The sequence below is a fragment of the Triplophysa dalaica genome, chromosome 6 (genome assembly GCF_015846415.1).
Source record: "Triplophysa dalaica isolate WHDGS20190420 chromosome 6, ASM1584641v1, whole genome shotgun sequence".
NCBI lineage: Eukaryota > Metazoa > Chordata > Actinopteri > Cypriniformes > Nemacheilidae > Triplophysa > Triplophysa dalaica.
In genome coordinates, this window is record NC_079547.1 from 17,785,486 (window position 1) to 17,929,664 (window position 144,179).

At 37.3% G+C, this 144,179-nt stretch overlaps 2 protein-coding genes across 2 annotated transcripts in view; both read left to right on the forward strand.

Annotated features, from left to right (window-relative positions):
* The first annotated feature begins 5,075 nt into the window (after nucleotides 1–5,075).
* LOC130424227 (inactive tyrosine-protein kinase transmembrane receptor ROR1-like) lies at nucleotides 5,076–112,829 on the forward strand. The gene is made up of 9 exons (XM_056749703.1): nucleotides 5,076–5,353; nucleotides 82,609–82,680; nucleotides 86,687–86,974; nucleotides 88,234–88,270; nucleotides 105,356–105,483; nucleotides 106,080–106,397; nucleotides 106,800–107,045; nucleotides 107,309–107,520; nucleotides 110,611–112,829. Exons 1-9 carry the CDS (start codon nucleotides 5,272–5,274, stop codon nucleotides 112,042–112,044), a joined length of 2,817 nt encoding a protein of 938 aa, XP_056605681.1. The 5' UTR covers nucleotides 5,076–5,271; the 3' UTR covers nucleotides 112,045–112,829.
* A 17,092-nt stretch (nucleotides 112,830–129,921) lies between these two features.
* The window catches only part of LOC130424655 (VWFA and cache domain-containing protein 1-like), a 66,039-nt gene continuing 51,781 nt past the window's right edge, over nucleotides 129,922–144,179 (forward strand). Inside the window, exon 1 of the mRNA XM_056750489.1 lies at nucleotides 129,922–130,377. Within this exon, the coding sequence (XP_056606467.1) occupies nucleotides 130,129–130,377 (249 nt within the window). The 5' untranslated portion in view covers nucleotides 129,922–130,128. The remainder of the gene's footprint in view (nucleotides 130,378–144,179) is intronic.

A 144,179-nucleotide genomic window follows, 5' to 3' on the forward strand; every position in this document is an offset into this window, starting at 1 on the left:
TTTACCTCAACTTTCTGTTTCAGTAAGCAAAAATCTTTACATTTGTTATTTTTGCATCAACGCTGCACTCATTGGCAGTGTTGTCATCACAAACTTCCAGCCACAGTTTATTTGCTCTGAAGTTGCCCTCAATTGCGCGACACAGAAAATCAGGTGCACGTACCTATGAACAGAAATGTCTTTATTTTGCAAAACACATATTTTAAAACTGTAGCACTTTTTTAAACCTGCATAGACACACGTCCCTGTGATCAAAACATATCCTTGGGCTGTGTCAGTAATGACCTCAACTTTAATACGACTCATTTATTAGTACCTGTCAGGACACCCATCACACACCCTCTTTTGAATAGTTTCCTGCATGTGTTCTGGATGAATAAATGGGTGGGATAATTTCTTTAAAACAGGTTTCAACATTGTAAAAGCCCCCTATGTTGACATAGCAAGAGACATAAAAAATGCCCTGCTTGGAAAGTAATGGTTTGCAGGTTGTATTTTCATTAGATGTCATTACATGAGGTAATAGCAGTACAGTGTGTATTTAGCTGTCAGGTTATTATACGCTGAAGCTTTCTTTTAATCTCGTTTTTTTACCAGAAGATCATTATTTAATACAGAGATTTAAAAAGCCTGAGAAAGCTCACCAACAGATGTGATCTTTTAACCACACACCTTTCAATAGATTTAAAGAAAATGGAACTTGTCTAAGTAAATTGCAACCAGCATCTACAAGTCTTCCACTGCATATATGTTCATCTATGTAATAAGAAAGCCTTTCTTATTATCTGTTGGTTTTACTTTTATCTTTAAAATATTAATTGCTATGACTTTTTAACTATAAGGTATTTACTTAAGAGTCAGGTTTAACTGTAACCTTTAAAGGGATAGTTCACCCAAAAATGTAAATTCTGTCATCATTTATTCACCCTCATGTCGTTCCAACCCTGCATATAACTCTTTCCTCTTTGGAACGCAAAAGAAGCTACTTTGAGAAATGTCTGCAGGTTTGTATCCATCGAAGTTTATAAGGATAATTTACATTTATGCATTTAGCAGACGCTTTTATCTGAAGTGATTTACATTGCATTATCCTATACATTTATACAAAGGTATTTGCAATCCCCTGGGATCGAACCCACAGGCTTGCATTGTTGACACAATGCTCTTGCCGCTGAGCTACATGAAAGCTTGATCAATGTCATACAGGTTTGGAATGACGTAAGGTTAAGTACATGGTAAACAAATTTTCATTTTATGGTGGACTGTCCCTTTAAAATTAACTATATTTAGCTGGGTTTAATGTGCTTTTGCTTCTTGCAACAATCCTGCATCGGTTAAATCTGGAGGTTGCGTTCCATCACAGGGTCAGTGAAAGCCTAAATAAACAGCCGCTTACATGCACTGGGAAATCTTCAGAGACAGAACCTGTTTGTTTAGCAAACACCACCCAGTTCCCATTGCAAAGTATGAAAATAAACCTAAAGCAGGTTTACAGTTTATTTACTGCATGATGCGTGACCTTTCTTTACTATTTTACACTTTGTTATCCGCAGGGGGCCTTGCTTTACTATCAGCTGCAAAAAGCATGTTGCTTATTTGACTGAACCCAAAATACAGCTCTGTGGAATGCACTGAGATGCTACCACTACCATTCGATCACAAGGGTGAAAATCGCTAGGATTAAACCGCAATTGTTAACAAAGCCAAGTAAAATAAATATAATCACGCCGGTCCTGTCTTTACTTCGTTCTTTTTCCTTCTCAAACCCCCATGCCATCTTTTCCAGGAACATACGGTACATGTTTAAATAACATCTGTGACACCTGATGTCTGATTCTGAGTGACCCTACCACACTTCCATATGACCAAACATGACCTGTGTATATTTGAAAAATACATCTGTTATCAGACCCTGCATAAATGAGAGACCACCCAATAACTTGGTTTAAATGGATAGCCGGGGTTTATTTTGATATAATGACGTATAAGATGTCAATTCACTGAGCTTCATAGGAATGAGGTCATGGCAACAGCGCATCTTGAATTTCATTGAAAAATGCCATACCAGACAAACATCATCTGTTACTAGACATGAAATCACCAGCGATGCCCTTATTTGGGTGGTACAAATGCATCATCTCTTGGAAATTTAGAAACCTTTTTTTTCTTTCATAAACAAGCTCAGATCCTTATTTAAACCTTTTTAAAGCCAAATATCTTAAAGGGACAGTTCACCCAAAAATGAAAATTGTCATCATTTACTCTTGTCATTTTAAACCTACGACTTTTTTGCAGATATTGTAACGGAGGTTCATAACCGAACAATGGTGGTACCCATTGACTCGAATTGGTTTTGTGAATTAAATGGGTACTACAACATTCGGCTACCAACATTCTTCAAAATATCTACTTTTGTGTTCTGCAGAAGAAAGTAAGTAATACAGATTTGAAATGACAAAATGGTGAGTAAATAATGACAAATATTTTATTTTAAGGTGAACTATCACTTTAAGAAAACAGAACAGGTTAAAAGGTAAGAATACTTCTTTGGAGTTTTTATGTAGTAGCTTTTACTTGTAATTCAAATTGATTTTATTTAAGATTTATTCCCATTAGCTACAAACCATAGCAACTTCAGCAATTACTTCATTTAAGGATCAAAACAGAAGGTCTATTCTGCAGAGATTCACTTTGAACGGCCCTTCAAAGAGGCCTGCATAACCCCCGATCCCTCTGCTCATTACAATAGATGAGTTTCGCTGTGCATGGTTGCAATTTTAATAATCTTATTTTACTTTGGGAAAATAAAACAGATAGACATCGGAAAGAAAAATAGCCCCACGTCACAAATATTTCAACCGCTTTGCTGCTCAGGAGATAATGGGTTCCAAATGTTTGATATTAGATGCAATCACACTGAAGAGATTTTCTTTTCTTTGAAAACCGAGCTCCGAACTAAGACGCTCGAAAGTAGAGAAAATACTATAAATCTCAGATAAAACAAAACACTAATGTTGTTTTATGAACCTTGACAACTTCTCCACGCAATCAGATGGTCATAATAATGTTTTTGATATTCTTCCATTAGTTTGCATTGCATTCCATCACGATTCATTCAGCAACCAGAAGAAAGCGGCAAGGAAACCCCTTTCTTACCCCTCACCATCTTCTCCCAGCAGGTGAGCTCATATTAGAATCTGCAGGAGAGCGTCTTTAAACTTGGGCTTTGATCGCAGTCTTCAGTATGTGTGTGTGTGTCAGAGAGTTCACATCACCAGAGGAAATGAGAGATGAACTTAGGTCTGGGGAGTCAACCCAGCCTGTCACTTCAAAAGGGGAACGTTTTGCCCCTTTCGTTGGCCATCAGTATAACATAAATGAACTGAAAAAACAGGTCGGGATGAGAGACCCCCGCCTTGTAAATTGCTACCATTCTTTGTCCAGTCTTTGCAGACCTGAGCTGTTTCAGTGGAAACATCTGACTCTGGATTTAATAGACAAGAAGATAGTTAGTCATCAGCAGTCGACTGACAGATGTACCCTATATACATAATTAATATATCATGAGGAAATTATATAATAAAAAGTGCTACTTTAAATTGCTATCCCTATCCCAACACAGTTGTTTATGTTATACATGGAACCCATTGTTGCCTAACGTATGCAATAAATCTTAAACAGCAATAATAAATATTAATATAAATATATATATATATGTATATATATCCGTGACCCGAGGTAGTTCGGATAAGCGGTAGAAAATGGATGGATGGATGTATATATATCTACATATCTTATATATTAATGTAAGATTTCAACATACATTTTTGTTGCTCTGTTGCATGTTCACTCAGAATTGCCAACACAAATTTTAACACAGAATTGGGTTACATTTTACTAAAATGAAGAAGGGTTCATAAGTGGTCATTCTCAAGGTAAAATCTAGCTTTTATGAAAACAGACCTTTGATAGGTATAGGAGTTGTATATTGTTATTTTTGATATTTGGACCGGAGATGGTTTTATCACGCAGATCTGGCAAGCCTGGAAACACATGTTTAATTTAAGTTTAGGGTAGACCCTTATTTACTTCTATTGTGTGGACCTAAAATATCCCAAAAGATTTCTCCAAATATCCTCTTTTATGTTCTGCAGATGAACGAGTCAGATAGTGAATGACATAATAGTCCTCCGGAGGTGGCATATGCCATTTTGTCTCATTTGAAAAACAGTATACAAATAACATTTATTTTTTTAAAGATGTAATCATTGTAGTTTCATTCTTTCCTTGAAATGTATTGGTTGTAACGCAGCTGATGTCAGAATGTGAATATATGGGTGAACTCTCCCTTTTATAATTACGACAACAACAACAAAAACGTAACTAAACGGAAAAAATATACTTAAAAAAATATAAATGTTGTTTTATACTATATTTATTGAAACTCCCTATTTATTAGCAGTGTTGGGTAAGTTACTCTGAAAAAGTAATTAATTACTAGTTACTCATTACATATTCAATAGTGTAATTAGATTACTGTCCAAATTACTCTGTCCAAAAAGTATTTAGTTACTCATTACTAATTACTTTCTCTATTCCACATCGACCTTGATTAAGTGATTCAAGGATAGACGTGAAACGGCTTATTTAATTCATTCAAATAAATAATATTATTAACTGACCAAAGTATTACAAATGTGAGAATTATACATTAAAGCACAGATTTTAAAGTAAGACTTTGAATTTTGATGTCAATTACACTAATGCACACGCATATATTTCACAAAGTATTTAGTTTAAGTACATCAAAAGTAACTGTAATTAAATTACAGAAAACATATGAGTAATCTCTTACTTTACTTTTTCAAGGGAAAAGTAATTAAAATACAGTAACTAATTACCTAGTAACTAGTTACACCCAACACTGTTTATTAGTAATTACCATTTACTTGACAAAGTTTATTTCAATTTAATTCTAATTCGCCGGCAGGTGGCGACACATACACTTCTCGGCAGCACATGTCCGCACATTTAGGAACTGTCTGAACACTCTTGCAGAGTTTAGAGAGGGGCAGAGAGTACCGAAGAAAGTCAAACTCCCAAATACGAGCGCGAGAAGGAAAGAGAAAAGCAAAGCAGAGGACCATCCACCCTACAGCACTACACCTCTGCGGACATCGGTGGTTCAGCAAAGAAGCTCTGCAACCCTGTGTATTCTCCAGCTGAAACCCGTACCTGTGAGAAGAGCTTGCGGTGGATGTAACAGTAGCAATGTGTAGAGGAACCGTGAAAGAGTCGCACGGATGTCAGCTCAACTTTATTCTGCTCATCGGGCTGCTCATAGCCAACAGCGGTAAGCCATTCAACTTGTGCATTTGCGTTCTGTTTATAGTCTACTAACAACATCGGCTTCAAACACTTTATTGCGTCACGTCTTTGATTTACTGACTCAATTTACGTAGTACGTTACGCATAATACGCATGGAACTATACAAGAATTGTGGTCATTCCAAGTTGCTCTGTAGTTGAGTGTTGTTTGGGCTCTTAGTAGTAGCCGTGTTTGTTGTTTACCTATTGGCTCAGCATCTTGCCAGAGGGCTATCTAAACACAAGAGGTTTTGTGCAATTGGAATGACAATAGAGATGTTTAAGTGGACTGATCGAGCGAGTGACGATCTCTGAGCTCTCAGCTGGAGTTTCTTTGTATGGGCCGAAGTGCTTCATTTGCCTTCGAATAGCACTTTGACATAAGATAGCATGCAATTATTCAGAGCCAAGGGCTTAGTTGAAAGGCTACATTAACTTCCATGAAGTTTTTATTATTTCCCTTAACTCAACAAGAACGGGGATGAGACATTTGAGAAGAAATAGCATCTAGACGAAAGAACGCAGGCATGTAGGTTTGGATAACGCATCATTTTATTGTGGCCATGTTGACATATTGTATGGGAAGGTTATTCATTTTGTATTAATGACAATTGTCATGAGCTCCAAAAATAACTAGGTAAACAGTACACTTAGGCTAAAGTATTTTTTCCGAAATTAGTCATGGACAGTGACTTGAAGATAAAAATAAAATAACCTAATTCTGTTAGATTTAAAGGTTATTATGATGGAGGAGATTTTTTATTAATTAGATGTGTGTATATATACATGTTATTCAATGTATTGTTTATTAAATGTACTATTTTAGATAGGTCAATTATTTCAGATAGCTGCAGGTGTGTATTGTGAATATAGTGTTTCATAAATTAATTTAGTAAATAAGATCATAAGAATAAGTTTTTTTCATTTATTACTTAAACTGAGAAACAGAGATCTAGGCATGCGACGATTGAAGTTTCAATGCTTTGAGGTGTCGAGGTTTAAAAATATATATTTTTTGGACTAAAATTCTAAAAAGAATATATAGATAAGTGGCTTCGATTTGAAATCGCACACCTTCAAACGGCAATATACCAGGGTATACCTTCAAACGGTCCCATCCCTACAGAGATCACAATTGGACCGCTGGTCCTGTAATCTAGATTTATTTTTAGCCTCCTTAAAAGAAGACTCCATTTAAGTGTTTCCTTAAATAAAGTTTGTCACCTTGACCGATTGATGTTTTTGGTCAATATGTGGTTTGCTGCACCTTGTCTGTATAAATGCAACAGTATTTTTCCATCTGTTGAAGAAAGTATCCTTAGAGATTTTGTCACAAAAAATAAACATTTTCAGATGTCGTTTTATGGAGTCTTTGCAACATGTATATCTATTTATGTCATAGTTTCGAGAGCAGTGCGGCCAAAATGGAAACAGACGACTTCTGTGATCCAGCCTTTGGTTAATAGTCAGTAAATTATAAATCACTGGGGTGGAACTCTATCAGTGCACTATTCTGCCAAGCAGAATGTTGACACAAAAGGCATTATACCCCTAAAACAGGAGGATTTGTCCCAGAGTCCTCAAACTTCTTATAGGTTTAAACTGGTTTTTAAGTGCAGTACAGTAACTCAAGCATCAAGGTTCCCATCTTTAAAAAACCTTCAGAGATGTTGAAGGAATGCCTGTTCAACCACATGCTCTAACTTTGTGAAAACGACGTAATGCATGTGAGCCAGACTTTTTCCTTGTACGACTTTATACAACTTCTGTGTTTAATGTAGCATGCTTTTATATATTATATTATGAGTTGCACATTTCTCTTCGCTATATTTCGCTATATTTCTATATGACTGAGGTGTCAAAACTTTTATTACTAAATGCTGAATGTTGTCTGGATGGAAAATCCTGGCTTGTCTTGTTTAATAAACATAACGTGGGGCGACTCTATAGCCTGTTAGGAGTTTTTAACACTTTGATGAATCGCTGTCTCTATTAGTTCTCTTTGTAGGTTTTCTGTTAGAGCTGGATGTTTAGGTCTCGGACGTAAGATCGGTCAGTGATCTGTGTATTTTCACTTGTCTTTAGTGATGGTGTGCTATAAACTCTTCTCGTGCCTGAGTTTGTGTTGAAGAAAGTGGCGAGAGAGTTATTGCCATTCAGTTTCATTATCAAGGTTAAGAAAAATTATTGTGATGTTCAGTTCAATTCAGTTTTCAAACTCCAAAAAGGAAACATATTTCAAAAATTATATTTTTTTCAGATTCTTTGCATGTTATGCCTTTTGGCAAAATCCGCTATTTATTTTGTCTCTATTTTGCATCTTAATTCTAATGATTGGTGACAGCACATTGCCTATGGAATAGATTTAGATAAGTCCTACCCACCTTTCCGCCTCCAGTCTAAAAAACGCTGATGGTAATATATATCACAGGCCAAAAGGTCTGCAATGAATATAATAGGAAATGAGCTGCCAAGATTATCAGACACATCTGACGTCTGCCAGCTCTTATCAAATAATATCTTTCCCCTTGCCCGCCCGACATTATGTGCCAGGATATGCTACGCACATTTTAGAAAGCATGATGAAACATGGCTTTTTAATTTTTGCTGTAAGTGTGTCGTAAAGTGAAGCTCTAAATCCTGTTTAGGTTGTATTAAAAGTCGAGTAACCCTCAATGCATAAACACTGCAAAATTTCTCGCCGCCCACAGTCGGGCCTTTGTACCTGCCACGCTCCCTGTGAGCTCATAAATACCTCGACTTTACAACCTTTTTCACTCCGAGATTGATATTTGCTTTAAAAATGAAAATATATGTGCAAAGTATCCGTCATCTGGGATGTTTCTCCCTTTTCATTCGCACAGCGCCGGTCTTGACAGCTTCAGGTTTCTATCTCTGAGGAGAGCTTTGTACATTCATAATTCGGTCTCGCTGTCAGTCTTGGAACATTTCTTATGCCAAAATAATGTGCCCCAGTCGTCCATATCTGGCTCTGAAATTGCAGTCACACATTGAGTGATAGAAGTGGGTGTTACTAGGCTTGTCGTGTTTTGAAAAACATCTATCAAGGCGGCGTTTATGATACTGCGTTAAAAACGCATAGCTCTTACCGAAGCAAGAGTTTCTGACAAAATCTGAGACGTTTTCGCTAGTGTAGTGTAAAAGCAGATTTTTTTCTAAAACGCATGTGAAATGGCCGTATAAACAAGGAACTTTTTTTGTACGACAACGGACTAATTTAAACCCACCTAAGTGTTGAAAATGCTGTCAGATCAGACACCCATGTGCGAATAGCGGATTAAGCCCTTTGAACAGAATTCAATTTTTTACAGTAACAAGTTTTGGATCAATTCGTTTGTGTTTTTCAGGTTGCCAGTCTTGAGCTCCTTGGCACCTAACTGGTCTTTACCTGCAATCCTGTCAGGTTTTTTTTGACATATTGTCATAGACGGCTAAGCCCTGGCAGCATTTTTGATGTTTACTCAAGCTGTTCTAATAAAAAGAGAAAAGCGTGAAGGAATTACATTTTGACACTTACGTCCTTCCAAGATTTTCACTCTTACCTCACCTTGACATCAGGATATTAAATATTTCTCAGAATTGCAGTCAAGTTGATGTTTTGAGACACAACTGCAGGCAAAACTGTTCTTATTCTTTAGCAAATGAATGTTGACATTGCAGCTTTGTGGAAGTTCCTTGTCAAGGTGGGTCTTTATATACCCCAGTGATGAGTCAAATATTTGTCTAAATATTTCGAATTAAGTGACGAGACACTTCGCACGAGACAAGACACCAGACTGGGTTCACGAGAGGAGATTTTTTGACTTTTTTAAAGAAATCCTCATTAATGATATATAGGGGAAAATGTATTTTGTTCATCTTAACACAAAATGCAAAAAATGTATGCATTATAAAATCAAGTTGTACTTTATGAAACACATTTAACTTCTATTTGAATGAATTATGTAATGCAGTGATAAACAATATGTAAACACTGCAAAATGTTTTGTCACAAACTTAAATGACAGGCAGTTATTGCAAAAAACGTATCCTTTGTTTTTTTAACAAGCAAAGCTTTTAGTATAGAGCTGGTGTTAGCAGAGGTTGTGATCATCATATCACATTGTCAATCCTCCTTCCTCCACAGACTGAACCCTCACAGTCTTCAGAGAAATGGGATGGAAAATCATGTTGTCTGTGGTCGGGCCGGTCACTGTTGCTCACAGCCATACCTTGTGCACTTATTCGCGTGTTCTGTACAGTTATGAAAACAGGTTGCACCAAAACAAAATGTGCACTCCCACAAATGCTCCCAAATATATTTTGAGGTGGCAGGGGTTAAATTTAGGGAGCATATGTGATTAAATGGTCACTAGCAAATCTGACACAACGGACCTTGCGAGATCACGTGCCACCCCTGGCCATTACAATGAATGGGGAGGAATGCAATGCTCAATATGGCCACTCGAAAAAAGTGATTTTTGCGCAATTTAGCACACCAAAGTTATGGTATGTTTTATGTCAGGTTTTATTATTGATCTGAAATATATTATTTTCTTTTCTTGCTACGATGTAAATATCATGGTACGATTATAGACGGTATGCACATGACGTCACTTTCCCACATGAACGCGCCAAAACACCTTCCTTTGAGTGGCAAAACACTCAGCAAAATGGCTGCTTACAATATCAGGAAACGCAATTACGCGCAACATATCACTGTCCAAAGTCATAAGGATCACCGTAGAGTCCAACTGCTTTTAATTTCCGCAAATAATTGCATGTTTTTAGTCCGCGTTTCTCCTATTGAAAGCAGCTTTTTTGCTGCGTGTTTTACCACTCAAGGGAACTTGTCCTGGCAGTCAACAGGGCTTGTCCCACGGTGTTCACACATGGGAAAGTAATGTCAATGGATACCCTATATATATGTAAATTTGTAAAATATTACATGCATATGATATAGTCTAGAAGATAAATAATAAGAGTTTTAGATTCTCTGTCAGAAAAGAATCTGTCGATGTATTTTTATTCTCTAAGTTTAATAATTCAAAAATGCTTTGATGAGCATATAGATTGGCTGATATGAAAAATAAAGCCGATCCTTGACTCAAAATCCTTAAATGATTTGAACCGTGAGTTTAGTGACCCATTGAACTTCAACTGCTTGGTTTGAGACTTAATGTAATAATTCCTCCAAATACGTTTTGTCTTTGTTGTTTGTTAATTATTTTAAGTAGCTTTAGAAGCCTAAATCCGGTTGTGTTCTGTGGGGAACAAGTACTCAAGACTTTAGTCCTTAGCTTTGTTGAAGTGATTTGGTTTAACAAGCTGATTTCAGCCAGAATAAAGCTCAATGTTTCATTGCTTCTGGAATTAGAAAGCAATGTCAAGAAATAGCATGCATGTTGAATTGTAAGTTAAAAGTTAAGTGAAGTAGTTTGTGATGTTGTTGGTTTTTTGAGAGAGAGTTAAACACATCGCTTTAGTGGTTCAGAAAGTAAAGTGTGTTCGAAACTGCTAGAAGATTAGAATACCTGCAGTGAGGCATCTTGCATTTAACAGACCATTACCCACGAGCCCTAGGTGAGCAAAGAACTTTTAATCTGTTTGTTTAGGTTGACCCTTCTGAACAGAAAGTAGCTCAAAATTTAACAAAAGCCAGTGTTTGCTTTGATACTTAACAACTACGTAGAAACTGGGCCGACATTGGCTTAAAAACAACAAGAAACAGTGCACTATTTACTAGTGTGCTTATTTACTTTGTCATTTCCTGTTCTAAAGCATTGGTTGTTTTCTCAGTTCTGTCTTTTTTCTATATCTGGTTTGTTATCCTCCCATTCCGTCTTCCTCATTTATGCAGACAAGCTCCGTTACTCTGGAGGTGGCACAATCAAAATGACTTCCCTCGACCACACCGACCGTGGAATCCTGAAATGAAAAGCTTCATTTCACTAATGCTTTGTGATTGGTGGCCAAACAGGTCACAGATGCTTTTGAGACCGCTGCCCAGCTACAGTATGTGCAAACAGAGCAAGTCTTAAACTTCAACTGATCTCATAGACGGGCCAAGCAGCGCTGATATGAACCCGTCTACCAAAATCATCTACAAACATGATGACTCCGCAGAAAAAATGACCTATTGTGTTGTTGTTTCTTTAACAATAAGAAGCACTGACCATAGTTCCTCAAAAACTGCAGTACAGTGTAGCTCACATACCTTCATGTCCATGAAAAACAGCACGGCTCATCTGGTTATGTTGTGTGTTTGCCTGTGGCGGAGAGGAATCTCATCAAGGTTGGAAATGTTATTCAGCAGGAATGCCTTCTACAGTCCCTGTGGAATCTTTCCTGGGTAAATCGAAATCTGAAGTAAGTAGTGTTGAGGGGAAAATTAAGTTTACCTGTTTGAACTGGTTCTTTCAGTTTCCAGGTTAACAGTTATTTCATTTCCCCTCAGGTATTTTAAGGCCCCATTGTTCTGTGAAATGGGACTCTGCAGGGTAGACGGATTTAATTTTAAGCAAATGAAAACAAGCCTGCGAGGGATGGATGGATTTTAGAAAGGCATATTTTCAGTTTTTTGCCGTGAACCCTTAGCCATGTATCCCTTACATTCCCATTCATGTTCAATTAAACATGGGATCTATTTTAGCTCGAGTAAACTCTGTTGCATTGACTTCAATGGGCTGCAGATGCACAGATTTTTTTACTGTATGGTAATAGAGGTGTGCAATCATTCATAATTCATCTTAACTGTCCATGAAAATCGTGAAACTATTATGGTGCGGCATTCTATTTTGCCAAAATAATTTGCCCTACTATAAACAAATAATATGATGCCCTAGTATAAAGGAATAATAAGACCTCATAGCAAAATGAAACGTAAACAGGAGCATGTGTTAATTGTGTAAATGTAACTAGAAAATGAGCATTATGCTTTGGAGATTCTTGAATTGATGCAAGAAGAACTAACAATTTTTTTAAGTGTGCATGGATATTTGCTATAATCTCAATGTGGCTAAAACTGTCTAACTAATTCGTGTGGATATATAGATGTCACAACTAAAACTTTTGAACGAAAGAATGCAAAGTGAGAGAGAGCCGGCAGGAGTTTGAGTTGAGCTTTAGATATACAGCCACACTTGGTGATTTACTTGAATGAAAGGTAGGTTTGGGTATCGTTCACTTTTTAGCCAGTACTGGGATAAATATGGTACCTGGAATTCGGAGCCCGTACCAAAAGTTACCTTTTTTTGGTACTATACTCTCTGTGTAATAAAAAAATTTGAACATTCTCAATTCAAAAAAATTTGTTGAAATTTTACACAAAAGAAATAGACTATAGAAATAACTACAGCATTATTATTACTAGCAGCTTATTCTATTTCCTCATCACACACATAATCATTTATTTATGCAGTGTGATCATTTACCTAAACCATAAGGCATCCACCATTAACAGACCATTAGATTATATAGAAAAAAAACCTAGAAAAGTCTACAAAAATATTTTTAACAGCATCATTACTGAAAATAACAGATTGATTTGTAAAATACATTTTTAACAGAGATACTGAAAGAATTACATATATATATATATATATATATATATATATATATATATATATATATATATATAATGCTGATCATATAATAATACGTAATGTATATGTGCATCAGTCTTCTGCTGCGCTGTTCACAGCTTCAAACTGCACCGTGATGGCCCCACTCACCTCTTTCTTTATCAACTGCTCTAATCTGTCAGTAATAAATTTGTTTCAGGACTTCATGAGATGATTTTATTCATTGGTGGACAGAAAACACCTTAAAAAAACTTTAATGTTCAGCGCAGTGTTATGTGTAAGCATGGCGGCTGTGTCTGAGCGGTTTCCTTAATGCAATTGTATGCTTAATTTTCTAAACAAGAACAAGTGAAAAATTATATAAATATGATAAACATATGTAGAGTTGAGTGTTTATTTTCATTTTTTACGTTGATAAGGACAGCCTTCTTCATTAGCGGTTTTATTTTCGCTTTGCGTGAAGTAAAATTCTCTCACTCTCTCTCTTTCTCTTTTGTACCTGCTCTCGAGCAGCACCCGATGTGTTCTCAGATACCGAAATTTGGCACAGATTGATTTAATGTGAATAGATAATCGGTAGAACCAACGTAATTCGGTAAGTTCCCTTTAAAAGTACCGAGTCCGTTACCCAACCCTAATGAAAAGGCAGATGAGTCAACAAAACAGCGGAAAGGTCAGTGAAGAGGTCTCAAAACTGAAAAGGCCTGCAATGGTAGTGCAAATAAAACTGATGCCCAGAAATGTGAACGTTGCTGATATTTGTGCTGTTATTGTGAATTACATTTAGGGTTTGCGTTAAACATTATAAGCTTCACATTAGTATCTGAAATTCTTTCTAAAGATTCTTTTCTTTCTTTTGAAGTTAGATTAATAATTTCCACCAAACCCAACGATTTCACAAACGGGCATGCCAACTTGGGTTACTTTGCACAATCATTTCACGTTCTATAGTGCTGAAGGCATTTATTGAAATTGGGCAGAGAAACAAAGGTTTGTTTGTGCGTGCTGCTGTGTTGTGTATAATTGTGTAAAACTTCAGTAAAACCAGTGGCCTGGCATCGGCTTCACTGTACAGGGTGAACGGGCCTATTACCGACATTATGAGTTATTATTTCTGACATGCACTGCTGGACTGCTGATTTCAAATGGGATGAACGTTTAGTTTGATTCATTACTGCTGTGAACCTCTAAACGCTGAGCCTGGTAAGTCCATTGTTATTGCTTGACTTCAACTAGCCAGTGGGAAAAAACTGGGTGACGTTTTTATAATTTAATTTCAGGTTTGCATTTTCTTTGTTAACAGATTGTTTTTGACATGAATTTATTTAGCTATAAAAGTTTTTATATTAATACTATATTTTGAGTATGCATTACGTAACATAAAACGATTAGTTTGAATATTAATTCTCTTCCTCTTATTGACCGAAAATAGTTGTCGGCAGACACCGCACCTCTCAGGTTCGTAGAGGAAGGAAAATATTTTGCTGTGTTTTGATCCAGTAGTGTATATTACACTTGAGGCAGGTCACTGAATCTTTCACCAGGATTATAACATTAATCCATTCTCAAAAGGCAATAAAGTACCCTATCAATTTTTAGTGCTGTCAACACTCTGCGTCTGACTCTATTATTGTATTCCTCTTAAAAACGCATGAACCAAGAATAGGCTTGTAGTTTCTCTTTCTTTTTGCTTTCTCTTTTTAAGGTGGAAGTCGCACAGCTCACACTGTTGTACGGCTTAAGGGTGGTCTTGGACAGACCCCAAGATTGGCTGCGTGCTTGGTAATATGAAAGCAATTAGCAGCGGTTTCATGGAGTGCTGAGATATGTCCAATAACAAAATGACTGAGTCAATAGTGCTCAGCTTGAAGATGAGTTTTACGGTCATAGGTGTTTAAGTAAACACCCTATTTGTACCCCACATGACAGATTACTCTTTTTTTTTTTTTCATTCTTTAAGTGTATTTGCCAGGTGATCTCGGTTTATTTAGGAAAATTTACAGAATGGCCTAAATAAAATATTAGCAAATATTGTTACAAAAAACAATTCTGAAAAACTTTGTATCGTTGAACAAAAATGGCCGGAAACACGCCTACAAACATCACTCGCTTCTGCCGGCTCTTTGGGAATTACCCATTTAAATTGGGTATCTATGTGAAGCTTACTCTCCACAACATCATTACAGTGGTAAGCCAATAGAGAGCGTTAAAATAATCTGCCACAGCACCCCTGATAGAAAAGTTTAAAGAAATATTTCTCAATATTTATATTTTTGCACCCTCAGATTACAAATGTTTAAATAGTTCACATATTTTCCTATCCTAACAAACCATACCACGATAGAAAGCTTATTTATTCATCTTTTAAATCTAAATAAAAAGAAAGACCATTGTGACTGGTCCAGGGTCACAAATATTTGCACATTTTCTTGCATATGTATGCACTCACTCAGTTTTGCAGTCATTTTTCACCACAAAAGCTGAAAAACATTCCATAAAAATGCATCCCTCATTTTTTACTCAAAGAGAGGCAACACACTTTTTGGTCTACCAGCACCTCATCCGGCCTGAACAAAACTCCTGTGGAAAATATTCCCAGTTGTGATGTCACAAGGGCTTTAGACGGGCCACTGCTGCCCCACAATTACCCCTTCCAATTGATAGTCCATTTTCCATAGACGTGGCCAAGGAGGTTCTGTAAGCTGTAAGAGTGTGTGGCCCTCAGCCAGAGGTTGTCAGCTCAACTCTAACATCTGTATTTGGAGGTGTGTCGCTCATTTTTAAATACAGGCCTAAAATACTGTATCATCAGTGATACATTATGATGCCGGCATCGCGCTGCATTTCTCAGTGTTGTTTCTCAGTTTAGATTTACACCTATTTTGAAGTCTTTCCCAAAACTAACAGGAGGTAGGAACACAGAAAGAGAGACTAAGATAACAAGACTGAAATGTGGCGAGCCAAACTTGAGAAGAGATATTTCTCGGAAGGTAAAGCCATTTTCACCTCTTCTTGAAGAAGCCGGGCCAAAAATAATGTATATGAAGCATTTTTCACAGCTCTTTCCAGACTTGATTATTCACCTTGGAGAAAGCGAAGAAAAACTTTGAACCGTCCGCTATCAGTTGCGAATGTTTAAAAAAACATTTTTTTTTTAATAACCAAACTATTTGTTTAGCTTAAAGCTTTGAAGTTATAAGCAAAGCACAAGCACAACTAGAACATGACAAATGTGCAGTTTTATCAGCATTCGGATAAATTGTTTCTACCTTTAATCTCCAAAAGAGCAATATATGATGAACTACAGATGTAGACATGAATAACAAACTTTCAGCGAAACCAAAGAAACTGTTGTTTGTTCTGCGATAGCAATAATCTTGATGGATCTCTACATGTTGCAAGAGTGGCCGGAAACGAGTGGCTATTGTACAGAATGACACTTAAAAAGATGCTCTGTTCTTATTGGCTGGTTAGAGTGCATCTGTGAATCGCTTGCTTATTATTTTTTGTTTTTGTCTGGGTCAAAAAGCTTTTAAACTTCTGCGTCGTAGTTTCTGAACAGGAAATGAGCCACTTTAGTTTGTGTTTAAAGGCTTTTCTTCTATCAAAGTGGAGATTACTGAAATGTTTTAAAATGTTTTCCTGCAGTCAACGGTTGGCAGGATTTTCGTATTTCACACCAGCGTTCCCCTTTTCTCAAAATAATGTCATAGCCAGATGTCACTACCAGTCACTTCAACTCCTGGTGCATAGTACTGTTTCTGTCTAAAGTAATACTACTGAAGTATCTGACATTTTTATTATTCAAACATTGTGAAGTAAAAGCAAAAAAGTGACATGAAGTCAAAGCTTTCCAAAGTAAAAACACATAAGTATTAAAATCGTTAAAATTATAGTTCACCCCAATTTTAATTCGTCATCATTTACTCACCCTCATATTCTTCGAAACCTGCAAATGTCTTTGTTCTGCTAAACACAAAGATATTTGGAAGAATGTCAGTAGCCAAACAGATCTCGTCCCTCGCTGACTCCCATAGTATTTATTCTCCACACTATGGCAGTAAATGGGGGATTTGATTTGTTTGGCTACTGATATTCTACCAGATATCTTTCCTTGTGTTTAGCAAACAAAAATGTATATACAAGTTTGGAACAACCTGTGGGTGAGTAAATGATGACAGAAGTTTAATTTTGGGTGAACCATCCCTACTTCCCACCTCTGGTCCAGTTGAAACGATACGCTGCTTTAAAGGGACAGTATGTAAGACTCATTTTGAATATGTAGTAAATAAATAATTAGGGAATCACATTAATAAATGACAACATCTATTATCAATAAATCTTAACTAATTTCATAGAGAGACAATGGAGCTTTAAGGATTTATTTGATATAATTCTGCCACATTCTATATAATCTCTTAATGAAGTTAACATAAAAAGAAGTTGCAATTGCCTTTTCGTAAACGCTGTAACATAAACACGTATACACATCGCTGATTAGTTGATGATGTAAACTATCTGCATTAAACAAGCGCTTCACAGATGTGTAAGCCATTGCGCTACACTTCTTCCTATTTTTAGAGCCGCCGGAGTCCAGAAAAAGCAGCAGTGAGGCCACGCTTCATTAGAGAAGGTTCAACTGCATGTTTCCGCTCACTTCGAATTTTGCTCCACACCTCACAGTACAAGTATTTGAAATGAAGCCACATGCTCCTGGTACCAGATTGACATATTAAAACGAATGCTACGCTTAAAGCACCTCTTCGAAGCTCTAACCGTGGGATTCAGTTTTTCCACTACAGCAGTGTTTTAACTTTTAAGAAAAGCAACAGGGAAATTCGCAGAACATTGAAGGCAGCTGCGTTTTTAGGCAAACTTTGCGGAAGGGGTAAAAAAGGGCACAAAGGACTGGAGGGGGTGTTTCTGAGGAAACTAGAGGAAAAGAATGAGGTGACCAGGAACAACCAGAGGAGAGAGAGAGGAGGGGGTGAAGGTATTTGTAAATGGCCTGGCATTAGAATGGAAATAGAAAGTATAAATTGCAATAAGGGTTTCTGAACAGACAGGAAGTTATGAAAGTAGCAAGATATAAAGGGGTTGCACGGGGAATGAAATGTTTGATTTATAAAAGCAAACGAGAAAGCAAAGAACGATGTGGCTGCACTGCCCACTCTCAACCAGTGGCAGTCCTTCAAAAGGGACACCCTCATTTTTTTGCTGCCATGTGAATATGGATGGCCCAGCCTTTGCTTAGTTGGCATCACAACAGGTTGGGCTAAAGGGGAGACACAAAGCGTTGGGAAGTCTGTAGACAGATGAGAGGAGGTTTTATGGCTATGCATCAAAGGGCTCGGTCCCCCTGCATTCACTGTGTTGGTGGGACATGGGGCCAAAGACCCCCAGAGACAGTGGGGTGTCTGAGACCTCAAAGGAAAAACTGTTGCTCTTACTGACACCTGTCTGTTTTTTGACATAGCCTAACCATCATAAATGGTTGATTTACATGTCTTTTTCAAGCTTGTAAGTTCTCTGCGGGATGGATTCTTGCTTTCTACATTGTGGAAGCGCCATCTGTGTTTCTGCTTTGGACTCCTAAGTGTTGTTTTTAGCAGATGGTGAGATTCTTTCCCTCCTTTGGTTTCTCTTTTTGCCAGCCGGTAAATTAAGAGAAATCACTCATTAGATTCTTAGTCCATAGATCATGCAGAAACGGATTAGATTTTTTTGTCTGAATTCTGGTCAAACTTAAACATCAACTGAAACGTTATTGGGTGAACTTGCTCTTTAACATTAACATTTGAAAATCTTTCTGTTGGAATATCACAAGAGATGTCATAGAGGAATGGACACATAATACACTGGGAAATTGGAACTGTGATAGGACCACTTGTCAGCCTTCGTCTGTTGACTAGTGGTAAGACCCCGTCCCTGCAGAAGTGAAACAGATAGGGAGCTCTGCACTCATGCTTGTCCACTTGACACACACACAGTCCCCATCAGGCCATACACATGCCCACGTAATCTCAAATTCATCTGTAGAAGATAGAAACAGCCGTTCCAAAATAGATATTGAGTTCTGTTAGCTATTTGCAAAGGCACAAGGATAGATTTGATGAATTATACTGTACATATATGTACATGTACATGTATATACTAGTTATATACAAAATGTACATTATTTAGTAGTAGCAGTGAGTTTGCTTTCAGTTTCATTGTAGTTCTTATTAGATCTTATTTTTATATTTTCAGTTTTCATGATGCATAGTTTTTGTCATTTTGTTTTTATTATTTCTAAATATTGTTAAACATTTATTCATTTAAATATTCATTAACTTTGTTTTAGATGTATTTAGAGGCTTAGCAATATATCGAAGGATCATGCGTCGTAATACAAAAAGATTAAGATATGTATCGTTGAGCTATTGCACTATATTTCTAAATGAAATATATTGCTTATATTAAAATTCTGCTTTATTTTTCAATGAGAGTTATTTTCAGTTTATATAAAAATGGTTGAATTACACCTTAAATGTTTTGAAAATTCTTTAACAAAATAACAAATGTTGCTAAAAATGGTTCATGTTTTGGGAGAAATTCTGTCAATTTTATAGATTTTTACAAATATCGTAATGCAGTCGCAAATCTAAATGCAGTATTGTGTATCGTTTTGAATAGTGAGCAGAGCAGACCGTTACATCCCAATTTGTTGTTATTATTATTATTATATTAATAATTTTTTACATATAATTTTTTTGTTGCTATATCAATTGAAAAAAAAATTCAGTTCTAGTTTCAGTTTAGTTTATGATTTTTAAAACTAATATAGCTTGGGTAGAAATAACACAGTAAGTGAATATGAGAGAAAGAGATAGAGAGAGAGAGAGAGAGAGAGAGAGAGTGAAAGAGAGAGAGTGAAAGTGTGTAAGACACATCATCATTAATCACAGTCCTGACATGTTGACTATGTCATCAGAACGCAGGTAACACTCGACTAAGAAAACAGAATAGGGGAAGACTAACCAGATCCCAGCAAACACAACCCAGACACAGACGTCTGCAATGCAGTCTGTGTGTGTGTGTGTGTGTGTGTTTGTGTATGTCTGTATGTGTGGACCCACTTATGTACCTGTGTGTGTGGCCACGTGCACGTGTCTTTGTGTGTGCTTCAATGATAGACAACAGGGTCTTCTTGTCATGTATCTGTCATCACCACTCTAACACAACATGTTTTATTTGGAAAAACAGAAGCCACAAAATTACTACTTATTTTTTTCCCTTCCTTCGTTTTAACTGCGTGTGTGTGTACAACTGCATCTGTACACTGGTCATCATTGCTAGCCTTTTTCCATTATTGAGTAATTATACAGGAAATCTAAATAATTCTGTATGTTCTTACTCTACGACCAATAACATAAGGATGTACTGAAAAGAAATTTCTTGGCCAAAACAAAATCGAATATAACAAAACCCTTGGCCAAAGTCTGAATACAGAATAGATTTTCTTCTATTCATTCTGACAATTGTTTTACTATTGCATAGATTGAAGTGTCAAAATGTGCTTTTCAATATTTTAAAATGCTTCCATGTCGACATGTTTGCTGCTTTTATAAAGTGTGCTTGCATTCATGCTGGTCGATACTTGATTGCATCATCAAAAACATTATTGCTCGTAAAATTTATTCAGTCATTTCTCTTAGTCGGCCGAACATCAAAATTGTATATGCTGAACATTTGGTGCATCCCTAACATGTAATAAAATGCATTTTCTAGACACTCACAATTTTCCACATTGATATAGAACGTGTGGTGACCGTTTTTTTATTTAAAAGCTTTAATTTTAAACGTATAATTTAGAGCATTGTTTTATTTTGCTTTCTTTAAATTACACTTTTCCGCATTGTAACCAACACTGGCCACTAAATATCCACAGTCTTTGAAAAACTCATATTGGTTCACCAGTCTTTTACATAATCGTACTACTTATTCATTAAATGATATTGCTAAACTTTATTAATATGTTGATCACATTCATTGTACATCTACATCATACTTTTTTCTTTAGTTTAATGGTGTGACTACAGTGCTACTTAAAAGTGCATTTATATCTCGAGCAGACATCAGCCCTGTCGTCGAGTGCTGAATCCTGGTAATGTGCCACACGGAGTCACGTGCACGATTTATAATGATATTATGCGTGAACCTGGATTAGGAGGATTAGAAAGAGCCCAACTCATTGTTGGTTTGAGGCTTGTTCTGTTTAAATGACTTTTCCATTGCCACAGGTACCTAAGCCAAGAATATCCTTTGTTTATGCTTCTTGGGAGGCTGAGTTGTAGGATTAAGGTGGCTGGCATTTGCCTGATGAAAACGAATTTCTTATGTAAACCATGAACCCAGAAGACCGAACAATCTTTTGCTTAAATCACATATACACGCCAAGCTGCGTATGTGGTAAAACACTACAGACTATGCACTGCTATCCAAACCCTTCGTTATCAGGTTGGGTTTTTTGAGATTTTATGGTTGAAAAGCCAAGATTTTCTTCACCGTGCGCAGTAATATTGATATATTGTTGCTCCACCTGCATTAAATCTGAGTTAAATGTATCTTGTGTCTGTGTAATATGGTCTTTTCATTCAGCCCCAGTCCACAGTAAATCACACCTGACGTGTGTCGTTCGGGTTCACCCGGTCGAAGCCCGTGCCCACGCGTTCCACGGGTCGACCTTTAGCTTGCGTTGTAAATTCAGCTCGCCCCTTCAGGAACAAAGCTCTGTGAGGCCTGGAGACATTTAGCTTGGCCGGGAAAACCGGCGTGCTGAGCATTTCAGAAGAGAGCCTGTGTTGAAACAGAGAGGCTAAACGCAACTGTAGACAAGGCCAAGGTGCTTGAGACAGAGGTGAGAAAAAGTGCATGATGCATGACTGGGAAACATAAATATATGTTTGACACTAATATCTTCGTTTCTTTTGTGTGTTGTATTCAGTTTTTATTTATTGGCCATAACAGAAAAAAGACACTGCTAATGGTTTATGATTGTATAGGCTTGGCTGGTCAAATGTTTTAAAATGTCTAATGGATCTAAATATATCACAGCTCTTCAATTGGCCAATCTATGTATGGTTCAGATCTAATAATGTCAACCTATTTGTGTGGAGTAAACTGGGGGTAGCCGTTTATAGCTTGCTGTTCAGGAAAATATTGTATTTATAATATATATATAATATAAGTTTAAATGGAAAGAAAGTGAACATGTGTTGTGCTTGTGTTGACAAATTTACCTTTAATCTGTGCTATGGTGACAAAAATTCAGAAAAAATCGATCTTATGCTATTTTATAGTATAAATATTAATACAAATATGAATAATATGAAATCATAAATTATTAACAGCAGCTTTTGCTATGTCACACCATAGGACTAATGTATGGTATACAGTATTTGTCAACTAAACATATATGCAATGAAACTCAAAATATAATGAGGGTCTGAATATATTGATATTAATAAAATTTTAATATATGGGTTAGAATTCAAAATATATATAAAAAAATACCCCTATATCGAAAAATATTTAGAAAAGTCTGAATACACCGTAAGTCTTAATACACCATAAAAAACTGCAATATTCTGGTGGCTGGAGCGCCAGAAAAAACATAAAAGATCATTGATTGTAAAGTAAATTACATGTTTTCATGTTATTTTACACACATTTTGCCGTTTATTTCTGTAATTTAATATTTTTACAAGCTTTAAAAAAATATGTTAAATAAAACTATATTGAATGAAACGTAATGAGTCATGTAATGTATAGAATGAAATTCACAATAGGATCAGAGTCTGAATATATAGGGAGGAAATCCGAATATATGGAAGGAAATCTAAAACAATATTCAAAAGAAAAGTTTCAGAAGATTGAATGAAATCTGTCATCAGCCTTGGCCGTGTTTTTTATGTGTATATAAATATATATTATACAGATGTAAAGATTAAAGATGGTGGGTTGGGTTGGATATATATCCATATCAGCCCTTATTTTTCATGTCCCAGCTAAAGTCTTGGGCCTCCTTGAAAAATATTTTGCTTTCCTGAAAATAATCGGCTTCGGGTAGTCAGATGAAAAGGTTACAGTCAGTAAGTATTGTCTGGAGTATAACAAATTCAGGGAGCATTTCTTTTTGTGCTGCATTGGTTTTCTGCATAGCACTTACCCAAACCCCTCAAGGGACAGACCAAACCGACTATTGTCTCCCGGTGCCTTCGGGATCCACTGATTTGAAACAAATGGACCACATGAATGAACCTTCTTGTTAAGTGTATGGGTGTGAAATGAGAAAAAACAACATGGGAGTTGGTGGAGAATGTTTAGAGGGTGTCAGAATGTTATTTATATACTATATGGACGTGTGAACCCACAGTTCTTTTACATTGTGATACAGCTTGTGAGAGTTAATCATCTGTAAATGCTCTCACTCCTCCTCCTGGGCTGCATTGTTTTCGAACTGCCCGGCTGTGTGGCACCCTCCCTGGGCCTGCCTTGTTCCTTGCCCCCCTTCCTGTGGATGTCAGCCTTGAAGCTCAAAGCAAGACAAAAAACCTTCGGTTAGCTGCCTAGTAGGCAGGATGGAGGAGGTTCCAGCTGTCTGTCAAAAGCGAGTATGATGAATGCAGGTGGTGGTGATTCATAGATCTCTGAAGTTTGAATAGAGATTCTTATCACTGGCGCTTATGTGTGATCTTCTCATGGCTAGTTATTTAAAGGATTTAGCAGAGGGTTTGCTCTTTCTTTCTCCTATATGTGCTTAAAGGGACAGTTTACCCAAAAATGAAAATGTGTTTATCATTTACTCACCCTTATGTCATTCCAAACCTGTATAACTTTCTTATGTCTGTAGAACACAAAGCATATTTTGAAGAACATTGGTAAGCAAACAACACCGGCCCCCATTGACTTCCATTGGATACTATGGAAACGACTTTTTTTTGTAGAACCCTTAAACTCTTCAAAACATTTCAAGGCTTGTCAACACCAGGACGATAATCGCGACTAACAAAGGGAGCCAATGTGAGTGTGCACACCGACGTGCAAAATGGCAGGTGTAAAAGCGTATATATTTTTTTTTAAAGGCTAAGGCTTGTTTTTTTGTTTGATGTGCCGTGTTTAAAACTGACCTACCAATGAGATTGGCGCTTTTGTTCTCGTTCCTGGAGCTGCTGAAGTAACAGTAAAACACAACTTAGTGGCGCTCAAGCCCAAAACGTTCTCGCCGAGCTCAGATTGACGAAGAGGAAGCGAGATGAGATCTTCTGTGTGACAAGCGAGTGTCAGAAGTATAAACTAGCGCAGCGCCACCTTGTGTACCGAGGTATTTCTGTTTCTCATTGAGCGTCATCTATGTCAGTGAGTGAATTTGCACGCTCACTCGGCTCATTGCCAGTAAAAACCATTTGGGTATGAATGTCAAAAAACGTCTAGGAAAACGCTGGCGATAAGCGCGTACGATTATCGTCCCGGTATGTACCAATTAAAAGCTCAGTCCAGTCGTGGCAAGGATGAACAGAACCACAAACTCACTCCTCAGGGGGCCAACTCTACAGATTTGCATTGTTAATACCGGCTCAAATTTGCTATAGACCATCAGACCCAAGCACATTTCCATTGCTCAGATGTACAGATGAAAAGAAGCGATATGGTCAATGGTGTTTTCTCAGAATCTCATACGTTACAAAAAGAGGGTTGCAAGGAAACAGCAGTTGAATAAAATTTCTTGCGTCGGGTTCAATACTTCAACCAGTATTATTCATCACATACCTCAAATCATGCACAAAAGCATGAGGCTGGTGGCAGCTGTTGAGAGCAGATAGATGGGGTATGATATTGAGAGTGAAGTTTAAGTTTTACTCGTAGAGGGGACCCCCTGCTCGTGTCCATGCGTCTGCCCACTTCAGAGACACACCTTTGGGACCCATACATGCGCCTGGATCTTTTAGGGTAACAGCCGGTGCTTAGCTTTTACTACACAAGCCATTGTGGGCCATGCTGCATTTCACCATTGAGAATAAGTGTCTTGAGATTTTTGATGCAGACACAGAAGTAAAAATCAAAGAAGTTTATATTAGGTTCATGGGGAACTAAATAAAGCTTCACAATCTAGAATTGAATATGAAGCTGGAAAGCAGAATGATGTCATAGAAATTATTGATCCGTATTGGTGTAATTGGGAGTGTAAGTTTTGAATGATTATATCTTCTATGCCTGTGTTCATACTTAACTGTTTACAAACATCAGCTGAACACCATGACTTCTTCGTCGGTGTCTGTGCACAAAGGCTGCCCAGAGAAACAGATAGGCAGCGTAACGGAAGTCTATTTGAATTACAAACAGAGAGAGTCTTAGAAATGACTAATCAGATATTTAAAAAATACACTACTAATTTCTTGCTAGAAATGAAATCAGAAGTTGTTGAAAGGGAACATTTAATTTACTTTTATATAAAACTATGCCCCAACGGACATTGCGGAAGGCTTTTTATATTTTCGAGCTGGAGCCTTCTCGGCCAATTACGTTCCTCGCATGTGGTTATGGAAACGATTGGTCTCTGTCATTGGTTAGCTGGGAAAAGGAGCTCGACGTAGGGCGTTTTTTTTTCAGAAAAGTTGAACTTTTACAACCTCGGAAGATGCTCTGAGGTAAGAAAAAGACGCCGGAGCTGGCGTTTAAAAAGCACTTGGGACATTTTTGAAAAAAAAAACGGTTTACTCCATAGGATTATAATGTAAAAAAGACGCTAGCAGCTTCGAAGAAGAAGTCAAGTGTGAACACGGGCTAAGTGTGAATGTTTTGGAGCACACAGTTTACAGATGTCCTTAAAAGGGAAGGTTCACCTTAAAATGAAAATTCTGTCATCATTTACTCTTCTTTTGTCATTTGAACCCTGTACGGCTTTCTTTCTTCTGCAGAACACAATAGAAGATATTTTGAAGTATGTTGGTAACCAAACAACAGCAGTACCTATTGATTTGCTATGTTTTTTATCTGTACAATAGAAGTCAATGGGTACCGCTGCTGTTTAGTTACCAACAGTAAGTCATACAGGTTTGAAATGACAGGTGAGCGACTAAATGATCACAGAATTTTCTTTTTTGGGTGAACTATCCCTTTAAGGCTAACATATTTATACTAAAAGCCAAAAAACTTCAATTCTGATTTCATGGGAACTTAAATAGTTGCTTTCAAATGGTGAAACGTTGCCAAGGTGCTAAATAATATGGAAAGCCGTAGATAACGTTTTACAAAGTTCAGTAATATCTCATCTTGATTAGGCAGAGAACTTAAGTCCGTGGTTAATGTACAGTAACATCCGGCCAAAAAAACATCACAACGTATCATGCATCCTTCATAAAATGACCTCAGTTTGATGTAGTTTTGTATTCCAAATCCCCCAGCTGAAACCTTAAGAATGCTATTTTGATTTTTGACTGAGTATGTAACAACAGGATTATGAATATTGGAATAAATATGGAGACAAGATAGCATAGCTGTGTTTTAACTCCGTCACAGAAACAAACAAACAAACAAACAAACAAAAAGCAGTGAAGAAATTGTGTGCCATATGATAGACATTTTAAATGTTTATGTAAGCGCTGAACAGGCCCAGCTGCACACATCTGGATCTGCGGTGATGCTCGGTTAGGAGGAGAGAAGAAACATTCCTGTTCCTCAGGAGATCTTTTAACAGTACACTGACAATAAGCAGAGCAGTTGAAGAGAATGACTCTGACACCTACAGAGAATTCACCCATGTCAACAGTGCTTCTTCAAGGACTAGAGTTTTCTAATGTTTGTACTTCAGCAAAGTCTGTTTCTGTTGGGCAGACGTTTTAGCCACCGGAGCGGAAAACCGCATGTGTGCCAGACCTGTTCAGACTTGACTCGATGACAGAGAAATTAAAATACTTTTAATGTGTTTGAGTTTAATCCATTTAAAACAGTTCATTTCCAAATAAGGTTTTTAATTACATTTTGGTTGAAAGTTACATGTTTTATTCTACACATTAGACATTTGGGCTGTGCAATTAATAGATTTTTAGTTTCAATTTTGGCTCTGCGTTGCATTCAGTGTCGCAAGAATTGTAATTTCTGCTTTTGTTAAAACAGTCCATCTCTTTCCTTCACAACTTTGCGCTTTCGCCCATCTCCAAAAGCGGAAGTCTATTTGAATTATAAACAGAGAGCGTTCTTGCATTGACCATCACATATTTTAATACGACAATACTAATTTCAGAAGATATTGAAAGTGAAAATGTAACTTAAGTTTATACAAAACTATGCTCCAACAGGCGTTTCGGCCGCCTATTTATTTTTCGAGCTTGAGCCTTCTCGACCTATCACGTTCCTCGCATGTTGTTATGGAAACGACAGGTCTCTGTCATCGGTTAGCCGTGAAAAAGGTGCTTGATGTAGTAAAGCACGGTTTACTCCATAGGATTGTAATGTATTACCGACGCTAGCAGGTTCGAAAAAGAAGTCAAGTGGGAACATGGCCTTACTTTCTTCTTCAGAACACAAAAGAAGATATTTTGAAGAAAGTTGGTAACCCAACAGCACTGTTACCAGTTCCCTACTATGGCCACAAAACCAATGCAATTTACATTTATGCATTTGGCAGACATTTTTTCTAGCCTTTGTTTCCCAGGGCATTGAACCTTACACCTTATCTTTAAGGACATTAACATGTTTTATACTATCATATATACGAAATTATCACTAGTCGTGTCATATTTCTTTATACGTATGTATGTAATGTATATAAATGTGTGAGAGTCAGTGTCTGTGGGAATGGCTTGCACATATCCGCTCGCAAATTTCATTTGACCTCCACACCACACAACCCAAATGTACATATCCATCACAATTCACAAAGTTGTTATAAATCCAACCTCAGCTTTTCCCTCAAAAGAATCAAGTTTCCCTCTATTCTCCCGCCCATGTTGCCACAGATTTTCCAGCTAGCTACATGCTGCCAAGGCAACCGCAGAAGATCCTGCAAACCCTAATGTCTTTCAGACATAGTAATGTGATGCAACAACAACAACAAAGCAAAACAGGCCTTTAGAAACAGAGGGGGGCATCTCCTGCTTTCTCTCTGTTGTTTTGGATGGCTAAGAAGAGTAGTGCCAAAGGCAAACATTGATTCTCAAACATCCTTCTCACCATCCTCCTGAGATCCTTCGTTTCCTCGGAGCGGCATGATGCCTTTGCTTTAGGTTTAAACTGCGCGTTGTCTTAAACTTCCAGATTATTTATGCTTTTTGTGACTTTGCGTGCATGAGCAATCCTCACGGACCTATATTTATTTCAGCTCTTGACATATTGCGCAATATACAAGCGAGGGGATGACAGCGTTTGGGATTTGATGATTGTGTTTTGTATATACTTCAACAATAAAGTATTTTCCAACATTGTCTTTCAAGTAAAAACACAGTTTGGATCGCTCGAAGCTTTTGTATGCTATTTGAAAGAGTACTGTATGCTTTTGATTATTGAAGACAGTGCGTAATGTAAGCTCTGATTTTCATTCACATGCCTTCAAGTTATCTCCAGCTCTCCCTTTGTTCTTTCAAAATATTATGGCATGGTTTCAAAAGACGGTTTTAAAAATTGCTCACGGCTTGATTGCCGGGACATGCGAAGAGCCACAGGATACATGTGGGCAACACATGAGGATATGATGCGGCGGCTCTGTAAAATCAGGTCGTATTAAATGACCAGGCGGCTTCGATCTTCTGTGAAACTTTAACGGCACTATATTAACCGTTCAGGCTGCTTGAGATTGTTTTTCAAAACAAGAATAATTGCCATCGCAGCGTAATCGAATGCAGGCCTGATCGGATACTGTAGTTGTGGGAGTGCACCTACTTAATGTGTGTGTATATGTTGTGTGTATCTGCAGCAGTAAAAGTAGAGCACCGACTGTATAATATATGATCGTCAAATGCCAACATTTGGTTTTGGAGAATAAATAAAACAGAATTACTAGTCTGTTGGCCAGAAACTTTATTGAGAGCTGCAACATAATACATGATTTTAATTGAATTGATTGAATAAAAGTTTGACCTTCAACTATGTAAGGGATGTGCATGCTTCAAGTAAAAGTCAGTTTAAGCTGTCTGCTAAAGAAAACATCTTTTCTTTTGAAAACATTGTCAGAAAATGTCAAGTCTTTCGTCCCCGAATTTTCATACCTTATTCGTACATATTCGCCACTTCTATAAATAGTAAAAAATTTCAATGAGGTATGTTGTTATCTAGAACGTGTTACTACTCCTCTCACATGCTGTACAAATAAGCATATCATTGAAATAGAAATGAATGAAAATGTACTGTTCCAAAAAGCAATAATTTAACGCATATTAAAAAATATACACAGCATGTACACTTGTCCATCGGCAGGTGTGCTGAAAAGTCCTATCAACAAGCAGAAAACGCTGAAGCACCAGAAATAGTTTCCCACCACAATTTAAACCAGAGCTCATCAATGCAAACTCGATTAGCAAACAAATGTGTTCCTTATCTGGTTTGGCTGTCGGGGCACAATGTTGTGCCATGTTTAACAGGTGTTTAACTCAAAAGTGTGTTTGTGACTTAAATGCAACTGATCATTGAGGGCAGATTAATGGTATTCTAGTCAACATTATGGACTTCACTCTGATTTAGCCAAATTGAGAGGATACAACTAACTATGTTACTTTGCATTTTAGGTGACATTACAGTGGACCCAGCTCTGATTTATCCATCCTCATATCTGAGGTCCATTATCCTCTATATAAAAATAGTAACTTCAGATCACATGGAAATGTCAGTGTATCCTGCTTCTAATAAGGAATAGCAATTATCTGACAGTTTGAAGTATTTTTCATGCATTATTTAATTTTTTTAAGATATTCCTTTCGTCTGCTCCAAATTCAGAGCAGGCTAAACTGTGTTAAACAGCTTGACTCAGTAGTGTTGAGAGAAAACAGATGCCTGACTTTAACGTAAGCAGAAACAGAAAAGGCGTATTATTGTCAGTGAATAGAGACCTTTGCTCATTTGTGACTGAAAAGGTGTGTATATAGTTGTGTGGTTGATTATATGGACTATATGGTCCCCTTCCTCAGACTAAAATTCTCCAGAGCCATGGTTCATAAAACAGGGTCTAGCCATGCAGGGGTCTGCCCAACACCTCACTGTAACAAGCACACGCACTTCAACTTTGGCTTTATGGGATAGTACATCTTAAAATGAAAATTATTTTTGTCATTTACTCACTTTAAAGGGTCTTATGACACGGCTAAAATGAATATTATCGTTTGTTTTAAATGTAATGCAATTTGTATACACGATTAAAGATTAAAAAACGCTGTATTTTCCACATATCATGCATGTTTGTATCTCCTCTTTGCCCCGCCTCTCTGAAACGTGCAGAATATTTACAAAGCTCATCGCTCTGAAAAGTGAGGTGTGCTATGATTGGCCAGTGGACCAGTGCGTAGTTATTGGTTGAATGCTGCAAGCGTGTGACGGAAATGTAAAGCCTCTTACCATATTTGGAACAGCAGGTTCCAACGCAATTGTACTGACAGATACGCCCACCTTACTTGCATATACTTTTGGGGGGTCTTAGTCAATTCATACCACAAACTGAGGTTGATTTGTGGGGGTGCGACTACACGAGACGTTTCCTTACAGGTCTGGGTGAGCATTCGCTTTTAGATTGAATGCATCTTTTGTTCCGAGTCTTCCAACACATACATTTTTGCATTTGTAAGTGTCTAATACATGCATGGGGAACTTATAACGCACCAAAGACACATAAAAACACGTATTCGTGCTATATGACCCCTTCAATGTCATTTCAAACCTGTATGAGTTTCTTATCTCAGAAGATATTTTTGCAAAACGTTGGTAACCGAATAGTCTCAGCCTCAACCCACAGACCGTTGTCTAAACGTCTGATGCATAAGGCACACTTTTCTGGAAACACTTCATGACGTTCAAAGTCGTCATCTGATTGGTTGAAATTCACAGGATTTCCTGGAGTCGTGCGTGTCGCGTTCTTTAACGGTCCGCCTGGAAACAACACAAAGCCGTCTGATTTAAGAAGTAAGCTGTCGTGTTTACAACGGTTGCAATAAAATTTATCAGGAGCGACTTAACGCTTTATTCTTAGAAGTTTACAATGTTCACAGCAAAAACTTATAATCATCGTTGTTGCTGTTAACTTTTGACACGTCCCTGAATGTACAGCGTTCTGTTAATGCAGGGACATGATGCGCCACAAAACGAAACGTGATTGGTTGCTTAACTTGTCAATCATATGGCCTCTTGGGCAGGTCTTGGCCAAAAATTGCCGCGAAAGTTCCCAGACCATCAGTTTGACTTCATTGTATACACACAAAACCAGACATTTCTCAAAATATCTTCTTTTGTGTTTCACAGAGGACAGTCATATACAGCTTTTGAATTCAATGATGACAAAAGTTTTTATTTATGGGTGAAGTATTCCTTGAATCTGCACCATTCAAGTTTAACCATTCAGGGTCAACTGGTCTTCCAGGATCACCCAAAGTCTACTTAAGTCTACCACAATTGTTTAAAAGTTTATTTAGTTTTTATTTAACATGTCACATGACATGACAAGTAATTGCTCATTTTCAATTCTGCACGTCAATTCTTCTCAGACTTTACAAATGCTGCCCAGTAGCAATTTCTTACGCAACCTGTCCTTGGTTTGAAAAAATAACATTAAGTAACAAGAAAGCCATTCTGTCTGGAGTCTCTGAACCCCCAATTCTCAACAGACCTTCGTAAGAGGGGGCGGAGCCTCACTCTCTTGACTGACAGCCTGAGCAAACAAATGAGAAACCAGAATGTTTGTGTGGTCATTTGTGGGTTCAGACCTCTATTTGCATGTCATTACCAGCTTCTGTCATGCCACAAAGTGTTCATTCATACTTTAGTCCTCACTTGTTTTGACGCTACGGAGGTGAACAGGGGTGAAGAACACACGCATGCGAGCTTAGCGTGTATCCAAACACACATTGAAAAGCATAAATAATCACAATGATCTGTCCGTACATAAATAGCAGGACAGCTGTCAGGGCTGGTTAGAGTTTCCTCTGGAAATGACAGCTGTCAGCCGCAAGATGGGACTCTTGTTAGCAAGTGTCATGGCTCGCTGAAAGGAAGTTTCACTCGATGAGTTACTCCACAAGGCAGAGGTTTGTGAGTCAAGTGACCAAGCTTAGGAGGAAAGGATATTTAAAGAAATAGTTTACCTGAAGCTGGGAATGTTGTCTTGTAGACATCGTGAAGACAAAAGTTTTGGAGTATTCAAATAGATCTATTTTGTATTGTCAAGCTTCAATAAAATAAATTGTAAAAGCACTATAAATGTAGGGAAATTCTGTGCAAATGTCAACCTTACAATCAAAAATCTAGTTTTTCAGGAACGGCTTTATCCATACTGGTCAGATGTTAATATTTGGTGGTTTAAATGCCCTTGTGAAGTTTTTGTTTTGTTTTTTAAATGTTGCTGTCAATCCATTTAAAAAAATCTGATTACTCACAACGATTAATCGAAAATAGCATTAATGTTTTTTTATATCTTTTTCATTCTAATAATTTCCCATTTATATCTCCGAATATATGTAGAACCAACAGATTTCATTAAAAGCATCATTTTATGAATGAAAGCCAACATTCTGTTTAAGGTTCACTGTATTTTCCACATATTGTGCATGTTTATATCTCCTCTTTGCCCTGTCTTTCTGAAAGGCGCAGATTTTTCACAAAGCTCATCGCTCTGAAATGCTAGGTGTGCTATGATTGGCCAGTTAACCAGTGCGTAGTGATTGGTGGAATACTTAAAGCGTGTAGGAAATGTAACACATCTTACCATATTTGGAACATCAAGTTCCAACGCAATTGTACTGGCAATTACGCCCACCTTACTTGCGTATACATTTGGGCGGTCTTAGTCAAATCATACTGAAGTAGATTTGTAGGGATGTGTTTACACAAGGCGTTTCAGGCAGGTCTGGATCAGCATTCGCTTTTAGATAGAATAAATATTTTGTTCCGACACTTAAATTTTTGTAATTGTACGTGTCTAATACATGCATGGGTAACTTATAACACACCATAGACACAGAAAAACACGTATTCGCGCCATATGACCCCTTTTATTCCCTGAAATCCTGCAAAGCATGTTGTCTCTCGTCCTTTTGTCACATCCAAAACACATTATTTTTTTCTCTGTTTTAAAGTAGAAAACGCATGCATAGACTGATCTTTTTCTGATGTCTGAACTGTGTCATAAGGGTAGTTAGTTAAATATAAACAGATGGTTTAAAAATTTATATAAAATTACTGTACATACTCTGAGAATTTATATTTCAAGTTTTGACTGAAAATGTCACATCCATAGGTCTAAAATTGCCCAGTAGTCATACATTTATTTTTACATCTATGCATTTGTCAGACACTTTCATCCAAAGCAACTTTTATCCGGTGTATTCAAAAAAAATGTTTTGGGTTTGATTTGCAGAGATTTCACATGCTGATATATTTTAGAATCTTTATGGAAAAATTGCACCGTAGAGATTGAACAACACTAGGCTGAGTTAATGAAGACGCATATTAATTTTTGGATGAACTATGTGTCTTCAATGCACAGCAATGCTGTATATATGTTTTGTAAACCGCACGTCTCTACTGAATTACGATACGAGCGTGTGAGCCAAGTATTGACAGTTCCATTGCAACTGGCTCAAGCAGCCTCAGTGCGTTACATGACCACTAAAGAGGCATTCATCAAACACAGTGTGCACTTTTTCCAACAAGTTGATTTCTTGTGGAAAAAATCCCTCTCCCGCACACTGTGTCATCGGTCCATCCATCATGCAGACAGTGTTGAAAAGCGCTGAAATGGTATTTTGTTTTGCAGCAGTTAAGCAAGACTGGGCAGAGGGAAGGAACAGAATAATGTAGCATTGTGCCTGTGTGTTGAGTGAGGTGAGGAAGTGTCGTATATGATGAAAGAACGAGGGAGGAAAAGAGAATCTGTCAAAAACAGAGCAAGAGTTAAACAACTGGAGGAATCGCACATGCTGTCCGAGTTGTGTTTGGCGGCTGAAATGTAAAAAGATTTATGCAATGCAGGTGATTCCATTTTGCAGTGAGTTATAGCAAAATATTTATGAAGATAAATTGTTTTGTGTGTACGGTGCAACGTACAGTATAATGAAAAATATGTACGGGATTAGGGGTGTTCGTGCTTAAAGGGATAGTTCACCTAAAAATAAATGTTGCCGGACAACGGAGGTACCCACTGACTTGCATTGGTTTTGTCCATACAAAAAAAGTGAACTGGTACCGACCAACATTCGTCAAAATGTCTTTTGTGTTCTGTGGAAGAAAGAAAGTAATGCAAAACTGAAATGACAAGAAGTTGAGTAAATGTTGACAGAATTGTAATTTTTGGGTGAACTATCACTTTAATGGCAAAGAAATACGACACAGGCATCATTTTAGGACGTTTTGCTCTTGCTTAGACTAAACCACGGGTGGTTTCTGCACAAAAATATGAACTGTTTAAGTCAACTGCAGAGAGTTTTTCTATATTCTTGCTTATATAATACAGATCTATATAAGATTTGGGTTAATGGCAGACAGGTAGTGTGGATGAGCAATAGATTCCTTGTGGTATTTGTTCATCCATGCGTAACTGGAGGAGAATCTTAGAGTCGAATACTAATTGCGTAAAAAAATATGACGCTAAAGTAATTCAGGGCGTTGACTTGTAAAAATATATTTCTGTGCTGCATTTGAAGTAAGATGGAGACAGAGATTAAAGTGAACTTTCTTAAAATCATTAAGGGTGGTTTCACATTTAGATTGCTACCCCCTCCCCTGCCGGATTGCGTTCATATTATTTTATTTGGGACCGAACTGTGGTTTGTTTGCATCATCAAGCCAGCGGCCGGCTTAAGAGTGCAACAAAACTGGAGATGTTTGTGATTGACATTGTCTGCGATGTTGTACAGTGGCCTTTTGTGATCAATCTTACGTTATCTGTGACCTCATGGTGACCCCTCCTCCCCCATGGACACTTAAAATGGGGGTTAATGAACCTTTTCACAGTTGCTATACTTCAACATTGACATGCTTTAATCTGCACCACTATGAGGAGCTCGTAACTGATCTCTGATATGGCACACATGTTAATTTGGACCCCATTTGCACCTGGTATGTGAGCGCTATCATGTGGGGTGCTACGATTCAGATGAAGTGCTATTTCCTCCTTGTGTTAACATGCAGCTTGTATGTGATGTCATGTGATCAGATTTTTTGTGGAGCATGAGTCTCCCTTATAAGGTGACTGAGTGCATCATGTTCTTGATCAGTATATTGAGAAAGCATTAAAAGCAGTGTTAAAGGAACAGTTCACTCAAAAATGAAATTCTGTCATGAATTACTCATCCTCAAGTGGTTACAAATCTGTATAAATGTATTTGTTCTGATGAACACAGAGAAAGAACAGTTCTTGTCCACCATTGACTACCATAGTAAAATAAAATGCTTTATACATTTCTTTGTACTGTTGAACACAAAAGGAATATATTGTAGGAAAGCACACAGTTCTGGGGCACTACCATTTTATTTTTTCCTACTATGGTAGTCAATGGTGGACAAGAACTGTTTGGTTACAATTATATCTTTCTCTGTTACCAGAACAAAGAAATTTATACAGATTTGGAACAACTCGAGGTTGAGTAAACTATAACAGAATTTAAGGTTTTGGGTGAACTGTCCATCTAAGGTCAGACACTTCACGTTTTAACTTTAAATGTGTTAGTAAATTTTGTGTGTAACAGTGTGAGTAAACTGAACCCGTCAATTAGAAACAAACGTGAATTATTTATTGTTGTGCACTTGAGATTCTCTAAAACCTGGTGTACATGGGACCCTGGAGAGCAGGTGTCTGTTGACCTCAGTCGCTTGATCGATTGATATTGTTAACTGGAAGGGTCTTCACTGTCAGTCACTCATACCGCTCCTAAATTGTACACATGCCAACACGCCTAGTCGTGTTTGATGAGCAGAGAAATGCATTTACACTGCAGATCTATTTAAGACCTGCAAATGGGCTGGTAAGTTAATACTCTGAGCTCTGCTTGTTTTGCTGTGGTCACACTGGCTTCAGTGACATGAGCTATAATTGACCTTCTTGAGTCTCATTTACTTCATTGTCATCGGTCATTGGCTGTTCACCAAACATTTTACTGTTCACATTAACTCCCAGGACATTTACTAAATGAACAGTTCTCCTGCAAACTGCAATCTTGAGTAATTTTCTGCCTTCTTGGATGTTTGCCATACAACAGCAAAGCATCAACTACAGGCCAGAGATGAGTGTTAATTTTAGCCATATAGTATTTGATGTATTTCTGTGCGGATACTCTCACAAACCCCTGCTTTACACCAGCCAAGACAGAGTCGAGATACAAGATGAAGAGCAAATAAAAATGTCTTTTGTGAATTAAGTGAAGACAAATCTCACTTGTCTTGATCAAACAACTCGTATCGTCTCTTTTGCTTATGGTATGCGGAGGAGCAATGTCTCTTGCTTTCTGATAAGCTTAGAGAAATGTTTCAAAAATATTTTTTTAATTTATTTAGTTTTGAATAATACATTCTGCCTCTCTTAAACCTTTCTTTCTTTTTTTCTTGGCCGAAGCCCAAAAAAAAGAAACACTTGGCCAAATGCCGACCTCCGACCATAGTTTTTCGTATTTTTTTCTATTTATTCAGGCAGTTTTTCACAATTGCATAAACTGAATGATCAAAATGTGTTTTTATATTTTGTCTTGCTTTTCAATTTAATACAATATAACTTCAAATAAAATTGAGCAAAACAAGTAGGCTAAATTACAAACAAAAAATTCCCACTTCTTGAATACCCTATATTGGATTTGGATTCAATTTATTGTCATTACACATATACAAGTACAGTGTAACGAAATGGATTCAAGAAGAAAAACACAGCATAACATGAGGAAAGAGGTGAGAAAAAAACAGATACATATAATACACCATAGACAAGATAATCCAGCTCCGGCAAGCAGCCATCCGGTCCAGTGCCATTACGGCGCCGCTCACAAACCCGCTTGTCAGGTTGGCGGTTCAAAGCTACGGAGGCGTATTGGGACTATAACTGACTGATGAAAGAATGTAGGCTACTGTACACTAAGGCTGCACGATATATCGTTTTAGGATCGATATCGCGATGTACGCATGCGCAATAGTCACATCGCACGAGGTGCGATGCAGGGAACGTTTTTTTTTTCTATATTTGCCTGATATAAAGTAATGAATTCTGATTTATGGGTGCTTATTTTTTTTTTACAAAGTACACGTTGTTGCTTCACGTTTTTGACACGCAGCCTCTGCATGCGTGCGCATGGCCAAATGAGCGAGGAACGGGAGAAAAGCACGGAAATGGACGACTTGTTCGCAAAAAGAAGCGCATCTTCAATTATTTGGAAATATTTTGGCTACAGAAAGGATGATGTTGACCAAAAACAAACAGGTACTTTGTCGGGAGTGCCGTGCAGTAGTTCCCACAACACGCGGAAACACAACTAATTTGTTTGATCATTTAAGTCCGATCATTTAAGTCCGCACCCCAGAGCTCTGTATGACGAGTGCAAAGCCAGATCTGATTGCCGTCCAAAGCCGTTATTTGCCGTTATTTTGTCCCTCATGTTAATTCCCTAATGTGAGAATTATGTGTCCTCTTTAGTGTAGCGCTCTGTTTTAACCTGGAATACATGCATATAGCATCCCCCATAACTAGATCGCTTCTAGACGCCAGACTGCACTTCTTCATTCACAAATGAGCTCCCTTATTTCAGGTTAAGAAGCAACATTTATTATTAAATAGCAATAAATAAAAAGTCATTTTCAGGGTTTCACATCGTTTACTTTCCATGAACATGACCACAAAATCACCACAATTATTCTTGAATCATTAATTATTTATTTTTGGAGAAATTCAAGACATCTGATGAACAGCTCTGTATTTCTACACATCGCAATATATATCGCAGAAAAAAAAACATCGCAATGTACGTTTTTTCCAATATCGTGCAGCCCTACTGTACACTATACCTCCTACGACAAAACACTTCATTTAAAAGTGTCATTCAACATTTTAAGCTTAAATAGAAATATACAAAATTGGATTTTCACTTATTGGCTACATTGCAAAATTATAATAAAAAAAACATCCATGCAAGCAATTCTGACTGAACACCATTTCAGTTCACATCTCTCCAAACTCCGCCCACAAAAGCTGCCTGTCACTGTTCTCTCAGATCGGGGTTGGGATGCACAGAGCATACTTTGACAAGTTGTTTAGTTCATGACTGTATGATGTCAAAGGATGCGGCATGGCTACTGTCAGACCGACCGCTCCAATCTGAAGTAGGCAGGATGGTAAAGACGCTTTAAATCAGAAATTTACTCCGGTACAGCAAGTTCCGTGCTGACACTTTAAAATGCTCCATACACTGCCGACACATTTGCTGCATTAATAAAGCACTTCTCTCTCTCTATCTCTCTCTCTCTCTATGCACTGGTTGCTGATTGATCATATCACATATTTATTCAGCCATTTCACTTATTATATATTTTTGGTTGTCAAACATTCGGTGCATCCCTGCTTTCATGTTTATCAAATATGTTAAAGTGTAACAAATCAAATCAACTCGATTGCTAATACGTGCAAATAATTATTCCATTTCACAACCAGAAAATATTTTTAATGTTGCTTTATTGCAGGATGATGTCATTGATGAAACAAGAAAGAAAATAAAGAGACCAAATCCTAATTATTTTTAGTTTTTCTAAATTTACTTAAATTACCATTTGTTAAGTTCATTTTGTGAACCTCTAACAATATTTCTCCTAAATTTCAAATAAAAATAATGTCCTATTACTTCTATTTGCAGAAAATGAAAACTGGAGAAACAGGTCAAACAGAAAATATAATCTGTATTTTTTCTGACCTCAAATACTGCAAAGAAAATAAATTCATATTCACTTTTAAGCAACAGTAATATTTGAACATGAAGCCTAGTTAGGAAAAGTGATAACCTGGATTTTTGGATGTTTTTTAATACATTATGTAAGATGGGGACATAAAAATGCATTGCATACCATAGTAGGAATAACTCAAGTAATGGAGAGTAAAAAAGACCAGGGGAGGGAGAGAGCTCGAGAAGCAGACAGTAATGGAAGACCAACATTTATCAGTCTTTGAATCCTTGCTCGGGAGGGCATGCTGTACGACGGCTGGATAAATACAGCAAGACTGAGGGCAAAGTTCACAAATCCACCATGTATGATAAAATGGAAAGGAGTGTGATGAAGTGTTCATATGTTTTCTCTTTCTTTGTTTTCTCGGCCTGTCACTTCTAACAGTACCTCCTTATTCAGTCACTTCAGCATCTGAATTCCTCATTCTGCTGTCAGTAGAAAATTGCTTCTGGTTGCTCCTCATATATTCTTTGATGGTTTACTCAGACACATGTTATTTTAAGCTTTTAATGAATTTTGTGAAACGTTTATTTTTTGGGTAACTGTTCCTTTAAATCTTAATTTACAGTTTGGGCTGACTCCTTATTGACCACCTTTTTTCGCTCACCGTTTTTTTTTTTGCCCTGGTCTCCTCATGCAGTCTGCAGTACTTTTGCTGACAATCACAAATCTTGTTTGGTTGTTGATGATGAATATCTAGCAACAGTTATTGCCAGCAGCTCCCCATGTGCTAAATATTCTACTTGTGGCTTGATAAAAGCAAAGCCATCGTTTACCCATCAGCCATGTGACACAGTGCCTCCTGCGTTTGTCGCAATTATACAGTAAACATCATATTCACAGTGAAAAACTGTCTAATACAGCTTATGCGAAGTCGTACAAAAATCAAAGCAAAACATCTCGCAGGAGGCTCTGTCACAGGACGGGTAACTGACACAGGGAAACGCTCTGCCAGCTTGTAATAAAAAACTCTAGGGTGAAATTTAAAAATGAAAGAATCAGTCACAAGCAAAATTGCTTAGAAAAGTGTGCATGCTTTAAGATACTCATCAGCTCTTTGAAATGGTCAATTATTTTTGTGACACATAACCATTTTAAGATAATGCAGTCCAGACTGGGTTTAGGCCATATGGCTTTGTGTGTGTTTGTGTGTGTGTGTGTGTGTGTGTGTGTTTGGAAAGATCTGCTCATTTATCAGCACCATTTATCAGAGTCTGTTGAGAATTCCCTCAGAACAATTCTACGCCGTGGCCCCCATTTAAAGCCGCTTGGCTCTGTGCGTTTGTGTAGGTATGTGTGTGTGTGTGTGTGTCTGTGTGTGGAGGTAGTCAAAAGTGAAAGGTCTCCATGCTTTATAGATTTCATCACATTAGCCAGATTTCTCTCATTCTTTACTGTGATTGTGCGTGAGTGGCCTGAGTGTCAGTCAGCGCTGGTTATACATTTATCATAAACTGTTAACAGAACATCCAGGTCCGCCTTAAAATACTTGAATCATAAACAATACTAAATCGTATTATTGTTACTATGCAGTACTTGTGGTATAGTATAGGATTAGACGAAAGTTTTGAGTAATGCATTGTGATGCTACCATTTTTTGAGCATCCTGCATTTTTCTGTTTATATTGTTTTCATTAAGTTTATTATTATGTGTCTCGCTGACGTATTCAAAATTGTATAAATTCATCAGGGAGGAAAATTCATTGTATGTTTCCAGCGTGATCTCACAGGAATTCAAAACTACGAGGTAATTCGAACGATGTGAATCGTGCCAAACATTAAGCAATACTGAAGCCCCTCCCCTGGCGCGAATGCAAATCGTACCCAAAAATTCATTCAAATTAAATTGAGAGATTGGGTTGGTGTTATCTTTTTTATGTAAATCGTTTCTATTTCAATGTGCTTCTGTTGTATGTAAAAACAATAATGCAATTCATGTGAAAACATCCCCCTAAAACATGTCTGATGATGGTCACTTAAACTTAAAACTACGTATAGAGAGCTTCCTTAAAATGGACAAAACTCTACTACAGAGAACCGAAAGTCAGCGGATCTTTCTTTTACACTCTCCCATGCCTACTTCCTGCAGACTGCCCCAGGAGAAAGATTGGTTTCCTGTAGAGCCTTTCCCTGCTTATTTGTCCCACCTGGGTCATGGTTTGGGTCGGACTGGGGTGGGTTTGGGGTAAAGCCCCATTTGGCAGCAGTGGAGCAGCACAGACTCCCTCCGTTGAAACTCCATCTCGCAGTCTCTTGTTCTTCTGCTCACTCACTTTGCACTGATCCATGAACTGCCTCTGACCCCCTTGCGCTTGTGATTAATGTCTCCGGCACAACGTTTCATCCCCCCTCAGAAAGAAAACATGCAAGTGAGTCAGGGAGCCAAACAATGTTGTGGACGTTTTTTGAAAGTTGTAATGAGGAGTGAAAGTACTAAATACAGAAAAAATTGTGATGGACGAAAGTCTTCCTTTTAATCACTATGTGGGGTCTTAGGCTGTCATTGGTGGCTGTATTGATGTTGAAGCACATGATGTCGATGGGTCAGTTCTTCTCATCCACGCGTGTCCTTGAACCATCCAGTCTTTGGATCAGTCGAGCGGGACAGTTGCTCCAATCACAGTTGTGGTTCACCTCAGTAGTTTTGTAAGAATCCTTCCAATCATAGAAATTCCAGTGACAAGAAGTGTTGGTTAAATCAAAATGGTGGTTAAGTTGATGTCTGTTTATCCTGCTGAGTCTGATGCAAGTCTGGATGTAAAGCAGATCATGATTTGAACAGTATGTTTCAAACCATTTTTTTGCGTTTTGGAACAGTAAATCACACAATTTTCTCACAATCACAATCATGTCTTTACAAACGCGTATGAGTTTCTTCTGCAGAGCACAAAAGAAGATTTTTGATGCATGTTGTTAACCAAACAACATTGGACCCCATTGACTTCTCTTGTATGGACACAAAGCACCAAGACATTTCTCAAAATATCTTATTTTGTGTCCGACAGAAGCCATATACAGGTTTTGAATGATGTGAGGCTGAGCAAATAATGACAGAATTTTTATTTTTGAATGAATTATCCAAATAAGTTTCTCATAATTAAACGTGAAGCTGATATTGATTTTAACTTTTAATTTTAAAAGACAGCCACCTAATATTCCTGCTTTTCTGTGTGGTTCATATGAATAAAACTAATGAAAAGAGAAGCACTCACTGGTGACTCCTTAACCTTTTTAGCTTTAATAAGAATTTATATTGTTTTCGTTCCACAGTTTGCGGTGCAAAATCTTCTAGTAAGAGTTAAAAAATGTATTATAAATCTGCCTCAACTAATTATTATTAAAAAAATAAACTCAATTACTTGCTTTTTTGAGGGCTCATTTTTGCTAGCCTGCTTTGACCAACTGTGATCTCATTACTATGTGTTGTTGATATGACTTGTGTCATATCATCACCATTAATACATATGAAACTAATGATTAAATTACTACTAGAGCACAAGATAGTTTAGTTTAAAAATGTATCATAGATCTAGACACTTTATTTTGCTCTCAAAATGCCACCCTCAATAGGACAAAAAAGTCCTTGTTTTCTTTTTAAAAAGTAGGATTTTTATTATGATGAATTTGGTATGTTTTTATATACCCTGATTGGATAAAACTGGTTTGTGGGTTATAATTATACCCCCACTTCTTTCTGTAATCCACACACACATGGCACAGCATCAAAGTTTAAGATACGTCTGTCTGAGAAGCTCAAAAAACAGCATGTTACTAGTTATTTTTCAGGGAAATAATGTTCAGATAATGTTCTTTTTTGTTTGACAAATAACCCTGCTTATGTGTCTACTCTCGCAACCCCGCAAAAAAGTCAAAAAGTTTCAACGCTTGATCACATGTATAGCATTATAGACCTATTGCTAGCTAAAACCATAATCAAATAAGCCAAAGTATTAAACATACAAAAAAAATCCAGTTCTTCCAAAATCTGTTAAGTTTTAGATTATAAAAATGTCAAAGCTGGAGTTGTTTTGAGGATTAATATGTACTATCTGTCATTCTGGCATATTGTCAGACTTAAACATATGTCAAAGCTATGTGCACACACTTACTCCCACACAAGTTAATTGTAAGAGGTTGTTTGATAAGGCTGGTGGGTGACCTGTCTCTTAACCTCTTTGGACATCTTGACCTGAATGACCACAGTGTCTGACTTCATAAGGACAGAACTTAAGAACCCACTGGGGTGCCATAGCAACTGGCCCTGAGCCTTTCCCTTACCGTCACCATTTGACCCTTGTTGTGATTTGATGCTCAGTGACTTACACGCACACAAACACACACTGACTGACATGAAATATTTAAACAAGGCCCCACACTGACACAGAATGAGAGGTACTGACTTCAAAGTGGCCTGTGAGCATCACATGACTCACATGACAGGGTTCTCACGGTAATGGGAAAACTGGAAATATCCAAAAAAGGTGAGATTTCCAGATTTTTAAGGTTTGTCATATTAATTAACACAGTTTTATAAGTGGTGGAAATATTATGGACATTTATATAGCTATGCTTTGTTTTAAAATATTTCATAGGTAAGACATAGCTGCTTGAACACATTATTGCATCACCTTTAAAAATCTCAGATAGTTCACAAGCATGAAATCATGTAAAAATGATGTTTCTTTAAAATGTAGAAGAAAAATATTATTATATATTAATGTCAATAATATAACATTTTAATCGAATATTTGGATAGTTTTTATTTATCAATACATGCTGTTGTTGATCTAAAGAACATATAATACCGTGTCCCAACCAAACTTATATATCAATAGATCTGGTCTAACTAGCCGTTATGTCTGCGGCATGAAGCCACACTGACAGCGAAATCTCATTGGTCCAAAATCCCTATCAAATGAATACCTAAAACATTAAACAAACATAATTTACATATCAAATTTGTTTTATATGCGTGGTTGTGGGTATTTTTCTTGTGCATCTCTATGATGTATTACTCTTGGACACAAACGGTGATCACCTGTTGCCTGTTGTTTATGATTTGCCTTTGATTTTGGGATAGGTTTACATTACCCGCACTGACATCCCGCTCAAGCTTTATAATGGAGCCAGTGTGCTGGAATCCCTGGCATGTTTTCAGTGCATCCTTTTATATCTGAACCACCACCCCCAATCCTTTCTTCAGTTCTGATGAGGTGATAAGTGCCAGAGGGGATATAAAGAACCTCTGTCGTGAAGACAAGGGAGTGAGGTGGTCTCCGCAGACGCAGACAAGCTACATGACAGCAATTATCCCGGGGCGAGTCTGCACACACGTGCATTCCTGTCTACTTATTGTCAGACCTTTTGACCCGCTTGTCAGACAATAGTGTCTTCCTCTGAAAAGCCAGTCATAATTCATGCCATAATTCTTCTGAACGGGCCGCAGTACTGATAACTGTAGTGAGATGCTTTTAGGAGAATGTATTTTATCTGAAGTTTACCAGAAATCTAAGCACTGCGTGATCTGGCCTCCATTTTACCTTTTATTTCCCAATGGAGGTCAAAGCGACCAGCATTAAACAAAAAGAGAGCACTCGGAGTAAATAGATAAAACATGCTCCTCTGGCTTTGAAAAACGCTCGGCAAAGGTGCCAAATTTCAGTTTTGTTGATAGAATTTGCAGCTGACTCGTAACAGTGTTCCTCAAACCATCATGACGGCAGTCACCAATTTCTCTTTTAAGTGAATCTCTGTTGAACGTTCCCAGGCGGTTAAAGTTAGTTGGCGTGAAATTTGCGATTAGCATCCATTCTGATGCTAGCCATTGTTTGCTTGTTTTAATGCTTGACGTGTGCTGAAGGTATGTCTATCCTTTATCTGAACTTGACGGAGCGCTTTGTGATGACAGAAGCTGCTCTTTGGAAGCCTCTATCTTCAATGATGTGTCACGTGTGAAGTTTAGCCTGGTCATGTTTGTCTTAGATTTTGTCTTGGCTCATAACTTTACCTTAGAAAACCAATGTACCGTCCACTTGCATTTTTAATTGTGTCCCCTCTTAAAGGGGCAGTTCACCCATAAAGAAACAGTCTGTTAACATTTCTTCACCCTCATGTCGTTCAAAACCTGAATGTGGGTGGATCACAGAAGAAGATATTTTGAGAAATTCCTCAGCGATTTTGTGTTCATACAATGGAGGTCAATGGGGACTAGCGTAGTTTGGTTACCAGTTTTTTTCAAAATGTCTTCTTTTGCGTATTGCGGAAGAAAGAAAGTCATAAAGTTTTGGAAAAACATGAGGGGCAGTAAATGATGAAAAAATTGTCATTTTTAGTGAACTATTCCTTTATGGCCCATTCACACCAAGAATGATAACTATAGCTTAGCTTGCACACTGCCGTTTTTTTAAAGTAAAGGCCTTTTAAATTTGGATACATTTTCATTATCATTCAAATTTAATCGTTTTTCAGCGATTGAATGATTCCAGTGAACTTGTTTTCTTTTATTTTTATAGTTAAGGATGTCCTTATCGTCAATTGTGTGAATGGCTCTTAAATCATGATTTTGGACAGTGGATTGAGGGAATGTGTTGTTTTAGGCAGAATTCCATAAGGAAATAAGGTTGTTCTTAAAGGGACAGTGCACTTAAAAAAACATCAGTTCTGTCATTGTCAATCTAAATTTTTTTATATAATTTGCCTGCCCTAAAATAGCCTGAATGTAACTACATTCAGTAAGTATACGCAGATACATGAATATGCAAATTAGCCCCGCCTCCACTCAATCCCACTCGGCAGTTGCAGCAATGGTGACCGATTGGAGGACATCAGAACCATACGTCACAGCAGTCACAATGCAGCAACGCCATGGCAGCAGTCTCATGGCGGGAGTGTGCGGAGACATAGTCTCAGATCGCAAGTGGGTGAAAGTTGTGAGTTCTAAACTAACGTCAATAGCGGAGAAAGATTACACGCTAAAAAATTGTCTTTGTGTAGTTAATTGATTGTTGTTGGATTATCTGAGGCTGAATGAGGAAGACCAGATAAAAGCCCTTCTGCAGCTTTCACAGGCAGAAATGAATGAGGAGACTCTGCTGGCAAAAGATCCTTTCTTGTTTGGATTTGAATTTAAGGGTGATAAGGACATTTTATTAATGAGTGTCTGGACAAAACAAACATCAGGGTTAGTTCCATGTTTTAAGAATTAATTTATTTTAGGATACAGTTTATTCTAATTTAGTTACCTGGCATTATTTACTGTCAAAACTTGGTTAATACCTAAATGGTTGTGTATTAAAACTACAGTTTAACTAAATAAATAAAAATGTTCTATTGCTCAAAATTTGTTTGTGTTTTAGCATTGTACTTAATTTATACTGTGTTTTTCTTTTAAGACACAACAAAAATGTTAATAAACTTAAATTTTTGCTGTTAACAATAGGATCCATTTATTTATTAACATTTTTTTTGTGTGTCTTAACAGATAAACAGAGTATAATGTTTTAATACACGCGTGAACACACACCCACATTTATATTTATAAATACAGATATATATATATATTATTTTCAATTAAACTGCTTAAATTGTAATCTCACATGCATCTCCTGTAGAGTTTCAATAGAGAACGATGTTGCAAATTGGGTTCAGATTTGCACAAACATTAAAATTCGAAATCAAAGTCTAAAATCTCGATATACACTTAAGCCATTGCGCTGCTGCCTTGTGACTGCTGTGACATACGGTCCTGCTGTTCTGCCATCAGCCGTATCTCAGTTCCAGACGCTGCTAAAACTGAAAGTGAAACTGTGAGCTGACACAGCCGTGCAGCGATCATTTGAGCCCAAATCTATGTGCCATCTTTGCACGTGTATGCCTCAAACTGCTCCACAGGGGTAAAATGAGTTGATGTGATTTGTTTATGACGGAGCTGTTTCAAACCGCATATTTAAAAATGTCATCGGTAAACTTCAGCAATACTCAGCAATGGTTTAAAAGGATAAATTTGCACATGTTTGTCTTAAAACATATTAAAAACACCACATACACATAAAACCAACATTAAAAACTTGACTTTCACCACAGGGTCTTTAAAAGATGACTACATAACTTCTAAATAGGTTCTGAAAGTAATAATGGTATTAAAACATACTTGGTATAAAGTCAAGTAGCACTTGTTTTTACTTAAGTAACAATCTGGTTTAAATCATTTTAGCTATGTAAAATAACAAATGCATTGGAACTGAATTACCACATTGAACATGAGATTTCCTCATATGTTTGTTTAAATATCAGTATGTTGACAACCCAGCCTTCAAACTGTGAGGCATCCATCCATTGTTATTGAGCCCTTAGTCATTTACATCACTGCAGTGAACTGTCCAAGCAGTCTCAGTGAAAGAAAAGTGAGCGGTAACTCTGTTTGGGTAAATGAAGCACAAAAGTGCCTCCTAGTAACAACCAAAGCATGTCAGTAAATAAAGGCGATGGCCTACAGCTACGGCTGCCTTAAAACAACAGGAGTTGTAATTGCAGCATGCTGCGAGCTACACTGGTGCTCGCCGGTTAGACTCTGAGAGGAAGGAGGGCTTTCATACGGAAATTAGAGGGCTTAACAGTGGCTGTTTGGTTTGTTTGAATAAACCATTGCTTTTATTTCGAATATGCTGCGGAATTTCGGTTTTATGTGCAGTCATCAAAAGAAGCTGGAGTCAAACTTGTGGGAGGAAAGAGAACTAATCAAGCTACGGTTTGGGACGTATTTCAGGAGAGCCAGTGGGGAGCAACTAGCCTACGTGTCTCTAAAGGGCATAGCTGATGGTTTATGCAGCGAACAGTCCTTTGTCTGAGCTTGTCTCTCAGTGAAGGGAGATCGGTTCAGATAAAGCACAAACACACACATAAACACATACACTGACAGGCGACATTGGGAATTGTTTAGAATGTCTGGGACTTTATTAACTGAATAAACAAACATCAGCTATTACAATACATCAAAGCTAAAAAAAGTAATATGATCGAGATCTTAAATGGGATACTGGGAAATTCAATTAGCAAGGTTTTCCATTGCTAATGATATTTTGTTCCATTCCAAAAAAGTTGATTTATCAAAATAAATAAACCTCTTTAATATTTTATTTTAGACAATTAGATTGAGTGGAGAGCCGAATTGACCTCTTGCTTAAATCTTTAACTTTTTAGAAAAGGGACTCAGAGATCTGAGTAATCTCACATGCATCTCCTGTAGAGTTTCTTAGAACAATGTAAATTGGGTTCAGATTTCCAAAGATACTAAAGTTTGAAATCAAAGTCTAAAATATCCATATGCACTTAAACTTTCTTATCAAACTCATCCATCACCAAATGACCAAATGAATGCACAGCGTTTATATCTTCATACAATGTAAATAAACTGTAATTTTACAGAATTATACCGTTTTATTTTACTTTGAAAGATGACAATAAAAATGTCAAAATACAGAAGTTGCATGTAAAATAACATGACAAACTTTACAAAAAAGTTTATTCTATAATGCCCCAGGTGACAGAATTTTACCGGTATTTTTACAGTACATCAATTCACTTATTTGTGTCTATTTTTGGTCCAAAAGAAATTTTGGAGGATCATCAACATTGATACTTACTACATAATGCAAACAAAAACATAACTGAAGTCTTCCTTCCGTCTCCTCAGAATCAGAATTGCCCAGTGTGTTTCCACACAAAACCTTGTTTGGTAAAGGAAGTTTCCGGTACACAGATCCAAATGCAAATTAAGATAAATAAAAATTTTTTAGAGTCAGATATGCAAATATAAAAATACAATGAATGTAGAATAATATAAGAAGCAGTTACACATTCTGTGAATGAATAACATAATTTACAGATTCTTTTTACATGTAGATGCTATACGCAACCTCTGACCAATACAGTTTTTCTTTTGGTCGACTTTAAACACATTTTAGAGTTTGAATTAATGTACTTTTTGTGTCAATGAAAATTCAACGAGGGCCTGATGATATCTGTAGCTCATCCCTGCGTGTAACTAAACTGTAGAGCTCTCCTCCATCCTGGCTGATGAACTCATAGGTCCCTCTTCTTATTAAATTAAATGAAGCGCTTTACTTGTTTTTCTTTCGTCAAAGCTTTGGCGTGTGCAAAGGCCGGAGAACAAAGCCTCCGCCTTCCTATAGAGAACATGAAGCCAGATCTACGCCATCCAAACTTGGCATAGAAACTCGGAGCCAATCTGTAAGCAATTTAGTGCAGCTCTTTGGAAGCAGTATGAGAGAGAGTGTAACTGTGTAAGAGAGAAAGAGAGATTTCTTATAAATAGTAATAGTGTGCGACAGTCAGTAAGTACAGAATGTGTTTGCTCCAAATGAATACGTGTTGAGAAAATGCTTAAAGGCAATCAAAAGCGAATGGCCACAGAAGATCGAGTCCGATATTAAAGTAATAATTTCCGGCACAGATTTTTCACTCCTGACCCAAATAAGAGGGAACTTCATGGGAACAAGATGTGTATGTTTTCCGTTATTGTGTATGAAATATGGCTTGTGTGAGTGTTACGATTATGTCACCCTTATGTCACCCTTATGCTCTCCAAATCTGTCAGTCGTAAGTATCGACCTGCACGGACCAAACATTGGGATCGTATAGCTGATATCATGTGACCGGTTTTACGAAGGCAGGTGGTGCGGGGTCATGCTCTCTGCCTTTATTAGACCATAGCAAACTCAAAGGCCCTTTTTGTGTCATGCCATCTCACCGCTGCAGTGGACCATTTGAAAAATGAGACGGATACTTCCTTCTTATGGATCTGTTCAGAAATGCTTGTAGAAAACGTGTCCGAGTTAAAACATTTATCGTCCTGATGGCTTGAAATAAACCTTTTCATGCATTTTATTAGAATATTTCTACGTAACTGTGTGGCATTTTGATATTCTGTGTGAAGATGATGACTTTTTTGTAACTAACTGGTTTGGCAACGACACATAGTAAAGCTACACAGCATTATAAAAAAACTACATATAAATGGAAAATCCTTGAAGTATTTCTGAAACCTTAGATGTCCAAATTCACTGTGCTAATATTTATGAAATATTGCAAAAAGATACAAGGTTTCAGAGGGACAAGTGCTAAATCAAGGGATCAGGAAGATTTGTATAAGTTCTTTATAAAAAAACAGTATACAGTATGTAAAAATAAATAATATGTTTCTTTTTGTTGCTGTTTAAAATACAACATTTATAACATTGTTGATAATGTCTCTTTCTCTTTTTATCTCCCCCTCTCTCTCCCTCCTCTCTCCCCTCATGTTTCTGGATGGATGATCGCCATGTCAACCCTGTAGGTGAGTGTATATCTGTACTGCATCCACAGTTATTACATAGCAGATGTTTCCTTTGGTCATTGCAGAAGTCTTTACTTCTTTTATAAACACCTAATTATAAGCAGCCTGTAATAAAGATGGTCCCTAGCAGAGAACCTCTTGGGATTGGGTGCACCTCTTTAAACTTTTGAACTCACCAAAAGTCTGGGATAACATTGGAAATATCATTTTAAACCAAGAAATGTTGACGTAGAAAGTATTTTTGATTCTTTGCTCTTTCTAGGTGTATAAACGAATAAATGTGTTTCCAACATTGGCCATGTAACCCTTTTGTAGAAAGCTCCAAGCTTCCATTGAAAAACAGGAAATCTTTGCCACAATAAAATACATTTTACTTGATTGTATTTTGATAAGCAAATTTGTACTATAAAACTTAAGACAAATTCAAAATGAATGCACTTTCACTTTAAGACTATACAGATTATTACAGACCGTTATAAAACAGGCAGTGTATGCAAACTTAATGGGTGCTTTTTTTAATCCGCATTCTTTTGTCTTGTTTAACGATAGACATGAACACCTGCGGCACACGGAGAGGCTTTTTTTAGACCATTAAGAGTGCAGGATGTAATAATAATGGTGGTTTAATGTCCGCCACTAATGCAGGATGACTCCGAACCGAGGGGCAACCTACCGGCCTCTCTCGTGAAGCCAACACGGAAGTGACTTTAATTGCAATTTATCGACTTGTCGCTAGAGAATGGCTCCAAAGGAAAGCAGAATCTCATTGTGCTCCATGTTAAAATAGGCAACTTTACAGCAGAAAAAAACTTGTTTACAGCCTGGTACAATTTTTTTTAATTGTGGTCTACATATCAAATTTGACCCTTTATGACAACTGTGAGGAGGGTGAATTCGTTTTATAACTCACCCGTTTAACTTATATTAAGCCTTAAATTTCTGCAAATTAGCTGCGTGGCCACTTGAGTGACAAGTGGTTTCAGCAAACCAGGCGCCTCAGCTCTAACCATGTCCCACCTTTTTGGCAACCCCCCCTTCCTACTTTAGGCTTCATTTTTACTCTTCGCAAACCTATGGGTGACGTCACAGACACTACGTCCATATATTCTACAGTCACTGGTCTGAATGGATAACGCTACGCACTCCTAGAGAAAACCACCAACTCTTCTTAGTCTATTGTTCCAATCAGGAAGCTGGGCTGATTTCCAAAGAATGTGGTTAGATGGATCTCTTAATTTAAGATTAGCATTTGTTAAGGCCAGATATTATTGCACAATGAAAACGGTATTTTCTTAAGAGCATAAGAAGGAAATTTACTTTCGTATGCCTTCGGGGCACAGGCGAATCATGCGAGGACAGATTAGCGCACTAAATAACACTGTAAAAGCACAGTTCTGCATGAACTCCAAGCGTTGGTTAAGTGAAGCCGCTATGGTTTCTCCCATGATCTGATGCTTAGATCCAGAAGTCTGATTTTACTGCTGGCTCACGGCTCGGTGCAGAACCACCTCCGATCTGAGATACAGTGTGCCACATTTTCCATCGAGACATCGCCGGAGGGCAAAATCAAAAGCTTCCATTACTTAGATCCCTGCTGTTCCCATTTAAGGCCACTTTTGAAACCGGAGAGAAGAGAGTGTCTACATTTGCTTTGTGTTGGAAATCTGCACATTAAGAGCAGATAGTTTTCTAAAGGTTATTCATCCCTCATGTTTGACTCTTCCTCCTCCATTGTAATCAGTTCTTTAGATGTAATCAGAGTTTTTCCATCTGTTTTGGATCTTGGCGATTTTCTTAAAGCTTCCCTAGTGTTCATTAGGCAAAGGCAGTCGAACCATAATGTGTGTGATGATGAGTGCGCAAACACCTTTTGCACAAAACTTGGGGTTAGCCCACGTCTCTCTATTCACAAAATGTGAGGGAGCAGTGAACGAGTGGCTACAGCCTTTTTCTCTCACTTTCAAGCTCTCATTTTCTAAAACTCAGTATCAGGTAACTAGCATGTTAAAGGTATGTTTAGCTCAATGCTCGGTCATGTCAGCTCATGTTTGACTAATCGCACGGCTACTTGTGTTACAACATTTACATGGCTGAGATACACTTGTGTTACAAGAATCTTTATCCGGTCACCTAGCTAGCCTTGTTATAACTTACCCCCCTGAACTCCTTCATAGTTTATATGTGGTAATTTACTATCCCATAAATCATTAGCTTTAGGTGTAAAAATTATACGGTGTGGATAATCTTTTTTGTAACACTTTACAATAAGGGAAAGATACTTTAACATTTATTAATCTTACATCAATAATCAGTACATAATAATTGCAGCATTTACCTATACATATTTAAAAATTAAGATTTTTAATGCACAAGGAATATGAATTAACAATAAACGTATAAAAGATGTATTTTCATCAATGTAATATTAATAAGGATAATAAATTATGTAACAATACGTTGCTCATTGTTTGTGTATGTTACCTAATGGATTAACAAATGGTTGTGAATGAAAATGTATTGTAAAGTGTAATTGTAAAATACTGTTTATGAAACGGTCAGTACTGCTCCTTGATTTTGATTTGTTCTAAGCTGTTATTACACGGCTCATTTGAATGCTTCATTCTGATTGGCCAGTCGCAACATTCCAAGGGTTATTATTTTCGAATAACAACCGCTCAAAACTAAAAGCACCCCGTAACCTGCAAGTCATTTTGAGAGGGGTAGTTTATTATTACACAAAAATGTATTATAAATATGTATTTTAACAACATATATGACATTGTTTACAAATGACCAATTTGCCTGTTCGTGACGTTTGAACGTCTTTACTTATTTAACAACCGAATATAAACTTTTCAATGCGAAAGGTCTGCATTTGGTAAAATGAGCTTTAAAATATTTCAACTTCACATTTTATATCCAGTATTTTTCTCATGTAGCCACACAAGCAGGAGAATGTACAAGCAGCCGGCTGTTATCGCAGACTTAGCCCCTTCAGTGTGATACAAGACCCTATGCTGTGGTCAGGTTCTTATCACACTGTCGTGGCTTATTTCTGCGATAACAACCGGCTAACTGTACATTATTCCTTTACTAATAAAATCCCTTAACTGTTGACCGCTTTACCTAGCCTAAGTATCACTTGCGACACAAATAGAATAACCTTTTTATAAAAGCAAAAGTCCGTGAAGCATTTTATAACAACCAAGGGGTGTTAGGCATGAAGCTTATTGCTTTAAAAAAATAATTTAACAACTTCAATTCAAAATTGAAAGATGGAAAAATTAAGTACAACCAGATTGTTAAGAAAGCATAACTATAAAAGCAACTCATGATTGTGCATTTGAACAAAAACTGTTAACTTAAACTTTAGTATGTAATTCGTTTTTATTAGTCAAGTTTAATTCTATTGGACTTTTCCCAAGTTGCAAAAGTCAATGTACAAAAAACAAACAATAAATATGGAAATTGTAAGAATATTTATTATGTAGAAGAAGGGATAAATCTCTATAGATCTATTAAAGGAACAGTACACCCAAAAATGAAAATTATATAAATATCTTTGTATTGATGAACACAGAGAAAGATATTAGGATGAAAGCTTGTTACCAATCAGTTCTAGGCCCCCATAGTAGAAGAATTACAATGGTGACTTTACAAGGCAGCGGATCCACATGCAGTTAAGAATTATTAAATGAAAGAACAAAAAAAATCTAGGAATTACTGGGACACAGGCACTTGATCAAATATTCAAGCACTCACAATAGACAAAGGACGTGGCAGGTGGCTCCGAGGCGGCCATCTTGGATGTGGCAGGGAGCTCCAACGCGGCCACCCTGAACGAGGCAGGGAGCTCACTGGGTTCAGAAACAGACTCTGGTGTGGTCGAACAGCACACAGCACAGACACTGAGAAGGGTATAAAATATTTAGGGGCAACCTCCACCTCACCCACAGTGAAGGTTGACCCAAAAGACAACAGAGCATAGTCCATAAAACTGCGCCAATGACCCTCGAGGACCATAACGGTAGATTATGTTTTTGTATTGTCCATTAAGACTGTCACAAAGCAATTAAATTAACACACAATCCGGATATATGGAGAAACAGGCAATGTCCAAGAAAGTTTGCACAGGGTCCTTGAGGGAATTATTACCTTGGCTGAGACGGGCCAAACGGACTGCTGGATCCATTGTTGTGGTGAGTCATTCTGTAACCAATGGCAGGCAAGGCAGTGGATCCACATCCAGTTAAGTTTTTTTTAAACTAAAGACAAAATGTAATATAATCAAAGAACAGTGAAACAAGGACTGTAAGTATATTACCGGTACACAGGAACATGATTAAAAGTTCCACGACTCACACTAGACAAAGGAAACACTGGGGTTTAAATACATAGAAACTAACAAGATAACAAGACACACCTGGAGGAACTAATTAATGCTAAAATCCACAAAGGATTCCAAACCATGGCACAGAACAGGAAGTAACAGAAAAGTTCACAAACACAGGAGAAACATGGACTGAGATTGTGACAGTGACCCATGTTTGCTTTCTTACATTTTTCAAAATATCTTATTTTGTGTTCAACAGAACAAAGCCATTTATAAAGCAATTGTTCCTATTGTTAATCAATGGTAACCAATAACTGTTTGGTTACAAACCAAAACAGACAACAGTATTTTTTTATTCTTAGGTGAACTGTCACCTTAAGTATGTGTATACTATACAAGACTGATTTATAAAAATAAAAAAATATTATTATAAAACATTGTTATTACATATTTTACATATTACACAGAATATTATAGAAGCTTCAGGTTAGGGCACTTTTGATGCAGAACGTAGTCAATCGTATAAAGTACGCTGTCAACCACGTAGCTAAGAACACCTTAGTAACAGTATGCTGTAGCTTTGCTTTGTCATTCACTCAGGACACCTTTGCAGTTTGGTGGTGAGTTTTTCACAGTCAAGCACCATTCACGTTATTTTAAGACTATGCAAAAATATATCTTTCTCAAATATAATTATTTCAGATTGCCTTGGGATGTGTTGTCAGGTTAAATCATTTGTTGTGTACAGATTGCTGTGAGGTAACATTGTTAGTTTGTATAGGCTATTGTCCTAGATTCAAAATGTCTGGTCCAGTCCCAACAATTGGAGAGCTTTATCTTTGGGGATCAAACCTACTGTGTTCCTCCATAATAAATCGCCTTTTTCTCTACACATGTTTCAAAAACGTTGGTCGCTTGTTGATTTCAGAGGCCATTATTTATGCCTTATGACATAATTAATGCACACCGGCTGCAAACAATGTGTATAAGCGATTAATAATGGTAGCGTTTTCAAGAAACATTTAACAGGGCTGTAAAACATACTTTTATTTTGCATTCAATTTTAAGTTGAACGTTTTTTTATTGTCGGAGAAAAGCCATATAATTACACGTTAAGGGAATCAGTTGTAAAACAAGTAAAAATTTGTTGAGTCTTGTGAAGTCGACTTGTGAGGGATCGGGTAAATGAGAGAGAAAAGATCTTCCCTCAGGGGACAAGGATGAGAAAGGTGCGAGTGTTTGTGTCTGTGTGTGCGTACACGTTAGAAAATCAGCAAAAGAGAACTAAAGAATAAAAGTATGGATTATATTGTCAAACTTTCATACACTAGGGACCGAATGGAGCCGGGAAATCTAACCGAAACCAATAAATAGATTGGGAAGATAATGTGGGAATTCCAGAAATCCCTGATGATGAGTCAGTGATTAATATGTCTCCGCAGAGACCCCAATAAATTCCTCTCTTGATTGGGAGCGCGATGTGAGGTTTAGGTTGCCATGGTTTTATGTCCGGGTGGCTTGTCCTAGTTCTCTTTCAGAAAGATCCAGTTGATTGGAGAGTTATGTCAGTTGTCACTCGGTTGGGTCTCTTCGGGAATCAAGATACAGTTTGATTGAAATAATTGGGCTGAATGGGACTTGATTAAACACGTTCTGGGTGGTCTCAACAAAAGGGGCGTTTTTAAATAATGACATGGAATGTGAAATAAACATGAATTTTTAGTTCAGCCAACCCATACTAAAATGCATTTTAGGTATTGAGACAGTGCTTACATTTATAATAAGTTCCAAGATTGAATATCATTTTCCTGCTTTCACATCGCACATTGAATGTTACGATTAATTACAGGTTTATTCTCCACTCCACCCTTAGTACTAAGCTTAGTATTTCTGGTAGAACCACGTAAAGGTGCTTTGTATAATTTTTGGAGAATGTATTAACAGAAATGCAATATCATATACATAAATATGTATTCTGAGGTGTATTAAGAAGCGTTATGTTTTTTTTTGCATTAGAATGAGCTTTTTTTCTACATACAGGTCCCCTTACATGGAATTCGCCATGTTGCTTCTACGGAAGCCCTAAACAGACAAACTGCTCTACTGAGCGTGTGTCCTTCAGCAATGAAGTGAATGACAACATCTTAGTCCTGTGTCAGTCGCCATAGTGCTTCGAAAGGAGTAAGCCTTGGTTGCCATTCGCATCCTCACCTAGATGCCGGTACATTTTATATATTGGACCTTTAATGGGAGTAGTTCACTTTAGAATTACAATTTTATGATAGTTCACTCACACACATGTCACGCAAGCCGTCCGTTTCTTTATTTCTTCTGTCGGAAACAAATAGAGGCTTATGAGGAAAGCTTTCCAGGGTTCGTCTCCATATAATGGAGGGGCTGTTGGTTTAAGGTTCAAATTTCTGTTTCATCGCAGCTTCAAAAGGCCGTACACGACACCAGCTGATGAATAAGGGTGTTGTCTAGAGAAACGATTAGTCATCATTTTACAAGAAAACTAAAAAATGATATACTTTTTAAACATAAATACAGGGCTTGCTGCACTGCCTCCAAGATTGCTTCGTTCTAGAATAAATCAGCCATTTGGAATTAAATGGTTCAATGATTGCCTGCCGGCGAAATTTGGGTTTATGTGGTAGATTTGAATAATGAATTAACACAACATTACCAAGTAATGTAATTCTACTTGGTTTCATTATACTTCACCTGCTGGTATATTATCTTAAAATATATAATGATGGCATCATGACAACCCTTACATTATATTAAGATCTGGTATGTTTGTGTGCACCAATGTGGCTTTATTGTTATAATGTCATTAGTACAGTGAACTGACAGCGGTAACATTACCATCATTTTCGTATTCTGATTTGTTGCTGTTCCAGAGTTCTACAGTTCTACAATTTAAATTCTACAATTTAACAATTTATTTCCCTCTTTAATACTTTGAACATAGCAGTGTGTGTTTACAGCCAACAAAAAAACAAGATTAAAGTTCATTTTGATGCCTTGCAAGCAATGGTACATCCTGGAAATGCACCTATGAAAGCTTGGGTGGCAGTCTCACCTTTGTTAACCCATGGTAAGGCAGAACTGTCAAAACTGACTGCACATGCACTGGAGGGAGATGTGTGCAGAACACAAATTAGTCAGATGCCAATCAGTACAACTGCCCCGGAGGGCAGCACTATCTACAGCTGTTAACATATCATATTTGACATCCAGCCACTACCCCGCACCCCCGGCCACCACACCCTCATGAGGAGGCTGAGATTTATGGCACTTTTGAGGCCTGTGGGCCGCAGTCTAGCTCTGATTCTGACTTCGTCATGCAGGAGGCTGTGATTACAGGCCAAGCTGGAACGGTTAAGCCTGAGTCAGCGCCATCTCCCTAGAAATCTGCATGAAGCCACACGCACACACTCGCTTGCATAGATCAAACCATCTTTCCAGACGTGCACATGGGTAAAGAAAATCACTGAGCCCTTTAGCATCTCTAAATAGTTCATAAAAAGCAAACGATAAGAAAATTACAGATGTGATCTTTAAAATCTCTTAGTCAGCATTTACATATAACAAACTGAACTGTAATTAGAATAGCAAAATTTGAGATCTTAATCTGTGCGATTCTCCTCAAATCTTCCCTGTCCTATATATAATATCCACATTTTGTTTAACTATTCTGCATTTTATTCTTAACAGCTTTCACTTGCTTGTCTGTGTCTGAATTGTAGGTGAAAAGTTTGAAATAAAGTTTTTACTTAATGGAAGCAAGAGAACCGCGGCGAATGTAGATAGAAAAAGCTCATTCTAAGGTAATAAAAACATAACGCTTTATTATATAAGGTCTTTATACACATCTAAAGACATAGCTATGTATATTATTTTGCATTTCTGTCAATAAATTCCCCCCCAAATTACTCACAGCACCAAAATGGGTTTACTGATGTTAGTACAACCATATAAAGTGTTACCGGTTTGGTTGGCTTCAAAAAACGTTTAGGATCACTAATGCTTGATTAGTTTTCCAAATTTTAGAATAATAGGAAACCTACCAAAACCATGATTTAACTCTGTTTAACTTGACTTTTGATAAGAAGCATCCAACATAAATTAGTTGTTATATTTTAAATCTGTTATATATCTGTTTAGTATCTTCATAGTAGTTACTTCGAAGATGCTAAACCTCAATTCTAAGCAAAATGCACTTTTTGCTTGGAATTGCTTTGAATTGGCAAATCGTACACTAGGCATTTTATTATCCAGCTTCTTGAGGTCTCAACATGGAAAGCTTTTTAAACCATTCTGAAGGAATTTCCATCTATGCTGGATTTTTTTTTGGCTGCCTTTTATCCAGAATTTGGTCCAATCAATTTCAAAAATATTTTTTAATAATGTTTGCACAGTTACTTTGAAAATGAATCACATCTGATAAACATTGCACAAAAGATAGAGATGCAGAGTATGTATAGTCTATTAAATCATAATCAGTTTTTTACTTTTGGATGAATGTACTTTTTTTTTAAAACCATTATGTGAATTGTTACTACTTTATTTCTTGCTCAATTTATTGTAAAAAAAATACAGTAGTTGCCAAAAGTCGGGGGCTCCATTTGTTCAATATTTGCTTTTAATGCTCCCTCAGGTTCGATTAAAACGTCAAAATATGAGGTGTCTGGTGCAAAATGGACAAAACATTAAACTTTTTTTGACAAAATTATTTGGGAGAAAACCAAACTACAAAGTTAGAAAACAAAAAGCATACAGTAACTAATCCATACATTAACTACACTATTATCTATTAGTACTATTTATTGATCCTCTCATGTTATAATATTTTGTAGACATTCTCATATCTTTATAAACTTTGCATGCGTGTTATGTTAAATAGTTTTGCTTGGCGCCCTTAAATTCTTCTCCAAGCTGAGCTTGTTTTTATATCCCAAGTAAAACTTTGCATCATAAATACAAAGTGTTTAATGCATCTTCAAAATTATCGTTGAATTTAAATCAATGATGTCAACTGTGAAAGGTGGGACCTTGGCCTCTACTGTAGTTTACATAGCGTCAATCACTACTGTACATCTCATTTAAAAAAGAATTATCTGTTGACGGTTGATATTGTTTCCTTTGAGTGGGCTAGGCATCCCCCTAGTAGCCCCTAACATCTACATATCTTCTGCATCAAAGACAAAACACGATCCCAGATATGACTCGGATGTACAGTGTGTACGTACACTCATCCATGTCCTGTAGACTGCTCTTTGTGCTTTGTGTGTGGGCCTGTGCCGCATGTTTAAGACCACCTTGCTGTGTTCTGCCCGCATAGCTTGTGTTTGGATGACTTCCTGCTTCATCAAGCCGTTCGCTGAGACAAGCCAGGCCTGGTTAGAATCAACACACACACACACAGAGCTCCACACTGGCCTTAGAACTCTCTCATTACACACCGATGCTAATGTCACTTTCCTTTATCCAACACCTTTCTCTGCGTCCCCGTGATTTATGAAGCCTCCACCTGCCTTCATCACTCATACGCCAAGGGTTTACCTAAGACCATGTCAATGGACCTGAGGCAACAAAGAGCCATAAAGTTTTCTGCTGTTTGTGAGAGAATTACAATTAATCTGCACACAGTCTGTTGAGAGACTTAAGTTTCGTGTTAATTACATATGTGTTGGTCTTTATTTGTAGCGCCGGAGAGCAGGTTTGAAGCAAAGCAATGATACAAATCCACATTTCTCAAAAAAATTGTGAAGAAAGTACCTCCAAACACATTGTGTCACCACGAGCTTTGCTTATAAAGTGAGGGCAAGTGTGAAACTAAAGAGGTGGTTTGAGATTTTATGAGGACCGTTTTTTTTGCAGCGGCAGAGTGTGAGAAGAGAACTTCACCCCTCTTAGCGTTAGCTCATGTGGCATTTGGCTGTTCGCACCATTTACTGCCGGCCAAAAAGGTCTCAATCAGTTGTGCTACATTTGCAGCCCACGGGTTTGAAAGCCTCTGTGCATTTCGCTTCAGTGTTGTGATGTCATTCTGAATGTAACGCCTGTCAACAGGGGTATGGAGTGGATGATGTATGATGGAAATAGAGCATTGGTGGATTAGAATTAAAGAGTTCTAACTTCAGTGAGTTATATAGGAAATGCGGATGATTGGGGATCAGTCTGTGCGAGCCTCCCCGATTCACGCGTACACCTCAAGCATTACTTTATTGGCATCAGCGTCACATAAATCACAGCAGATAGACTAGACTATTAGATTTATTTCTCAGAAGACGGACCAGGAGTGTAATTCTTTAATGCAAAGAAATGAAATTCGTAGTATTTATCTTGTTTTCATTACAAATATGTGAAAACTCTTAAAGTCCCAGTGAAACAAAAATGTAAATGGCTATTTTTCATTAAAAATTACAGTGTTTATCGTTAATAGCTTAGCAATGTCTTATTCAAAATTCCGTTTCACTTGGAAATGTGAATACGGAAGTATAAATGATTGTGACTTACGGTTCATGGGGACTTTAAAGGTCCAGTGTATGACATTTAGTGGCATCTAGCGGCGAGGTCGCGAATTGCCACCAACAGTTCACTTCACCGCTGACCCTTCCCTTTCGAGGCACATCGGGGGCTGACACAGGACTAAGATGTCGTCACTTTTTCACTTCTTTGATGTAGGAGATGACATATTTACAAAACGTGTTATGTAGAGCATGTTGTCCATTTGGGCTACTGTAGAAACAAAATGTTGAATTCCATGAGAGTGGACCCGCGGTGTATGTAGATAGAAATGGCTCGTTCTGAGGGAATTATAACACCTCAATTATGTAAGGTCTTTATTCACCTCTGAAGACATAGATATTTATACCATAATGCATTTCGATAGATCCTTCAAAAACATACACAATGGACTTTAAATAATTGACTTGAGAATCAACATGACAACATATTAAGGCCCGATGATTCACAAAATATATTAATTCTGTAAACTTAAGATTGTTTTTCTTAGTCCTTTGACAGATATTTTTGCTTGTTTTATGAATCTTTGTGATTTACATAAAAACCCCACTGATTTTGTGTGTTGTTTATAAACCTGCTTTATCTAAAATAGATTGTTACTATAAAAGATAAAAAAACACATTCCATTAGTCAAGCAACAGTCTCTTCAAACTCTTGTATAGAAACTGCAAACTGTTGTATAGAATGAAAAAGCACTTGAGAGTGAAATATTTACATCTATAACCGAATGACATCTTTTAGAGACGTAAACAAACCCTGTGTTGCATCTCTGCAAATGAAACCAGGTGTAAAGTACATAATGTTGGACTGTAATAGCATGACAGTGGAGTGTGTCCCCTGCTTGAGTGTGAATGGAAGTGCCACAGCAGAGTTAGAGAGTGTTTATGGTGCCATGTCCCCTCCTGCGCATCAGGGCTCTTAAGAGCACCGGGGTTAATGTTAGCCTGTAAAACTTTTAAGTGCTTTTAGCCACAGCCGTTCTTTATATGCAGGGACAGAGCCCCAGTGTGGGGGCTTCACTGAGAGGCTTGTATTTCTTCATTACGGAAGACCTGAAGTGCGTGTTGAAATGTTGGCATTTTTTTATGCTAAAACTGTGAGCTCCTGGTTCACAACTAGGCTGCCAAGACCCTTTCTTCCTTATCCACGAAAAATAACAAAAATCTGACTTGGTGTTTACATTTTATTTTCTTAATCTGAAATGAACATTTGTGATATATTGCACCATTAAGATATGTATTTCACATCTGTGATATTAAAGTGATAGTTCACCCAAAAATGAAAATCCTGTTACCATTCACTCAGTCTCATGTCATTTTATACTTTTATAAATTTGTTCTGATGAACACAGAGAAAGATATTTGGAAGAATGTTAAGAGTTTTCAATTCTCTGACACCATTGACTGCCATAGTAGGACAATTTAAATGGTAGTCAAAGGTGCCCCAGAACTGTTTGTTTTCCTAAATTCTTAAAAATATCTCACTTTGTGTTCAAGAGACCAAAAAAGATGCAATATATTTTCTCCTACAATGGTAGTGGATGATGTCACCGAACTGTGTTTAACAGAACATAGAAATCTATATAGGTTTAAAAAAACGTGAGGGTGAGTAAATGATTTTCATTTTTGAGTGAACTAGGATCTATTGACCGAAATGGCATATTATATACATAACTCTGTCTTCAGAGGTGTATAAAGACCTTATATAATGAAGCATCATTTTTATTTCCTTAGAATGAGCCATTCCTATCTACATACAGCGCAGGTCCCCATTCATGGAATTCGCCATGTTGTTTCTAAAGTAGCGGAAAAACTACTCTGCAGAGCGTGCTTCATAAATACGTTATCTTTGGTAAAGAAGCAAAAACATGGTGTCTTCCTTATACTGTGTCAGCCACCGCAGTGCTTCCAAATAGAGGGAGGAGTGGTGGAGTGAGCCGTTGGTTGCAATTCACAACCTCACCGCTAGATGATGCTAAATGGCATTTACATGATACTACAAGAAACTTCATAGAATTTCATGGAACCATAATACATAAAAAAATTCGACCTTGGTTAATAAAAACATAAATATCAGATTACAGTTTTAATGTTTTAACCTGACTGAAGCAAATGAAATAAATGAGTATGAAGCTTTTACATCTACATACTGAACATGCTCTTGATGTGCACCCCACCTTCTCTCTTACTGTATAGTTATTTTCTCGCTGTCCCTTTCTGTCTCTCTTTACATTTCAAATGATTTGGCTCTAAACCTAGCAGTGAAGTGGGAATATCTGGTGCACTTAACATAGCTCCACAGAAATGCTAAACTAAACAAGAATTTGTCTTTTGTTTGTTTCTTTCGTAGTTGGACAGCTTTCTAAACTCAGTTTTACTCTACCAATTTACTTTAAATGTTCCATTCATTAATCCATCTGTTCGAAGTAATTGTACCAAAGGTTGTGCAGGAATTTTGCCAGCCCCGTCAATTTATTTCTGTCATATTGCTGCGCTTGCTAAACGTGTAGCCTTGTTTCTGATAGTCTCGAAGACAAAATAAACTTTTTCGCTCGGCCATACTATATCGAATTAGGGTTTAAGCAATTCATTTGGAATCCGTTTTTAAGCGTCCTGTGGAAACATGGTGCTCAGATGTTGTTGGCTGTACTTCAGGAAGGGTTATGGCTCCTTGTGTTTGTAATTGCTCTCTGTGAAGGCAATCTCTTGATGAGCTCTAATGGACCTGCTGTGGCTCTGAAGTGCTGTTCAGTGTCCTACAGAAAGACTTTAGGTTTTAGGAATGAACATACTTTGATCTGTATGGTATTTACACAGTGCAGGGAGTGGAGGTGGTACTTCCCGAAGCATTTACCTTTAATGTCTAGGAGTGGGCTTCCTGGCTGAAAAGATCGGCTTCCATGCTGGTCCAGGGTAGTCTATGCTGGTCTGGTGAAGTTGCGTTGTTTTGCTGGTAAAACCTGTTGATAAATGTAGCAAAGTGTTGCTAGTTACAATTATCTAAATAATCGAATTATCTAAAAATCATATAGCAGTACTAAAAGTAGTAAATAGAAAAGTACTTTTTGCACACAGTTTTACTAAATACATCAAATATTGAGGAAATTGATTATAAAGCTAGCCTTGTCTGGATTGCAGGTTTGGATTTTACTGAATTAACAAATAAACAAACATGAACTAAATTATGCTTTCAGAGGAAAACCTCAGGTCAGACACATATTTTGATTAAAAAAAATAAGACCTTATGTTGTGGAAAACAGGAAACAAACTAGCCATGGTAATTGGGTATGACCGATTGCAATGTTTATACAATTCTGGAAAACGCATGCTAAGTATATTCTTGCGTCACAGAAGCATCCAGATGTACAATAGAAGAGCCGTGTTTGCCTTTAATTTTAGCTACAGCAAATTCATTTGTGTTTGTCAATTTTTAAAGGGATGCTTCACCCCAAAACATGTTCAAACTAATTCAGTTATCGTTTGTTCCACCTTTGTCTTGAAAACCTTTACATCACTTCTACTTCTGTGAAACACAAAAGAAGAAATTCTGAGATATGTCATCCTGGGTATATCAATACAATGGAAGTAAATGGGGTCCAGTGTTGTTTGGTTACCAAGGTTCTTCAAAATATCCTCTTATGTGTACTGCAAATGAAAGAAAGTCATACAGGTTTAGAATGAGTGTAAGTAAATGATGAAATAATTTTTATTTTCTTGGTGAACTATCCTTTAAATCCATCAGACATGCTTAACTCAAGAATGTAGTTTTAATAACAACAGCATTAGATGAAGCCCGTGCTGGGAAAATGAAGTGAGAAAGAAAATGAGAAAATGTCAAATATGTGAAGCACATACTTTACCTACATGATTTGTTTTAAAGAGATATTGCATTTCGTTAAAAACTGTTGCTCAGTTCCTAAGAGCCAATCACTTTGCCAGTATGCATGAATTTTAGGCTCTCTTTGACCCTCTCTGCGATTCTTCTATTGTTAGGAATGCCGTGGATCAAATATGTCTTTGAATAACTCTAAACTGTTGAAAATCTTAGCTGTTTTTGGATACAAAAAATGTCATGTTTTCCGCAAGAACTTCAAAGAATAGTGTGGTACTACTACGGTACATGTCTAAAGAATTATAGTATTCCTATCAAAAAAAAGTATATTCTGTCTGTTTCAGTCTTTTACGTTTCAATAATTTCAGGTTTTTTAAAGGAGCAGTTCACCCAAAAAATGACTACCATAGTAGAAAAATTGCTTTACAAATGTATTTGTTCCGTGGAACACAAAAGAAAATATTTTGATGAATGTAGGAAAGCAAACAGTTCTGGGCCATTTTTGCCTACCATTTTATTTTTCCTATGATAGTCTATGGTGGCCAAGAACTGTTTGGTTACAAGCATTTTTCCAAGTATCTTTCTCTGTGTTTATCAGAACAAAGAAATGTTTACAGATTTGGAACAACTCGAGGCTGAATAATGAAAAACTGTTCCTTTTAGTTGTTTTCCTGTCTTTTCACCAGAAAGTTTAAACCTCTTTATTAATAAAAAATAATGCACAAATATTCTATCCTATAAATTGTCATGGTTACCAAACAGATAAATCAGGATTTGTGGAGTTGATAATGTAATATGGGCCCTGATGAGATACTGAATTTCTGGGTTGGATTATAAAGGGGCTACGAGTAGATTGTGTTCTCTCTCTCTTTTTTTCTGGTCATATGTGACTGATTAGAGGATGGGACAGGCTTTGTTTTCCCTCTGTTGGCCTGCTTGGAATTCCATCGGCTTTACGGTGCTCTCACCCCTCTGATCCTGCTGATCAGTGAGACCCTGGAGATGGACAGATGGAGACCCGCTCTCTCTCCTCCCTCCTCAATGCTTCTCTTTCACCATTTCTGTCTCTTCCTACCCATCTCTGATGTCAATGCTGCTCTCTCTGGGGTGACAACGTAAGAGGCCATTCAGCTGTGAAGTGACTGGACAATTGCTGATTTTGGCATTGCCCTTGTCTTCTTTTAGAGGCCTTAATCCACTATATGTGATTGGGGAAGGAATCTGATTGGATGGGAGTGGAGTTTTCGAGTGTTTGTGAGATTATATGATACATAATTACATACTGTCACTCATGCATCTCTATCTGGCTTGTGGTGTTTAGTGTTCATTAGGTCACAATATTTGTGAACAAGACATTTTTGCTTGCCTTTAATGCGTTTTGGTGCTACATCATCATTTATACTGGTTTTAAATTCAGACCGATGGATTTTTCAAATATATTTTTGACCAGAAGGCAACACAATTAAAATATTTGATCTGTATGGGTGTTGCTTTTCAAATAAACTACAAAGAAACGCTAACATACCAAGATAGGTTGTAGATTCTATACAGTATATAAATATCTGGGAATGGTATATTTTGGCCTGTACAACCCTTTTTTCAAGAACGTACAGCCGAAAACATCAAAGAAAGATGTTATTTTTACATTTCGCTTCGGATGTTTTTGAATTCGTTGACATTGCTTTCACCCAGTCATAAATGTGTTAGCCTTGAAGAAAGGTTTATGTGCCTCCAACAGATGAATAGAGTTACAGCTAAAATCGCTGTTTTGGAAAAAAACAAGTAAACCCTTTTCAGATTTCAATGAAGTGCTTTGAGGTTTCCCTCAAAGGACATGTGGAAGCAATATAACTTTTTGCACTGTTGTATTTTGAATGACACATGCTTCATACTTCGATAGGCTTTAAATATACTGGTACAACTAGAAGGTCACATCTTTGTAAACTTCTTTCAGTTTTTGACATCGGAGATCGTGCATAAAGGCACAATATGATGAAATTGCTTCAGTGTTACTAAACAAAGGCATTTTGATAGTCAAAGCATCCTAAGTCTCTTAACTTATAAAGGATTTTACTACAGCAGTTTGGATGGTAATGCCTGCCTTTTGAATAGCCTTGTCATCGTATCAAAAGCTGGGCACAGGAGTTTGTTTATAGTGAGATCATGTGGAGTGAATGCACGAGATTCACTCGGCGATGACAGTTAGTTGGCCCCTCAATGCTCCGTATCCTCCCAGAGCATTATTACTAGACCGCAGGGTCGTCATCTATTAAAACATGATGTATATCCACTCCCCCATCGTATTCTGCAAAATATTTACAAATTGTTTTCAAATTGTTAATGCAATTCGGTGCGTTCTGTTATTTGGATACGCCGCAGTTTGTACGGTCATCTTGCTGTTATGAATTTTAAGTCATTTTTGCCTTTTGAGTTTTTCCTACCCTTGTCATCCCTAAATGTCAAAGCGAGCTTTGCTTTGTTCTTCCTTCCACACAAACGAATAAAACCACTCCGAATACCAAAGCAGACATGCTGTGAAAGTCATTAGCGTGACTCCCACCGACCCCCCAGTCACCGGGGGGAGGGGGGTCACCAGACATCCTTTGCCTGCTTTGACCTCCTGTCTCACAGGAGAAGAGAGGTCAAGGCAACCATTTTAGGGTTCATGGTGTGATGAATGACTAATGTTACTGTTCTGTCATAAAGCGGTGTTTCGTATGACCTCTGATACGATGGCTTTGGTTCTTTTTGCGAGGTGACGGTATGCTAAATTAGATTAGCTTCTATCAAAACAATCCTAATCGCATACTTCGTAATGGCTGGGAGAATATTGCCCCGACTCCACCACATTGTTAGTTTTTTAGCTGACAGTTCTAACATACTACAATTACACTGGAATGTATCCTCCTTGTGAAGCCGACTACTTAGCATCAATAACCATATGATGTGCAACCAATGCCAGATTGAAATGTTTCGTGCAAACCTCCGTCGAAACCGCAGCTCATTCTGTTCCATGATGGTCTCCCTACGACTCCCTGAAAACGGCAAAGACCAAAAATGTGAAAGGAAAAGTGGTGGATGAATCAAAGTGGAGACCACAGGCCAGTGATGGCTTCAACAGGGCCGAGGTTCTTGAGTCGAGAGGTTGGCAGGCGCAGACATTCCACCGGCGTAATTTACGAGCTCCTGACTAATCCACCCTGATGCATCACCGTAGAGGGCGGTTGCGTAACAGACCACCGTCCTCCATTCAGCTCAGTCTTTATTGTTCTTTTACTCACTATTTCTTCATTTATGTCACTCGCTTTAATCCAATGTCTGCTGTTAGTCCATTTGTTTTCATTTCCTAATTAAGTGTGATCACTAAAGCTTTAACTGTTGTTCTTACTTGGGGCTAGTATTTAACTTTGGCACATATATTATACCTATTATCTTTTGGCTTGTTAAAGTCATAGCTCACCCGAAAATAAAAATGTTGTCATCATCATTTACTCACCATCTTGTTATTTCAAACCTGTTTGACTGTCTTTCTTCTGCAGAACACAAAAGAAAATAATCCATTGACCTCCGTTGTATTGACACAAAACCACAGAGACATTTCTCAAAAGAATCTTCTTTTGTGGAAGTTGTAAATGACAATGGGTGTATAAATGATGACAGAAATGGTTATTTTTGGGTGGAAGTTTTAAGGAGGGGCTGGTAGATGCTACGAGGGTGTGCTGTTACATTTCAAACAATCAGACTTACAATATGCTTAAAAGGATGATCATGAGAATGATAAAGATTTAAGCTTTTTAAGCTATAGGCATACATTGCAATAGGGGATGCGATGTTGCACCTTTACACCTCCATTGCTACCCCTTGGCAAGCATCCACAACAGCCAAGCACTGTAGGCACCTGGAATTTAGGGCTGGGCGGTATGACCAAAACTTTATATAACAGTGTTTTCCAGATTTATACCAGTTTCACGGTATATGGCGGTATTTTCTACTACATTTTCTACTGATTGAGAGAGGAATTAGTGCTGTTGATTGACTTAATATGCCCTTTTATACTGTCACGGTAACAGTATCCCCTATCGTAACTGCAAAGTTTAGAATTCTTTAACAAGTGAATAGCAGGCAAAGGTAACTTGTCTACACAATATTTCAGCAAATAAATAGACACCAAAATTGCACAAAATGAACTTTTTTCCTTAGAAGCACTGGTGCTCCCAACTTCAAGAGTTAGTAGCATCCACCCAGAAATTAGTAGTTTAAAACAAGATAGTAACAATTGTACCATTATAACATGCATGTAATATATGTTGTGTTTTACATAGTCACAATGAATTCATGATTTCCAGAAATTATATTTTTTAATCATAAAACCATGGCTAAAATTAGATATGTGAGAGGAAAGCGATCGGATCATGCTCTCAATCCTCCTTACTGACCCTTATTTCTCATCATAGCATATGGAGAAACAGTTCCAACTAAACACATATCATATTATATACTTATATTGAGGGGAACACGATCGTTTTTTGAAAATGTTTGTTTGTGAGTATATTTAATATAACGTAACTTGCAATAGCTACACTTGTGCAGCTGTTCAGCCGCGAGGTGCACGCTCCCATTGCGACGGGAAAGAAGTATGTACGTTACCGCTCATGCTCGAGACGCACGCAAACATCCAAACGCATTAGTTTAGCGCAAGTTTATATAGAAAAATTATGATAATGTGAAAATGAGAAAGACGTATTCTGTGTGAATGGCCGGTCACAGTGCAACTGTGCGTTGTTTAAGCGACGTATATATTAAAAATAATCATAACAAAAATACGCACCGGTATTTGATAAGAACCGGTATATCGCCCAGCCCTACTGGAATGACACGGGCTAAACAAAACTCACATTTTCTTTTGAAGATGTAATAACCTAGTCCCGTTCTGTCTTTCTCCTTCACCCATACACACAACCCACTCTAAAACATTTATTGATGCCGCATGAGACTTGATAAACCAGTCTTCCAGAGAAACAACTGGGTGAGCTGTCAGGGGCCCATCGGCCTCTGTAGACTGTCAGCAGTGGCTGCTCATTTCAAAGAGCGAATGCGGACAGGCTTAAACCACCGAGCGCCTTTTCCAGATGTGCAGAATCAAAGGGATGGCTGCACATCAGTCTACACAACCACGGGCCAAATCCCCCTGACTGTAATGCTGGGGACCTAGAATGGGTTAAATTATTGCTCGTCATATCGAAAACACCACTATGGTTCACTTGACTTCAAATAGTAACTGCTGTGTGTATGTTCCACATGAGAGTGCCAAGATTTATCGGTCTCTAGTGGAAAACAAGCAGGCTGAGACGTATAGAGTGTGTGAAATTAAATGAGGTATTTAGTTGTACTGTATTACTGAGAGATAAGACGTAATGGACATGACTTTTAAGTTATCTTAAGAAATGATCTCAAGCGTAATCATTTTGAAGTTGTTTACGCCTGGTATCTCATCAGTTTTTAAAGGGCCAGACCATCACACTAACTTGACATCACATGCAACTTGAATGTAATCGAAACATCAGTCCTTTAAATAGTGGCTGATTTATTTTTTAATACATGAAATTTAGAGTGAATTGCACAGTTGGTCAGAACTTCTTTTTCATCCTTTGAACATTGAACTTTTATTATCTGTGCACTGTTTCTGTCTGGTTAGGAGCCCATAGATATGCTTTTGTTTAAAATCCCGTTGAGGCACTAGGGCTACGTCACTGTAATTAATTTCATACTTTAAAAGCAGCCCAAAAATGCTTTGTTGTATCTCCAAAATGCCCATTCCACAAGACTTATTTTTCTTCAAAGGTAGCACTCCTCAGTACACAATATGTGTCTCTCCTAGAGCCTCCGATAAGTTTTAATCTATTTCCATGAAAAGCTGTCCCTGGTTTTAGATATCTCTTGGGAACATATGATCTGGAACATATGACCCACCAAATGAAGGCATGTGATAACATCTGAGCGGCGCATTATTAGTGTAAACATCTTCCATATGCTATCAGACGCTGGCTTCATCTGTGGCCTGTTCTGCTTATGAGATGTTGCTTTGTTGAGGAACTACACTTGAAGGTTCCTCTGAGAGGTACCATTTGATAGGATAATATCAAGGGACTTGTCAAGACAGCTGTCAGGATGGGGCGGATTTAGTAAATGTCCATGTGTCCCCAGTTACACAGATGGATTAATGGATGCTTCCAAGTCTTAAGCGAGGTGGAGGTGCGGGAAGGGGGTGAAATTGCGAACGAATCCTGTATGTCGAGCTCGACACATTATTAACACATATAGTGTGTTTTGTGTTTAGCAATGTTGCCCTGTGAATTTTATCTCAGCAAGATAAAACATCTCATAGCTAGTTATAGGAGATGAGGTCATACAAAATAGGTTTGTTTCCCTTGGCTCGCTAAACCCACTGTCTCTTTATCTCTGTAATTCATTTCTTACAGTTTGGTGCGGTGAAGGACTGATGGGAATTTGTTGCCATGTTTTATTTCTGTCTTCAAATTTAGTTTTCTATCTCCAAAGGTCCTTCCATCTAATGTGCTCCATTGTTCCCCAATTGAACGTGATATCTTCAGAGCGAATCAAGTTGCATTGTTACCCCTTGCACAGCATTGCTCAGGCATTGGGATGCTCAAATCCATGGCTTGCTGTCATCTTCCTTCATTGATGCTTTTGTCAAAGAGGTTAAAGCCTGTGTGTGTTAAGAAGTTCAATGATGTTCTGACGCAATAGAAGAGGGGCTTTAAGGGAAGTAGACTAATCTTTACCACCCTGATGGCATCATCATCATGTGAAGCTCTAAGTTACTGCCCCGGTTGATATGTACTTATCTACACAAGTGTGCCCCTTGAAGTCAAACTTGTAGGGAGTATGTTCAGTTAATGCTTCATTAACATCTACTCTTCACTTCTTAAACCTCAGAGTTCCTCAAAGGATCTCCTGCAGTCTATATTCTCCACTGATAGACCATAAAGAAAAAAATCTGATTAGCACTAAGTTCTGTGGTTCGGTTATAGATGATCTCCCAGATGTCTTAATTCACAACGAAGCGCACAAGAGACGCTTCCCTGAATGTTTCTTGTGGCAGAATTTATGACAGCTGGATGAAAAAAGAGAAATAGCAAATACTGTACAGTCATACATGAAGACATGAAAACACACACACATGCCTCATCGCTTTGTTGTTTACAGCTCAGATTCTAACCAGATCCAGACTTCCCACACATCATCACTCATTGTTCTTCTTTCGATGCAGCCATGTTAACCCAATGAAAACACATGCATATGAAGTGCTGTTCAACCTCGGGGAGCATTTCAGTCAAAATCCATTTGTACAAAGTTGTATGATGACTAGTGATGTATGGCTGTTTCAAATGAGAATTTGAACCCTATCGGACAGAAAGGGCCATTTCAAGCCCTGCGTATTGATTTTTGGTTGTTGTTCACGCTGACTAAATGATTTTTGTCATTATTATACGCTGATGTCATTTAAAAGGAACGATAGAAATGAAATGTGATTGTATGAAGCACATATTAAATGGAAGACTGATAGAAAGTTTGAGAGGCAATATATTTTGCTATTTATAAAGTAAAATGTGAAACATTGTAACAGTACGGAAATCATTTAGAATTGTAAAAATCATTTTGCAATTAAATAATTCAATATATTTCATATTATTAAAAACATTGAGCCAGGATATCATTATTATTCATATGAGCACATAAGAGTAATACATAAGAGTATTTTAAAGAAAATATTTGGACCCAAGTATCTCCCACTGACAATAAGGTTGGAGATCACAGCTGTGAATCTCCTTTGTCTCCCCTTTTTGTGTTTCTAATTATTATAACCAGCAGAGAGGACTAGACTTCTGTCCCCTTTCCTTGAAATAACCAAACAAGTGAGTTAAATTCGGACTTTCGGGACAATGTGCATTTACAGTGGGGCATGTTGTCACAATGCAACCTGCTATTTAAGTATTCGGTTATAGGCGTTTTTTTGTATTATTAGTAAAAAAAAAGATTTATTTTAGTAAAAAGTTTCTGAAGCACAGGAAGATCAGGACTTTTTTGTAATTGGCATAAAATTTCCTCCTGGGATTCATCTGCCAGTTTTACTGTTGTACAGCTTATTTTGTCAATGTCTTTTCGATTTCATTTCTTGACAGTTTCCGAATGCTTCTAACTGTGTTGTCTTCTTGTTGAAGTCTTTGTGGTTTCCCAGAGAAATAATACTCAGCGGGACACTACGTATCACAGCACAAACAATGTTATTCTTTAATATAGTGAATCGATCAAAGTCTGTTTAAAACTCCCTTGGTTAGAAGATATGTTGGGGTATTTCTTCTTGCACCAGATGTAATGTTGCAAGATTTTTGGCAAACGTTGTCCAGTTGACCTCTTTTTTTTATCTCTATTCAAATGGGATTCATTTTCTAAGTAAAAATTATCATCATGTCATTTTGTGTGCTGATTTAGATGGGATTTGTAGTTTTTAATTTAATGGCAGTATGTTCTATCTGGATATGTGTGGTACAGAGTTTGTGGTATATTTTTTGTTATTATGTATAATTAAGGGAATAATTTAAGATTATAAAGGTTGGGTTATACATGATGGGTTATAATTTCTTAAAAGACGGCTAGGTAGCAAAAAACGTTTTTAAGATTTCTCTGTCATCTAACTATCCAGTAAGCTTAAACTTAACTCAAGGTGTTTATGAAGATTTCATTCAACTCTTAGGCTGAAATTATACAAAAGATGGTGTTAAAATTACGGATTGTCAATGAAGAACAAATTAAAAGTTTTCATTCATAATTTGTTAATTATTGAGGAAAAAACGACTCTCTACAACTCTACAAAAACAGACGTAACCTCCTCAGGGAGAACAAGTCCAATCCATATAAAACTCTTATAAACCCCTCTCCATCTTTCACCTGCTTTTCCCCTTTCTCTCTCTCCCTGACTACTGTCTTCTTCGTGATGTCTTGTAAAGTTTCTTTGGCATTCTCTAGCGTTTTTCCTCTTACCCTGAGGAGGAACGATATCAGAAGTCTGCGTGATTGACAGACGAGATTGCCGGAGGCAGCCAAAACTCTCAGACGCCCCACTGGCACTTTCTCCAAGCTGGGTGGAGGAGACGAGGAATAATAAACCTCTGAAAGTTTTACTGGAAACACAAAAGGGTCTGGCTTGTAATCTGGTTCATCTTGCCGTGACTGTCACACCATTGGGTCAGGTGACAAAGACATACTATGTGAGAGAGACTCTCAAGACCGCAGATGTTTTCCATTCCATCTGGATAGATTTTGCAAATACGCCGTGCAGCCACGAATGGATCACACTGAGAGACAAAGGGCAAGTATTGATCAATGTCAGAGTGCCTTATGTGATTAGTTTCCCAGAAGTGTTTTTATGCATAGGTATCAATGGGAACCCGTCGCTCCCACACACGTTCTTCCCTTTCTACGCTAAACATCGCTGGTGCTGATACCATAACACATCACCCATGAATTATCTCTCTCGTTCCCAGCTGCAAGGTTTTACAAAATTCAAGGAGATTAAGTTTGCATGAAAGCAGGGAAGTTAAACTTTGGGAAATGAGTTTGGAGTACAGGGTAACACCTGCGGGTTTGAAGACATGTACTAGGCAATTGATTGTTATTCGCTTGTGTTTCTTGGCTGAGCAAACTGATTATCTCATCTGTAAGTCTCATATTTATGGTATTACAACTCTTGTGAGGTTGGGTTAGTGGTTTTGGTGGTGCACCTAAAACCCACTTGAAAATAATGTTTTAGCAGATATGTGCAACTAAAATCTACTGAGATTTCTGAATATGTTCTGTTGAACAAAAAAGAAAATATTTTGAAGAATTTAGGAAAATAAACAGTACTGGGGCACCTATGACAATCATTTTAATGGTTGTCAATAGTGCCCCAGAAATCTCAGTTGCTAACCTTCTTCCAAATATCTTTCTTTGTGTTTAACAGAACAACGCAATTTCTACAGGTTTGGAACAACTTGAGGTTGATTAACTCAAGACCGAATTTCCATTTTTAGGTGAACTATCCCTTTAAATTCTTTCCAAAGTTAAAGGAATAATTTACCCCAAAATGAAAATACTCTTTTCTTGCCCTGTTGAAAAAACATTCTTTCAAATATCTTTCTTTTTGTTCATCAGAACAAAGAAATGTATGCAGGTTTGGAACAACTTAAAGGCGAGTTAATGATGACAGAATTTTCATTTTTGGGTAAACTATCTCTTAACTTTACACTCCAAGTACAAGAATGCAACATTAATGCAGCTTTTTTTAAAAGCTTTAATACTACATTTGCATAAAAAGGGATTCCGTCAATTTTCCACATCATTTTTAGCATCAACTGTAGTTGAAGAATCAGCTTTCTTTTGCAGTAGGAAATAGAGCAACAGACTTTCACAAAATTGCTGTTTGATTGTTAAAAGGTTTGTTTACAGTAAACTAACAGATTAGCGCCAGACGCTTTACTCCTGCACTTGAAGATCTTGGATGGACAATTTGAAAGTATCACTGGTAGCGCACAAAAACTTTCTTTGGTTTGTATAATTTTCCACAATCATCCCTAAGGCAGTAGACAATCAATGCCTTTAAATGGTTTAAGATGCACCTCGACTCACGTCCAGCTGGCGTGGTTTGTTCGTTACTCTCTCCTCATTATTTCTATCAGGCTTAAGGAAAAACCGAGGAAAGTATTTGGCAATTCTGATCACAAGGATTTGGATAAAACCCGAAGCCTCCCGTGATGTTTAAACTGTAATGACATTCCAAATTGTCTCGCATTAACCGGAGGATCTCCGGTTCTCATCCATCCCAAAACATTTTTGGACTTGAACTCGGTGTGTTGTTTTTGGTGTGTGTGTGAATTTTTATAAAACCGACAGGCTCTCGCAGCAGTTACCGATCTTCATGGTACGTGCCTTTCTCTCTTCACCTGAGATTGTGTTTGTGTCCAGATCCTGTTCCACGCCAGTGATGGATTTCAGCATGTTGTCAGTCTGGCACAGTGAAATACTTTTCTCCAGCCTGTCAGCGGAAAACAAATGACTTCTACAGTAGGTGGTAACCGGCAGAGCGCATTTCAAAATGTTCCTGTGAGATCTCAGCGTGACCCGATATGCCCAGAGATTGCACTGCACGAATACACGGGTCATTAAATGGTAAAGCAATAGGGCGTTTGTGACGTTCTGTGCGTCTGACCAAACAACGCTGAAATTGGAGCGATATGTAAACGAAGAGTCTGCTTTGAAGTGGTTCGGGGGCTTTTAGGAATATGCTAATCTCTCCTCTTGATCTTGATTGTATGGGATGTCTTAATATAGCACCATCAGCCTGTGCTCAGACTGTTCTCTTTCAGCAGCAAATTAAGCGTAAATATAATACATTATTGTGGTTGGGAAAGCAAATTGACACATCAGTTTCATTCTGTGCTAAAATGTGGAAAACATAGAACAGAGTTCAGCAATTGGATAAAATGCAAGCTCACCAATTCTACCTTTTAGGGACTTTGTGCCAGTGTTTGGGGAGTAACTAACCTAGTTTCACAACTTTTAACAGAACTACATTTTTCGTTAGCGTTACGCTAATTCAGCTCTTTTTATAATTGCAATGCATTTACACCACTTCTTTATCCAGATAAAGCAATGTGGTTTGAAAACTTCAATATTATGATGGAATGTATAATTAAATTCCTATATCAGATCGTATAGGTTTATTTAAAGTAGTCCGTTCCAAAAGCAAAGATAATTTACGAATAATCTCCAAACTGACGTTTTGCACCTTCTATAGCAAAATATAAATTTGTTTAATATCGCAAAGTAGCTTTCCCAGATAATCCTTTGTACCAGACTGATCAAACAGGAATTCGTAACTAATTCATCTGAATTTGTATGATATGAAGCATGCAAAAATTTACAAATCGTAGAAAAAGCTATACTGAAGTATAACAATAAAGTATATGCTTTATAACATAATTCTAAGAATAATAATCGAATTAGCCGAATTACTATTTTTTGTTAGCGTAGCATGATAGCATTTACTACTTTTCCAGAGAAAAGCAATGTACAACTACAATGTTATGCTACAATTAAACATGCTCTCATTAAATGTCTCTTATGAATATGAATCTCCAAAAATATATTTTGTGTCCTTCTATGGCAAAATACGAACTCATTTAATTTAATCCTAGTATATAATTTTTGCCCAGTTTGGATTGTGTTGTGCGTACAATACCAACAGAATAGAGACTGCTGATTTCTTATTAGCTACATTTTAAATCTTATTTCACATCTTAATAAACTTGCACGTCAATGTAACTCAAATCTCTTAGGACTATGTTTCTCGAAAATCCATTTAAGATTCTTAGATGTTACGTTTGAAGCAGTTCTGTTCTCCATTATTAACAGCTTTGTCCTTTCGCCCTGGGGCTAATGCTAGCTCATTCCCTTTAGCTCCCAGGAGGGGTGCCCAGCGGTGGGCCTGGCTGTTGTCTTGCTAACCGGAGGAGAGGACTACCTTTGAGCTGCATGAAAACCATTTGTTGTGCTCTGGGGTTTGTTGTGCTAATGGGAAAGGTCCTTGTATTACACTGGCCACGGCCAGCGCTCACCCTGGTTCATTGCCCAGTCTCCAGCTTGTCTACGCCTGGTTTGTACCAGGCCATCTGGGTCCCTGGAGCCTGAACAGGGTTATCACATTACAGCTCAGTTTCCTGAGACAGGACGGTGGATTTGGTGGTGGTTTGGTTCCTGTTCCCTGTAGTGCATTTAGGTGGGGTTATTCCCTTCCTCTCTGATTTTAGAGAAGGTGACACCTGAGAAAGTGAAAGAAGCTTAGATGTTCTGCATATCTGTCTCCTACTTATATGTATCTTCTTGCATATAAGATTTCCTTACTGAAGCAGCACTATTTCAGTAGTTTCTTCAGGGTTGTGACAGTGAAGGAAACATCAAGCCAAGACAAACCGTAGAGTTAGAGCTCAGTTTATGATCGGAATCGTCATCCTTGGCTTTTCCTTTACTTTCTCCAGTCATTAAGTTGCTTTATTATCTCTGGCCCAGCCACCTTTACATTTTCCACTTACATCCAAGTGCCCAACGTACTACAATTATGTTAATAATTCATGTAAGCAGCCAGCCAGCGTTCAAACCCAGAAAGAGACAGCCAACTGTTTGCTTACAGGGTATCTTATACTTAAAGTAAATCTGTTGTCATTATCAGCCAACATTAACCCTCTGGGGTCTTAGGGTGTCTTGAGACCCTTCAGAAGTCTTGACAAGGCCTGATATTTGTGCTTTTTTGTGTAAAGGAAGTTTTTTTGCTAGTGGTCTCAGATTTTCGGACTACACAGTAAGGGTTGTTTTAATTTTTTTAAGCCCATTTGTGAGAGGAATTTGTATATTCTTTTGTTAATGGTGAGGGAATTTTCATGTGAATATGCTTTGCCACAGTGTGATAGTGTTTTGTGGGATAGTTGGAATACAGCACAATTTATTGCATTCTTAAAAATTTTCATAGCAGAAAACCATTGACTAATTATAGTATAACATGACTTACGTCCATAATAGGAACCACATAAAAAGCCATAATTTCAGACTTGGGAAACAAATCATACAATCATATTTGATTGCACGGTTGTTGTAAATGCAGTTGTAGTTTTCTTTCCCATATGCACACAAAACCAGATCGTTCGAGGTCAGGTCTCTTTCCGAATGAGAAGTTGTAGTCCTCCACTATTAAACCTGAGATGTGATTCAAAGTCCGTGTGATTTTTGAAGTACAGCCGAACTTTCAATAAATCTGTCTTTGTGAGCGTTCTTGCAGACATTTATGATGATGTCATGCTAATACTAACCAAGTGGAGTGTATTAAAGTTTTGGATTTGAAGATGGGCTGAGAGAATAAAAATATGTAGTTCAACCAGTTGAAGTGTTTTTAAAGTTTCCTTAGTCAATTTAAAGAATATACAAACATTATCGATTTTTTTCCATAATTTGTATCAAAATTGATTAATTGAGATGATGTGATGGTCTAGGAGGGTCTGTGTTAAATGGCTTAAGAATGATTCAGAATCAGTTCAGTCAGAATCGTTTGTTCTTTATGACCCATGACCTTCCCCGTAAATAGCAGAACATTCTTGAAGCTGTGAATACCGTACCAGATGCCTTCCTTGATTTTCAAGCGTACTGTTTTCTTTTAATGTCATCATTAACAAATGTTCCCAATTAAAACTGCTCTTTGTTGTTTGGCAACATTAGAATGGGAATATCAAAATTGCCAAATATTTCATGATTAGCTAATGAAAGTCATGTCTGCAGGTGTGGACTAAAAATGCATTTCATATGTTTTGATATGTTCAGGGGGCCTGAGCAAATTCAACCTGAGCAAGCTCTCTCGCTCTTTCCCTTCCCTTGTGGCAAAGTGGTTTAGTCCTGAGCCTTCTTAGGGTGAGTGGTGGTCGGAAAACAGAGAGCAACAGTCCCATTCATTTTCTTGATTCAGAAATAGTTTTTTAATGACAACTTATAAAGTTTTGGAGATAGGCCTACCAAAGATTTTTGAGAAATGATATACTGTGTGCATTTGCAGGATTCAATATGATTTTGACTTGCTGGCGTATGTTGAATTTGGTGAAGTGCTACATTACCTAAAATGATGTCGTCATTTACTCACCCACATTTCATTTCAAACTTGTATGACTTACTTTCTTCTTCAGAACACAAAAGATTTAGGTAAAAAAGGTACCCATTGACTTGCACTGGTTTTTGGTCTACACAATAGAAGTGAATGGGTACCGCTAATGTTCGATTACCAACATTCTTCAAAATCTTCTGTCCGATTATTAAACACTTTTTTTTGTCTCAAATCAAAAATAAAGCTTAAAAAAAGTTTCAGTAGGAATTGACTTGACAACAATTAAATTTGACACTTTATGTATGCATGTAGTCTTCTTCACATCTCAATAACAATTTATGGCATTTTCACAGTATTGCATTTTCAGAATCTCATACAAAGAGAGACACAGATGACACACGTGCAAGGTCACGCCATTATAAGTAATGAACAAAATATAGCGACCTGTTATAGATACATCACTAATGAGTGTCATTTAAAGTTGTTGTCATTGTCAGTTTTGGAAGGGCGTTTAAACACATGCCCCATGCAGCTGCTGGTTCCTACCCCAGTAAAAATGTTAAGTGTGTGTGCAAGAGAGATCACTGGTGCTAACAGGTGTGTGTGTAAATCAGCAGCTCATTACTGTGACATGTTTTCAAACACCAGGCACATTTACTATTAAATTAACACCCAGTTAACATAATCACACCTCTGTGCTCACACTGTGACGCTTGTCTATCTCTTTCTGCGCCACTTTCCAGATTTCTCTATTTACATCAAACCACTAAAGCTCTGTTCGAGTCAGTGTAAAATATATTGTAGACATTTTGCGAAAACATATAACGGTAAATAAATCAATTGATTATAGTAGTGATTAAATATTTAGCTTATGCTTAATTTCTCACACATAGATCTTGAGTTTGAAGTTGTCGTCCTGGAATTATTCTGGTAGGTTTGCATTGCATTCTGGTATTGTGTTTTCCGTGAAGATATGCGATTGTGCCTTAACATTTTGCTTCAACAAGGTTCTTAGCTGGTAGCATAATTTAAACAGTTTCTGTAAGTATTTTGCCTCAAAATATTGCCCCTTTAGGTAGCTCACTAGGTTTTGGAACTGCACGGGTTCTACTATATCTTTTTAAATATGCAATATTTTGGAATGATCATTCCCAAATGGAAGTGCACCCTTCTGTTTTTGGCTTCATGCAGTAAGTGGAATGAGATGTCCACAAAAAATGAGACCCCCCTTTCTCACTATGGTTCCAGCAGAGCTCTGAGGCTGTCAACAGACTGGAGATTTATCCTTCACTGTAAGCCCAGTCAACAGGGAGTCTGCGTGATCCATTATCAGACGTCTTCTTTACATAGGGATTCTTTAATGCACACATGTACTACAGACAACATGTGCATGCGCATTTGCTTTGGTAGACGACGTTGCTGACCGAACTTTTCAAAAGTGAAGGTCGTACCAAAGTCCTTTTTAAAATCTCATTGCAACTATCATTTAGTCTTGTAAACTTGAAAAGAAAAATAATGAAATATCCAAATGTATGTTTTATTGATGTACAGTAGCTGCAAAATGTATTGGACGTTGAAGGCTTACTTATATAAATAATGCAAATATATTTGATTAAACCAAAATACTAAACCAAGTTGCATATGTGAACATGTTTCTTATATCCTGTTGCTATTATTTTTATAATATATTTAAAAAAAAGCATCCACATTGCTTTTGTGTAAATACAATAAGAGTGAATGGGTACCGCTGTTGTTCGGACACCGACATTCTTCAAAATATCTTCTTTTGTGTTCTGCAGAAGAAAGAAAGTCGCACAGGTTTGAAATGACAAGAGGGTGGGTAAATGATGACAGAATTTTCATTTTGGGGTGAACTATTCCGTTAACTAACATGTTTCTCTCAGTTTTACAACCAAAAAGTTTTACCTCAATACACAATTCAATTACATTTATAGCTAAAAGTGGGTAACTTTGGATGCCAAAAAACAGAACATCATGTCATAAGTTTGCCTTCTTTCTTTAAAAATAGATAGGCTGGTTTATCCAATGTGCATTGGACAGATTTCCTTACACAAAAGCTTATTGGCTCTCTTAATTGAATTTATGTATGTCGCTCGACATGATTTCCATTCATTTTTAGTAAATGTTTTCTCCTCCTCGTGCTATCTCCTGTCAGATGCACACACAGATGGGATTGGAATGAACTAATGCCATACATTCCTGGAGCACCATGCACCTCTTTTCTGCCTTCTGTACTGCCTCGGTCCCATTGTTTATTGTCCTCTGTACTAAAATGATGAAAATATCCCTAATCTCTCTCAAAGGGGGGCATTGTGAGATGAGCATCACTTACTCCGGACCTGTCAACACTTGCCCATATTGTGTTGCTACACTGTAATAAAATGCCCTTTGTACAGTAACAGGTCTGTAATCTAGGTGTATTAGAGGCAGGTTTACCTGCACACTCTCGGACACACAGAGCGCTAATAGCAACATGAATATCTCTTCAGTTTCACATTCTTGAAGCGTGTTGTGTCATATCTCTCATGAAAGTGAACTGAATCTGGATTTAGTGTAATAATAGCCAAGATAAACTTAGAATCTACTGTTTCACTATTCAGGATAGGATACTGTAGAATAGATTAGAATATAATTTATAACCGATATCTTCACTGCAACATGGTACCGCCAACATTCTTTGTTGTACAGCTTTACAAGTCCTAAATGTCTTAATTTTCTTTCTTGCCTTTTTTATCTACAGATGCAGAGATTCTCTCAGACCCAAACGTGGTGGCCTCATCGAACTGGAACATGTCCAGCGGAGCTGAAAGAGGTGAGTTGAAGCTCTTTTCTGTGACTCTGGGACAGCATTAGATCAGCAGTGGTGTGACTGAAAGGCTGTGATTGCTGAATGTTTTGTCTGGAGATGAACGTTGGTTTTGATTGCCAAAGCAGACAGCATTGCTAGCAGGAACATGTGAGCTGCCGGATGGCAGAGTTATGTCATGTGTCTTGTCATCTTATGTCATCATTCAGTCCTGCACTGACTGAGACGGTACGTCATTCCGGGGTTTCCGGTGTCAGGGTACATCTAGATCCCTGGTCTGTGGTGTCAAGATGCAATTTGGAACAAAAGTGAAGAGAGCTAAAAAATATTTTCCATAGGATCACTAAACACCTTTCAATGCTATTGAGTTGTTTTATGTTTAAATGTGTTCTTCTGTAATAGCGAACTACCTCACTTTTCCATCAGTTTTTTTTCTTCCTTGTTAAAAAAAAAAAGACAAAGATCAACAAACACATATCACATCAGCGCACAGCTCCATTCCAAACCTGCTCCTTCCTCTTTTATTCGCCGTGTCTTTTATTTGCTTTTCTAGTCTCGAACCAAACTCGGTAGCAATTAATCTATTTAAAGAATTGGAGTCATTAAATCCACTTTGTGATTTTTCCAAATTATCCTAATTGCTTTGGGATGCATATTCTAATCTCGTTCTGAATTTGTTGCTTGGCATTTTAATACAGCTGTCAACACAACATCGTTCTCCCTACTCTCCGCTTTTTCATCAACCTCACAGGCCTTTGCTTTTGACCAGCAGCTGGCTTGATGATTAAGGTCACAACACAAAGAGACGTTTAAAATAATGAAACCACTAGATAAAAACCTGGTGATAGATTGGCTTTGTTGGAAGACCTAGAGAGCATACTGTCTCAACTGGTAGAGCATTGTGCTACCAACGCAAATGTCATGGGTTCAAACCCAGGGAACACACATAAACAAAAGACGTGTAGAAAAAAGACAAAAACGTCTGTCAAGTGCGTAATTGTAAAAAAATCCTGTAAAAAAACTTTAAGATTCAGGTAGCTCAGGCAACAAAAAATGAAAAGCTATTTTTTATAAAGTAAAATATGTTTTCCACATTATTCTATGCCAAGCTTGTACATTTACAGTTTTATGTTTACCATGCTTCAAAAATATAAGAATTCTGTTAAATTATAAATTATAGTTTTTATGGTGTACATGGAAAGCATTTTAAGGCATCATCATATTAAAGTGTTATTTCACCCCAAAATAAAAATTCTGTCATTATTTACTCACCCTTTTGTCATTTCAAACCTTTATGACTTCTTATCTAACACAGAACACAAAAAAGATATTTTGAAGAAAGTTAGTAACCGAACAGCACTGGCCCCCATTCACTTCTATTGTATGGCCACAAAACCAATGCAAGTGAATGGGTGCCAGTTAACAGGATTCTTCAAAATGTTTTCTTTTGTCTTCTGCGGAAGGAAGGAAGTCATACAGGTTTCAAATGACATGAGGGTGAGTAAATGATGACAGACTTTTTAGTTTTGTGTGAATTATCACTTTGAGGGCAATCCCACAATGCATTGTGATGTTTGATCGTACTGAAAACAATAGATCGGTCAATTAAAAACAGAGTGTTTCTCAATATTTGTGTACACTGTATATTTAATGTTTATTGGAATATCACATTGTTAGTTTTTAGCAGCTTGTTGGCGTCAGTTGTGATCAATAGTCTACTTTGAGATTCTCTGTGATACATAGCAGACACATATGATAGACATGAACATCATTTTCCGAGATATCAACAAAGTAAACAGAGATCCTGCCGTCCAAACACAACTCTGCTGGCAACAATGGACACTATTGTCCACATGTAACTTCAAATTGTCAGATTAGTGCTTCAAATCATCTGCAGAAATTTGATCAATAAACACCTGAATTACATGTGTGTGGGGGTCTGTGTGCGGTTGGTTCCATCTGGCTGGCGTTCAAAACCAGTCACCACATCCTTACAGCATAAGAAGGAAGTGGAAGTGTCCAAAAGATTAGGCTCGTCAGGCAGATGCATTGTGGGTAGGAACTGATCCCCCTGTGGTTATATGCTTCTTTCAGTTCCATTTCTTGTGTATTATTTTAAGAGAGCTGATGTTTGGATGGAGGAAATTAAGATGGAGGGATAAAGAAGATCTCCACCATGGGAAAGAAGATCTTTCCCCCTCAGCCGCCCCCAGACGAGACTTGTCTGGAATGAGAGAGGGAGTTGGTAGGAGAAGAGTAGGGGAGATAGAAATGAGGAGGAGGTGTGAATCGACAAGATTAAACAAAAAATAGTGTATATTCATTGGTGTGTACCCATTGTATACATACCCATACAAATACATTCACATTCAAAATCATATAAATGATTTTAAGAGATCGCAGGTTCGGTCCTGGGTTAACCATCATTTCTAGCTCAGATCTGTTCCTTGTTTTCCTATTAATGACATCAATCAACAAAATCCCCTCAAATCTACCTGGTAACTCTAGACAGAGTTTGCTGAACACTGCTGTCGGGTATAGTTGAAACAGCGCTGGAGTTTTTGAGAGCAGAATGGTTGTCAAAGGAATTCAACCCCCACCTTAACTTGAGTAATATTGTGGATATACATGCACAGCTGTGAGCCCTGCGGCTCCGTACCAAGCCTGTAACCCTGGGGGTCCGCACTCATGACTGGCACTCAATATACTTTTATTAATTCTCTCGTCAAAGTCACATTCTTCACATTGCACCACAGTTTGACCTCTTCTGAGAAGATGCCACTAAATTTGAAGTGAAAAAGACCAAAATGAGAACGAGAACTCAATTTGGTATAATGGACAGTGTAGTTATTCATTGGGAATTCAGAAGAACCAGAACTATAATGGGTTTTTGTGTAACCGGGTTCAGTGCACAATTCCCTACTCAACACTTTCTAGTCGTATGTATTGAAAGGTATTTGGATTGTATGTATGATATGCACACCATTAATTCTCATTGAGTGAAAGTAAAAGTGCATTTTTACTCTTTGCTCTACCAGTAGTGCTTTTCATGATACCATCAGGAGCCTGTCAGAGCCTGTCTGCCAAACCAATCACATGACTCAACAGGACGTCAAGGGGAAGCCTACAGAGGTCAAAATTATATGTGTGGAACTGCTGAATTTCTCAGAGACCTTTATACATTTACAGTAGCACATGCTTTTATTCAAAGTAACTTGCAGTGGAATCCCTGTACTGTAGTCGTTTCACAATATTTGTGTGCTCACTGATACACCCACACACAACATTTTATGTCCACTATAACCCTGCTTGTGATTTAAGTCAGTGACCACGAAGTCTAAGATCATACAGTACACCATTTGTGTAACTTTTCCATACACTTATTCTCCCATGGCCTTATTGAGACTCTGACTGGTCAGATCTACGGAGCTCACTTCAAACACTTGTATTTCTCTGTCAGTATTTGTGAAATATTGGGGGTTGTCATGTTTATGCTGGCGCCTTATCAAAGATAGCCGTAGGCCTGGCAAGACAGGTTTTCTGGAGACGGAAGTTTCCAGAAGATTCTACCGTTCCCTCTGGCGCTATCCACCTCCGTTGAGACAAACTAATGATTTACCACCAAGTGGCAACCACTAAATATCATGTAAAAAATGCCAAAGTACCGGCTCAGAGGTTTGTTACACACGATATGTAGCGTCTGTAGTTGCAAATGCATGTTTGCAAATGTTTTGACCTACTGTACATGATTCTTCTTTCATTAAACACGAGAAGGGAAATGTATATTTTAAATTATTTTTTTCATACAGTAGGTGAATGTGGGCTGACAGTCACTAATATTTGTGTTTTTTTGGAAAAGAGGCATACATGTTTAAAACAATATGAGTCAATTATGACAGAATTTTTAGGTTTGCTGTCCCTTACATAATTCGGTCTCTCTTCTCTTTGGGTATTAAGAATGTATTTGCCACGTTATACAGTATCTCTCAACTTGTTTGTCTTGTCCTTTCAGGTCACTTTTTAAGACTGGATGCACCAATGAATAACATCACTACCTCCCTCGGTCAGACCGCTGAGTTACATTGCCACGTTTCAGGGAACCCACCGCCCAATGTACGCTGGCTAAAAAACGATGCCCCCGTGGTCCAGGAACCGCGCCGTATCTCTTACAGGCCGACTTCGTACGGCTCACGACTGAGAATTCGGAACCTGGACACCACAGACACAGGCTACTTTCAATGCGTGGCTACCAGCACTTATGGCACGGTATCCACCACAGGAATTCTGTTCGTCAAATTTGGTGAGTTTTACGATACTATGATGATTACATAATTATTCTTGGATGAAAAACAGATCTGCATTTTGATTGCTTACAACATGCTGTTTCATACAGTTGCTTCAATGTTATGTTGAATTTACATTTACATTTAGACATTTAGCAGACGCTTTTATCCAAAGCGACTTACAAAGAGTTTAGGAGCAATAAGCGATAGTTCATACAGGAGCCATAATACATTAGGTGCCAATACAAAGTTACTGGTTCCAACAAAAGCTAGACCACTACCTGTTGAGATAAAGGGTTAGTATTTTTTTTTAATTTACAAATTGTATTAATGTTTCTCCGGCATTCCCTCATGTCTTCAATTTAAAGCGGGCGTAACACAAGGGGTTTCAGCCAATGTTTTATTTATCTTGAGTACCTATAGAGTAGTATTGCATACTTTGTATCTTCGAAGAGTATTTAGTTTGATCACATTTATAAAAGATAGATACAGCTGTACGATTATTTCCGAAAACATAAATGCGCATGCGGGGGGGAGGGGTAGGCTGAACCAAAGCACGTGTGCACCCATTGTCAACAAAACACAGACATCAGTTTGACTCAGGTCCGGCATCTTGTAGCGCTTGGACGGCTCCATATATCAGTTTCAAACGATCTCCAAATCCATCTTATCCACCGTTTTTATAACATTCATCACCCAAAAGCAATGAACAAACAAACGCCTGAACTTTGCGAACGTATGCTCTCTCTCTCTCTCTCTCCTGCACACAAGTGAAAGTGAAGTCTGCGCATGCTCCTTCTCTCCTGTGGCCGTGCCGCATGCTTTTCCGCGGAGAATTGTCCAATAAGGGACTAAGGAAGGTTGTTTCGAAACTGTTTTATAAGTTCCTTTACCTGTATGATCACTGGGGGAGTGTATCGAAAAAAAAATACTACGTAGTACGCCCAACTCGTTTTTTGAATAGTTGAGAAGACAGCACTTTAACATTGTAAAGAAGTCAGAATACATTACACATCATTGCAGGGCCGCTTGAAGACAACTGATGCCATACAGTCTGTGTATAGATGTGTAAACTGTGAAAAGGATTGTATTTATTTTTCCGATTGGACCGCTTTTATCTGCCACACCAAAGCGTCCTGATGCTATGTGTAGTATTGTTGCACTACATTTATGGATGCCAGCCATTAATGCATTTCAATATTAAGGCGTCAAAAGTACCACTTCCTGGTATTCCTGATCTTAACATCTTGTTTACAATCCCTATTCTCTTTCACAGATCCAGCTCCCACCCCTCTGCCTGGAAGGCCCCCAATGTAAGTCCAGTTTGCTTTCCTCTGCGCTGCCCTACATTTAAACCCCCTGTTGTCTGCCATAAAATACAATAAATAAAAGAAAATGATAGGAAAAAGTGTCTTTAGGGAAACTGTTAGCTTAAATTGCTCCTTTAAGGCCCCGTTAGTTAAAATTGTATGTGGGAGTAAGTATGTATATGATTCCAAGAGAATTGGGTTCTGTTGTTGTTGGGGTTATGTCTCTGTACATATTTTATTTAGAATTTTACAATGAGCAGTCCAGAAACCTTTAGCAGGTCTATATGAGGTTACACAGAAAGCATGTCATCTGTGTCTTGATGAAGACTTTAGTAACCATCACATTTGTCTGTCTAACTTCATTTAAATCAGCCAGCACCTGTTTGTGTTAAAACTTACGACCAGACTCGCCACATGTTTCTGTTCAGCTGACAGTCGGTGCATTAATATCACACGCGGTGTTATTTTCTGTTAATGTTTGCATATTTCAATGTTTTAGGCCTCAACACCTATTCGCATGAAACCATATGATAACATAGAACGCTATGATACTTTTATTTTAGTGACTTTGGTATGCTGTTATTTTCTCCTACTGGTGTTCATTTTTTCATTCATGGATTTTGTTCTTTATGTTGAATCAATCTTGTTTGTTACGTCATGTAGTGCATTCGACTGTGACGTTGTATTGTTTCGACAATGTTACAAAATGCAACGTCATGGTTTACCTGATCTTTTTCTAAATCTTATGATTTTGCTATTTTATGACTAATTCTTATAAAGTGTACAAATCTCATTTATGTTTTAAGGTTTGATTTGCTGTGATGGTTAACTGTAGCGGTGAGGTCAGGGGTGGGCTTCCTTATTATTTTTTTCTCTAATATTCGTAATAATTTTGCGGTTATGTATAATTTATTAGTCATCCACCTTGTAAAACAGTTACAAATTGACTGGAACATACTGTACAAGTTTACATTAAATCAATAAATACGTTTTTTCAACGTAAGTGCATGTCTTCGCTGTCTTTCCAAAACCTCAGATGTCGAATTTTGCTGTTTTCAGGGAAATGTACTTTTTAAATGATTGATTTAGGGTTTGTCAAAGTTGACATACATTAATTATTTTTATTCGATTACAGGCAAAACCTTATTACAAACAAAAAGGGTGAAATAATAATAAAAATGATTTACAGCAAAATATATATATATATATATATTTTGTATCTCCACAAAATATGGAGATACAAGGTTTTAGAAAGAAAGCAGTAATATGTTTAAACTGCTCTTGGGCGAACTAGTCCGCTCAAAATGTTCATTTAGTTTACATAGTTAGTTTGCCTTCATTGAAATTGTTTAGCGTCATATGTCTTGTTCTATCTTAGTTATCAGTTGACCCTTCATCAACTGACATTTTCTCAAGTAATTGATAAGATTAATGGGAACGTCTGCTCATCTAATGCTCCAAAGTGGTCCAGCATTGGAAGCAAACAGTCGCGTGGTCTTTATTTAACATGCTGACGCACGTCTCAAACTGGTCCTGATTTCATTTCTCGGCACTGTGGGTATTTTCAGTGTTGTTGAGAATCAAACTCTGACCATTTGGCATGACTGGCTGCGTTCCAAATCACATTAATATTGATTATAGCCCGAACCTGCATGTCTGCCTCTGAGCTTCGTACAGACGGCAGCGCAGCACGTTTCGGGCTATTTGCCTGCATCGAAGGTATGCATAGAGATCCCTTTGAGCCCCACGATGGCCTGTTGGTAGTCATTACTGTCATCATCAAAGGAAGTCTTCCTGTCAGATTCCATCAAAATGAAAAGGGGTCAGGAAGATGTCTGTTTTCTTTGCTCCCCCTCCTCTCTCCACACCTTTTTTCAGAGAATTATCAAAGTGTCAATCTCTTGTTGGTGCGGTACGTGGCAAACAGGACGGGAAGAGAACCACCCTGGTGACATGTTGTGACTGGGAGTCTAATGAAACTCTTCCTTTAATGAATTACAGAGCAGATATGTATTTTGGAGCCTGGTGTCAATGAACAGACCAAGGGGTCCGGACACAGCTGGTCTTAAGCTGGCCTCAAGCTGGTCTCGTAGTGGGGAGGAGAGGAAATATGAGAAATGTTGGAAGGGGTTTTTGAACTCTGAAGAGAAGAAGGTCACTGATGAGAAAGTGTTGAGGCACAAAAAGGAAAGTTGCTGAAGAAGAGAGAGAAGGAAATGATTGATTGTGATTGGTCTAGAGGTGTTTGTACTAGGGATAGATTAACAGGCTGAGGTTTGCTTATTCTAAGAAAAGAATATGGTAGATATTTTATTTTTTCAACGAGACTAAATAAAGAAACATTTTGTGAATGAATGTGAACTGAATGAAAGAATTGATATGAATGCGACAATTTTTTCCTGTGTCTGTTCAACTAAACATTTTCAAATGGCAAAAATATATATTTTTAAATGCACTTAATTCTGTGGCACTTTCAGCATTATCGATGTGACATCTTCAATCAAAACTTGAAATATAAATCCTCAGAGAATGTATTTATTACCAATATATTAAACTATCTGTTTATATTTTACCACACGTCCAGTTAGTCCAGACATGAGAAAAAATCAGTCCATGCGCGAGTTTTCCATTTTAAAAAGAGAAAAGTTGAATAGTTATGGATGTGACAGAAGAGGTTGCAAGTTTTTGAGAGACAACATACTTTGTAGGATTTCTGTGAATTAAAATTTACAAACCAGACGCAGTAATACCCAACAAAGAGAGAAAGGATGACGCTTAATAGACCATGTGCCCATTTATTAGGAATATGGACCTTTACAGATGTGACAATTCCGTTTGTACTACACTATGGAATACTACTTAATGCTTTAAAAACATAAACTTTGTTTATGTTTTTGTTTAAATACTTATTCCTAAACTTTGAATTCTTATTCCTAAACAGGCCATCCACTCACAAAAATAACGTTTTAATATATTTAATTTAGAAAATTTACTAAATATCTTCATGGAACATGATCTTTACTTAATATCCTAATGATTTTTGGCATAAAAGAAAAATCAATAATTTTGACCTTTACAATGTATTTTTGTCTTTTACTAAAAATGTTCCCTTGCTACTTAAGACTGGTTTTGTGATCCAGGGTCACAAATATTGACATTCAATCTATTAGTATGGTAAAATCTTAATCTTAAAGTTAACATTTGCATGGAATTGCCAATTTATATAACATTACATTTATATAAATGTATATTTTCTTTTGTACATGTCTAAGCCTGACTTATATCCATGGAAGGTGTTCTTATGTTCCATTATTTATAAAAAGTTATGGTAAATGGATCATATGACACGGCTAAAATGAATATTATCGTTTGTTTTAGATGTTATGCAATGTGTTTACACGACTTAAGGTTAAAAAACGCTGTATTTTCCACATATCATGGATGTTAGTATTTGCCCCGCCTCTCTGAAAATGTACAGATTTTTTTACAAAGCTCATCTCTCTGAAAAGCGAGGTGTGCTATGATTGGCCAGTTAAACAGTGTGTGGTGATTGGTAGAATACTGCAAGCATGTGATGGAAATGTAGAGCCTCTTACCATCAGGTTCTAAAGCAATTGTACTGACAGGTACACCCACTTTACTGCGTATACATTTGGTCGATCTTGGTACCACAAACTGACATAGATTTGTAGGGGTGTGGTTACACAAGGTGTTTCAGGCAGGTCTGGGTGAGCATTCGCTTTTATATAGAATGCAACTTTTTTCCAGCACTTAAATTTTTGCAATTTTACGTTTCTAATACATGCATGGGCAACTTATAACAAACCAAAGGCACAGAAAAACACGTATTCACGCCATATGAGCACTTTAATGCACAGAACATTTTTAAGCCTGTGACCTTAATGGAGGCACCCTGAGCTTTTGAGAGCAGATGAGATTGTTAAGGTGGTTCTTTGATGACTACAGATTTGGCTTTGATTCAGTGATCTGAGGTTAACTTTACTTTATCTTTTGGAAAGGGGAAGACTTGAATAGGGTAAGCTGGTCTTGAAACAGCAGGTAGGGGCGGACACCCTATACAGTCTCCTGTTGTGACTAGAGCTTCTCGGATGCTCAACACAGCTGCACATTATGATTACTCACACTGAAGACCTTATTCATAAACCTTTTAATAAAAGCAATATGTTTTCTTCCCTCTTTTGTTGGCCTTCACTTTTAACGCTGCCTTCTTTTATGGGGACCACCTGGAAAGGAGGTAATTGAACACCGTGGATGGGGATTGGGCTGAACTTTGAGACAAGAAACAATGGTCACTGTTGTTCCGGCCCAAATGTCAGCCATCCCTTCAGCATCACCTCTCTCTCCCTCTCTCTCTTTCAATATATAAACGTCTTTATTCCGGTGAACACATAGAAAGATATTTTGAAGAATGTTAGCGACCGCTAATTCTGGGGCAACATTGACTACCATAGTAGAAAAAAAAGTTTAGTCAAAGGTGAAACATCCCTTTATGATATTGAAGAATGGTTGGATACCCTACCACTCTCTAATCTGTTGGGTTCTATACTTAAAACAAAACTCAGGGGGAATGTAAAATAGGGGAGGAGTTTCCTCCGAAGCAGTGGCTATTAATAAGAGGAATGTTCTGTTGTACTAAAAGAACAAGGTGAAATATGAATTTAACTACATGGATTTCCACGAGACCATCTGTAATACACTTATAAAGTATGGACTTCTTCAGTATTGTGGTTTACACACTTATGTCAATGAATTTCTTTTCTTTACATCCTGTCTCAATTTTTTATCTTATCCAATTTCTCTCTGTTAGTTTCTTCAAGCTGTTACTTGTCTCTCACTTTTGTAAACATGTTTCTCTTTGCATCACATAAAGATGAGCTTTTTTTAGTGTCTGTCATTTTAAATCCAATATTGTTCTTTACTTCTGTCCTCCGTCTGCCAACACTGGCAAACTAGTTTTCTGACAGAGGATTTGCTTACGTTTTTTTCATAATAGAATTCATTTACTGTAAACAGACATGATTTCTATACTGTGATTATAAGACATTGTAATACACACCTTGCAGTTGTGCCTCAGATCTCCCTTTGAAACATACTAACGCGCTTTAAAAGTAGGCGTTTTGAACTGTATATGGCCCCATGTTTGGCCCCATGTTTCTGTAAGATTGTTTAACATTCCCTTTTCAGCCTGTTTGAAAAGATTAATATTACCATCACTGCCTAGTCAGGAGTGTTTAACTTTCCTGCGACTGGTGTGAAAGGGAACCCTTTTCTCAAAAAAAGTCAAATAAAAGAGAGACTTTTTACAATTCCAGGGAAATCGAAGAGATCTTAACAAAGTCCAGACCTCTGTGCACTTAAGACTGGGCTATCAGGGAACGGGTGCTGGAGACATCCCAGAAGTCCCGGCGCTGTCTGTATGAGCACATCTAAATGGGTCCCACTGCTCTCTTTTTTTGAACAACTACTATAATACTTCAAAAAGTTCCTCAGTTTTTGAAAGGTCGTCATTTAAACAAGGATTTAACGAAGGGTTCTCATAACATCGGCTCTGTTTTCTTTGACTGATGTTAGTGTTGTTTTAGTCATGATGGTATCTGTCTTTTTACAGACCCCATTAAATCTAAATTAGAGTTTTGTGTCTTTTTGTATATGTGTGTTTTAAGCAGTCAGTAGGGCTGGGGTGTTTTTTTTAATGCTGAGAAAAAATAGACCACAGCTCTTGATGACTCATCTTGTAGTTTTGTCCAATCAGATGCTCTCTACAATACAAGTAGCAAATCATTGTTTATGATTGTTTCGAGGGCATACATCAACACGTAGAAAAATATTAAGCTTGTCAGTTGGTTTTATGGGGTCTTTAAAACGTATGAAGGCGTTTTTGGTAATTCCTTCAGAACTATTATTAGATTTTGGTCTTAATGTCGTTGAAAGTCTTAAAGGGGATAGTTCACTAAAATGGAAAATTCTTTAATCATTTACACACCCTCATGTCATTCTAAACCTGTATGACTTTTTCTTCTTTTTCAAAAAAAAAAGATTGTTTAAAATATGTTGTTAACCAAAACAACATTGGCCACTATTGACTTCCATTGTATGGAGACAAAACCCCCGAGACATTTTTTTAAATATCTTCTTTTGTGTTCCACTGAAGAGAGTGTCATATACAGATTTTGAACCACATGAGTGTGAATAAATAATGAGAGAATTGAAAAGCTGTTCAGATTTACTACTGGTTCACAGTCCTCCACTTTTTTTTTTCTTCTTCCTTACAGACATGTTTAATCCAGTGGGACACATTAACCTTAGAACTGGTCACAGTATTTCACATACTGTCTGCTGAATGCGACTGAGCTCTTTAGTTATTGCCGCTTTGGATCAGATACTGCCACTTTCCGCTGCATTTTTACTCCATATTTATTTCTTTCAGTGCAATTTATCTGCTGACCTCAGACGTGAGATAGCAATAGGTTTTGTAGCTCCAAAACCGGTTGCTAATAACCAGAGATAACAGCCCACCCTGCACACACATACTGCAGGGTCGGTCCAGATCACAATCTCTACCTTGTTATGGGACTCTTTTAACTAAGTGTTGATTGACTGAAGATTGGAGCTTTAATATGAGTCTCTTGGTATATGACTTTTGACCCGATACGGTCTGTGGAAGAGGTACAAACTGAAACTTGAGATTGACCTTGCTTCGAAAATTCTTTTCAGTCGTAGGGCAAATGGCGCGGGTCACCATATCTCCCCTGTAACCCTTTGACTGCATATTAACCTCTATTACTCAATTACATCAGCAGACCACACCATCCAGTCAGTGGATACTCTGTTTATCTTTATTTTAGCGGCCCGCTAATACAACCCAGCTGATATCAGCGAACACAAGGTCATTATAGACAAAAATATTGTCGTTCTGGTTAATCAAAGCAAAATTTACTTAAGATTTTATACAACTATTTAAGTATAACCTTTATTGAAGGTGATAACTGTTTGAAGACAAGACAAACATAAAATATTTTCAAAGATACCATGGTGATACCATGATACTACCATGGTATTAATTTAGGTTATTGGTGGGATGTAAATACCATGGTATTTGAAAAATTGTAGTATACAGCACTATGGTAAATATAAAATGACTGATCCTGCTGGAGCAGGGCTTTACGTTAACTTTTTTTTGCACATAGCGTTGGTGCTACAGAGGATTGGAGTTTTGGAGGACAGGCCAAACTGCTGTAGCACAAGTATAAAACGTTTGTTGTAACCATTAAACAAATATGCAAGTGCAGTTCATCACATAAATAGGCAGATAACTGACAAATGATATTTATGTTGCATACAGATGGATAAATTAGGGCCATATAATTTTTAGTTTGCCTAAACTTGTTCCATTTCTGTGTTTTTTTTTACAATACAATAGTGCTATATTTGTTTACATAAAATACTGTAGTATACAATAGTAGCTATTTACTATTGTAAACTTCAGGAAAAATCCTAGATTTTTAATCCTTACTAGTTACTACACTGTTATACAGTTCACTACAAGGGCAGTACTATTTTCTATAGCAAATATTTTAGGACACATTTACATTTAGTCATTTGGCAGACGCTTTTATCCCCCTGGAGCAACATGGAGTAAAGTGTCTTGCTCAAGGACACACTGGTGGTGGCTGCTGGGATCGAACCAACAGTATTACAACCTTTTGATTTACCAGTTCAGTGTTTTAACCCACTAGGCCACCATCTCGACACTTCAGTATTTTTTCGTCTGAGTGTTCAAGTTAACCTGACTTTTATTTAGACAGGTCTTCGGGAAGACGCATGAGGTTTAGTTTGTGTTTGACGGTAGCTTTTTATTCAATCAGCAAAATGCTCATGAAATACTCTCAGAGCAACTCTGGAGATGAAGTTCTTGTACATTTAGTCATTTAGCAGACGCTTTTATCCAAAGCGACTTACAAATGAGGTAAACACAGACTAAATCCACGAGTGTCACGCGTGGTGAAATTGTGCCGCTTATTCACTCAGACCAGCAGAACAGACAGATTTAAATAACAGTATTCCGCGTCCGTGAGTTTGCATCTAGGTATATGGACTCAAGGCAGCCGGAAAACTCGCAAAATAGACTAAAACTATGAAATATAGAGATGCAGCATTGATTAATATCACACAATAACAAGCACGATGACAAATGCACTTCCAAAACATGCAGCTCTGTTTAATGAACCTGCCAAACTGTAACGCACGCGAGCTACGCTGGCTAATTTACTCTTTGGGCAGACAGATTTTTTCGTAGCATGTACGACATATGTCGCACTGCACAGCCCTGTGGAGTATGTTTGTGTAAATGTATTAAAAAGATAGAAATAAGGATTATAGACTGAGGTTATAGAATGAAGATGGTTTGTGTTGCCTGAAGTTAAAGGCGTGGAAACCGTTTCCGAATTACGCTTTAGACAACTGAGTCAGGCCGAGTACCTAAACAACCTTGTAGCCAATCAGCAGTAAGGTGCATAGTGCACAGGACAGACATAAGCCAAGCTGTTCGCTGACAAAAGTGAAAGATTGGTTTAGGGGTGTGTTTGTTTTGGGCAACGCCTTAGATAGCCGGACACAAGTTTTGTACTGTTATAATAAATACTGTGAATAATTGTACTGTGAATAATTGAATGACCATATCTTCTGCTCATTTGTATCTGGGCACTTACATCACCTTCTGTTGGCCTCATATATGGCAAGTAGCTTTTGTTTTTATGAATAGTCTTCAAGAATTTAATTTAATGAATTTGATTATACTTTCATGGATACTGTTTAAGGTCATATGTAGTAATTGGGTTGTTTGACAGATTTGAACAAACAGACTGAAAAAAATGTAATAAGCTTTTCCAAGGATTTCCAGATTTTATCACCAGTGGGAAATCACAGAGCCAAGCAAAACGTTTCTGGGAAGTTCTTTTTGAAAATTATGGAAATAGTTTAAACTCGCATGATATTGATTTTGTTCATTTATTTTGAATTTGTTGGTTTATATATAAAACCAAGAGATCTTAAAATGATATTTGTGCTGTGTGACTGGTTTTAATATTTGTGTTGTTTGTGACAGCAGTGTATCCCTGTAACTGTATCTCTGTTTGTGAGTGGATGAGCTCCCTCTGTTGTCTCTCTTTATGATGTAATGGTGCACATAAAGTTTACTCACTTATTACAAATTCTACTTTTATACATGTGTATGTTATACACAATAGTGTACAGAATACTTTATGTGGAATTGTAAAAGGTATAAAAGTCAAAAGACAACAGACAATATAATTTGGGTGCTTTAACTCTTAAAGCTAATACTTATTAATTATGCAATATATATAAAAAAAACTCATCTAGTACATTACATTTTGACAAAGCCTGATTCTTGCTTGGGTCATTTCTTCGTTTCCTGAACCCCCCTCCCCTACCCCATCATTTCTGTCTGTTCTTTCACTGTCTCAACAATGTTTTTAATATTAAATGCCAAATGGACAAAAATATTTTAATCAAGTCCATTGTCCAGTCTAATCTAAATACCATTCAAGTGTTTGGAGGCACTGCAGGGGACCCTTCCTGTGCATGGGCCCCTTCACGGTGAGATAAGGCAATTATATCATGATTATATTTGCCTACAGCCGTTCCTAAACTAAATAAAAACTACATTCAAGCAGTATCTACACGGTGCGCTTACACATAGAAAGGAAATTCCACCTGTAAAAAGACTTAAATATTTCCACGGCACACAGAAAATAATATATTTTAATATCTATACATTATTCAAATATGACCATGTTCCAACATAAGTCTCTCTATACTGTGCTGTTATTTAAAAATAAAAGTCCTAGAAGGAAAGACTCTGTGGTTACATCCCTGATGTAAATACTCACACATGCCCTTTTACTTGTTTAGACTATGGTATCCCCAATTTCTTTGGTTTAACCACACCATCAGTCCTGGTGTGTTACCCCGCCCTCGGCTCACTCTCTTTCACACCCACTCGCTTCAAGTTTTTCCATGAACAAAGTCTGGCAGCCAAAGCCTTCAGATTTTATTCCGTCTGATCTTGAGGGCACGCATTCGGACACACAACTGTAAATATGAATGAAATTTCAGGGACGCTTTCTTTCTCTTCTTTTCACTGAGGGGAATAAGATATGTCTCTTTCCCATTACTTTTAGAGGGACTCGGGCCCAGTAAATTTACTTTTATTGGGAGAGCATGAACTTTATTCCCAGGGCCCCTCTTAAATGGATAACCCGTACCTGCAGAGCAAGATCCTTTCAGTTTTATTTTTTTTTACAGCTTTGGATATCCTAAAGTTTTGAAATAATGTTTTAGCGAAGATAGTTTAATGATACTGTATATATAATGTATAATCATTTCTTCTGTTGATATAGACAGAACAGATCACGCCTATAGAAGGCATAGACAGCTGTGTCGAGGAAACCTACTTATTAATATTTACTTTTTTTTCCCAGTCACTATAAAATCACCACACTGGTTGTGTTAAACATGCGTGTTCTTGTCGTTTAAATAGACACGTGCATTATGATCGACGCTCTGGCTTTGCAAAATTACAAGGTGAGACGAATCACAAACACTATGGAGGAAATCTTTTAGAAAGAGGCTGTTCTTTACTCCAATTCGGGATTATATAAGTCATGTTGTCAGTTTAGTCGTGCTTTGCCAGTTTTTGGAGCCAACACTGATTACAGCATGAACTTCAGGCACTTTTTTGGCAGACGACTGTAGATCCATGCAGAGCGCAATAACATAGGAACTCATATACTGTGATGTCAGGATTCAATTTTATATGTAACTTTTACACAAACACATGTACTAATATCTGAATAAATTCACTGTACAGTTTGCATTCACTTTAGTGCATTTTATAGCACAAACACACAAGTCTGATTATTATAATTATGATATTGATAATGATCATTTATATAACATTATTTTTATATAATTAATGTTTGTTATTTTATTTTTATTTATTTAGTCGTTGTGAAAGTTTTTTACCTGATAACTGGTTACTATTACCTGATTTGCATAATTGCAGAAGCTAAGACAACACCGAGGCATGTGCAAATAAACAACTTATCTTAGTGAACATCCCCGTTTAAATGTTGTGTCACACCTAGTCGGCTTGTTAGTGAATGGTTGTTACACACTTTGGCTCAGTGAACAGAAAACAAACATGGGCTATTTTGCTTCAGTGTACGTTTCCACCTCCCATCTTAAAGGGCCCTCAACACTTTGACCCCTCTGCTCTTTTTGTTTTGCAAATCACTCAAGCGCACAGTGTGTAAGCTAGTCAGCTGTGGGCATTATTGTAGAGATGAATGACTGAGTCTCTTAAGTTTGTGTTTCAGTGGACACAGATGAAATTAGAGCCAACGCTTCAGGATCATTACAGAGGATGTGACGTGCTCAGTATAGTGCAGAGTGAAGAGATTAGGGGAAGCTTCTAGCTTCCGTCAGGTGTCGATGGACGGTTGTTAACATCACCTGAAAAGTACAAATTGGTTGTATTATAGAGTTGTGAGGGGACTGTCCATGTGATTTTATGTGAATTTTTTGTTGTTGTCAAAATTCAATAATTTTGTGATGCTTTATCAAAATGGTCATCTGATGCTATCTTTATCTTGCATCTCTTTATCTTCTAAATTAGACTTTTTTTATAAATTATATTCATACCTGGTCACAAATTGTAATTGCGAAATAATTGAGTTTGCGTTTTTTGGCCTTTTGCTCATAGACTTCTCACAGGCTGGATTTCCACTCACAGACAATACAGTTATGTAAAAAATTACTTTAAAACATTTATTTTTGATAAGAGAATGTGTTTACAGTGTCTTAAAGTAAAAATAGATAAATAGGTACTTTAACCATGTTGTAAATTAATGTGTGTTTGGAGCAGTACAATAAGACTATAATAACAGCATAACATTTGTTAAAGTTTATTCAATGTTGTCTTATTAAATAAAAACAATACTTATACTGCTACGCCTACTACTTCTAATTATAATAATAATAACAAATAATAATAATAATTGTTGTTGTTGTTAGAATTATTAAAATTGTCATTAATACTATGTATTACCAATAATAATAAGTAACAGTGGTAAAAAATAGATCATTATTATTGATGATGATTATTTTTTTTATTAAATAATCAGAATTCTGGTTAAAATATAATAATATTATAAATATAATATATAAATATAATATAATTATTTATTTGAATTCATTTATATTTTGAAGTTTTTTCTGATTGTAAAAGATTTTCAGGCTCAAGTTATGAGCCTGGTCTCTAGTTTTCTGGCTCTGTTCTCTGTGTTTCAGGGAAAGCTCAGGGGTCGCAGGGTTGCGTCCTTTCCTTCTATAATAGAGGCTGCCATTGTGGTTGTGTAACATGAGGACTCATTCCCCGTTTTCTTCATGGCTCCTAATGAGAGTCCCTCGGTGGCTGTCTCTCTTCCTCTTTAGATGAAGTCACGGACCACAGGCCCCCCTCCTTCAGGGACAAACCAGTCCACTGTTACCCATATTACCCCCATTGTTAAATATACTGCCAGCGACCCAGGTCAAGCAAAAGTGTACCTAAGGATGAATTGAATCTCTCAAAATACAGCACAAGGCTTTATTTAATGCAGACTCTCTTTTTTTTTAAACTTCTGTTATGCAAGGTTTTACGAGCCCCACTTTTTACATACAAAATGGTCTCAGAAATCTCAATGATTGTGTGTGTGTGTGCAGATACATAGCCAATGAATGCTCTATTTTAAAGACTATCTTTGGAAACTAAAACTTTTCTCTAAAATGTGTTAGAGATTTACTACTAAATATCTTGCAATTGATTTAATGTAATTTCAACTAAATATGATTTTTGAACAATGTTGCACAGAGGTAAACTGCAGATTTAGATAAAACTAGCACTTAAAAAAAAAAGTTTAAAGGTCCAGTTTGTAAAATTTAGCGACGTAGTGGCGAGGCTGCAAATTGCAACCAAAAGGCTCACTCCACCCCTACCTTTTGATGAACTACGGTGGCTGACACAGGACAAAGTTGTAGTCAAGTTTCACTTTTTTGATAAAGATTACCTATTTATGAAACGCGCTCTGTAGAGCAGTTTGTCCATTTAGGGCTACTGTAGAAACAACACGACAGATTCAATGCAAGGGCACCAGTGGTGTATGTAGATAGAAATAGCTCATTCCAAGGTAAAACCAATTAAAACAACGTTTCATTGTGTAACGTCTTTATATACATCTAAAGACATAGTTATGTACTGTATATTATATTGCATTTCTTTGCATTGCACCTTTAAGTTTTCCTTAAGTCCAAAAATAAAATTTTATAGATATTGGCAAATTTGTTTGCCAGGTACCAGTCTTTGAAACGGACTCATGTTAACAGACTCATGATTTGGATCCAAGGTTTCCTCTGCACAATATCTGAGCAAACTGTGCTGTGCAAAACTAGAAAGATTTCCATGACATCTTAAAATCGCATTTATCCATCGTGTTTTCAGGCCTGGTTATGTAGTTTGCCAATATAATTCCCTGTTTTTCCGTGACTGTAAGAAGTAAATCTTTGATTCTTTGCAACAATTGGTTCGGTGAATCAAGGCCAGTGAGTCTTCAGATCTGAACTTAGTGGAAATAGTCATTGGGCAGTCACATCTGCTTCAAAATCACAGTTCTGCACGGCATTGCTTTGAAATGCTTTACAGGCATTCATCTCAGTATCTCACTGTCCCGACCCATCAACCTCCTTGCTGCTAATTCAATTGGAGCAACATGTGGAACAGGAGGAAAAGGTCTTGAGGAACATCTTAGGGAGGTGTTTGTAGCTATATAATGGATGATGTGGGAGAGAGGAAGGCTGAAAAGATGGAAGAGGCATCAGGCCAAAGAGATTGGAGATTGCTTCCGGAGTTGGAATATCTTGATACATTTATTGAGCTCCAGGGCGTGTGCAGTAACACTGATGACACAAATCCATTCTCCTTACCGTGTTAGCGTGTAGTACTGACATCTTCATGAGCGTAACGTTTTAACAAGAAAATCTTTCAAGGAACTTTTTGAGGAACTGACATCTTAATGTGGGTTTGATTTTGAGAAGGAAGAAGAGAGCTCTGATAGCTGGACAAGAGGCAGAAATATTCTGTTCGTAACCCCGTGTGTATGTCTAAATGTGTATCTTAAAGTCCTGAGAGATCTAAAACACTTTGGATTTTCAATTAAATAATAATTACATAAATACAATTGCACACGAGTTTTAGGTCACTGTCTACCCAAATCTGACAGAAGTTTAAGATTTCCATGCTTCCAAATAAAGCATGTGTGATTCTTTAGTGAAAGTTATTTTAAAGGTCCAATGTGTAATTTTTTTGGAGGATCTATTGACAGAACTGCAATTTAATATACATAACTAACTATGTCTTCAGAGGTTTTTAAAGACATTACATAATGAAGCATTAGTATTTTAATACCATAGAATGAGCTATTTTTATCTACAAACACCACGGCAAAGCCCTGCAACCATTAAGCAAAATAGCGTAACGGCTAACCCACTGGCTTAAGCTGAACGCAGGAAACTAGAACGGATGATATTTTTCTTTAATGGATGTCAATGTGTTTTGTTCTCCAATTGGAAATATCAGACAGATCCTCTCATCTCTATAATAAGAGTATCTCTGCGGGTCCCTTGCATGAAATTCACCATGATGTTTCTACAGTAGCCCTAAATGGACAAACTGCTCTACAGAGAGCGTTTTGTAAATACGTAATCTCTTTTGGCCGAAAAAGCGAAACGTGATGACATCTTAGTCCTGTGTCAGCCACCGTAGTTCTTCGAAGTGATCCGTTGGATGCCATTCGCAACCTCACCACTAGATACCACTAAATTTCACACGCTGGACCTTTGAGCAAAGAATATACATAAACAAACAACAATTTTGATGGAAAATGCGGTAATAATTTATTTTATTCAAGTGAATTGTTTCATATTATAAAACAGTTACAGTTCTTGATTCCAATTGGTCAATAGCGGTGTTGCATTCACAATCATATCCTATTTATGTAAGCAATACGGTACCTTTTGCTTACATAAATAAGAAAAGAACGGAAAAGAAAAGTGTTTTCACAAGTGCTCTTGGACTTTAGGACCCCACTGGATAATTGAGTGCAAATGGTTTTGGCTACACACCCTCACGAAAAAGACACCCTGAAGATTAAGACATTCATCTTTGTGCGTCCTTACGCATCTTCCTCAGGTTGATTTTGCTCTACTCATCACACAAGGGAGCAGTTTTTATCTGTTCACTCCTTCCTGTCTGAGCTCAATAGGTTTAACAGGACACTTTGAGGAATTCCACAATGTGTCAAAGCTGAAAAGCACATCAAATCATGTTAAACTCTGTGCACTTTTCCTGTTGATACAAATAAATGCTCATGCACGTTCATACAGCTGACGAACTGCTGGCATTGTGTTAAATGTGTGTAAGACAGAACTGGAGACAAAGAGAATGTAAGAAATTGAGCGTTAGAGAGACTTAAGCTAATATTATGCAAAAATAGGTTGTAGTTCTCCACAACAACCTGATTTAACTGGGTTTCTTTTATTCTTCCTTGTCATTTAGCTTTCTGTGGGTGGCCACAGTTACCAATGCATCCTCCTGTGACGCACATATTGGAAAGCTGTGTTTTCCAGTATCTTTCATGCCGCCGAATTCTTTCTCTGGTTTTACACGACGCTTGACAGGTTCTCTTTTCCAAACATAAACCTTTCAGATTTGGAAACGAGTACACTGTTGGAAGTGTGTTACAGTGATGGTATCATTTGATATTTTCTGTGAAATATTTTGACTGTGGTAGTCAATGGTGCCCCAGAAATATCAGTTGCGTACATTCTTCTAAATACCTTTCCTTGTGTTCAACAGAAGAAAGAAATGAATACAGGTTTTGGAGCAACTTGAGGTTGAGTAATTCACGATAGTTGTCTTTTTATGGGTGGAGTATCTCTTTAAGAAGGAAACTCTGGATGTGTAAGTCTGTGATTATATCGTATGACATCTATTATACATGTGTGGAGAAGATAGATTGAGTGTTGGGGTCTGGGTTGACGTACGCTGCTCAGACACTGCTGTGACTTTTGACCTCTGACCTTTCAAACGCCTGCTTTTCATTAACACCACAAATATTTTTAATTGAATCGGATTTTTTTCATTTCTTGTCTGTTTATTTAGTCTGTTCATAACCTGACTTTTTCGTGACTGGGTTCTCTTTAGTTTCATACTTTATTCGAAATCAAATCGTTTTGGTTTACCACACTGCAAGTCCAAGTATTACTCGTACACAGTCCAGCAATGACTCAGTCTTTGCCTATTTCTCAAACAAGCGTGTGTATGGATGACATACACTTTGTGAGAGAACCACACGTTCATATGGTTTAAATTACAGGGCACGACATGTGGACGTGCAACCATGCTGCTTTATTTTCTGTATTATTTATGATATGCTGAACGGTTAAAATAAGTTCTCCAGATCTCTATTGTGTTCTGTTTGAATGCCTTTTTCACATGGAGGGTTTATATTGTATTGGTTGATTAAATTCTGTAAAGTTTGGTTCGGCAGTCATTTGTTATATTGGAGTGTGTGAATCTGTATGATTTAGTGACATTTACTGCCCTCTTGTGTTTAGTATTTGAATGCCACCCTCAAAAAATACATGTTTTCATGAGTATCTCGTGGGCTTTGTTTGTTTTTTATTTTATGTTTTTGTGCATTATAAGTCTTGTAAAAACGATCGAGTTATGTCCACCCTTTAGGCGTGGGAAAAAGATTACCGAAACACACTAACCAAAAGAGTGGATGTTTGTCTTTAATTCTGCAAGTAAGCATTTTGTTTGCCTGACTGCCAGATATTCATTTCTCTTGACTTAGATTATTTAAAGGGTCGAACCGAAAAGGTCTGCTGGCTTAAATAATGACCACCATTAACATGCAATTTTCTCGTTTCTATTCATGTTGATGACAGATATGAAGTGGATGAGGATGGTTTCTGTCAGCCTTACAGAGGCATCGCTTGTGCCCGCTTCATTGGAAACAGGAGTATCTTCGTGGACTCTCTGCAGATGCAGGGCGAGATCGAGACCCAAATCACAGGTACATATTCATCCTGAACAAGTCTACTGTACTGTACAAGATCCTAAATGGTTTATGACAAAAAAGAAAAGAAAAACATAAAAATCCTAAAATATAACGTTTAACTTTATTAAAATTACAGCTAAAATAATAATAAATGAATACAATTAAGAACATATCAGAGGCTACACTACACTCCCTTTGACATCAGCAAAATAAATATACATATATTCAAAATACGAATATAAAAATGCAATTTATATACAACTGATCACATAAGGTCAGGACAATTATTGTGTTAAATATTTAACTTGAAATTCTTGGATGGTGATATTTTCCATGCCTCAACCATTCTTTAGAATTCAGTATTGGTCTTGTTTTCTATGAGACATAACAGATCGCCTCAAACAGACATTCATTGTGGTTACCTATCCGAGTTAGTGTTACAAACCCTTTGAGTCCATGTGGTTTTGAAACACAAAACTTGTCTTCTCAAAAAAACCACAACAATTCACCAGTGGTGAACCCTTTGTTACTTGTAAGTTATATTTTCCCATGGACCACTTTTCCCTTATAAATATAAAAGACTACATGTTAAGAGCTGTCTTTCTTTCCAGCGGCGTTTACTATGATCGGCACCTCCAATCACCTGTCGGATCGCTGCTCCCAGTTCGCCATCCCGTCCCTTTGCCACTTCGCCTTCCCCACGTGTGACCGCAGCTCCGGCATAGACAAACCTCGGGACTTGTGCAAGGATGAATGCGAGATTCTGGAGAACGACCTGTGCAAGACAGAGTACATCATCGCACGATCCAACCCCCTTATTCTCAAACGTCTCAAACTGCCTAACTGTGAAGACCTGGCCGCTTCAGACAGCCCTGCAGCTGCAAACTGCATGAGAATAGGCATCCCGATGGCTGAGACCATAATCAAAAGTGAGTTTGGTGGTTCTTTGCACACTTAAACTTAAAGGTGCTGTGTGTAATTTTTTGGAGGATGTTTTGACAGAAATGTACTATAATATAAATAACTATGTCTTCAGATGTCTATAAAGACCTTGCATAATGCCCTAAATGGACAAACTTCTATACAGAGCAGGCTTCGTAAATACATAATGTTCTTTGGCAAAGAAGCAAAAACGTGACGACATCTTTGTCCTGTGTCAGCCACCATAGTGCTTAGAAAGGGAGGAGTGGAGTCAGCCGTTGGCTGCTATTCACAACTTTACCGCTAGATGGTGCTAACTTTCATACGCGGACTCTTCAAAGAAACCAGAAATGTACGACTGATCAGAATGTCCTTTTATTAAATTTTCACACCATTTTTTTCTTCTGTAGGCCACAAATGTTACAACAACAGCGGTTCAGACTACCGCGGCACAGCTAGCGTGACGAAATCAAGTCGACAGTGTCAGCCGTGGAATTCCCAGTATCCCCACAGTCATACCTTCCTGGCCATGCGTTACCCTGAGCTCAACGGGGGACATTCCTACTGTCGTAACCCCGGCAACAAGCACGACGCTCCCTGGTGCTTCACCCTGGATGAAGGTGTTCGGATGGAAGTCTGTGACATTCCTCCATGCGGTAAGAGGCTCAATATAGCACACACTTCAAAGTTATTTTTATGCATTTTTTAATCCAAAGTGCTTACATTTACATTTAGTCATTTAGCAGACGCTTTCATCCAAAGCGACGGACAAAAGAGAACGTGCTTTACAATATGCTTTTTTTGTTTTGTTCAAGCTATACACTCTGTATCAGTATATTTGTTCCTTGGGTATCGGACACACAACATTTGAAACAACAGATTACTTAGTTTGATTTTTTGCTTTTTCCATTGTGTTCAGACTTGCCAAAGCACGGCAGCAGCAGCAGTATGGGGATTCTGTACATCCTCGTGCCGAGTGTGGCTATACCGCTCTCTATCGCCCTGCTGTTCTTTTTCATCTGCGTGTGCCGGAACAACCAGAAAGCTTCACGTCCGCCAGCTCCACGACAGCCCAAACCGGTACGCGGGCAGAACGTGGAGATGTCCATGCTGACCGCCTACAAACCAAAGGTGAGATTTTGACATTTTCTTATTACTTAGATAAACTTGCAGAAAAAATGCCTACTCTTTTGGTGACTACAATTAAGTCTTGGGAAACCCCTTCAAAAATGTCTTTTATTTGTACTTTTGTATTATTTCTTCATTGGTCAAATACCATTGTGCCTTCTCATAACGTTTGGATTAGTGAGCATTCCTGCATGACGGGATGGGTTACCGGGGCTATACAAACAAGAGAGATGAGCATATGGAGGCAATCTATCCCAGGCCTAGACAGGAATCTGAATATTATCATATTATTATTATTTGTATTAATATTATGGCCATTCACATTCACGTTCAAATCTCCTTCAAATGAGGTTTTCACTTATTAAAGATACAGCACATTTATGTGCCACTGTGTTTCACACTGTTTTTGACAGAGAAACATCTTTATAAACAAATACTGTATGCATTTGATCAGATGTTTGGTGGTCCATTTATTTCTAGTATAACTCACACTTTGTGATTCCCTTTAGTGCTGTTTGTATCGGGGACACACATGCAGGCACAGCTGCAGGCCAAAGGTCATATAAAGGTCAAACAGGGATGAGACATGTTTACCCTCAGGCAGACTTGACACTAACACAAAACATCTGTCTCTTTCAAAGAAAGACACTCCTATCCTAGCTCATGTGTTCTGCGTAAGATGTTAAATTATGCTCTCTTGTCATCTTTTGCCTATTTTCTCTTTCCCATATGCATCACGTAGCATTATGAACGTAAGGACTTGATCATGGATAACCCAGAAATATCAAGGGAAGTGTGAATTCCAGAAGTGGAAATAAACATGAATCTGGAGTTGTGGGAAAGTCATCTTTAGGAGAATCACTATTCAGTGAACATTACTCTTTGAAATTGTGATCTCTATAAACATATTTTAGTTTTCTTGGAAATACAAATGACCGTATACAGTATACCATGGGAATTCATTGGTCAGAGAGTGTGGAAGCCTGTACTTAAATCTTTATTGTTTGTAGACCATGCCAATTCTAGACGTCTGGGGCCCCTAAGCAAACTTGTGAGGGGCCCTTGCACAAATAATTGAAATGAGATATAAAGATAACTGTTAAATATGAAAAATAATAAGTCAATTAACACACTTAAAGAAATTAAGTGTTCATTACACTGACAGTAGGAACAATTCTTTATAAAATGTCATTAAAATTTTGATTGACGAAACACGTGGCTCTGGAAAATACAACTGTCAAAACAAAAAACAGACAGTACACATATAACACGAAAAATGCTGTTTTTACTAACCATATGAGTGATTTACTTAGAAAAATAAAGCATGATAAATACTACGAAAACAAATTCATAATTCTCTAAATGTGATGGTACAAACTAAAAATGACATATTGTCTTGAGCAAATGAAATACAGTGGACAAATAATGAATTTGTAAATCTGTACTTGAGAAATGTTAAGGAATTAATATATTGCATCATTTGGCAAAACTGGATAAGACTTGAAAATAGCACAAATAGTTCTGCTGGAGACTGATAGCTCTGTTTTGAAGCCATGGTCATATGTAAAGACGCATATCAGCACATTATGCGCATGTTATTACCTGCCACCCACTGCATGATATCCTCTAAAATTGTGTTCGCAAGTTATACAACTTATCTTTTTTATATGGTGTTTTTGATTCGGTAGTCAAGGGGCCCCCTGGTCGTGCAGGGGCCCTACGCAACCTGCGGAGTCTACGTACAAGAACGATTAGCTCTGTGTGTAGAACAATATAGACTTTAAAGTAACAGTGACTGTTATTTTTTATCTATGAACTTAACATAGACCGCCTTACCACTTACATGTTAAGTGCATAGATAAAAAAATGACAGTAACAGTATTTTTAGGGCAGACAGAGGGTGTATGCACTTCTGTGGTGACTGGTTTGAGGTTCTAGAATGTATAAAGTCTGAAGGACAGCAAAACTCAAAAAAGGGGAAATCAGTTGACAAGGCTATACATTTTAGAGTAAACCTTGGTTTGCATTACTTTGGTTTTTAGACATGTATTACAAGACACAAGCTTATAAGTAAACAAAGTAAGGTAAATTGGAAAACTTCTTGAGTCAAAAAAAGCTTTTTTCAGAAATGTTCACAGTTAAAAAAAGTTTACCTGAATTTACCTTCTAGCGTGGTGTTTGAAGGAGATTAAATGTTGTGTAAATTAAATTGTATTTAAAGTATATATGTCAAAAAAGGCATAGTTCACCCCAAAATTAAACTTCTTTCATCCTTTACTCACCCTCATGTCATTCCAAACCTGTATGAATTTCTTTCTTCTGCAGAACTTAAAAGACGATATTTTGAAGCACATTGGTAACCAAACTACGTTGACCCTCATTGACTTCCATTGTATGAACACAAAACCACTTAGACATTTCTCAAAATATCTTATTTTGTTTTCCACTGAGTTATATCCCATGATAAATGTAAAAGTATTACATTTACTTCTATACTGGATACTATACTAAATACTAAGTGTACTCACCCCCCTACAAAAAAAAGTAATTTGTGTGTTTTATTATTTCATTTAAAGTCAAATAATGTTTACAACAACTATAGTCCTACTAAATTCAAAAGTAACACATAGGTGTGTTGGTCTGTGCTCGGATGTTGGTCAACTGTAAGGTGCAAATGAATGATGGAACTGAGGTCAGAGGTCAGAGAGAGGATGAAAGGTTAAGCCAGACCAGACCTTACACTGTCAGATCAAAGTACAGGTCAAAAGGGCAACGACAGCTTCCAGAAAGCTGCCAACGAGATGTTTGGCTATCTTCAGTATCAAAGGAATGACTGTCTCTTCCAAATCATATGTGTTTCTAACATATCCAGTGACTTTTATATTCTTACTCTACATAACTATTAGATTATATGTAATATAGAATTCAACTTTTATTATATTTTATATTTATTTTAAAGTATTTTTGGGAAAACACTAAAAAGAGAATGTACCTGTCCACAAATGATTTACTCTATGAATTATGTTATTGTCTTGTAACCGGACTTACACAGCTGGTCCCCAAACTTAAACATGATTTTCTTCTCTTATCCAGAGCAAAGCTAAAGAGCTTCCTCTCTCCGCTGTACGCTTCATGGAGGAGTTGGGTGAGAGTGCGTTTGGGAAGATCTACAAGGGTCATCTGTACCTGCCGGGCATGGAGCATGCTCAGCTTGTGGCTATTAAGACCCTCAAAGACGTCTCCAGCGCACAGTGGGGAGACTTCCAGCAGGAGGCGTCAGTCCTGGCTGAACTTCACCATCCCAATGTGGTTTGCCTGCTGGGCGTGGTGACGCAGGAGCAGCCCGTCTGCTTGCTCTTCGAGTTCCTGGCCCAGGGAGACCTCCACGAGTTCCTCATCATGCGCTCGCCCCATTCAGACGTGGGCTGCAGTAGCGACGAAGACGGCACCGTGAAGTCCAGTCTGGACCACGGAGACTTCCTGCACATGGCCATTCAGGTCGCAGCCGGGATGGAATATCTAGCGAGCCATTTCTACGTCCACAAGGACCTCGCAGCCAGAAACATCTTGGTTGGCGAACAGCTTCACGTTAAGATTTCCGATCTGGGATTGTCGAGGGAGATCTACGTTTCGGATTATTACAGGGTGCAGCCAAAAACGTCGCTTCCCATTCGCTGGATGCCACCCGAGGCTATTGTGTATGGGAAGTTCAGCACAGATTCTGACATTTGGGCGTTCGGTGTGGTGCTGTGGGAGATCTTCAGTTTCGGTCTCCAGCCGTTTTACGGTTTCAGCAACCAGGAGGTGATGGAGATGGTGAGAAAGCGACAGCAGCTGCCCTGCCCGGAGGACTGCCCGCCTCGCATGTACGCGCTGATGACCGAGTGCTGGCAGGAGGGCCCCGCTCGCCGGCCGAGATTTAAAGACATCCACTCCCGCCTGCGTGCCTGGGAGGGCCTGTCGTCCCACGCCAGCTCCAGCACTCCGTCTGGAGGGAACGCCACTACTCAAACTACCTCTCTGAGCGCCAGCCCCGTCAGCAACCTCAGCACCCCGCGCTACGCCGGGTATATCTATGGAGCACCGCAGGGTATCCCACCCGGACAGATCGCAGGCTTTATGGCAGCACCCATGTCACAGAACCAGCGGTTTATTCCTGTTAACGGATACCCCATCCCGCCGGGCTACGCCGCCTTCCCTACCGCTCACTTCGCACCTCAAGCCCCGCCCCAGGTGGTGCAGCACTGCCCGCCGCCCAAGAGCCGCTCGCCCAGCAGCGCCAGCGGCTCCACTAGCACGGGTCACGTGACTAGCGTGCCTTCCACAGGCTCCAATCATGATGCCAACACACCTTTGCTCTCTCACTGCGTCACGCTGACGCCCATGACAGGGGTGCCGGGTGGCACAATGCAAGTTTTTGGACATATGACACAAAAGGGCTTGCAGATAGACCCGTCGCAAGCGGCTCTGCTCGCTGACACTAACCGACTGTTGTACAGTGAATCTGTTATTACTGCCGATTTTTGAATAAGTGTTTTATATTGATAATTATTGATATTTTAATGTTTTTTTTAGTGTAAATATAAAACAGCCTGAATGAAATGCGAAAGTTTATATTGCGATGTTGTGTAAATGTGTTTGATAGGAAAGGACACTCATCATCTCTTGGGTAGGTGATATTGAGACGATGCAAAAACCTGAAATGTATTCTCTGTGAAGCTTCGTGCCACTTCTGCAGTGACTTTGCGGCAAAACAGAATGTGCCTTTGAATGGAGCCTTTCAACCAAAACTTCAAAATGATGCCCTGTTAGGATTTTCAATGGACAATGTCTTTAGTTTCTTAACTGTTTTTTACCTTTTTACTCACTGACGACTTGAATAACTTTCCTGAAGTCTTCAGAGTATCCAGTCTTTTTTTCCCATACAGGAATCTGAGTTATGGAAATGAATGTAAAACACATATATAATATATATATATATACACTAGTGTTCAGAAGTTAAGGGTCACTTGCTCACTTTTTCATTTTTTATTCAATGTTTTAGAATAATAGTAATGCTCATCAAAATTATGGAATAACACAAATGTGGTTTTGATAACTATGTTCTCAAAAAATAAAAACTGTCAGATCCTCAGCATCCTCGCTGTAGTCATTCTTTGGCTATAATATGCCGAAATCTTCTCTTGGCATTTTATCATCCAGCTTCTTGAGGTCTCACGCTGAAATGTTTTTTTAACAATATTTACGTTTTTCCTATCTAAGTAGAACTCTGTTATTCAAAAGCATCCGTTTAAAAAAAAGATGTTAAAAAAGATGAAATAACATTTTAAATTAATACAGTTAAATAAGTTTAAGGTTTTTGTAATTGAATAGATTCATAGGCCTATATTTGCAGTTACATTTTTATCTTCATGACATGACCAGTTTGAGACATTTAAGTATACGAGTTCAGTTCAGATCAAAAGATTTGGAAGGACAATACACAATTTCACTCAAGTGACCCTATACCTTTGAACATGCGTGTTAATCTGTACATTTAACAGATTCGAAAATGTCACATACAATATATATTACAAAATTGCCAATAATCATGTCATCACATATTTGGATGCATTAGGATCATAGTTTGTATTTATGCAAAAAACTTTCTCCGCTTCTCATTTTTACATTGTGCTTTGTAAATCACACAAAATATTGAAATTACAAATGTATTTTTAAATAGCATATACATAGTATTTTATACAGTATATGTGTGCATATCTTTTTATTGCCATATATCTGATTTCTGTATGGGTCTGTCTGGTCATTGCATATTTTTACTTGATGTATTAGTAGTATTTTGCATAAATTCTAATCTATAGGAAAATTTCCAGAATTAAGGGAATACACATTTCCTAACAACATCACAAGTGTCTTCACATCAAAAATATAAACGGTTTCAAAGTGACAACATAACTAAACATTAGTGTGCATGCATAACTTAACTTCTGATACACATTCGATATTTACGATATTTGTTATTTACGATAACAAGCAAAACAAACCGAGAATAACTGTTTCTTGCCCAAACCTCTCTCCAGTATTTTTTATTTAGACTGCGATACCAAGCTCAACCGCTAGATGTCAATGTCGCACACGATGAAACGGTCTATAACCATGTGCCTGCATTATTTTCTGAATTTACACCTATGATCATTCGGGAGAAAACATTATAACAATCTTATTCTTTAACTGCAGCTTTATATACATAAACTTCACCTCAATTTTATATTTTGCATTGTTATTGAAGCCCTACATAACTTCACAAGACAGGAACACATTTACAGTTAATGCGAGTGCCTTGACCAACAGCTTATTTTGGAAATAGTAATTGTTTACTTTACATTTATTTTCGTTCCTGTCTGAATAAGTCATCACCTTATGACATCACTGTTTGGCATATGTGAAAGCAACACTTTAAATAATGCAGAGCTTGTTCTAATGTAACAAGATACTCACTACCTGTAGAATGTAATGTCTTTATGTTCCTCTAGAGGTCAGTGTCGCTCTGACTCTGTTTGAATGAAGTTCTTTATATGTGCTCTTGTGGATTTCCATGTTAATACTGTATGTTCAAACTATTATTCTGTTTGTGTTTTGTTGTTTACTTTTTTTGAGAGTTTGTATCTTGTTTAGAATCTTTGGAAACTTCACAGTTACCGGGATTAAGTAGATTTGATCATTTTAAGCAAGCAGCTGTCATCTTCATATTGGTATGTTGCTATGCAACTATTCAATTCCACGAAACCCTTTCCAATGACAGTCAAGAATTTATAGTTTTTGCGAGGAAGTGATTGCTCGTGACCTATGAACTGCTTTTGGAAAAAATGTCATAATGTGTTACGAGTGTAATGTTTCATGAAAAGACAGTATGCATGAAAACTGATGTTTATATCGATGGTTTATTTTTCTATTATTTTTGTCACAATTTAACACCAATATTGCAGTTTTATTATTGTACATCCGACCATACTGTGTGTTGGTTATTATAAAAGCCACTTAAAGAAACAACACGGATCGTTGTCATTTCTTTAGCTGTGATTAAATGTTATAGTATACTCCAAGATTTTCTAAGCACGCTTTCACTTTAAACCATTTTCATTATGACGGATTTTATATAAAATACATAATAAATTATTATTTAGGTCTCTAAAATTTGTAATGCCTGAAGTAAACTGCCTCTTCTGTAAGTGCACATCATCAAAAGTAATGTGAGAGTTAACATTAAACATTAAAACACTGTTATTTACAAATCCCCATGAAAGCTTTTACTAAAGCCCATGTGAATTATGACAAACTGTGAAACAGTGTTATTGTCTAATGTTGTGCCTGTTTTTCAAGGTCTCTCATCCCCAGAGAGTGCAGCAGACTATTCCTCTTAGTGAATGCATTAAACTGGAAGAGGACAATATTGGGAATATTTAGAAAATTCTTGACAGTGTAGTTTTAATAAAAAGTAAAATTGTAATAATCATTTGCTAGATCATTTTGTCCTAAGCTTTGTCTATTACTCTTCTAAAATGTGGCTCCTGGGATGGATTTTGTACGCCATTTTTACCATGTTTAATCACAAAGTCTGCTGTGAATTTATGTAAAATATTACTTCTGCCAACTTCAGAGGTATTTTCCCCCCAAACCTTAATTACATTTAGAACATACATCTGCCACCAGAAGAGGGCAGTGTAGGAGTTATTTTGTTTGTCATGTTTTTTTGTCGTTTATCACGTCATATCACGTTTAAAACAACCCAAGGTTGACGAAAGTGCTGTACAAAAACACATTATAAACATTAAGAACGTAAAACATATATCTGCAATATAAAAACGATGGTAAGACTTTACAATATGGTTGTATTTGTTAACATTAGTAAATGCATTAACAATGAAAACATAGTTTTTTTGTAGTTTTTTTAACATGTTAAATATGCACCAACTAATGTTAACGGTGACAGCTTTTGAATTTTAAAATGTAAGTTAAAGGGATATTTCACCAAAAAATGAAGTTGTTCTAAACCAGAAGAATGTCGTAACCAAAAAGATCTCGTCCCCCTTTACTGCCATGTAGGAAAATAAAATACTGTAGGAGTCAATGGGGGATGAGATCTGTTTGGTTACTGACATTCTTCCAAATATCTTCCTTAGTGTAAGCTAAAGTTAGGTGATGCATTAACAAATAAATATCTTAAGTGTTAATACAAGTTTATATAGCAACTGTGTCTTTGGAAAGTTCTCACAGAACATAAAAATCTAATACACGTGTGTACTGGTTTGGCTATTATTGTAATTGTTTATTCTTAATCTAGTAATGTCAACAGGTTACATTTGGGGAGATACAAAGTATCATTTGTCCGATACGAATACATTCAAGGTGTCCTATAATATAGTGAAACAAACCTGTTGTATGTGCAGTCTTGTGGATGGTTTGCATTATAGAACTACACACACTTCAAAGGTACCTGGAACAATTTTTCTTTTGCACTGGATAAACAAACATGAACATTAAATGAGAGCCTGTCTTTTAAGAAAGGCTTAACAAGTCCTGCATGTTTGCCAAAGAAAAAGAAAAGAAATGGCATACACATGTATAGATGATTACACCCATAAAGACTCAAAATCAACCAGAGAAAAAAAACTCTGACCTTGAACTCTTGATGTAGGGAATGTTTTTGATCAGTTCTGCTCTCTGGTTTCTTATCTGGAACAGCCCCAGGAACGGCCATCCAGACCCTGGCTCAGGAATGCAATGTGAAGAAACAAATCCAAACCGATGCAAGTGCTTTTTTATGAGAAGAATAAACATTACCATATGGCCCCGTAATGTATCTGCACACTTACTCCACACTTTAAATATACAAATGTTTTTGATTCATATAACAATATATAAATCCAAGTGACGTTTATTTTGAAGAAATTGTCAAACTTTGTGGAGCATGTCCATAATAAATGTGACAAATTACACCTGTGGTAGGGCACCTGTGTGAACCAACTTCACATATCTGATAAAAAAAAAACATGGGCATTGGTTTAAATCATTTGGACTAGTTTATTCATGTAGCAATTTATAGTTCGACTATACAATTTTACTATACAAAAGTATATATTTATACTGTGTCCGTCCATACAAACTGGGATGTTAAGAAACCTTGGAACATCTCTTCTCCAATAAGATTCCATGACCAGAACTTTTCCATAACACACAACATGTTGTTAGTGAGCACTTTGTATACAGAAGGATAATTGTGACCCTGGATAACAAAACCAGTCTTAAGTAGCACGGGAATAATTTTAGTAAAAGCCAAAAATACATTGCATGGATCGAACTTATTGATTTAAATTTTATGCCAAAAATCATTAGGATATAAAGTAAAGATCATGTCCCATGAAGATATTTTGTAAATTTCCAACTCTTAATGTATAAAAACTTTGTGAGTGGATGGCCTGCTACAGGGCCTCTGATAACAACTTTAAAGGCAATTTCCCGAATATTTAGATTTTTTTGCACACTTGGATTCGAACGTTTTAAACGGTTGTATTTTCCAAACCTCATCAAAAGAAAGCTTTTTTTCCAGACGATGTAAAAATCTACACTTTGAAAAATGTACACATAAGACTAGTTTTGTTGTCGAGGGTCACATATGGTAATAGTGGAATTATTTCTTGCATGTAAATTTCCTTTGGTTTGTTATCAGGTCCTCAGGCACATATACCCACCTCTGCCTCACAGGTGGAATGCCAAGCTTCACTGAATCTTTACACACACACACTCCTCAAGTACAGTTCAACAACCTTTGTCACAGCACAACCCCACCCTGATGAAATATAGATGAAGTCCTACAAGTTTGATAAGCCTCCAACCCATAACTTGTCAGCAAGGGCGTGTTTACCATTTTGGGGGCCCTAAGCGAAGTCAAGACCTGAGGACTGAGAAAGTCTTCTTTTCATGCTTCTTTTCATAGCATTGTTTTGCTTTATTCGTAAAATTAGTATTAGATATATTTTGTTTTGCTTTCATATCTTTTTGAGCACCACTTTGATATGTGCACTTCATTGCGTATATCTAAGTGTCTACATCAAGCATCAAATGATTTTACTGCTTGTTGGCATTAAGGGGCCCCAGACTTGTTGGGCCCTACACATTTGGGAGGTTTGCATGGTGGTTCACAAAGCTTCTGCTTGTCAGTCCATTCAGCCTTCCAGCAGTTTAGCAGTTAAGTTTCACAAGAGTAAAAGACCAAGTGCCTGTTATGGGTTAGTATAATTGTGACAAGGAAAAAATTGCACCGTGGTAACAAATGCTACCATTGATGTGTTCTTCGAAAAAAAAAAGTAGATGTTACTGTTTAATATGTAATGTGCTTTAGCTTAAAACTAAAACCAGTCTGTTTTTTACATTTATTTGTTTGATTAGCTGAGATTTATCCAAAATGACTTTAAAACCAACCAGTCTGTCGAGTCTGTGAGAACAGCTCAGACCAGCAAACACTTAATTTAGGGTGTTTTCCAGCTTTTCACCAATTTTGTCATTTCTTTTACATTTACATTTATGCATTTGGCAGTCGCTTTTATTCAAAATGACATTATACTATACATTTGTTTCTAAGTATGTGCAATCCCCTGGGATCGAACCCAAGATCCTGGCGTTAGCCACATGCTGTTTTCTTTTCTGTGTCCATAATCAAAACTATTTTGTTATTTCTCATTATGCTTGTTTATGGCCTTGTGCATAACATTACCCTCAGCTCATGTGTTTCTCATCTAAATGCACACTTTGGTGATGTAATGCCAAATGGATTCTGGAGTTGGTTTGTGTATCATGGCTCCCATGAGCACCCTTTTAAACAATAAAATGACAATTGGGACACTACATAATAGTCTTGTTGACTTTACAGATCCACATAGACAAAAAAACATGCAGATTTGGGATAGTTCACCCAAAAAGGAAAATTCTGTCATCATTAACTTACTCTAAATGTCAACACGCATGACTTTCTTCTGGAGAACACAAAAGAAGATATTTTGAAAAAAGTTGTTAACCAAACAACATTGGCCGCCATTTACTTCCATTGTGTTCACAAAACAACTGAGACATTTCACAGAATATCTTCTTTTGTGTTCCACATGTTTTTTAGGGGGAAGGGTGAACTATCCCTTCAAGCCAATAAAAAATACTTTTAGAGATCGAGGACATCAGAATGGGTGTTTGGGGAGTGGCAATATTTGTACGTAAATGTAGTTATGTAGAAAAATAAAATAAAAAATGATGTTCACATATAATATGTTGTTATCATATATTTTAGTTGTTCTTAGAGAATCATGTGGTTTATTGAATCAACATTTAAAGATTAGCATTCCTTCTGTGGTAGTTCTTGCTTATGCAAAATGCATGTTTAGTTTTTTTTTTTGCAATATCTTTACATCTCATAACATTTCCAGTTTAGCCTGTTTAGGAACAAGCACCAGAAACAAATCTGTAAATAAGGAAGCAACCCTTATGTCTTTCTCTGAGCTGAAAAGCATCTACAGGTCTTGGTTGGTGGTGTATGTTTATGTGTATCCATGTTTGTGTTATCATGTGATGTATGCGGGCGGTTATGATTACAGGGCAACTCATAATTAAAAAAAAGCTGAATGAATTAAATAATATGAAGAATGAAGTAAATAACAGAAAGGAGGAGGACTGTGAAAAAAGACATAACTGATTTAATAACTTGAACATTAAGGATTAAAAATGGTGCTAATAAAGTGATTAATTAGAAGTATTGAATGTATCGTGGATTTGTATTCTATTCAGCAGTCTAAAGTCCAAGCAGCAGCAATATGTGATATTTCCTACCTCGGTGTTGTGAACAAAAGACCCAAACTACATTCAGGTGCATTTAACCAAAGTGCATCTGAGATCTGACATGCTCTTGTAACAGATAAAAGCCAGAGAGGAAAGAGAGAGAATAAATGAAATACTGGTGTAAAGTTACTGTGTTTTTCCTCCTGCATGGTTCCTCTCTTGCTATCTACTCCCATAATACATCTCTCTCACATTTTCTCTACGTCTCAGACATATTCTCAATTGTCAGGATATGTGTGAACTGTTGTTTCTGAACAGCCGACACTCGACTGACCCCTGGACAAAAGAGTGCAATGTCCAGAACAGAGTGTTCTGACCTTAAATAGTGCAAATTTACTTAAGGTCTTCTAATTTAATCAAGTCTTTTTTATTAAGGCATTATGGATCTAGCAAAGGTTACAAAATTGGATGCTATCAACTGTAATCAATGTAATGTTTTGAAACACACTTTTTTAATACTCATGAATTTCATAATTGATTTTGAACAGTCTGTGGTTTTGAATACAGTGTGTATTTTAAAGTGAAAACTTCACCTAAAATTTAAATTCTGTCATTATTTACTCAACTCCCAGGTGGTTCCAAACCTGTATAGATTTCTTTGTTTTGCTGAACACAAAAGAAGTTATTTGTAAGAATGTCAGTAACCGACTTATGTCGTCGTTCGGGAAACGCACCCCTGATCTCATCCCTCATTTACTGCCACAGTAAGAAAAATAAATACTGGAGTCAATGGGGAATGATATCTGTTTGGTGACAGAATTGATGGTGGCAGAATTTTTTGGGGGGAACTATCCCTTTAAGGACAAATATTTGCATTCACACAAAAATATAAAGTTCTGTAAATTGTATCTGAATTATGTTCTGCTTTTCTAAATTTACTATTTAAAGTTGTGGTGAGGTAAAACATATTTTTCATTTTGTGAAAATGTATTTATAAATGTATCTATTAAAGCTATTTATTTATTCTGCCTGAAAAAGTTTAAAGAGATTCATTGTGGTTAAATATGAAAAGTAGAATTAATTTAATCAAAAACACTTTGACTTTTGAGATTCAAATTGTGCAAGAAGAGTCTGGTCTCATTATTGGCCTTGGTTTCTAGTAGAACTATTTGAAACTTCTTAAATTACGATACATTTACCTAACAAGAAAAGTGACCTAAGATTTTTGGTCTTGCTTTACCTAAATAAATTTACGCTTAAAACAAAATTGTAAATGAAATTTACAATAAATTACTGGTAAATCTGTTGTAAAATTACAGCAAAGTTTTACAGTAAAGCTAACAAAGTATTGATAAGGTGTGATAAGGGTATGTATTTCAAGGTTTCTCTGAAACAGATTTAAAAGGATCTGTGTTTTTCCCTTACATATAAACCCCAGAAACAGGAATTGCAGGAGATCCGTTTTCTCGGGATATTTGTGATTTGTAAAGCCCTGGGGAATAGAATAAGGATTTTTGCTGCAATTTGGCAGCACAAGGGACCAAGAAGGTATAATGAGGGAAAACTGTTTCATATGAGTAAACAGTCTGAAGAAGGAGAATCAAAGCTAATGAGAACCCTTTTACGGCCTTACCTTCATTGCTGAATCTTTTATTTTAGAGATACCTGTGAACAAACAAGATTATTGAAGAAGAAAATGCATATGTATTGTTAATTTGTCCATTTTAGTCTGTTGGATGATAATGTACAACATTCATGGTTATTGTCTTTCTCTCTCTTTCTGTTTCGTCTATATTTCCACGTATGTTTCCACGTATGTTTCAACTCAGCTCAAAATTCTTTCCAATTCTAATGCCTCTTCCCCCAGGCTACAAGGAGGGGCCAGTACCTGATCTGGGACCAGTTTCATGACCTGAAACACTGCACTTCTCCAAACTCGTTTCTCTTAAAGGCTAATCTACTATAATAGGTTTAGGTTACAGACATTCTAGGCCAGATTGCAAAGTGGATGCTATGTTTTTCCCAGCTGTGGAGTACTACTGAATTGCTGAAAATTAAATGTTGAGCTCTTTTGTTTGTTACATTTCTTTTGATGAGATTCGGTCACTCAAATTCTGTGATAGCTAAATATAGATTTTTATATCAATATTTATTTACTCTTGCCTCAGCTATTGTCCTACTTGTAAACATGGCCTATAAACTACAATATTGCTTTTTAGCTCCTTGACAAAATGTTTAAGGCTCTTTCATCTGCAAGGGGCTTTGGATAAAATGAATAGATATAAATGTAAATGTTATATTATTGATTTGAATAAAAAGGCCCAATCATGACGTAATATGAATATGTTTTAATTGAACTTATCCAAATCCCCAAACCATCCACTCTGAAATCAAATACTCAGATTAGTTTTACTCGTGGCAGTCTGCCCAGTGCAAAATGTCACCCGGAAAGCATTCTATATGGGGCTCCTTTATGTGTTAGCTTTAAATTATTGCCATGGAGGGACTTTTACACCTTAAAGATTTCACAGAACAGAACACCTGTGGAGAAGTTCTTGTTGCCTCATACATTAACAAGATCCTTAATGTGTTCTGTGTCTATCACTCGCAACATAATTGAAAAAACAGATTTGAAAGTTTGACAGAGTTTGTATCTACGCTGAAAAAAAGTACTGTAGGAGAACACACATCTTGCACATACATTGCCGGACCTCAGTGTTTTACATTCAAAGGGATGGTTCAACCAAAATTAATATTTTGTCTAATAAAGAAATATAGGAAAATATATGTGATTTGTTTATTTGGTTGCCAGTGTTCTTCAAAATATTTTTGTGTGTTTTCTGCAGAAGAAAGAGAGTCATACAGGTTTGGAATGACATGAAAGTAAATTCATTTCTATCCCTTTCATGACAGAGCGTCATTTGCTCAAACTGTTCTGCATGTATAAACAAAGATCTTTGACAACTTTAATATTTAAAATCCCAACATGGTTCTTATGAAACGTTGTCCTTAGACTGAATGTAAGGATTGTGCAAAAAATAATGGTCTTGAAATCTCCAAAGAATATATTTTTTAACATTAAGAAGACTTTTATTATTGATTGCTATCAGGACGTAAAGAGACTTTCAACAAGTAAACTATGACAAAAAACATGAAGAACATTACTTCCTTTAAATAGAACATTTTGCACTAAATGGAAATGTTTTGTTGATGCTCTCTATATCAAACCTTGTTTGCTCAAAATACGCTAATGTTTAAGACCTCAGCACAGCCAGAAATAGAAAAATGGCTTCAGCTGGGAATCGGCTTAGTCCTCAAAGCTCACTATACTGCTCTGATGTTGAAATAGTTTGGGGGGGATGTGGTGCGTGAAGAAAAGTGGAGAACCAGATTCAGTTTCACTTGTCTGTAAAAAGCCTGAAAAAGTGTTGTCATGGCAACAGGGTAGGTTTAAAGTGCCCTAAAAATCCCCCTAAAAAACGGACGTAAAAAGAATATAAAACATAATAGGGAGACATGGTACCATTTATTTTTGGGTGCAAAGCTGTCTGTAACGGTTTGGTCCCTCTCCTCGGTTGTTCAGAGCTCAGCCTGTGAGAGAGTTTAATAATGTCTACTGGAATCACATCCATGTGCTCATTATTCAGGCCTGGCTTTGCGGTCGGTTCAAATTAAAAACTGATAGTGGCTATACTCCCAGAGTTCCTTCTTTGACGTGAGGCCTATGGCTCTTCCAAGACTATAGTGGACTTCTTGGCTGTCAAATAGCCTGCAGACATTTTAGCATCACCCCCAGTCCCTCGCAGTTCACCCTCAGGTCTGTCTTCCATCAAATGTTTGAGCGATCCAGCACAGCCACAAATTATGATCCATATGTGTAACGTTGGCTTGCTGGTTTGGAAGGAAGGGAGTAGCGTGCGCCCCTGATGGACCAGTATCTAGAATCAGTGTGGACTTACATGAACAACATGAAAAGAATTCAAACTTCTGTTTCTCTTCTATTTCTTGATTTCGCTTTAGGCCACACATGTTGCAAAATGCCTCCAACTTTATTTATGATTTTAATTTTTTTAATCATTATACATAGACATTTCACCTAACTGAGAAACATAACCCAATGCAATGCAAATTCAAAGTTCAGGTTAAACAACTGTAAAAAATCAATAGGAAAATTCCTACGCTGTAAAAGAAATCTGTAAAATAGGGCCCTATACTGTATTAATATTGAGGAATTTTATATTCATTTTTACAGTTGTTTTAACAGCATTTTTAATTTTGCACAGCATTGCATTATGTTTCAGCATTAATGGAAATGTCTGTAAAATGAATGGATAAAAACCTGCCGGAAAATATGGAGTAGCTATTTTTTTACATTGTCTTATTTTAACATATTTTTTTACAGTTAACACTTGTATTACAAAATCCTGTAAAAACTGTATTATTGTGTCAACTAAGGCACCAGAAGAAAATGTATTCATGTTATTTTACACCCAACTTGTAAATGTGTTTATTTCTTTAATGTAACATTTTCACGGTATTTCAAAATAAAAAAAGTAACATAAAACAGTAAAATGATGTAAAATTACAATGTGTTCTACACAGAGTATGCATATTCCACATACTCAAATACCTTTAATGTGAGTTTAAAAAATGCAACAGACGTTTTTATATAATGCTTGAGTTGCTAACGTTATCTTATTATTACAGTTCAATTTAAGCCATTTATTATGTTGCAGTTCCTAATAAAGTTACTGTTTGGACAAAAGGTTAAGTGAAGGAATGTGGCCTTTGGGGCCAGAGAAGAAAAGTCAGTGGTTAGTCTTCTTTCATGTATTGGTGCCAGAGCTTCCACTGTCCTATGTTCAGAAGATCCCCAAAAAGCATACATTATTCCTCTTTGTGTTCTGTTGTTCAAAGAAGATAATAGGAAACAGAAATTAAGAATCTCAACCACAGCCTGACATGAAAGCACAATACGAGTAATTGTGCTTGTTACTGCCAGTCTTTCATAATATAAATCCTTTATAATGAATTCAATGAGCAGCAGTATTCTGTTGAAATCATGAATGTTCTTGAGCTCCTTTTATCGCTTCAGACAAGGTGGGTAGTGGAAATGAAGATTAATTAGAATTATGTTAATACAATAATCACAATAATAAGACTATTTTTCTGTGGAACACAAAAGGAGATGTTTTGAGAAATGTCTCAGTGGTATTATGTCCATTCAATAGAAGTCAATGGATGCCGATGCTGTTTGGTTACCAAAATTCTGCTGGAAATTTGAATCGTTATTGCAAAGTCATCCATTTTTCGACCATATACTGTATGACACACCGTAAGGAAAAAAGGATTGTGTTTTTTTTCTTCTTTTTTTGTAGACATTTGCATGAAGATCCATCTACAATTCAAAGTCTATATTCTCGCATCCTGAGCACTATGCTGCAGCTCTGTGTTACTGCTAATGAGACTGGAATCTCTCTCGCTGTCTAATGAAGCTAGAAAAATACAGTACTTGAGCACGTTCTTCGGCTTAACTCTGGCCACATACTAAATTACAACTCGGGCTGGTGTGCACATGGGTATGGACTTGGCAAAATGATTAGCTAGCACAGACATAGAGAGCAACGTGACACTTTACAGTATTAGACATATAAATATATTTTAAATGTATTAGCGTTCGCTGCTATCCCTTGTGTTGGTTATTGCGATGAAATTTTCATCCGAGACACTCCAAGTGCAAAGCATGATGCTCATCTACTGCGATTCTTGTGCTCTGCAGGCATCCGCTGCAGCAGGAGCTGAAACTGCGGGCTGTGGTGATGCCCCTTTCATCTCTTCTGGCTGTGGATCAAGCAGCACTGCACCCCTCACCCTCACTCCCTCCTCCCGCTTGTTCTCTTCATCTTCCATCCAGCTCCTGTCTGGTAATACAGGCAGTGATGCAGCATCCCAGTGGATTCAATTCACCAGCATAACTATTATTTAAATACAGAGAACACTGCCTTAAGACAGAATAATTGTCCGATGTGAATGAGGACGGACAGTGCTTGCTAATTTGGAGTTTCAGAGATGATGGAATTACAATCACAAATAAGATCTCATTAAATGTCAACTGTTTCATTGAACAAGGAGATTACAAAAACAAATGAAGGATTACGTTTTTTTACCCCAAAGAAATGTAATCTAAGTCGATGTTGACTTCTCATCTAAAGATAGGCCTTCAGTATATGAGAATTTTAATATCTTATGAGCTAAATGAGCAACATTTAACCAATACAGTTATTTTTGTATAACGGAAGGCCCTAAAGATATTTTTGGAAGAATGTTGTTTGGATTAAACAACTACAGACTTAAAATACTGCAGTGTTTAATGCGTGAGAGAGCAGGGACCTGACGAACACACCAACACGTTTTATTTATATGTTTGGATCACTATGTTGTGTCGTTTTTTATGTTCAAATGTAATGCTATGTAAATGCAAATAACGTTTAAAACAATTTCTGTGAATAAATATAGGCCTATGTAAAAAGTGTATATTACGTTTAAGAAAAAATGTCACAATTGTATTGCGCAGTTAATGTATTTATTTGGCATTGTATATGCTCAATCTCCAAATACTCATATTTTTAAATACTTTGCATTGTGAATGAACGTCTAATAACTTAAATTCCACATAATACATTAACAATCATTATGTGTCATCTTTTTGTTGTTAAAATATATGAAATATAGTCTATTAATGAAACACCATTTAGGAAAGCGATGGACTGCTTCCGGGTGCATACAAAGGCTTTTTTATTCAGAAGATGAGAATGTTTATAAAATATATTAGGAGCTGAAATTCTGCTAATTTAAGACCTGTCATAAAAACCCACACTGAAGCATGTTAACATCACAAACAGGGTATATTAATTTTAATTAAGTGACCGGCCTAAAAGTGACGATCTCCGCATGTAGATGATGAACACTGTTACCGGAAATGACTGAGCAGCAACCAGGAGAACTCGGAAGTCTACATGCAAGTAGTCCATTTCAAAAAGACTTGAGTAAAAGTCTGATTATATGAAGTGTTGACTTAGAGTATCAGTACTTGAGTATTTTACTCATACTGAATATAGGCTCAAAGCAGCACTTGTCCTCAACACCTTTCAGACATGAGGAGAGCAATGGCATCAAAACTGAACACCTCAAAATGGCAACGTCTATACAAACACCCAAGTCTCAGTTACAATCAAGTGCTCGTAAGGAAACCAATCATACAAAAAGCTCTCTTCAGTAAAACAGATAAATAAAATAAAGTAAAATTACAAAAGTCAATGATTCAAGGTTTTATTTGTCATGTGCACAATTATACAGAATATAATCAGCAGTGAAATGTGAGTTAGGTTCGCTCAATGGACAGTGCATTTTATGTAGCATACACAAGAATATACATAAATATAGTTATAAAGAAAAATGAAAAATAACGAAGAAAAAGTGCAAGACATTATGTTGTTGACTAATAAATAATATAATAATATAGGTCAACGCCTTTTGCACCGGACATGCTGGTTTCGGCCTTATCGCCGGCAACAGTCATGTCCTCTTCCCACATAAAAACACCAGCGATGTCAACTACCTGATAATGTACTGTATTCGCATAAAGAAGCCATCTTGACATGTTTCAGTTAGTAAGGGCAAAATGCACAAGATACAGTATAGCACCTTGAATATGGAAGCATGTGTGGTGCAAAATTCCATTTGCAATGTAATATGCAAAATGGAAATGCAATAAGCAAAATTGCAATGCAGTATGTAAATTGACAATGCAATTGTGTATCTTAATATACATTTGAAACAATATTAAGTGCAAAATGAAAATAAAAATTCAAATATATCAATTACATTTGTCAGTTCCTACACTAGTTTTAATAAATTAATTAAATTAATATTTTTAACGCTCTTTAAGTTGCAAAATTGAAATGAAAATGCATTCCCGGGATTGATTATATATGTTAAAGATAGTCAAGCAAAACTGTAGCAAAAAGAAAATTCTAATGTCATTTTCCCTTAATGCATTAACATTAACAGGTTGAACATTTGGGATTGCATTTTCATTTACACACAGCGCGTTGAGTGGTGCAAAATTCAATGTGGACTTGAAAATGCATTTCGAGCTGACCACGCCCCCACTCCGGAACAGCGTCATTGCGTGAAGGCGGAGCCAGCATCGCTAGTTACGTGTGTTGTTTTGAGGTGTTGAAAACATGTTCGACTGCAGAGATGATAAAAGCGTTAAATCGCCTGCACATACACGTTTTCATCATAAACACGTTCAGTATTTGTTGTCTTTGTTTCAGAATGATTATGTTAAGATATTGACTTTCCCAAATGTTCAACCTGGTAATGTTAATGCATTAAGGGAAAATGACATTAGAATTTTCTTTTTGCTACAGTTTTTCTTGACTATCTTAAACATATATAAACAATCCGGGGACTGCATTTTCATTTTAATTTTGCAACTTAAATAGCGTTAAAAATATCCATTTAAATAACATTAAAACTAATGTAGGAACTGACAAATGTAATTGGTATAATTTAATTTTTATTTTCATTTTGCACTTAATGTTGCACATACGTTATTTCAAATGTATATTTAGATACACAATTGCATTGTTAATTTACATACTGCATTGCCATTTTGCATATTACATTGGTAATTTTGCACCACATATGCTTCCATACTTGAATGCCCTTTAAATGGCAATATTGCTTCTTCTGTGGCAGAAATAAAGTGCTTCAGGAAAAGTTAGGTGCCATGCAAAATGTAATGTGTAATTGGATTAGTAATTACTAATGTAGTGGAGTACACATACATATACATATACATATACATATACTTATTAAAAAATTGAGAGTAAACGTTGCTAATATCTTTAATACTCAGTACAACTAGTAGCCAAACATACTTAAGTACAGTAACATATTACATTTACTCCAATACTTTAAACCACTGAGATTACAAAATTTTCATTTTGAAGGTGAACTACTCCTTTAAATTATGCTTTTTCTGAACAGAAATGAAGCAGAAAAAGATACAAGACAAGTGAATGGATGAAAAAAACTGACAGCTCTTCTGATTTCCTCAGGATTTCACGTTGAGAGTGAACTGGGAAATATTATTTAATTCAAATTGAATGTGATTTCACATCTGGCAAACGAGAAAAATTCCCAGAAGCTTATTACAAGCATTTTAACTGATGTCATTCATTATCTCAGCCAGACACTTCAGCTAATTTACTCAATGAAGGCTTGCTACTCACATTGGGAACTGAGGGAAAACTCATATTTAGACACATAATTGTCGAGTTTACAGAGGACAGCTTTTAATTTGACTCATCTGAAGGATTTTGTAGATTGCAGTTAAGGGGTTATTAATTCAGGGCAATTCACTTATGACAATAATAAATCTGCATTGGTAATGGGATAAGAATAAACTGAGCACATCAGTTATGCAGATTGGTTTGTTTTACATAAGAAGAAATATAAATAAATTATCATTCTATTCAGAAAATAAGTGTTGTTTAAATCTTAATTTAGATATTCCTGTCGATGCAGTGTCAAAAACCTCATCAAGTAGATCTTTTAATGTAAATCCATTAAGAGGCTGTTGCTGGTCACAAGCAACTAACTTTCTCAATACTGAGTACCATCAAAAAACAGAAAAGTGCATTCTGAAATTTTACCAACAATCAATAGAAATATACTGACTACATGGCAAATACTGAAAATGTAACATTTTTATAATTCGTCAATTTCAGCTCATTCCAGGTTTTCCAAATCACACAAAATCCAAAAATGTCAATCATGTACAAGAACTATACATCTTGTATTAGCACCTACTTATGTATACCACCACTCTTCTCACTAAAAAACAAAGCATGCGTTCATCAAATTGAATTAAAATCTTATTTTAAGAATCGCATTATCCTCATTTTTTATAGAACTATCTTATCTCTTGATAAAATCCAAATGTGCCTTCAGATCCACAAAATAACCGTGTTCTGCTTTGTTCAATTCTTAACCACAGGTCAGACCACATCTTAGCTTTTATTTACATCCTAAATACAGCATTTTAGTTATAGTGTGTATATTACATAAATTAGGTAACATATTTGCTATTTTAACATAGAATTAAAATGTTCTTGTGTGCTTTAACTGTAACTAAAAATAGGCGTTGAGACTTTCATCTCGAACGTAATGACATTTCATTGAAATCTTCACCTAATATTAAATTTGATAAAACCAAATCAAAGTCCTTCTTTAAACAAGCCTAAATACATTTTTCTTCAGATAAAATTGAAACAATTGCTAAGTATTTGATAAACAATTGTTGAAATAACATTTTTAATGAAAGCAATTGGATATTAGTTGACAAACCATAGGGCCCTCCATAGGGACAAACCATAGGGAGTAAGGATCTGTAACGGAAGGGAAATCCGCAAACCACGAGGAGTGAATCCCAATCCATCTGCGCTGTTAAATCCAGGTCGGTGTTTGGATAGCGCGCCTCCTGCTTTTCACTCCTATTGTGATGCTCTTGCTCACATACACACGCAGACTTTACCGAGCGCCAGCAGCTAAAGAAACTAATGTTGCCCTCTTAACCAACGATCGAGCTTTTAAAACGATGCCCTGATGCATCTTACTGAAAGCGCTGGAATTCGGAAAGTTTAAGAAGTGGAAAGGCAAAGTTGGGAAGTAATTGGTGAAGTTTTTCGGTAATCCAGTGCAGGAGCGCATCGAGCCATAATGGCGAGCCGTGCGCGGACAGGAGCGCTGGCTTTACCTCGATTCTCTCTCGCGGCGTGGAACAGACTCTACCGATCGTACTGGAATAACTTGAAGGTTACTAAGTGGAGCCTGTTTGCTCTGTTCGTGTTTATTTGCGTAGGGTTTTGTGGAGCAGACAGTGAGTTTTCTATCTTGGAGGAGGCTCAAGTTTTGGCAGTGCAGATGAAAAAGCTCTCCACACAGGAGCTGGGTGTCCTCACCATGCAGGTAACAAAACACACCTTTTAAAATGTCAGCTTTGTGCTTTTTATTCAAACCTTCCACGGATCATGTTTACTTCTGGTGTAGGGATCTTAAATAACTTGGGAAGTGTGAAATGAAGTTCGAGTTGTTTAGGTTAACGTTAGATAGTCGCAGTTGTGTTGCATTGTTGCGCGTCCTGCCTGTTCAAATCGTGTATTTGCACAATTACCGTTTTGATTTGCATGATTTAAATTTGTAATAGAAAGTATAAAGTTGTTCTGGCTTTGAAAAACATGGTTGACATAATGACAGTCGTCACAATTGCATGTTATTGTTGTTCCTACGCTAGTATTCATGTTTTTAAAGGCTTGTATGAATGCAGCTGAATGCAGAGATTTAAAGTCTTTGTAAAGATTTTATATTTGAAAGATCCTTCACTTTTACTTCCTCTTTGTCAGTTTGTTCTTCAGGAATATCATAAATAACATTTGTCTATTAGTTTATTCAGTTAGTTGGAATGAGAACATATCTTATACATTTTACAAATATATACCTGAATATATATAACTGAATATTTGATGTAAAAACAAGCAAATTTCCTGTACATTCGCAGCTTTTTATGTCACTATGGGTGAATGTGTGTTTTTGGGTCTATTTATAAGCAAATTATTTCATAGCCTATGTAAATATATAACCAAACACGTATACGTAAAGACAAGTCGTTAAAATGATACAATGAATTGGCGCATTGTTACGCAATGGCACGTGTGATTTACACTGCATTGTGTGTGTAATTTGTCTACATTTCAGTGAGTGAGTTAGTTGATCTGACTAAAAAAATGAATTTCAAGCTCTGAAAATGAGTATTTATAAAACATTCATGGCATTCCATTGTATTCCCCCCTAAATTAAAAAAACATTAAATGTGTTTTTCGTAACAAATGGCTAATTTTGCTGTGTAATATGCGTGGAAAAGCGCGCACTTCTGAGTGAGCGCGCACATAGATGGTCAGTAGGGGGCCAAACCCAAATGGCCTTTGATCTGTGGCACATTATACCGCTCTGCAAGCTCCTCCTTTCTTCGTCACACTCAGATGTTAATAATCTCCCTCTCTTTTTTTCTCTCACGCACTCTTCTCCCCCCACCCTGTTGCCTTTGGACATATAATTGGTTGTAATTAAAATGAATGAGTTGCGCATACAACTACATTTGTGAATTGGCAACATCTACCGAATATCTGTTGATGGGATCAATTTTTCTTTCCCTTCAACTTGCTGTGTGTTTGGCCCTGTGCCCATTAAAACAAATGTGACCTCATATGACGACAAACCCTTTTACACCTGCATCCTAGCTTTGATTCAAGGCATTAGAGGTTTGTTGAAGGCCCGCCCCAGTGTTTTAAAAGCTGATGCGGTTTTTTGAATGTGATGGCTTGAGGCTATATATAAATTTCATTTTATGTTAAAGTATGATTAGAATTTATAAGCAATTCAATTTGAGTCCCAAGAATTAAAGAAAACAATTCCACTTATTTGTGTTGCTATCAAGTCACATATATAGCTATGTATATGTTTCTTTAAATGTGTCTTCATAGGAAATTATCTAATTTAATCTAGCAGTATCTCTCCTACATTTTTAAGTATTGCTTGCAAAAATCATCAGCCCTGAGTGTCGTAAATAAAGTTACGGGTTGGGTATATTTACTTTTTTTATTAGAAATATTTCCCTTCGGACTTCACTGAGCACGCTCTGTTTCTCCATCAGGCTGGTGGCTGTGGTTTAAGTAAGGGGCTTTTTGAGCCGAGGCCTCCTAATTGAATAATGATGGTAATTCTTGAACGACATGTGTAAAAAGTAATGGACACCAGATTGATTATGCAGCATCGGTTGAGAGCTCTTGGGCTTTTTATATTTGCCGTTTTCACTTCCCTCCCACATAAATGAACTTCATCAATGTCATATATTTATTAGCTGTGTGGCATTGAGACACATTATTGTGGTTAAAAAATTGGCGGTGAAATTCCTTTTTTCCCCGATGCACCTTTTTCTAAATGCTTTAATAGTTGATTGAATCTGCATGTAACTGTAGCTCTGTTTTCAGTACCCTTCAGATTGTGCAAATTTAAATCGCAAATTGTCAGTTTCGCTAAAACTAATGCTTGCATGAGATGTTTTTTCAGTCATATGTAAACCTATACTAAAAATTACCTCTGTCATCATTTTTGAAGTGATTTAAAGCGAGAGAAAAAAGTTATGCTTTAGTCGCGTAACACTGGTTTAATGGAAAGTCCTTGCAGTACTTTTTTGTCGACATTAAGAAAACATTGCGCAAATCTGTAATGAAAACCATGCCATTGCTACTTTTGGATTTGTTCAGTTGTTTCTCCAGTCTTTGCTGGTTTAGTCCTTCGTTCTCCAGCAGAAACTACGGACACGGGTTAGGACACAGAAGAAGAACGATTTAGACACGTACTTCCAGGAAATGCCAATAAACATATTCTATCGCTGTTCTTCAAACCTTTTCAGGTATTTTCATGATAATAAAGTATATTTATAATGATGATGTTTGATGAGTGTTGCATTTTCTAATGCACATTATAAACGATTTAATCTCATAGGGATTTTAGATCGAGCAGTACTTCCTACTGATCAAAGAGCCGTGTTTACAGAAGAGCTGTGCATAAAAAACAGAATCAAACCTTTGCGATTCAGAATAGATTCAAGACAGGTATAATTCGTGTGAATCGCGATACATCGTCCACTCCTTCTTTTCACAGTCTCTTGGTGTGATGATATTTGACGAAACAGGCAATTGAGACGACCGTTGCAAATAACCCACCCAGTTCAAGACAGTCTATCTATCAACCTGCGGCTATTAAAAAGAAGTGCAGCCTGATGCCCCACCCATTCTCTTACTGCCTCACTGGTCACACATCTATGGTTTGATATGGAAGATCTTGTAAGCTAATTCAGTTATAGTGGCTAAATGTGTAGTTTTCTGATGAGGGAATGTGTTTTTGTGGACATATTAATTAGCTCCGATGTATTTCTGTGTTGACTGTCCACTACGTTATAACTTTGACCTTTAGAACTGCCTGCTCAAGTAGACACGATTCTCTGTAGGAACAGCCACTGATCCTGTCGTGACCTGCTATTAAGCTTCCTAGATTGTGTATAATTAGTTTTCTTTGAAATCAGGTGAAAATTATTATGATGACTCGATCTATGCCCTTGCAAGAAAATATTGGATTAAAATCGTTTTCTCTTTAGTTGTTTGAGGCGGTACACGTTTATAAAAGTTTTTGTCGGTATTAGAGCACACTGATATATCATTGGACAAAACAACACAAACTCATAGCATTTCAAAATGATTGTACAAGATAGTCAATTTGTAAAAAATAAAATTCATGGGATTACAATGGTACTATTTGGAAGTATTAGGAAGTAAAACAGTTCAATAACATCAACAATGTTTTTTTCTTTGAAAACAACAATGTTGTATTGAAAACAACGCTATTGCATTGATTCAAAAAGTGCTATTGCCTGTTGCATTGTACTGGCTGCAAGCTGTGGATGTAACATTTACCAGTAATGTATTTCAGACGTTTGATATAAAACAATAGCGGATTTTGCAGGACTGTTTGATAGCTGCTAAATCTAATCGAATTAAGACCACAAAACATGTGTGGCGTGTGTGTGTTTTGGCCCAATGTATCAGGCCTTTGAACTCGCAAAAAAATCATAATATAATAATGGCGGTTTCTGGAGTCTTTGCAAAACATTATTGTTCAACAATTCCCTTACAGTCAGTGAGTTTAATGCCGAAAGCAATTCCTGTTCTCCTTCTCTGTCCAGCTTTTTCATTTCAATACGTCACAATGATTGCAGACGGCTCCCTTCTTTTGGGTTCTCATATTTTCTGCTCTTTGTTTCAGTCTATTGTCAGCATTCTTTTGTCCACACTGGATTTTCAGTATACTGTTGAAACCCCTCCCGTTGAGATGCCAGACTCGAGTTAACAATCCGAAGGGAATGTTCCTCACCGTCTACGGCTGCGAAACATTTGTACGCTTTGATTGGGCATTCTGTGAGGAAAAAGGCCACCCTCACGATCCTCTCGCTGTTTATCACCATGGTAAAGTAAACCTCAGCGAAGCCATTGTGCCGCATTTTTTAATTCACGTGAAACTTCGCCGGGCCGGCTTCTCATTGCACGGCTGCGATGCGCTTGTTATTGAACGACCTAGTTAGAAAGTCTGCCGCACAGAAGCTTTTGAGAGGGGGTCTTTCATTCACAATCTCCCAGAGGCAAATCCCCCAACCTTTCACTTGGAGAAGAGCCTTCTTTCTGTGGTGCCTTTTATTAACCAGGAGCTGTAATTAACCGGCCTTATTTAATCAGTTTGGGCTCTTGCTCTCACACACACGCAGGAAAGAATAGAAGCTTCATGGGAACCGGCCTTTGTGCCGCGCTCAAAAGGGTCTTTCAGCGCGTTCCTGCAGGGTCGACCTGGGATGGGACACAGGGCCTTATCACAGGGTCTTCAATAGGGAGGTCTTCGCACACCCTACCCTGTCCCAAGGGGGATGGGAACGAGAGACTAGAGGCCCCACAGCGCTTTTTAGAAGTGTGTCTGTGTTGGTGTTTGTTTGATGACTATGCGCAGTGGCTTGGTGCTTGTTCACTACTCAGCTTTGGTTTTTAGGACTGTGATGTCCCTCCCCCTCTTTTCTGACATAGACGGGCCCCACATTCACTGTGAGAGATGAGAAGGACCCTTACTGCGTTCGAACCAGACTGTTTTTCCATTTCACTTTCTGTGACAGACCCCTTCTTCAAGGATCGAACCATCCTTAACGCAGTCTCATGGTATTGTTTGTCTTTGGTAGTTCTGTAAAGCTAGTAACAGAAACTGATTGGATTAAAGAGCTTGATATCATTTAGGGATCAAGTATATGGCCACATTGTAATCCAATAGTTAAGCAAATTTAAGGCGTAATGACCCAGAGATAAAATGTTCACAAATTCACATTTAGAAGATACAAGTATATTCAAAACCTGCAGTCTCTAACTTCCCTAATGCAAGTTAACATATTTTATGACATCATCCTGCACTTCAGCTTTTCATCAAAATCTTGGCTTGGTGGTAAACTAAACACTATTTTAAAAAGAGGGAGGAGCCATTCTATAAGTCCCACTCTAACTTCCTGTTTCAATATAAGTTTTGTGTTAAATTTAGTCATATTTATATAGCTCTTTTCACAATTTTGCATGTGTTGCAATGCAGTTTCACGTGCATTTTGTTTAGTCAACAGTTACTGTAGTAATGAGATTATAATAGTTATAAAAAAGAAGACACAGAATACATGTTATTATAATACATAGTTACTGGTCCATTTTTAGTTATATAGTTTAAATAACATGTTGTTTTTCAATCAGAAGCTGTTCAATTGTTTATTATTGCATTATATATGAATGCATAAAACAAAGCTGACATTTCAAGGCAATTCACAGTAGATCTTTATATTAGGAGTAGCTTTCTTTGCACTCGATTGTTATGCATTTTGAATTCAAGAACCTCCTGAGTTACCAGTGCCGCATGTATTATGCAGACAAGAGCTAGTTTTACTGGAAGTATCTTGAAACTGGAATTTTTCAGCATGGTAGGAGCAGAGGTTGCGCTAGACCTTTACATTGTCTGTCATTTTGACGGACAGGCTCGTAAAAATCCTTCACTATCAATTTTTACCTGTCACTATGGTGCAAGGTGATGTTACGTACTAATTATCATGTTTGTGACATCATCACTATGTACATGCGTTTACTCTCTGTACTTACTGAACTGAAAACCCAATAAAGTTGAAGTCGTTTCCATATTTAATGTTGCTGTTGTCAGACAGAGAATAATAATTACAGATGAATGTTTCTATTCATATGTCCAGTCAGTAACAGGTGCTTGTAAATGCTGTTTTGTAATCATTCATTCACTTAAAGCTGCTGGTTGGTTATGCTGGTTGGTTATGAATGTGCTGCTTCTGCTGCTCACTGAACGGAAACGACGCAGAGAGACTTTTTTAAGGTTTATCCAAAATGATGCTAGTCGCTATCGCCATTTGAAGGAAAAAAGTCTGTAAACACCTCACTACTGTGTGTATGTGTGAGCACGCGGCGCGGGGGTCTGATTAAGTGACAGATGAATGCATGCATTGCAGAATCAGATCCAGAAACAACGCCTTAAACAACGACAAAAAAATTGTGTTATTTTGAATAGTGTCAAAAGATTTTTGGTTTGTTTTGAGACTATGGTGAAACAAATTAGACGCTATTGAGTCATCATAGTGTAATGACTTGTTTATACACGCCTGGCTCCGCACCGCGAGTCTCCGCTGATCCCGCGTGGGGTTTCCTGAATTGAGTTTGAAAGTAATGAATGGGAAAAATGCGCCCTTTTCTCCGGTCACTCGCGATTACGTTCTGCTGAAAGGAAATGATTGGATGCTACCAACTTGACATAAAGAGAATTACATTTGCCATCGTTGTTATCTGTCAATATGACGGACGGCCTTCAGATCTTTCCGTCTCTGGTAAAAAGAATCCGTCAATGACCGAGAATTTTGGGTTAACGTGACCTCTGGGCAGTAGTAGAACCTTGAACTGCTGAGTGACAGACTGAGTACACAATCTATGCAACTAGACTAATTCACTGTGATATAAATAACTACACTTCATTAATCCTGAAACCCTTGTGAAAGCAGCAGTCATTGGAGCATCTGCTTCACTGTCTTTATTCAAAGCCATTCACAAAAACAGTGCTTATGTATAGCAGATGCTCTTCAACTCTTCCACGTTTGTGAAATGCATAATTTAACCAGGCCTCATTTTATTAGTTCCAGGGACTGTTTTCCATGAAAGCAAGTTTAACGTATACGTGATAAATTGCTGCATATGGGAAAAATTGAGCAAAATGGTCTCTCTCTGTCAGAGAGGAAGGAGATGGATATGTTTAAGATGGGATAAGAGAAGCCTTTGTGTCTGGTCAGCAGGTCACTCCCTGATTTAAAGATTAAAGAGAGTTCGTAAATGCGAAGCTTTGTAGTTTGCTTCCCATCCATGTGTATCTGATAACCTTTGAGATAAGAGGGTAGGTGGGAATTCCTCTTTTTTGCTACTTGGGGAACATTTCCATGGGTTCAAGAGAGGCATAGAACGGGCTGGGCCTGTGTCTCAGTTAGGTCTTTGTGTTTACCCAGTCTTCCATGCTGCATGTAGCAAATAATCTTATATATGGAAATATGTGAATTTAAAACTCGGGTGTCTTAAACCGAAATCTTGGGGCCACTTGCCATGTTTTTTTTTTAAGAAGGCCAGTGTTATGACAGATACAAGTGTTTATACATCCATGAGTTCTGTGCATTTGTTAGCATACAACCTAGCGCACATGTTCACACATGTACTCTAGTTATATATTATGTTTACCAGAGATAAAGGAACTCAAAGACTTGACCAAAATGCAAGAAGTTAAAAATTAATTTGACAGCTGGATTTAGAGGAACAGTTCATTTCATAAAAATAAGCATTTACGACTGTTATTCAGAAGCCAATGTTTATAGTTTAAACTGTTAGAAATATAAATCTTTTTCTAACACCAATAATACATGTAATAACCTTCTGGAGTTGTATAGATTACTTTTGAGGGCAGTACAACGAGTAGCCTAGTGCGTCTAATCGAAGGAAAAACAAGAGTTTTTGTTTACATAATATATGTGTATGTACAGTGTATAATAATTATGTATATGTAAATACACACGTGCATGTATATTTTTATGCAAAATTTACGTGTATATACATTCTAATATAATATATATTATATATAAATATAATATTTCAGTATTTTTCTTAAAACTATACACATTCATGTATTTACATAAACATTATTACGCACAGTATTATTACAAACAGATATGTTATACAAACAAAACCTTTTATTTTGCTTTCAATTAGACTAATCTTTGTAAGTTATTACTATTATAATGATAGTATGTGCTTTTTATGTCTTTTTGTGGAGGTCCAGTTGTGTAACAAAGACAAGGAGAGCCAGCATTTAAAAAAAAAAACTGTTGTAATACTGGGATGGCATTACTAACAAAGTGAGAACATTTTAATGTTTGCCTTAATAAGCCCATTAAAGATAAACTATCAACACCTAAGGAAAAGTGATGATGTCATATCGATATTTAGAGCTATACCATTGTAATGGATGAATACCATATTCATGGTAATTAATTTTAAAAAAAATCTAGTTGCGTGTTTTTTAATTTTTTAATTACTATACTTGATATTGAAGTTGGCAACCTGTCCTGCCGCCCAAGATGAAACGGGAAATGACCTCAGATAATATCTGAACTTTTGACACGATCTCTCTTTCGCAGCGTGTACTTTGAAAGATAAAAGGACCTTGACTCGGAGGCCACTAATTGGCAACAAAAAGAGAGCCTTCCCGCTTTGAATTCTCGCAAAAGAAGGAAAGCTACTGGTGCAACAAACAGCAGCTGTGTTTTGCTATGACTCGCTATGTTTTGAGTCTGGCTGCTGCTTGCCAAGGACAGTTACTTCATCTGCCCGGAGCGAATGGTAACGTAACACCTGCTTTAGCGTGGCGGACGAACTTGTATGGTAGGCGCGAGAGCACATTTCCCCTTTCTGATATGTAAACATGAAGGAATAATTTTTATTGGCCGCGCTATCCCGTTTGCTCCCCCGTTTGCTCCCCCGTTTAGACTATTTACAAGTATTTTCAAAGTTATACATATGACTATTTTTTTGTCTTCCCCAGAGACTCAATATAGATGTTGAGCAGTGTGGTCTCAGATTAGCCGGCCTTGTCTTGCGATTGCTTTAACAGTCTGGAACAATTTACTGGCTGATTTACAAGGTGCCTGTGCATCTGAGAGAGAAACCGAGGAAGAAGTGAGCAAATTTGTGGGAGGGAAAGAGAATATGTTTGTGCTCGATGTGTGTCTGCTCTCTTCTCAGAAAGACCCGGCAGCGGTCTGCTTGGCACTCGTGATAGTGTGTATGTGTGAACTGGTTCAGTGCCAGCCTCTCTTTTATAGGAGTCTTGGGGACAGCGCTCTGGGCCTCTGGTGTCTGTTGAAAGAAAGACTGTGTGCAATGAACAGCTTGCAGCAGTGCACTGTGGGAATGCAGGTGGCTTAGGACACTTGATAATAATGTGTGTTTTCACCCTATTGAAAGGCTTGATGTACTTGCTGTGAAGTTATGTAGCCTGAAACTGTGTATTGGAGTGAATTGTGTTCTGACTCGACAGGTAGGCACTACACATGCCACGGGTTTGATGACAGAGTTTACATTCCAGTTTAAAGCTGGTATTAGCTTAAAGACCCGTTCCCACCAAGAACGATAAGCATTAGCGTCTACAGTATAAATTAGGTATATTTTGAGCTTTTGCACCTCAGTTTTACAAAAAGTTAAAGTAATGTGACATGACGTGTGGCCAAGAAAAACAGCATATGCTGGTTTGGTATGTTTTGATGCTGGTTTGACCAGCTTAAACCAGCAAATGACCAGCATCAAAACATACCTAACCCAGCACATGCTGCTTTTTTCAACGGGGATACTTGGCCTCACGTCACATCACTTTAACTTTCTTGTAAAACTGAGGTGCAAAAGCTCAAAATAAACCTAACTAATACTGCAGATGCTAATACAGTTATCGCTATTGTTATCGTTCTTGGTGGGAACGGGTCTTTAAACTAATTTCAGCTGTTGAACAAAACAGCATATGTTGTTTTGATGCTGGTTTAAGCTGGTCATGTGCTGGTTTAAGCTGGTCAAACCAGCATCACAACATACCTAACCCATGACATGCTGTTTTTTTCAACATGTATGGAGTCAGAATTTGTGCTCTGCATTTCACCCATCCAAATGCAAACAGACAGCAGCGAGTAACACACACCATGTACAAACCCTCGGAGCAGTGGGCAGCCATTCGGTGCCTTGCTCAAGGGGCTCACCTCAGTCGTGATATTGAAGGTGAAAGAGAGCTCATAGTCATGTAGCATTACAGTTTTCTTTTTCTCATACGGTTTTTAAAACCGTAATAGTTATGTACGATAAATATAATTGTGGAACAGATATAGGTGTGTTTCAGAAAATGCAATGCTATCTCTATTTTTTTAACATGAGCAGACTAATCACGGTGCTTGCGGTCTGCATATAATTGACACGATGTTACATTTTTGGAGAGGTGCATGTCAGGGTTCGGCATTACTGTAGACTGTATGAAACATGGACGTATTGTCCGTGAGGTCACCCATAGGTTTCTGAGAAGCTGTTTAGAAGCTTGGAGTGGGCAGATCCGGCCGTCACCATCTTAGCAGCCAGTCACTCCCGGATAATCGAAAATGGGGAAAGAGGCGTGACGTGGTTAGAGCAGAGGCGCCTGTTGCTGAAACCACTTATCACTCAAGTGGCCACACACCTAATTTGTCGAATTTTAAGGCTTAAAATAAGTTAAATGGGTGAGTTATAAAAACATTCACCCTCCTCAGAGTTGTCATGATGGATAAAATTAGCTATAGACCAAAATCCTTTTTTTGTACCAAGCTTTAAACATGTTTTTTTTCCTGCTGTAAAGTTGCCCACTTTAACATTGAGCTCAATGAGATTCTGTCGATGAATTGCAGTTTAATTCACTTCCGTGTTGGCTTCACGCTTGGGCATAACGCATGCATACAGCAAAGAAATATAACAAAAACACAATACAACAAATAGATGTTTATGTATTGGATGTGTTATAGAAATGAGTTACCCGTTTAAAATTTGGTAAAAATAGTCATATGAGCCGGATCAGATGATAGTTATACCAAACTCAATTTCTAAAAGGTTTCAAATATAAATGTTGCAAAATGCCAGATCACTTATTTGCGTGGTATTGTGAGTTAATTACTGATTTTTGATATGATAGATTAATGCTGTCTTTTTTAACCTTAGACTCTTAATCTAGTTATTGATTAAGTCACTGAAATCATTAGCATTCATTTAGGGATTCACCTCAATGAAAATTCTTGGCTGAAGCTTAATAAAAATGAAACACTTGGCCGAAGGGCGAACAACGAACATGGCTTTTCATATCTCATCTATTTATTTGGCCAAATTTTTCACTATTGCATAAAATGAATGGTCAATTTTTTTCTTGCTTTTCAATATAATGCAATATAATTTAAAATAAATCTAAACAAAACAAGATGGCAAAAAAAATGTGATTGTCTTTACTAGGCCATCTGTGAATGTAGGCTACTGTACAATGTGCCCCCTACAACAAAACACTTCAATAAAAAGTTTCATACTACATTTTAAGCTAAAAATATGAATAAACGAAAACTGTTGTATTATTATTCGCTACACAGCAAAAATGTTTAAAGAAAAAAAAACATCCACGCAAGCAATTCTGACGGACAACCATTTCAGTTCACGTCTCTCCTATACAAATAGCAATAGCTGACCGTTCTCTCAGAAGGTGCTTTCGTGGCCGGGATGCACAGAACATACTTTGACAAGTTGCTTAGTACAGGGAACCATTTGCACGCATCCACTGCATGATGTCGAACTCTCCCTCTCTCTCTCTCTCTCTCTCTCTCTCTCTCTCTCCCCCTTTCTCTCTCTCTCCCCCGTTCTCTCTCTCTCCCCCTTTCTCTCTCTCTCTCTCTCTCTCTCTCTCTCTCCCCCTTTCTCTCTCTCCCCCCCCTTTCTCTCTCTCTCCCCCGTTCTCTCTCTCTCTCTCTCCCCCTTTCTCTGTCTCTCTCTCTCTCTCTCTCTCCCCCTTTCTCTCTCTCTCTCTCTCTCTCTCTCCCCCTTTCTCTGTCTCTCTCTCTCTCCTCCTTTCTCTCTATCTCTCTCTCTCTCTCCCCCTTTCTCTGTCTCTCTCTCTCTCTCTCTCTCTCTCTCTCTCAAGCATGTACCCCTCAGTAGTGCACAGCGCTATTTGCATTTACTGTATTCTCTTGTACGGACATCTGTAGACAGTCTAATTCTGATGATTATATTCGGCATAATTACCTTATTATTTATATAAATGATAACTGTTTATTGGTTTGTTGTCTGACTCCTTTAATGTTTTATTAGTTTGTTGTTTTTGGCATGATGATGCCCCAAGTTAGCTTCAGCTTTACTTCTTGCTTTGTTTGTTTCAATGTGTGAGTTTACTACAACACAACCAGAATAAGCCCATCAGCTGTATTTGAGTATGGATTTGCCAAGTTATTTGTAAATCTTGTTTTATCTTTAGGTTCCTGCACAGAGGATTAGGTGGGTTTGTTTGTTTGCACTGTCTTTGTGATGCGTTACGGCCAGTGCCAAAATGAAGTGCTGTATTTCTGTATTTACCTGGATTTGTGAAAAGGAGATTTGCATGAACCTGGCAGCATTCTCAGTGGAAATGTCATGATTTAGGGAGCAGTTTCGAAGGAATGTAAGCAGTAACTTGACAGCAAATATATCTTCAGTTGCCTGAGGTGTTTACTGTCTTCACTTCAAGACTTGTGTCCTATGTTTTTCTTCAATGTGAGCTTACCGGTGTGCACGAATGCATATTTGCGAAAGGAAAAGTGATCCATTAGCTATCCAGGTGTTTTGATGATCCAAACTGTAGGCTTGTAACAGATTGGCCTATATATTCGGACAGTATCTGATGAAATTTTCAAACTATTCCAAACATTTCCAAACTGTGACTTGGAAATGATCATATTGTTTCATAGATAGCAGTAGACGTCTGTATATTTTTGGCTCTTTGGTTCCCACCCCAAATGAGACTTTGCTTCATTATCTGATACAACCTATTATAAAAGTTTTTTATTATTTATACACCCAGTAGCAGTAATGGTTTGTACTTAAGCCTAAGTCGGGGTTCACAGCATAATACCTTGAGTCTAATACAGTGGATATCAGAGGCCCTTGTTCCCCCATCCATCTCCGTCCAGCTCACCGATGCTTGTCTGTAACCAAGCCCCTGTGTCCATCTGAGCGTGTTCACCACGCACCCTGAATTCACATCCGGCAGGCAGCCAACAGAGCCTTTGTCCTACAGACTGAAGCAAGCGGTAGGATTCTGCTCTGTCTTACTGATCCGAGAATAGAGCAGGAACTAACAGGAGATAAGCACTGATCCCAGACTGGAATGATTCTCCCTGATCACTGGAATGTGGTTCCTCTGTTGGCTGTGTATTCACTGGAAAACAACTTTAAATACTCGTTTGAAGTGGTTGCAGTAAATTGATGTTAAGATCAACTTATTATTAAAATGTTCCTTGTTCACTTTGCAGTCCCTGAGCAGACTGCAGTTTTTAATTTTCAAATATGATTTTAATATGTTTTACAGTACGCTGCAGGGAAATTAATGAATTAATTTAATAAAAAAAAAAAAAAAAAATCCTACTCAAAAACATGTAAAACTAGAGGTATCCTCTCTCAAATACTACATGTTCAGTGTGAAAGGAAAACTCCAATTTTCATGATGAAATGTTAGCCCAGCTATCATTTTCCATGACTACAAATAACATCAGGAAGTATTTAATAGGGCTGTCAAACGATTATTCATGATTAACCGCATCCAGATTAAAAATTTTTGACTGAATAATATATTTCTGTGTGAACTGTGCCCGGAGTTATGGTTTTGATTTTTGTAATTTTTATAATTTATTTTGTTTATTTTTTATGTTGCTATATAATATTAACACACATTTATTTTAGTATTATTTTAGTTTTTATTTATTGTTATAATTTTAATGCTTTAAACTTATTTCTGAG

Coding starts and splice junctions, on each gene's coding strand:
- LOC130424227 (XM_056749703.1), top strand. CDS start 5,272: ATGTGTAGAGGAACCGTGAAAGAGTCGCACGGATGTCAGCTCAACTTT. Junction 5,354..82,608: donor GCTGCTCATAGCCAACAGCG/GTAAGCCATTCA, acceptor TTTTATCTACAG/ATGCAGAGATTCTCTCAGAC. Junction 106,398..106,799: donor GGCTGAGACCATAATCAAAA/GTGAGTTTGGTG, acceptor TTTCTTCTGTAG/GCCACAAATGTTACAACAAC.